Here is a 121,896-nt window from a genome sequence, read left to right as displayed (position 1 = left end):
TCCACCTTGTAGATGTAAAGTCAGAGACGATAGCTCATCTGCTGCTGCACAGTTTGTGTCGGTCATCCTCTAGTCCTTGCTGGATGTTTTGGTTGGTGGACTATTCTCAGTCCAGCAGTGACACTGATGTGTTTAAAAACTCCAGCATCACTGCTGTGTCTGATCCACTCAGACCAGCACAACACACACTAACACACCACCACCACGTCAGTGTTACTGCAGTGCTGAGAATGATCCACCACCCAAATACTACCTGCTCTGTGAGGGTCCATGGGGGTCCTGACCACTGAAGAACAGAGTAAAAGGGGGCTAACAAAGTATCAGAGAAACAGATGGACTACAGTCTGTAACTGTAGAACTACAAAGTGCACCTATACAGTAAGTGGAGCTGATAAAATGGACAATGAGTGTAGAAACAAGGAGGTGGTCATAATGTTATGCCTGATCTGTGTATATGCAACTAGTTCCCACCCACCTCTGAGTATCACTGTGCTGCATTGTTACTGAACTGGTGCAGACAGGCTGCTAAAGCTGGCTTAAAACCAAGAGGAAGTCTCACTTCCGTCTGTTATTGTCACTGTGCAGCTCCATCTGTGTCAATATAAACTTCTTCCATCAGAATGTGGCTGTAATACATACTACCGTGTATCAGTCATGTCCTCCTCAAAGTCAAACTGAAGTCCAGATCCTCAGCCACACTCTCCTGTCGTTGACGTTGAGTGCTCCAGCTGCTCTCTGATTGGCTACTGAGCTGATAGGCGCGAGACACCTGACCGACTTTACCAACTGACCCATGTTTGACTTTGCTCATATCACGTAGGCGAGTTGGAGACGAGCAAAGGCTTTCACTACTGAAGGTAATGAAACTGTAATCTGCGCCAAGTAGGAAGGTAGTTAATGATTTTGCGTTTGATGATAATGAGAGCAGTGAGGGGAGATATTTTCAGCAGAATATGCTGGAGGGCGTGTTTGTTTGTTTGCTTGTTTGCTTTTTGCACTTGAATAAGTCAAGACTCTCGATAAGGAAATGCGCATTATTTTGATATGCAAGGCTGTGGGGGTGACCTGAAGTTCCAGAACAAGTATTTGGAGAGATTTCCTATTATTTCGACTATTTAATTGCTTTGCTACGCAGTTAAATCGTCTATCTGGTACATTGAATACGTACAATATGCATTACTTAAAGATAAAGAGCTATTTTGTCGTTATTTTATTATCATTATCCATTCACGATCCAGTTGCGCATGGTTTGCGTAATTACGCACTGGCGACACGGGCACCATTAAAAAGGCTTACTTTCATTGTTCGCTTTCAGGCTTCTGTTTGGCTCTTTGGCTCTTCGGTGCGGTGGTTATTTAGGGTTAGTAGTGTGAAGGCAGTCTGTGGGTCGCTGGATTGTTTCGCTTTGACTGCCATGTGTCCTCCCTGTTGCGCCTCAGCATCACTCAGCGCGCGTGTCCACTGCGCCCTCTTGTGGTGGAGAGGTGGAACCCGCGTTTTTGCACTACGTGCAGTGCAACACGTCAACACAAGTGCAGCGCTCGACCTTACCTGGACGTTTGCAAATGGAAACTGACGTTGCTGAACTTAAATAGAGTAGAAATGGAGCGTGTCCGGCCAAGTTTCCCTTCAGTGACTGGACATGTGGCATTTTGGACTCTTTTTGTGGCCACTTGTGGTCCTTTGTAGGAAAACGTATGTAAAGAAGTGTGGATCCAGAAATAAGCACCCCAGCAGCGTGCTCCCCCTACCACCCTCCTGTCCCCTCAGGGTGTCCATATTTATAACTAGGCCACAGCATGAGAAGTAGGTTGCAGTATCACTAATATACGCAATATGGCCAAAAGTATTCAGACACATCTTCTAATTAGGAATTCAGCTGCTTTAAGGTGCACCCATTACTGTTTAATTGCATACAGCTTTTATAATCTACATAGAAAAGCATTGAAAATAGAATGGGACACTCCGGAGCAGCCGCACACGAGCCTAAGGTCATCGTGCCTGGTGCCAGGCATCGGCTAGAGGGGTATAAATCCCCCAGCACTGGGCTGTGGAGCCGTGGAACTGTGTTGGAACTCCTTTCAAGACCTTTGGGATGAGTTGGAGTGATCCAGAACTGACCATCCTGACCCCACTAATGCTCTCATGGCTGAATGCAATAAATCCTCACTGCTATGTTCCAACTTTCCCAGAAGAGTAGAGGATGTTACTGCAGCAACAGCGGACAAACTCACTATTAATACCCTTCATTTCAGAAGTATCCTACATTAAAGTCCCACCTCTGCTGTCCAGATGCTGTCTACCCGAGCTCTGGTCCGGGGGCTGCAGGCCGGACTCTGGAGGAGAGTGTCCACCTCCACTGGTGCACTGGCTGCCCACGCTCATGGTGAGTTATGCATCCTATTCATTCTTATCATGCATGCAGTAAAGTGTCACGTGTCTTTCTCTCTTATTGACTTTCATTTTGCCTGCTTCCTGTTTGAGGCTACATTCGAATCTGCTTTTTTAAGGCCTGCCATGGAACACGGGCCAAAGTTCAGCTCGGTCAAGTCAAAACAATACGCTGTAATAAATCCTGTAACAAGTCTGGCTGCAAATTTGCACAGTTACCTGTTAAATACAAGTGCATGTCTGTAAATGTGGTCATATTGTCACAGTGAAAGGCCTCAGATTTAGTTATTGCAGCCTGTCAAGCACTGATCGTTTAGCACTTGCCATTTTAATGGTCATAGTTAAACCTTGCTGACTGGAACTCATTGTTGCTACCTGGTAACTTTTCAGATGAAGGATAAAAAAAAACTTTTTAACTTTTAAAGAGGAATTGCACCAGTTTTCTAACTTTTTGGCTAATTTAATCACTGAAATATAAGCAAAGTCATTCCAAGTTGTTTGATGTGAAATGGTGCATTGTAGAAAAACGTAAAGATAAAATAGTGGTAACTCCAAAAAATACATTTTCTTTAGGTGATATTTTGCTCTGCATGTACCTCTTTACCATGAATGCATCTTAAAATTTAAAGGCCACATTAAAGTGAGGGAGCTTTTAGAAGCATTGAATGCTTCAGATGTCTGGTTCCTATCACCACTACTGTAAACAGTTCTGACTCTGTAAGTTGTTCTAGGATGGAGCATTTCACGTTGAACCACCCTGAACGACTGTATATGTGGTAAGGATTGAATTGTGGAGAAATTTTTAAGAGTACGTGGCATTCTGCTTTTAATGTAGCTTAATGTAATGACACACACACACACAGAACAATCTGTATAAGCGTCATTTGTAATCCAGGGGAATCATATATCGCTGCTGTCGGAAGAAAACCACTTTTATCGTTTTTCAGTTTTTGACATAATTTGAAAATACCTGTCGCCCTTTACATTGTTTGTATATTTCATGAAGGACGGACCAAAAGAAACGGCCCAAAATGACTTGGAAAAAAGTCTGGTTCCATTGACTTACATTAAAAGTAAAGTACGTTTTTTCCTTCTCCTGTAAAGTTACCATTTTGGACATACAAGGTTTTCTTGCAACAACAGCAACATATATATATGACTTGACTACCATTGATGGTTTCCTCGTTTCTTAAACATGCATACAAATGGAATTTCTTAGCCAAAATACAGTTAATTAACAGAAAGTCATGTTTTGTCACATATGCTGTTATTTCCAGGCCTTTTTCTGTAATTTTAATAATATTTTCCCATATAAACAACAGACAGAGTCCTGTAAAGCATAACTGATTAGATCTACCTCAGAGTGAGACTTAGCTCTGTTTTAAAACACAGGAGCCCATTTTGGTGCCTGAAGGGTCAAAGTCCAGCCCAGTTTGGTGCTTCCCCTGCTCTAACATGTGCTATAGCTAGTTATTAAGTAATTCTTTGGATCAAATGTTTGCGCAGGGAAATGACTAAACCAGGAGGCGGGAAGTTCATCTGTTGGCTAAGGGTCATAACAGTGCTAACAGGTAGCAATTGGATGCACCTTTTCTCTTTTAACAAGAGAGGGCGCTGTTTAGCCATGGATGTCTCTGGCGTTGATCTTTCATTTAGTTAATACTGTCTAGTGCTGTTTTTAGCCTCAGCCGTGGATGTGATTGACTGCAGCGTTCCTCAGTACAACAACCGCCTGGACACACCACTGCCCGACATCCCATTCATCACAAATCTCACTCCCGAGCAGAAGACACTGAAGGAGAAGGAGAAGGATGCGTGGACCAATCTTACCAAGGAGGAGAAACTTGCACGTAAGAATCAGTACCATCACCATCAGTGTGTGTAGCCAGTAAGAGTTTGACTGTTGAAGGCCAAAAAGACAAAATAGCTGTCATTATATAGTTTCCCTACATATGAATCAGACTGTTTAGTCTTTAAATACCCTGAAAAGAATTTAAAGACTGTCTTCACTCCAGTGATCCCTAAATCTCTTCTGATCTGTGTGCCACTCTTTCTTACAAACCCAAATCCAAGAAAAGTTGGGACAGTAGGTAAAATGCAATTAAAACCAGAAATCAGTGATTTATGGGTCTATTTTGACCTGAACTTAATCAAAAACAGTTGACAGACAGGTTATGTAGTGATTTATCTTATCAACTTTATTATTTTTGTAAATATTCACTCATTCCAAAATCAATGGCTGCAACATGTTCCATAAATGTTGGAACAGGGGTAATTTATGACTAGGAACATTGTGAAATGAAGAAAACAGTTAAAACAAGTGATGCAATCATGCTTGGGTACAAAAAGAGCTTCCAGGAAAGGACTAGTGGAAAATTCCACCAATTTTTTTCAGATTTCAATTGTTAAGATGTAAATAAATAGCCTCCAGGAAATGACTAGTGCTTTAGTAAAGACAATGGTTCTGTCCTATATAGAACCATTTCATGCTTAAATGGTTCTCTGCTTTGTGAAATGGTTCCTCAGATTGAGGGAGAATGTGTTGTATATGCTTCTATATAGAACCTGGTTCTAGATAGCACCAAAAAAGGGTTCTTCTATTGTACTGACATTGAAACAACAGCCAAACCCTTTTTATATAGAACCATTTTCAAAAAACACACAAAACATTCTTAAATAAAAAAAAAAACATACACAAAACATTCTCAAATGAGCCAAACTTCTTGCAGGCCATATCAAATGCTCTTGCGGGCCAACTTTGGGCCTCTCTTTGGGCAGCCGTGTTTTAAAGGAGAATTTTACCAAACTTTTTCATATTCAATTGTTGAGATGTAAATAAATAGCTTTCAGGAAAGGTCTACACCTTTATCAGCAAGAGTGGATCGAGGCTCGTCACTTACATAATGTAACAACATTCTTCAGCAAGTGATTGGAAATATTTTAGGTATTTCACTCTCCGCAGTGTGTAACATCATCCAGCGAAATCTTTGCGTGTAAAGGGCAAGGATGAACCCACAAATAAAGCCTATGACCTTCGAACCCCCCAGACAGCACCGGATTAAAAACTGACATGCTTCTGTGACGGATGTCACCACATGGGCTTGGGAATGCTTTGAAAAAACATCGTCAGTAAACACGGCCCATCACTGCATCCACAAAAGCAAGTTAAGACTGTGCTATGCACAGTGGAAGTCATGCCAACAATGTCCAGAAACGCCGCTGACTTCTCTGGGCTCAAGTTCATTTGAAATGGACTGATGCACAGTGGAAACATGTATTGTGGTCTGATAAGCCTATCTTTCACACTGTTTATGGTAATAATGGACAATGTGTTCTCGGTGCCAAAATAGAAAAGGACCATGCAGATTGTTACCAGCGTAAAGTTCAAAATCCAGCATCTGTTATGATGTGGGAGAGCATACTTGCACATCATGAGCATCATTAATGTTGGACACATTTTGGAGCAACATGTGCCACATTTCAGCCCCATTAAGCCACATTCTCCACATTTTACCTGAAACCAATGGTAAAAACTTGTAATTTCTGAATTTTTTTTTTCAGAACAAACAGATCTGCTGTTCATGTTAAACTTTAAACCTGATTTGGAAGCAGTGTGGTTCGGCCAGATTGTTCCTCATGCTTCACCAATGGTGTGCTTATGTATCACATCTGGTGTGAATTCTCAGTAACATCATGTTGAACCTTTGGTTTCAGCTCAAGACTACATTAAAATGAACAGTTAGCTTGGTGACGAGGGGACTCAGCTTTTCTAGAACGTTTTCTGTCTGGATCAGCCTTTGCTTAAAAGGTTCACTCTGTTATTTTAGAATAGCTAAGTGGTTTCCCTGCCACCTCATTAGCTATGCAGCTAATGGAAGGGCTTGGAGATCCACTGCTCCCCGTACGTGGCTTTAGACGCCAGGATCAATAGTCAGTAACGTGTTTTGAAACTGTAATTGCTTTGTTCACACCACAGGGCTGGTATGTGGGCCCACACCTCACCTCCTCACTCTCATAACTACATACTGTTTACTGTTCACTGTTTACTGTTAAATTTATTGCAGTTACTGAATAGTAAGTCTCAAGATTAAGATTAAGGCCCAATCCCATTTCTTATTTTTACCCCTTCCCCTTGTTTTCAAGTGTCATCTTGCCTCTTGGAACTGAGTTACGGGGTAGTGGTTGAAATCTTCCCTCTGAAATGGGACCCTCAAATAAAGAAGAGCATTACTTCATTAACAGCTACCAGCGCTGCTCTGTAGGCGACCCTGCCAGTCTGCAGTGACAGCAGAGGAGGGTAAAGTTCAGCTCCTCACTGCTGGGCTTTAGTTACATTTAGGGCATCATATGCCTTTAAAGAGGGGGCAATTATTTATTATCACCACCCCTAATTCTTCAGTGATATGAAGCTGAAGTCAGATATTCACCAGCTTCTTGTTTGAATTTTCCCCCTCTATCTCAACAAGAATCAGGGACACCCTACCCCTAGACGTGAATGCGCAAAACGGAGGGCTAAGGGCTCAGTGGTAGAGGCGAGGGGTGAAATGGGATTGGGCGAAAGTCTGAGTGATTAAAATACTCAGCCTTTCTTAGCAGTTAGGAGAAGCTGTATTAATGCAAATGCCAACACTTTATGCTTTTATGGACACTGTTTGCCTGATTGCTTATCTGAATTTGCTGTTCAGTATTCTAGAGTTTCGAAATTCCTCACCGTTTCTATGCTGGATACTGATAAGCTAGTCTGACCTGTTGTGCATTTCATGCCTGAAGGGCAAAGACAATAATTCCTCATCAGGTATCGACTTTCTGGAAGAAAATGACTGTCTTCATTGGAAACAAGTTTCTACTAAATAGAAGGGCTGATTCCGTTTCAGTTTTTAGGTGTTGGTATTGCTTCACTTCAGGCAATAATATCATCTAAAAAGCATTGTAAGTATTGCAGATGTGTCTCAGGGGTTGTATCATTACTATCACAGTTTAACTACAAGCAGAGCAGGTGTTGTAGTTGCATGCCCGTGAGGTGGCAGTGTTGCCCACATGTCTGACATCAGCCATTCAGCCATTGCTCTGACAATGCTGCCATTGTACAATAATGGTAAATGACCATACAGGTAATTCAGCACATATGAAGCAGTAAAGCGCAGGTTTTGTGCATGCGAGCCCTTTGAAACCAGATATCATACTTACTGTAAGATGTTAATTTTGAGTTCTTGTGCAGTGTACAGGCTCTCCTTTGAACTGAGCTATGCTGAGATGAAGAAGGGATCAGATGAGTGGAAGACTGTGCTGGCCGGCATCTTCTTCTTCCTCGGCTTCACCGGCGTTTTGGTATGGTGGCAGCGCATTTACGGTGGGTATCTTTCTACCTATCTATCCATCCATCCATCCGTCCATATAGACAGACACTAACTGCGTTTACATGCGCTTATTTATCCGATAACTGCACAAAATGATAATCAAATTTTGTCAGTAATCTGATCAACACGTTTACATGCACTTGAGAAATCAGATAATGGGTAAAGTTTGGGTCTACATGAGTCAGAAAGTAATCAGATTTCTGCTTACAGAAAACTCACAGAACAGGACGTGATGTCAACATAATGTAAAACTCAAACTTCATGCTTGAGCTTTTTTTTTTTTTTTAAAAAAAAACATTGCGCCACTTTACATGAAAATATGAACATACATCATCAGAAGATGAAGAAAATTAAAATTAATTTCGTCAAGCATGTATTTGTATCGCTCCAAAAGTGTTTTACTGCGTGAGCTCTGCTCACTTATTTCTGGTACCGCCGTCTGTTTTTGCACATGCTCAGACTGAGAAATCCGAAAGAAATCAGAGTAAGAGTTTACATGCGCTGAGAAATCTGATTACTGAGCTAAAATCCAGCCTCTTTATCGGATTTCTTAATCAGATTTCTAGACTGGAGCAAATTGGAGTATGCTGTTTACATGACCATTTGAATAATCAGATAACTACAGAAATCTGATTATGATTGGATTATTGAGTGCATATAAATACACTCACTGTTGCAGAATTCAGAAGGTCATTCATTTTTTTATTTCTGAAAAGTGCTGCCTCCATCCAGATGTAGTGTACTGGACCACTTTGAAATGGCTTTGAGATTCTAACAGCAATTTAGGTCAGATTAAATTACTTCTTATGCCTAAATTCACTGTAATCTTCTCATATCTTAAACTGTTTTGACATCTTAAATCATTCCGCCAAATGTAGTCGATCAGCTATGTTTGGTATCCAAAGTCTGTTTTGTTAGTTTCATGCTGGAGCTATGAAGCTAATGTTATTAATTAGCATCATACAAGTTGTTTGCCTAAATCATCACCTGTCTGCCTTAAATCATGTTGAGCTGTTAACTCTGTAACATTAGCTCTGTATCTCTAGTGCTAATCCAGTTTAGAACTTCAGGGTTCTTCAGTAAAGGCAGTATTTAGAACCATGAGTTTTATATAACCATTTCATGCTGAAATGGTTCTGTGCATGCGTGGTAAAATGGTTCCTCAGATTGATGGAGAGTGTGTGGTATATGCTTCTATATAGAACCTGGTTCTAGATAGCACTAAAAAGGCTTCTTCTATTGTTATGAGCTTGACATTGAAACAATAGCCGAACCCTTGTTGGTGCTATATAGAACCATTTTCAACAACCATATGGGTCATTCTACAGAAATGTCCACTTTTCTATCTCTCCATAGGAGTCACTGGTGTTACCGATCCTCATCGGTGTTACACATAAGAAAGGTAACACCAGAGACATTTTTAATAAACAATTCATTTTACTAAATGGCTGCTACAGAGCATCAAACCACATGTTGTCAATCATGGAACATCCACTAAAATATGAAGTTTAATCCATTTGTATTCTATTTTTTCACAATGACCTCAGAATAAAGTCGGTCACACCAGTGACTTCAGCTAAAAGCTTCATATGAAATCATGAGCTGAATGAGAAAATCTCTGGTAACTGAAAGACACAGTGGACTCACCATGTGCTTTTCTTCATAGATCCTCAGAAAACAGGTAAAAGGAAGTCGAGTGATGTCATCAGTGTGACTTTTATTTCAAAATAAGAGATTTTTTGTTACGCGTTAACACCAGTGACACGACTCCTGGGGACAGAAACTTTCATTATATATTTTATAATATTTATTTGGCATTTGTTTTCTTTATGTCATTTAAATCATATATTTCATAGTCATGTATAGATTATTGCAGTTAAAATTTCAGAAAAACGTTTTTAATCTCAAAATATGGCCTCAGCCTTCACACATGACTGTGAGGACGAGCTCTTCTGTGGTGCTTGGAATTCTAGATAATTGATTTAAAAACCAATATTGCTAAATTGAGGCTCAAGAAGGTGTGATTGTTCAAATAACGTATTGTTTAAATTTAAAATATAATTAAATTGTAACCCTAACGTGTTTTTTTCAAGTGTAATATATCTGTAAAGGCTAGGGACACAAAAATGGACGTTTCTGTAGAATGACCCATATACAACATATTCTCCATCAGTCAGAAGAACCATGTCACCATGCAGAGAACCATTTAAGCATGAAATGGTTCTAGACACAACTTATGGTTCTAAATCATTGCCTTTCCTAAAGAACAGTTCTTATGCAACATATGCACTACATCTTAAGCCTCACTCTGACGTGTCGGTCAGCGACGTGTCCTTGGGTTTTACTCTGTACTCAGCCCACCTGTGTGCTGCTTTCTCATAACATGACTTACTCCGTTCGGCACACAGCTGAGGTCCCGCAGCACTGCGGCTGGGCTGCAGTGTGTTAGAAATGGGCGAGCGAGGAGTGTTCTTATCTTTTTCACCTGCAGTACACGCTCCCTCTCTCTGCTAGTCAGGCCTTTGTGCTCGTGCACGAATAATTGGGCTGAGCTGTGTGTTTGTGGGCAGTAGTTCAGGAAAGAGAGCAGAAAGGGAGAGAAGACAGGAGAGAGATTTAAGTGAGCTCTGACTTCAGTTAAGAAATCTCCAGCCTCCTTGCAAAATGAGCGCCTGCACTCTTCCCAAGGCTGTCTGTGGGTGTTTTAGTGTGCAGATGATTGACGGAGAGCAGCTGTTAGTGAGCGTGACAGCACACGTCTACCTGTACAAAGTCAGATATGGCAATATATTGGCTTTCCATACTACAGTGTCCTCCGCAAATACTGCCAATCATGAGCAAAATAAGCCGTAAAATTATTTTTTCTTTATTTTATTTATTCTTAATTAATCATCCTTTTGGTCTTTCATTCAAAATATTAGCAAAAATGTAATCTTTATTTAAGGTATGAAGATTGAAAGAAAAAAAAAGGTCAATCTTGTCACGAAATAAATATTTTTCTTAAATCTTAAACTGTTGGCACCCCTAGAAATTCCCGCTGAAGAATATTTCCATACATATTTTCTGTTTTAAAGTTCACCTGAGTGATTAGGAACAATTAAATGCTCAGTTGTGACTTCCCGTTTCACTGATTAATATATATGAGATGAAACTCAGGCCAAATTCCCTCAGCCATCCTTCATTATGAGAAAGACCAGAGAAAACATCAGTGATGTGCGACAAAAGGTCGTTGAGCGACACAAATCAGGAAACGTCCATGTCCGTGTCCACTATCAGGTCAACAATTAAGAAGCTTTAAACAACTGGAGATGCTAAGAATCTGCCAGGAAGAGGATGTACATCTGTACTGACCCACACAGACATTAAGGAAGATGGCTTCCGTGGATAAAGAATCTCCAAGGATCACAGATGGGGAATTACAGACATTAGTCAGGACTTGGGGTCAGAACGTCTTCCAAACTACAGTTAACCCTCTATTGCACAATGTTGCCTCAGGGCAACAAACATTCTCCTCACTTTCCAGTAACCTTATACATATTTAAGGATACTGACAGGGTTAACAATAAAGGGCAGAGTTAGTAAAAAAGCACTTGTATTTGGTCATACTCTCTCTTAGTGGGCACTTTCAAACCTCTTTTTAACATTCAGTATCATTTTTCAGTTATGTGAATATGCAGAAATATGTTTGTTGCCTAGAAGCAACATTGTGCGACAGTGAAATGGATTTAGCCAGTAACAAGCAAGGTCTCACCACTTCAGGGAACACGGATCTATATCATTTCGTCCTATTGTCGCACAATGTTGCCTCAAGGCAACATACCCAAAAGGACCCCTGCACAATTTATTATTTAAAAAATGATTTGAATTCAATAATCAGGCAAATTTTATGCAAGAAAAGTGAATTGGATATATTTTTTTAAATTGCTCTCATGATCCGTGCAGTTGAGGGTTAACCAGCTCTATAACAACAAGTTGTTTTTTTGGGGGGGGTGTTGGCAGAAAAAAGCCTCTGCTGTCAAGGTCCTACAAGAAAGTTACTGGTACTTTCTTACTGGACAGATGAGACCAAAAACGAACACCAGAAGTGAGTTTAGTGTGTAAACAAAGATAGCCATGCAGAAAAGTACCCCATCCTCACTGTGAAGTATGGTGGTGGATCTGTGTTACTGTGGGCCTGTTTTTCCACCTCATAACAGCAGAAATAAAATCAAAACCTGACTGCCTGCCAGGAAGCTTAAACTGGGCCATGGTTTGGATCTTCCAGCAGGACAGTGATTGAAAGCACACCTCAAAATCAACACAAAAATGGTCAACCAACCACAGAATTAAGGTTTGCCATGGCCACCCCTGTCCCCTGACCTAAACCCCATAGAAAACCTGTGGGATGAGCTGAAGAGCTCTCTGAGGAGAGTCCACAGTGTGGAGTTGTAATCTGAAGGATATGGAGAGGTTCTGTATGGAGGAATGGACTCAGGTCCTTTGCCCTGTGTTCTCCAGTTTCATTAGGCATTACAGAAGAAGACTCAGAATCTAAGTATTAAATGAAGGGGTGGCAACAGTTGTGGCATACACAGATTTGAGAAAAATATGTATTTCTTGATAAGATTTAGATTTAGATACAACTCTATAGACATATTTAGAGAATCTTACGATCATATACAAAGTTAATAATTCACATGTAAATATATACGTATGACATATGTAACTATGTGTCAATGTACACAATATGCCAAATATATATAGGTATATATTTAGCACAATATGCCAAATGTATATAGATATATAGAGATATATACAGCTGTATAGTGATATACCTATAGCTATATTGTTATGTATGTCAAATATATATGACATATTGCTTTATACATATGACATACAGTGTCTGTCTACTATGCAGTAATCAGAAACAACCATTCATTTATTTAATTTCCCATCAAAACAGCTGTTTGGATACAGAACAAATGTAGAAAACATATATTTAACAGAAAATTGCTGTTAAATTAATGATTCATTTTGGGAGACTTGCTTTCAGTTTTCCACATTTACAAATTTTAGTCTTAGAAGTTGGTTTTGTATTTTCTCACAATTCAAGTTATCCCAAACACATTCAGTGAAGTCTGGGCTTTGTATGCCAAAGATACGGTTGTGAACTAAGTGAAAATAGGTTAAATATTTAATGTTTCTGCAAATTTTATTGCTCGGTTTCTATTTATTTGCTGATTGTAATATAAATATAAAATTGACCAAATGAAAACTTTTTTTTTCAAATTTCCCGTATTTTCCAGTATGTTAAATGCAGCAAATAAACAGTAGTTGTGTGTTAAAATGTGCGGAGGTGTGTCTCTGTAGAGGACGTGGAAACTTATTTTCATAGAAAATACAAAATATGTCATTTGACAAGGGGTGCCCAAACTTTGTGCATACAGCAGTATATATGCTATTTCGCTATATAGCAATATAGGTAGCTCTGTAAGTCAAATATATGACAGATATGGCTGTTGCTGTCAGATATAGCAGCATATATGGTGATACATCAGCTTTTACTAGGGGTGTTGTGCAAGAGAGAGGAAGAGATTGTGTGTGTGTGTGTGTGTGTGTGTGTGCGCATGTGTGTGTGTGTGTGTGTGTGTGTATGTGTGCGTGAAATTTAGAGCCCATGTCGGAAGCAGCCTAGACTCTTGCATCTCCCATCTCCTGTCTCGGAGGCCTCAGCTCTTTGAGGAAGGAAGTCAGTGCTGCATCACCTCAGGAGAGACGCTGCAGAGGGAAAGAACATGAGTGCAGAGAGAGAAACAGACAGACAGAGAGAGAGAGGAGAGAACAAGAGCGAGACAAAACAGAGGAGAGGGAGAGAGGACATGGCTCAAAGCTTTGAGCCAAGGTGAGAGAGGGTGAAAAGAAGAAGTAGCTGAAGAGAAAGAGTTGGAGGAAAAAAAAGAAGTCCAAAAGTCAGTTGTCGGTTGAGAGTGGGGTATTTCCCACTCTGCTCCGCCTCGTGAACTTGAAAAGCCAGGAGCGTGCGGCGCAGCTCAGGGGCCGCTGCTCTGCTGCCTCATTAGGGGGCGTTAAGCACTCGTCTGGAGATTTAAACCTGCGGCAGGCTTTAAGGAGGAAAAGGCTGATGAAAGAAGCCGCTTAAACTCGTAGAAGTGTAGAGTTATTAATGTCTTTTTTACTATAGAAATGTAATTACATCATTAATTACATGCTTGTGTAAGGAATTGTCTGCATTTACGTTTGATTGACGTTGTGTATTGACAAGTACAACACAAATATGGATCATTCTAGTCACAACTATTAAAATCATTTACTTTGAGTGACTCTATACTTTAATAATGTTTATTTTATGAAAACGAATGATTAAACAATCAATTTTGTCACTACCAAATCAATCATAATTCTACCCAAACTTTACCAAATGTTTCTGTAGTGACAATTTTAGCTTTTTTTATCAGCTCCACTTACTATATAGGTGCACTTTGTAGTTCTACAGTTACAGACTGTAGTCCATCTGTTTCTCTGATACTTTGTTAGCCCCCTTTTACCCTGTTCTTCAGTGGTCAGGACCCCCATGGACCCTCACAGAGCAGGTAGTATTTGGGTGGTGGATCATTCTCAGCACTGCAGTAGCACTGACGTGGTGGTGGTGTGTTAGTGTGTGTTGCGTTGGTTCGAGTGGATCAGACACAGCAGTGCTGCTGTGAGTTCTTAAACACCTCAGTGTCACTGCTGGACTGAGAATAGTCCACCAACCAAAAATAACCAGCCAACAGCGTCCTGTGGGCAGCGTCCTGTGACCACTGATGAAGGACTAGAGGATGACCGACACAAACTGCGCAGCAGCAGATGAGCTATCGTCTCTGGCTTTACATCTACAAGGTGGACTGACAAGGTAGGAGTGTCTAATAGAGTGGACAGTGAGTGGACACAGTGTTTAAAAACTCCAGCAGCACTGCTGTGTCTGATCCACCCGTACCAGCACAACACACACTAACACACCACCACCACGTCCAAATGAACCATTTGCTTCCAAACAGACAGGAACAGCACAACATTTAACTCTACTAAGACTGCAGTAACAACACTCCATATCACTTCAGTGTGATTGGGCAGCTGAACTACTGTAAGCTGAATAGGTGGTCATACAGTCATGTGCAAAAGTTTGGGCACCCCTGGTCAAGTTACATGCTTTGTTGACTTTCTAAATGACAATAAGTTACACATCCTCCACAGTGAACACACTTCAGCACACTGTAATGCACAATTACCGTTCATTAGTTTGAATGTCAAGTGTAAAATGTGCCGGTGCAAAAGTGACGGCGCATTTTATATTTTATGTTTTCTTTTTTTCCAGTATGTTAAACTCAGCCAAACTACATGCATACATGCATACACTGTTAGAAATAAAGGTTCTGCGCTGGTACATTTTTCGTACATCGAGGTACGAACAGTGTAAATGTTCCCTCAAAGGTACAACAGTGGTTTTAAGGTCTGATTGTGAACCTTAAATAAGTTTTTCCAGGTGAAAAGTTCGTATTTGTACCTTTTCATAACCGAATGTTTTAAACAGAACAGTAAAATAAAAGCCTGGAGACGAGGCGGGGTGTGTGGAGTCAGTACAGCTTAGAACATATCATTTCAGTGGATTATGGTTCAGTTATGTTCCCTGACTAAAGGTACTGAGATGGACCCTTGAGGGAACCACCGCAGTGACAAGAGGGGTCCTGACCCATGACAGTTTAGAACATTTATTTCTGACAGTGTACATACATACATAAATAAGTGAATAAATAAATACAAATATAAATATATAAATACACTAAACATTTTCAGGAAAATGCTGTATTTAAGTGTGTTCTCTGTCGATGAAGTGTTCACTTATTTTCTCTCAGAAAATCAACAAAACGTCATTTGACTGGGGATGTTTGTACTTATACATGCGACTGTATAGAAATGTGTTAATGGTTGTGACATCACAACCATGACGAATCTAAACTGGACTGTTTTTGCAGCTTGGTATCCATACATGGACTGAGGAATGACCGATATGTTTTGAAACTCTTGTATCTCAAACTCATTTAGTTCATGTGGCCTCTTTAATATCAAAACATGCTTTTTTTATTGCTGCTGATAAAAGCGACTTCTACGGGTTAAGAAGGCCGCCGCCCCTGTGCTCCCATGCTGCTCCACCAGCAATATTGCATTTTCATCATTTTCATCTTCCCCTTTCTGCTGTATTTGTGTGGCGGTGCTGCTCCTCCCTGGGGAAATAATAGTTGTTTGCAGTCATGTTCATTTCGTGATATTTGGCTGTGCGAGCCTTTTTGTGTGCGCTCGTATGCTCTGTTTTGAAAATGCGCCCGCCTTGTTGTGGGTAGCGGTAGTATTTTTTGGTTCCCTTCGGCCCGCCGTGCGCTCACACACACTCTCGCTCATTTGTTTATTCCGTTCCTGTTTTCTAGCTTGAAGATAAGACGGCAACGTTGGGCACTTTGTAGTCAGGTGCAGCCTCTGTCAGGACAATTAATGGCTCTTTATTTATTTATTCATTTTTTTTTGCTGACAGAGCCACAGTTGTGTGAAAGGCGTGTGTGTGTGTGTTTGGCGGGTGGGGGGAGGGTGGTTTAGGGGATTTTGCACAATTAACCGTTTCTTTCATTCTCTCTCTTTTTCTTTTTTTCTTACTTTCCTTTTTAGACTTTTTTTCTATTGCCGTGTGTCTTCTCTTTCCTTCCTGCGGTGCATTGTAGCGTTATTAGGTACAATGAGCTTATTTTATCCGAGGCTGTGTCTATCAACAGTACGTGTGTTCTGAATATATATTCAGAATATAGTTAGAAATCTTGTGTGTTTAGATGCAAAATATAGTTTTAAGGTGAATGATAGTGGCATTGTTCATAAAGGTGTTGAACGGTTTGTTCCAGCAGCACCCCAGGTGAAGTTAAGGTCAAGCAATGAAAGTAATTTAGGTCAGCCTACAGATATGACACATCGGCGGCTTTGCACCCTTCACCTCTGGATGTTTATCAGCAGTGAAATTAGTCATTTCTAAATGACTCTAGGTGTTCCTGCAGTTACTGATGGATGTGACCCACTAAACCTCCTTGCTTTGGATGCTACTGTAATGTGTTCTGCTCTTATGTCAAATAATGACGTGAATTCTGCAACATGAAAAATTTCAATACTTGCAGCTCCATAGGAAGAACATTTGAAGTATATTCTAAGTTTTTTGAATGATTTTTCCTCCCTAAATTCAAATACTGAGTGTAAAAGTTTTCAGTGCATCTCAAAACAAAGAATATTGTTCAGATATGCACTGCTTGTCTCAGTGTTTCATTTTAAGGAGTAGTTCAGCAATAAATCATGTTCATGACAATCAGTTTTATTCCTATGCAAGCTTGGAAATGAACAGAAATAGGAAAAAATAGCTTCAGTGCAAAACTGAAGAAATAAGCCTCAGACAGTTAAGCTGCCTGTGCTGAGGGACCGTATTTAATGTAAAGGGAAAATTGTCTAACTATTCCTTTAACTGTTGTGGTTTAGGTGAGAACCACAGTTTTTACTGTGTTTAAACTCAAAACGGCCGATTGTCCCAGACTGAGGTCAGCTGACTCCTGTGTGCTCTCTGTTCTGCAGTGTACGGTGACGTTCCCCACACCCTGTCGCCTGAATGGGTGGAGAAGCAGACCCAGAGGATGATCGACATGAGGGTGAATCCTGTGCATGGCTTCAGCCACAAATGGGACTATGAGAAGAAACAGTGGAAGTAGGAGAATCACTTTCGCTACAAGTTTAGCGAAACCCATCTTTAACCTGTGGAAGACTCAAAGCTCAACCGCCTTAAAACATATTCAATATGTCCAATAAAGACAGACTGGAATGTAAATGTGTGTGTGGCTTTTTTTTTTTTAAACAGTTTTCACAAAACACGTGAGATACTTCTCGGTTCTTTTATATTTTACTATTTAAAACTCCAGTAAGATTCCTCAAACCAGGCCTCAGCCTCAGTGGGATTAGCTTAGAGTCAGCAGAACAGAAAGCATGGTAACTGTAAATACTACTTCCATTAGTTTTGTCGTAGTGAATCGTTCAAAGGTTTCGAATCACCTTTTTCAGTAATATCAAATAGATTTATTGAATACATATGAGGGGAGAGGACCTGCCCCAGGTGGAGGAGGTCCTCGGGGTCTTGTTGATGAGTGATGGGAAGAGGGATGGTGAGATCGGTTACAGGCTGGGACAGGCGGCAGCCTGTACCGGACTGTAGTGGTGAAGAGGGAGCTGAGCCAGAAGGCAAAGCTCTCTGTTTACCTACAGTGAGGGTCATGAGCTGTGGGTAATGACCGAAAGAATAAGATCGCAATTACAAGTGGCAGAAATGAGCTTTCTTCACAGGGTGGCGGCTGCACTCTACTTGACAGGGTGAGGAGCTCAGAATAGAGCTGCTACGCCTCCACGTTGAGAGGAGCCAGTTGAGGTGGTTCGGGCATCTGATCAGGACGCACCCCTGGCCGCCTCCCAGTGGGCGTTAACCAGGCACGGCCTACTGGGACGAGGCCCTGAGGTCATCCTAGGACCCGATGGAGGGATTGTATCTCCGTGTTGGCCTGGGAGCAGCTTGGGGTCCCCCAGAATGAGCTGGAGGAAGCTGCAGGGGGGGGCAGGGTCATCTGGGAGTCTCTGCTCTCCCAACTGCTACCGTGACCCTATCTGGATTAAGTGGTTAATGATGAATGAATGAATGAATATGTTTAAATGGCTCTGGTACGATGCTACTACTCCACAACTTCATAGATTTCAACTTATTAGTAGGAAGAGAAAAATCAAATGTGTCCATAATGATGAACTGGACAGTAGATGATTCCCTAATGATCGAGAAAGCTGTATAACATTGAGGATGAGGATGTAATAAAATTAATGTACATCATATTTGAAAAGTACCCCACCGCGACCCAGAAGGATAAGCGGTTTAGATGATGTATGTATGTATGTATATTTGAAAAGTGCTGATCAAATCTCAAGACAGACTCATTCTTAAGAAGAAATGGTAATTACAGTGTATTATTATCAGTTAGTTCCTTCTTAATGTTTCCAAAAACTTGAAATATTCAATAAAATATCTTAAGATACTCTATTCTAGATATACTAAATAGTCTATTTAAATCTATATGGGTACTTTTTATAGTACACATTGGAAAAGGTGGTTCTTTAGTAAAGAAAATGGTTCTATCTAGAACCATGAACACTCAAAGAATACTTTGCGTGATTAAAGGGTTCTTTGCATGATGACATTGTTCATCGGATTAATGGGGAATGTGCTGCGGTGCTATATTCTGGTGTTATGCAGAATATTTTTTGAAAAGGGTTCTACATAGCACCAAAAAGGGTTCTTCTATTTTTACAAGAAGAACCCTTTTTGGTGCTATATAAAACCCTTTTTTTTTAAAAAAGTTCTATATAGTACTATCTACAGCACACTGCAGTCTGATGCAAAGAGCCTTTTAATCACGCAAAGGGTTCTTTGAGTGTTGATGGTTCAATATAGAACCATTTGCCTTATTAAAGAACCCTTGGAGAACCTTCTTTTTAAGAGTATAATTGAAAAAGCATATTTCTTTTGAAAAAGGTTCTATGTAGCACCAAAGGGGTTATTCTATTGTTATGATGACAAGCTTGTAACAATAGAAGAACCCTTTTTGGTGCTATATAGAACCCTTTTCAGAAAGGTTCTACATAGTACCCTATACTGACACAATCTCCATCAATATGAAGAAGCATTTTACCATGCAAAGAACCCTTTAATTATCTACATTGTTCTTTGAAGGTTTATGGTTCTATAGAGCTATTGTCTTTACTAAAGAACCATTGAAGAACCATCTTTTTAAGATGAGAGGTTGGAGTTCAAAAAAATGATTAAAAGATACAGAGAAATTCTGACTTCTAACAAGCATGCAAGACCTGGTAACCACCACAAACTCCCCAATCAGACAAACAGAACCTTTTGGCTTTCAAGAAGGCAAAAAAGAAGAACATTTGCTCTAGAACGCTGAAACAGAACATGGAGATGTGGAGTTCATTTTTACAGGCTGATGAGAAAATACAACCAAACTTCTAAGACTGAACTTTTTGAGGTCTTATCCCAGCAGAAGTGAGTCTCCTGATAAGAATGGACGCTGTAATAAAGGCAAAGAGTGGACAAATTATTATTATTTATTATTATTATTATTATTATTATCTCTAATTGTTTAGGCTTTCATGTAATTATCAGTCCATTATGCAGTACTGTGCCGAAGTCCAATCAACAGCTTAAAACCGTTTATTTTTGCGCAATAAATGATCTTCTTCTTGTAAAAACACCAGATTACTTTGGAATAAGTAGCTGATATCCTTTAAGCTCGTTAGAAGACAAAAAGTTTGACATGAAGTATTGATTGAGCCGAAGAAGGTATTGACTGATAACTACGAATAATGCTGGGCTGCCATGATGAGAGGGTTGAAAAGAGTTAATTGAACACATTGCCATTCGTAAATCACTCACTCTTAAAAATGATGGTTCTTTAAAGGTTCTTTAGTAAAGAAAAGAGTTCTATCTAGAACCACGAGCACTCAAAGAACCCCTTGTATGATTATAGACTTCTTTTCCATCATTAAATGGTGCTTCAGATTGATGGTGAATGTGCTGCAGATGATTCTATATAAGACCTTTCTGAAAATGGTTCTTTGTAGCACCAAAAAGGGTTCTTCTATTGTTACGATGTCAAGCTTGTATATAATAGAAGAACGCTTTTTAGTGCCATATAGAACCCTTTTCAAAAAGGTTCTAAAAAGAACCATAAAAAACACATTCTCCATCAGTCTCCAAGAAACTTTCATGATGCAAAGAGGCTTTTAATCATGCAAATGGGTTCTTTGAGTGTTCATGCTTCTATGTAGAACCATTTTCTTTACTAGAGAACCCTTAAATAACCATATATTTAAGTGTACATTTATTGTATTAATATTAGTTGTGTTTATTCTAACATTGATGTTTTTTCTGAGCAAACAAACACTCACTTTTAATCTAATTCTCTCAGGTGCCTAAAACTTTTTCTTGATACTGAAAAATGAATAATTTGTATTTAATGGCCATTTTGGCTGAATATTAAATAAATTAAATGGTGATCTCTGACTTTTGTGCAGTACTCCCGATATTCAGGGTTGGGCAGAATACTGTGAAAAAGTATTGATGGCTGAATACCAAATACACTGTCCTCAATGTACTCAGTAATGTATTCTGTTACAATACATAAAAAAGTAACACATTTAGAATACATTTAATATACATCAGATGGAATTTCTTTTTTACTTAATTCACTGTTTTTCACTGTTACAGTTTTCTTCATGTAATTATTCTGTTAAAACATTTCATCACTCACAAACATGCTGAGATAATTATTAGTCTGATCCTTCAAAAGAGCTCAGTATCATTGAGATTAATAGCTGATCATCACATTGATTTATCAGTCTACTCAGGCTTTAGCAGAGCTCAGTAACACTGAGATTAATAACTGATCACATTGATTTATCAGTCTACTCAGGCTTTAGCAGAGCTCAGTAACACTGAGATTAATAACTGATCACATTGATTTATCAGTCTACTCAGGCTTTAGCAGAGCTCAGTAACACTGAGATTAATAACTGATCACATTGATTTATCAGTCTACTCAGGCTTTAGCAGAGCTCAGTAACACTGAGATTAATAACTGATCATCACATTGATTTATCAGTCTACTCAGGCTTTAGCAGAGCTCAGTAACACCAAGATTAATAACAATATTAATATTATATATTATTATTTATAATATTATAATATTATTTATTATAATAATAAATTCACATTGCTACAGCAGCAATGGCAAGGCATCAGGAAAGGGAACAAGAAGAGAGTTGACAAACAAGGTAATTAACCTTGTTAATTACTCAATGTTGCAGTTTGTTACTAATTACTGTTTAGACAAAATATTTAACACCAAAGATAAAAAATATAACCTCCACCCTTCACAAAATTAACAATATATACATTATAAATAGAAAAGACAAAAAATCTTTACACTATGAAAATATTTTTCATGTATTGCACATGGGGTATTGATTGTATTACACACAGGAAGTGGTGATGAATTCACAGTTTACTCGCTGTAGGTGTGTGAGGTGTAAAGGGGATGGGTGGGGGGGTTCTACTGGGAGCTGTGCTGGTTGTACAGTTTAACAGCAGCAGGAAGGAAGGACCTGCGATGGCTATCACTCCTTCACACACTTGAGGTGAAGCAGCCTGTCACTGAAGGAGCTGCCTACTGTTGCCAGAGTCTCATGCATGGGGTGGGACCTTTTTGTCAGCATGGATGCTAGTCTAGCTAACATCCTCCCACCACCTGCACTGGGTTTAGGGGGCTTCCCAGGACAGAGCTGGCCCTCTTAATGAGTCTGTCGGGTTTCTTAGTTCCGCAGTGAGGTCCTCTTTAGAGGTTGTCTAACAAGCATGTTTGCTACGCACCGTATGGCAATTTTAAAATAGTTGATAAACAAGCACTGATAGTGTTTCTTTTGAAGATTGTGTTGTTTTGTGGGTAATTATTCTAAAATATTCTCCTAAAAATGTGAAACATAATAATGAGACAGAACTGTGTTCTGAATACTGCTTTAAAAAAGTGTACCTTGGACTGAATACAGATACATTACATACCAACTATGCTGATATTTACCTTGTTGTCAATTATTTGTCCTTTGGGTGGTCTTTAAATGAAATGCCAGGCCAAATCATGGGTCAGTACTGGACATTGTTTTATTAAATATTCTATAAAATGGGCTAAACTAGTGACCATACCAAGACTGTAGCATTACAAAACCAGAACAAAACCACAGCCATTGTTAAATTGTCAAGATAAATTACACATTTAAAATAATTGATTAATTAGCATACATGTTAATGTATTCATATCACATGCTGCCCATTTTGCCATGGCAAGAACATAGAAGCCAGTGTGTCAATGGCCACAATACAATGTAAGCCTGCTATATTTGCAAGTTAAACTATTGGAGGGTACACGATTCAAATTGAGGAGCCACTATAAACATGTCTTAGAGCAAGGATAGAGCTACATCTGACATTGTGACATTTTTCCTTAGAAAGAAACCCAGTTTATAATTAATTAATCACAAATGTAATAACACAGAGGCTTAGAAACAGGTCGTGTATAGACGTATAATAGCCTTTGTTATAACTAAAACATTAATTAGTTCGAGAAAAAATAAAATAATAAAATAATAGTGAGGCAAAGTCCATTAAGTAGAGCTAAAATAAAAAAAATGCACGTTTGAAAATAGTATTTACCCATTAAAACCATAATGTTTACAGAAAAAGATTAAAAAGTAAGACTGAAACAAGAAAATATGTACATAACAGTTTAAAAAAGGATAAAGACAGGGTAAAATTTACAAAGGCTGTAGTGATATAAAATAGAAGAAAAAATAAAAGAGAAAAACAAAAGTCCTTAAGAAGTGGTAGTAAGTATATAGTATTTACCATTCAAATCATAATATTAACAGAAAAAATAAACACTGAAATGAGTAAATATGTACATTAAAGTTATGATGAATGCACGTTAAAAGAGGTGTAATTTGTTTTAATAAGCATTCTTTTTATATGTCTTATTTAGGAAGAAACATGTTCCACTCCAAAACAAGAAAGTTTTTTGTTTTTATTCATCTTTTTTTTATTGCAACGACTTTCAGTCAGCAAAATATTGTACATGACAAAGACAGAACAGATATGAAAGAATACATTCTATAATACATGAACATAGGCTGTAGTGATATAAAACAGACAGAAAAGAGAAAAACAAAAGAAAAGAAAAAATAATAGTGAGGCTAAGTCCATTAGGAAGAGATCAAATAAAAATACTGCATATTTGAATATAATATTTACCCATTAAAATCATAATACTTACAGAAAAAAATAAAAAAGAAAGACTGAAATAAGCAAATATGTGCATAAAAGTTATAAAAAGGATTATACAGGTAAAAAGAAGTCACTGAGGCATCTCCTTCTATGTTTTATTCAGGAAGAAAGAAAGAAATGTTCCTCTTCAAAACAAGAAAGTTCCTAATTTTTTTCAATATTTTGCAATGGCTTTAATTTAGCAATACATGGTGCATAACAAAGACAGAACAGATGTGGATGATGGGAATACATTCTATAATACATGACCACAGGCTGTAGTTATATAAATCTGAAAGAAAAGTACAAAAGAAAAAATAACAGTCTATTAAGAAGACACAAAACAAAAAAAATAGCACTTGTGTATATGATATTTACCATAAAAATCATAATATTTACAGCCTTCTCCACATCTGGATCTGTATATGAGAAGCAGCATATTTCAAACTTTAATAAAATGCTGCTTTTCTGGCGGAGTAAACTTCAGCGTTTTATTAGCTTACCCTCTGCTGCAAAAGACTGAATGAATGACGTACAGGATGGCCCCGCCCCCTTCGCCGTTTCAAATGACCACAGTCGTTCAGTCTTCCCCACCTCTCCTTACAGTAAGCCCCGCCCTCCTCGCATACGATTGGCTCTTAGTTCGCACGGCTCAGAGCCGTACGGAGAGAGAAGGCCCAATCCTAGCGCAGGTGGGCGTGGCTTTGGCACGGGTGAAGGGAGAGCGAGCAAGTCGTGGCTGAATGAAGCGTTACGGCGTCCTGCGTCCGCGAGCTGCAGCTCCACTTCAGTCTCGAGCGGAGCTCTAACGGTTAATTTTTCCTTAACCGTTCTTTTTGCTGTGGCTCAGGGGAGAAAAGCCAGCCCAGCTCGGTCTGGTGTGGCGTTTGGAGCCGTTTCTTCAGCCGTAGGTGGATAATAGCTTTCATTTCATTCCTCTTCCGTCTTTCTGGGAAGCCTTGAGCGCTATCCATGGGATTACAACACTGAAAAGAAGCGAGGAGAAGAAGAGAGGACGAAGAGTTTCTGTTTGTTTTGTTTGTTTTTTTTATATTTATTTTTTTTTATGTTTATTTATTTTTTTACGCCGGGTGAAATAAGGAGGTTCGAAATGAGCTGCTTCAACTTTCGCTAGCGAAAAAAAAAAGAAAAGAAATAAATAAATAAAAACTGAAGGGGGCGTATCCGCGCGTGAGTCGCGAGCGAGGCATCCCCCTCGAGCCTCACGCCGGCCGAGCTCGAGCTTGAGCGAGCTCGCGCTGCTGCGGAGTTCTGACCGTTGGAGCGGAGATGGGTTTCAGTCACCCGGGAGAAGTTGTGGAAGAATAATCTTCATCTTTTCGCGGCCGTTTCTGCTTTTTTTTTTTCCCCGCCAGATGACCGCGCGGGCGCGCGAGCGTGGTTCGTTAACGGCAAAGAAGGCAAAAGCGACGCGCGAAAAATGTCTCTTAGTGCTGAAAGGTCTGTTAGCGTCGAGACTTTGTGTTCGGAGACTGCGCGGCGCAGGAAAGCCTGTTGTGATTATTGATAATAATAATTATAATAATAAGATAATGTTTTGGGAGTGAGCCGCTCTCGTCGCCGCCCCGTTTTAGAACTAACTCGTTACCGGATTTCGAAAATAATGGCCAATGAAAGTCCCTACGACAGCCGGGACATCGTGGAGAAATACATCTACCACAAACTTCTCAAGCGAGGCTACGTGTGGGAGTTCCGCTCCGCCGCCGGTGCCGCCGCCGCCGCCGCCGCCACGGCCGACGACGACGACAACGACGAGGCCGAGATGCCGCGCGCAGGGCCCGCGAGGCTGCACCGGCTGCTGCGCGAGGCCGGCGATGAGCTCGAGCGCGCCTACCAGCGGGACTTCGCCGCCATGTGGGACCAGCTGCGCGTGGCGCCGAGCGCGCAGCTCCAGCGCAGCTTCGTGGCCGTGGCCGAGGAGCTGTTCGGCGACGGCGTGAACTGGGGCCGCGTCGTGGCCTTCTTCGAGTTCGGCGGCACCCTGTGCGTGGAGAGCGTGAACCGCGAGATGGCGTCGCAGGTGGAGCACATCTCGCGCTGGATGACCGATTACCTGAACGGACCGCTGCTGCAGAGCTGGATCCGGGACAACGGTGGCTGGGTGAGTGGCGAGGGGTTTACTTTGGTCACGCAGGTCAGAAGATCAGAGACACTCTGTCACTCTTCAAAAGATCTCCAGGGTGAAGATGGCAATGGTTTAGATCTTAAACTCAGAGATCTCCATGGTAAAGATGGCAGTGGTTTAGATCTTAAACTCAGAGATCTCCATGGTAAAGATGACAGTGGTTTAGACCTTAAACTCAGAGATCTCCATGGTAAAGATGGCAGTGGTTTAGATCTTAAACTCAGAGATCTCCAGGGTGAAGATGGCAATGGTTTAGACCTTAAACTCAGAGATCTCCATGGTAAAGATGGCAGTGGTTTAGATCTTAAACTCAGAGATCTCCAGGGTGAAGATGGCAATGGTTTAGACCTTAAACTCAGAGATCTCCATGGTGAAGATGGCAATGGTTTAGACCTTAAACTCAGAGATCTCCATGGTGAAGATGGCAATGGTTTAGACCTTAAACTCAGAGATCTCCATGGTGAAGATGGCAGTGGTTTAGACCTTAAACCCAGAGATCTCCATGGTAAAGATGGCAGTGGTTTAGATCTTAAACTCAGAGATCTCCATGGTGAAGATGGCAATGGTTTAGACCTTAAACTCAGAGATCTCCATGGTGAAGATGGCAATGGTTTAGACCTTAAACTCAGAGATCTCCATGGTGAAGATGGCAGTGGTTTAGATCTTAAACTCAGAGATCTTCATGGTAAAGATGGCAATGGTTTAGACCTTAAACTCAGAGATCTCCATGGTGAAGATGGCAGTGGTTTAGACCTTAAACTCAGACATCTCCATGGTGAAGATGGCAATGGTTTAGACCTTAAACTCAGAGATCTCCATGGTAAAGATGGCAGTGGTTTAGATCTTAAACTCAGAGATATCTATAGTGAATATAACAGTGGTTTAGACCTTAAACTCAGACATCTCCAGGGTGAAGATGGCAGTGGTTTAGACCTTAAACTCAGAGATCTCCAGGGTGAAGATGGCAGTGGTTTAGATCTTAAACTCAGAGATCTCCATGGTAAAGATGGCAGTGGTTTAGATCTTAAACTCAGAGATCTCCATGGTGAAGATGGCAGTGGTTTAGACCTTAAACTCAGAGATCTCCATGGTGAAGATGGCAGTGGTTTAGACCTTAAACTCAGAGATCTCCAGGGTGAATATGACAGTGGTTAAGATCTTAAACTCAGAGATCTCCAGGGTGAAGATGGCAGTGGTTTAGACCTTAAACTCAGAGATCTCTGTGGTGAATATGGCAGTGGTTTAGATCTAAAGAAACCCCTACATTTGCAATACAATTCACTGGCCGGTTTAGATCTCTTTAGCGGTTTAGATCTTAAACTCAGAGATTTCCATGGTGAAGATGACATTGATTTAGATGTTAAACTCAGAGATCTCCATGGTGAAGATGGCAGTAGTTTAAATCTTGACGGTTCAATGGTGAAGATATCATTAGTTTAGGTCTTAAACTCAAAGATCCCCATGGCAGAGATGGCATTGGTTTAGATCTTAAAGGTAGATATTTCCAAGGCAAAAACAGCAGTGCTTTAGATATCCATGTTAAAAACAGATGGCAGTGGTTTAGATCTTAAAGGCAGAGAATGGTTTAGATCTTAAACTCTGAGCTTTCCATGGTAAAGATGGCATTGGCTTAGATCTTAAAGTCAAAGATCTCAGTGCCAAAAGATGCCAAAGCCTCAGTTCATCTCTTGCACTGGGGCTCTCAGCGCCACACCCACTTTCTCCATGTGCAGAAGTGGAATGCTCATTTTCAGATGCTCCTTGGCAAATGTTCTGCCAGGACTCCTCTCCCCACCCACCCAGCAGAGTGTGTTAAATATCTAATGATTTTCAGGCTGTGAGCTGCTCCAGCGTCGACTTACAGTCTCCACTACCTCATATTCTTTTTGAAAGCTGGAAACTCCTTCTGCCTTTGGGGTCAAGCGCTCTGTGAGCGCTCAGCCTTGATGCTATGAAGTAGTTGTCAGCCAGGTGTCGGAGAGATTGGTGTCGTTTCGGTCTGGATTCACTTGCTGGAGGGTCTCTGAGGAGAATCTGGCTCCCGCCCTGGACTGGAGTATGAATGAAAAATCAGGCATATCCACCAGCACACTTAATCCTTCAGTCAAGTATAGAAGCACTTCTGCTGTGGTTTGGGATGGAGATGGGGGTGTGCAGAGCTCTTGTTTTACCACAGCCTGGTTCCTGCGCTGCAGTGCTTGTGCGTTGAATAATTTACAGCATAAATTGAAGCAGCCCATCACGGCTCTGTGCACTTTCATATGAGAGGATGAGCTCTGTCTGGCTGCCCGTATCGTGGTACCTCGAAATCTCGAATGCTGTCCTCCTCCTCCTCATCCCAGGAGAAGATCAGACTAGTGCTGGGCAGTCTTGATAAAATTCAGCACCACAGGATTTTGAAAATATCATGATATCAGGTAGTGTTTAAGTTTGGATTAATAAAGTTAATGAACCATTCCTGAGTTCTCTATGCTAAAATAATGCCTTGTTTTCATTGGATTATTTTGTTCTGGAGCGTGTTTCCATAAGAAAACTGACTATTTGTTTAATTCAATGCACTCAGAACTGTTCTTTCGATCTTTCAAACAGCCTGAAGCAGTAAACGGCATGCATTTCAGTTAACTGTCAGGTGGATAAAGAACACAAAATATAATAAAAAATAAAGTAGAAATGAAAAAAAACAAACTGCTTGGCAACCTTTTTTAATGGAATTGGATGTTAACATGGATATAAAGATCATTTTTGATCAATATCTTTATCTGAAAATCAATTTCACTCAGTGCAGCCATAAAGAAAAGTCTTAAAACTATTGAAATGATAATTAACTTGAGTTATATAAGGAATAGAAATGGTAGAGGATCTAGTGTGGAACACCTGGATGGTTCTTCTTCTGCTCCTTCACTATGAATGTGGCAGTGCCAGCAAAAATTGTACCATCCTGTCTAGACTACATTCAGGTTAGCCTATTTTCTGGGTTGGTTGGACATGCAGGTGGGAGGACGGTGGCCCAGTGGGGCCATTATTCCTGTCTGGTCTGCGAGTGGACTGGGGCAGAATTAATGACAGTCATTACTTAACACATCTGCCGCAGGTTACTCAGAGAAGGAGTAAAAGGCCTTTCTCGCAGAATGGGGTGTGGAGCCAGACTGCAGTCCAGACCCAGAAGAAATGACCACTTTGGGCAGACAGTCCCCAGACACAGCCATGCCCTTTCCCCTAGTTCTCATCTTCTCAGTCTTTTGGACAGCAATTATATTAAAGTGGCTATCACAAATTATACACGAATGGAAAAGGCAGACTGTGTTATTACAGGTGCTAGAACGTGTGTGTGTCTGTCTGAGTGTGTGTGTGTGTGTGTGTGTGTGTGTGTGTGTGTGTGCATTCAACTGATGAATGACTATGGTCAACTCCATCATTCCTTCAGGTGATGAGGCAGCACGCAATTAGGACACAATTAGCACAGAAGTACTTTAATGAGGTTTTAACTCATGTCTGCATTATTCACAAAGCAGCCGCACTCTTGTCCAGAGGCAATTAATGATTAATTTATTTCATTTTGTCATGAAAAGCATGCTTGGAGTTTGCGTCAAGACTGATATTGCAGAGGGAATTAGGTTGCGCACCAGAGCTGTACGTTATGCTTTTGTGTCTTCGAATTGGCCCTTAACTGCTTTGAAAATGTGGGATCTGTTTCAAAGAGCTGAATGCATTTCGCATTGAGACCCGCCGTCACCAAGGACATTGCATCTCTGGATTCTTTCAGCGGGAGCTGAATTTCTCCGATGCTCTTCATGCGTGATCCACGTGGCTTAAGTTGCCTTTTTTAAAGACGATAATTGGCTCAAATATGATTTAAACCAGGTTCAAGCTAATTATGACCCAGTTCAGCTCTGGCAGCCACCATAATCGAATGAATAAAACTGATGACTTTTGCAAACGGTAATGTTGATTAATCTGTTTTTGCTCGTAGGCTGAGGGTGAAGTCATCTATACCGCTTTAATGTAACCTTTGAATATCAGGATTATTCAGTCCTCCTTGATAACAAACAGAAGCATCTGCAGAAGCCAAATAATGGCGGAACACCTGCACTAAGTTTTCCTTGCGAAAAGCAATCAGAGGAAAATCACATACGTGACTGAGCGCTAATGGTTCGATATCAACCAGCGTTTTGCTGTGTAATCTGAAAATATTAGAATTGCTTTTTATGTGGAGTGCTTAAATAGAAAACTCTGATTGCTTATTTGTTTTCTCAAGTGTGTGACATACAAGAGGACTATTTTCGGCATTCACGGCCTGCAGTAAGAGTAAGAGGGCGCCCAAAATGTGCAAAAAGGACCTCTCATTTAGCTCTAAATTGGTCAGATGGCTTTGCTTTGCTGCCAAAGAGAAATGTCCTTTCCTCCCGCAGTTAATGCCGACTTATTATCCTCCTTTTGAATTAATGCGATTCATTAATCCTTGGATAAAGCCCCTGGAATAATTGCACAGTCTGCGGAGAATACATGATTCCGCCGTGCCGCATGATGCTGTTTCATTACTGTTATTCCAGACTCCCTGCTGGGCCTCCCCATTTACCCAGCATGTGATCGAGACCTTCATCTTGCTTTGGTCCTCTTTCCAATTGAATTTGGGATTCAATTGAGTTTCTGAAGAATTTGAAAGGCCCGTCTTTGTGCGGAGCAAGCAGTAAGCCGACTAACTGTAATGACACAATTATGTATCATGTTAGCCATGACAAAGCAAAAGGCATAATTGAATTGCCGATGTCAGATTGACATGTTAAATGTGGTTCTTGTAAATGGCGACAGCTGACTGAAGCACTTTGCCTTGGGGAGAATGCCCACTAGCACTGCTTGTGAAAGCCCTAAAGTTAGACTGGTGTAACCATCTGGCCATCTGTTTTTGGCTGGAGTGGCTGAGCGGATGCTAGAAAGTGATGCTTTGCCCCAGAGGTTCGATATGGTACCCTTGACTGTAGAAGAGAGCTTTCTCTGGGCTTGGTTGCCTTACTGGATATGGGTCCATTTTTGTGTCCCTAGCATTTTCATATATATTACACTTGAAAAACATGTTAGGGTTACAGTTCATTTAGATTTTAAAATAAAACAACATAAATAAAATAAAAGTTATTTTAACAATGACACCTCCTTGAGTCTCAGTTTAGCAATATTGGTTTTTTAAATCAATTATATAGAATTCCAAGCACCACAGAAGAGCTCATGTGTGAAGGCTGAGGCTATATTTTGAAGAAAAAAACACTTTTTTCTGCAATTTTAACTACAATAATCTATACATGACTATGGGATATATAAATTAAATAACATAAAGAAAACAAATGCCAAATAAATATAAAATATATCGTGAAAGTTGTCCCCAGGAGTCGTGTCACTGGTGTTACTGCGTAACAAAAAATCTCTTATTTTGAAATAAAAGTCACACTGATGACATCACTCGACTTCCTTTTACCTGTTTTCTGAGGATCTATGAAGAAAAGCACATGGTGAGTCCACTGTGTCTTTTCAGTTATCAGAGATTTTCTCATTTAGCTCATGATTTCATATGAAGCTTTTAGCTGAAGTCACTGGTGTGACCGACTTTATTCTGAGGTAATTGTGAAAAAATAGAATACAAATGGATTAAATTACATATTTTAGTGGATGTTCCATGATTGTCAACATGTGGTTTGATGCTCTGTAGCAGCCATTTAGTAAAATGCATTGTTCATTAAAAATGTCTCTGGTGTTCCTTTCTTATGTGTAACACCAATGAGGATCGGTAACACCAGTGACTCCTACGGAGAGATAGAAACGTGGACGTTTCTGTAGAATGACCTGTATGCTTGCTGTGGAAAACTCCCCAATTGGTCTGCCTCTAACAAGACGTGAGTTCAAAGAGGGCTATGCTTTCCTGATCTGGAGATACATCACATCAGTATTTTTCTACATGAAGTTGCTTTATATTGTTTGTAGTTGCTCCTCATATGTCAGAGCAGATTAGCATCATAACAATAGATCCGTTCCTCATATTTTGATACTTTACCTGGTTGGTTCTTTACTTCCTTACCTTTCTTTTGATTCACAAAAAGAGAGCAATGCCTAAATCATGAACAAATCATGGCAAACAAAAGTTTGAATGCCTGTAGGATTTTCTTCATTTCGCTGTTGTCGGAAGAAAACTCTCTATGTTTGATGTTTTCCAGTTTTTGACATAATTTGAAAATACCTGTTACATTTTATATTGTCTGTAAATTTCATAATGAATGGATCAAAATAAATGACCCAAAATGACTTGAGGAAAAAGTCTGGTTCCATTGACTTACATTAAAATTAAAGCTGTTTTTTTTCCTTCTCCTGTTACCATTTTGGAGATTTGGAGAGTTTTCTTCCGACAACAGCGATTTGCTTTTTCAGCAGAGGTCTCTGGACCATGAAGGGAATGTGAAATGTTCTTTGCTGGGTTTCTCATTATCACCGTTGCTGCTTTGAGGTATTTCATTTGGAATGATTTTCCCCCCTGAACAAATGATCATTTACTGTTGTTATAATTGCCATGTTACTAAACATGTGTTGTGGGATCTGTAAGCCATTTAGTGGATTGAGACAAAGAGAGGCTTTTAGGTGGGTGGTTTGCACTTCGTTTAAGTGTAGCTAATGAAAGATTAAAGTGCATTTACTCATTCTATGAGCAATTATCAATTTCTCCATTGACAGCCTCCTCCGCTGAACTGCCCTACAAAGGAAAATTATAGCAACAGACAATTTGTTTAAAGTGGACATGGTTTCTTTTGACCATGTCAGTGATGTGCATTATTAGGCTGTATGATTAAGGTTGTGTCTGCTGTGTAAGCTATATTTTGGGTGTAAAATGAGGTTTATGTTTGTGGTAACTGCAAAAAGTACCTAGTGAAACCCCTAATTTCACCGTGCTTTTGATGGCATGTATAATCTTTCACTTTGATTTAACTGTTCTCTGGAAGACATTTAAACAAATTTCCCACTTCATAGCGCCTTGGCTGATTGCCGATAAGATATGCTAAAGATTTTGGCGATAAAACATGTGAAAGGGGCAAGTTTTAGTATTGTTGTCAGAGTATTACCCCACTCAGTCATGATGCTGTAACCGTTATCCGAGAGTCAAATGTGTCATGGTTATGTGGGGATAAAAATGTGGGTATTTTCACTGTTATCAGGGACTCCCTTGGTGCTGTTTACCAAATGCAGCTGTAGTTCTGAAAATTCAGTCTCCATTTAGTCATGCAGAAAAGAAGCAGCGGCGCTGCCTGTATTGAAGTTTGTTTAGTCGGACTGCAATTGTGTAGGTGCTCAGCCCACACACAGCACACCTGTGGTTCCTTACATTCCTGTGTGCGTGTGTTTGTGTATGTTTGTGTGGAACCGGTGGCTCCTTGCCTTACAGGCCTGTTTGACCCCACCTGTGCCTTTTGTGGGTGGGTGTTGTGTTGGGGCGTTTACTGAAAAAAAAGGCGAAGGACTTCAGAAGCGCCGCACAGCTATTCATTTTCCAGAACATGTGCCTCATACGCTCCTTTCAAGTGACATTGTTTGTGAAAGTGATGTAGACACTGAAGGCAGAACGTGAAAAAAAAGCCTCAAAGAAAAAAAGAGAAAGAAAGGGGGTTCTTTTTTGTCCTCTCTGTCAGTTTGATTGTAATGGCTTCAAAGAAATGCGCTGTGCGTTCTGCAGCTGGTGTGCTGAGCGTTGGCACTGCCTGTGAGGGCAAACCGAATAGGGTAAGGGGCAGCCAAAGTGAGAAGAGAAGAAGCTGAGAAGAATGGAAGCCAGAAAAGGGTTGATAGGACAGATCATCAGAAAGGGTGATAGCAGAGAGAAGCTGTTTATTGTTGTTGCTTCCTGCCCAGCTGCTGGCGTCGGGTGTGTCAGCTTCTCCTGGGGGGCAAGGTAGGGCTCTGAGAGCTGATTGGCTCATCGCAGGGTTGCGTGATGCCATGGACCAGGAGGACCGACCCTGATAGGCTTCATTTAGACAAGGTTCATGATACAGGATGAAGGATTATTATGAGGAGTGGTGGAGGGGCATTAGCTCTGGGGAAGGAAGGATTCCCTCCCAGGTGTGGCCTCCTTCCTGGTCTTTGTGTTCTCTCGTGTGCAAGGCTGGAGACGCTCACACAGACACACTTGCATCTCTGTGCGACACATTTGGAAGACGGAAATCTCTGGTTTTAAAACAAAGAAGAAAAAACTAATTGAGTTCTTGATCTCCACAAAAAAACAGCAGGCTGGCGTCTTTGATTCTCATCACAAGCTTGTTTCCATCACAAAAGAAGGTGTAGATCAGAGAAAGAGAGGACAAATTGGATGTGATAGACGGGCTCAGCAGAAAGTGAGAGCTGAGTGTGGAAAAAAACACCTACAGGTACTGAAATGTAAAGAGCACCAAAACATCTCGTTCTTTATCCTTCATCTGCCTCTCACTTTAACTCAGTGAAACCGGCGGTGAGTCAGAAAAATAACCATGAGTGAAAACTGAAAAGTCCTGGCCCTTTTTATGTGTTAGTCATTCGTTTCCCTGAACAGGTTGAAGCCTTGAGGAGAAAGTTGATGGGACTACCCCCCTTTCTCCATACACTCTGTCCCTGTCGCTGCTGATGCTGTATGGGTGATGCTGGTGGTTTTGCATTGACTCGACTGACAGAAAAAGCTTAGTGGACAGCAAACGTGGCTGATAGTGGATGCTGGTAGCTGAGTAGTGAATGCTGGCTGCATTGTTGGCCCCTTCATCCATCTAAAGCACCGTTGACAGTCATTAGAGCTGGGCATCCATAAGTAAATCACAGATAACCGAGTTACCTCCCACATGTGATGCTTTCTCTGACTGAATATTTTTGTTTGTTTGTCTTGTCTTGTCTTAGAGAGTTTTTAGCCTGTCTGATGATTTTTGGACAGGTGATTGATCAAAGTGATGATTAGAAGAGCTTTGTATTAGTTTTGAGTTTTGTCTGCCTTTGATGCTGCAGTGCTGTTCTTGGCTCGCCTCACAAACGGAGCATGCCTGTTCTGATCTGCGCTTAATGACTGTAGCTGCTGTTCTTTCCACGGACCCTCTGACAGCATCACAGAGTGGAACATTGAAACAAACAACAGGAGAGGAGCAACGCAGCACATATGTCTGCGCTCCTAAATCCTAGAACGGGGCATCTGTCTTGCCTGGAGAATGCTTTTTGGAAAGTGCCCCTCACCCCAGACACATTAGGTTAATGACACAATCATTATGTCCTCACAGAGCTGTGGTTTGTTCACATGGACACAGGAACACACTGTGCCAAAGGCTGCGTGGTAGCCTAGCCCACACTGCTCACACACATCAACAAGTATCCCTCTCTTGCTGGCTGGCACACACTTCTTACTCAGTGCTTATAGGCATCAGTATGTTTTCAGCGAAGCGAAGCTGGTGAGGGTTGCACAAAGCCAAAACTACCTCCGCATGCTTACAGGCTTGCATACTATCAGCATTTTCCTTTTGGCTGATCCATCTTTGCCTCTTTTTCAATCATAGGCTTTCTTGCGTAGTGTGTTTATTCGTCCAGCTGCCATGTATGTGACACGATGAGCGATGCCTTCTCAGTCGTTCATTTTCTCCGCAATTATGTCACATTGTTTGCTGAAGTCAGGTGAACAATGTCTCGCAAGAAGCATACCGAGGCATTAAGCCTTCAGTGTGAAAGCGTCAGTTAGTGACGATGTGAGCTGTGAATTCACGCACAGAATCTTATCTCAGAGCCAGGTCTTCTGATACCTTCACTGAATAAGACCGTCTGGGGGAAAAAAAAACCCTATGATATCTTCTTGACTTTCTGTCTCATACAGCTTTGGAGTCGTCTGCCGGACAGACAAAAGGAAATCCGATTTAGCTGAAAAAAATGTCCTGGCAGTATGGTGCAGGCTGCCTCTTAGAGATGTCTGATTCAACCTCCTACACAAAAGTTGTCAGCCCTGACAGTTGGCTCGTAGAGGCCTTTTACAGTAAATCCACATCCCCCTATTGCAGACACAGATACATGCTGAAAGAAACACACCACCACACAGACAAAGAGACACAAAAGGGACACTCTTGCAAAGACTCTGAGACACAAAAACAGACTGAGGGCTTGTATTTAGGCACAGAATGTAAATAGAGTCTTATTGGTCTTTCACTACATGGCTAAGCCTTGGTGTCTTTTGCTGCCGGGATCTTAAGATGTGGGAGTTTGTGTAGGCAGGTTGGGGGGATTGCTAATGGAATTAGTCTGGGAGCAGTGTATGGATTTCTTTCTCTCTCTCAAATGTGTTCTTTAACACGGTCTGTCTGCATTTCTCCGCTTTTGCTGGCTGTTGGGCTCATCCTTCTTTTTTCCCTTTCTGCGCCTTGTTTCCTAAACTCCAGACCAGTTTTTTTTTATTTAAGAGTCAAGAACCATTCAGTCTCTTCCTATTTTTTGGGCCTTGTCTTTTGAGCTCATGTGCTTTCACTGGCTACCTTAAATTTGGAACCTCCATATATTGGAGCCCAATCTTCTCCAAACCCAAAATCCTCCCTATCCTTTGGCTCTGTGTCCACAGCTGGGTATGAAAGAATTCCCTTCATCTTCCTCTCACTAGACTGCAGAGGGGCTTTATGGATGAGGGCCTGGCTTAAAAGTAATGGCTCCGGTGAAGTCTTTTGTCTGTCAGAGGGTTGTTTAACGTAAGCGTGGGTCAGTGTGTTCGGCTATCCATCGTTGTCTGTGTTCCTTTTGTCTGGGAGAAGCAGGTTCCTGGTGGCCTTTAAAGCATCAAGGGGCTGGAGCCAAGTTGGGAACCCCTCTCTGGTACCTCTGGGTCAGCGCTGGCTCCCTCGTCTGCCATCTGCTGTGCCTTTCTGCACCCGGCACACTGGGCTGGCATGGCTATCTCCTCCTCTCCTCAAAACAACATTTCTTACCAACCGTTGCGCAAGGGCCAGAGCTGCCTTTCCCCCCAAAGAACATGAATAAGCCTCTTTTACATGTCCACAACAAGAAGTCAGCTCAGGGCAGGCCTTGGTTTGCTGAGGCAGCAGGCTGAGTATCAGACAGTCAAACCGCAGGGTTTGTTACCTGTATGCTGGCTAGGATCAGGTGCACTGTTTGGTTTTTTCCTCTGAGCATGTGTCGTTTTCTCAGCCTGCTGTTTGTCTGTGGGTTTGTGCTCTGATTAGCGGAGCGGGGAGTAGGAGGAACAGCGATCGAGCCCAGGGAGCCTCTGGTGAATGCTAATAAGCTGTCATTTCCTGATAGCACAACGTGTGAGCACTGTTGATGCCAGATATGGCAGAATCAAAGCTGGGATAAGTCAAACAGTAATTATGTATTTTAGTTTCATCCATTGCAGGATGAATTATTCATGGGGTTTTGAGGGGGAAGAGGCAGTCACTCACTTTTAACACTTACGTACTCTCACTTCAAGTTTATGCCTCTGTTTCATTAAGTAGCCACTTTCAGGTCTGAGCAACACCCTGCTAATCGATCACTGGTGCCGTCTGCAGAGAGAAGAATGGCATCCTCTGCTGTAACACAGTCCAGCATCTGGAAGGACCACTTCCCACAGTCTCCTTCCTGAATCAGGGCAGCAATGTTGTTAGCTGTAACACTTTTCCAACAGACCAGCTTGGACTTGTTTGTCTTACTAGTAGTCATGTGTTGAATGATTGATGCAACAAGTAATATCAACACTTGGCTTCCACCCAGCTAAGATTTGGTGTTAACAAGGATGTTGTAACATGCGGAGGCAGATATCCATATCCAAATATGTTCATTTAGTGGACATGTGGATGTCAGTCACCATATATATAAATATATATATATATATATATGCGTATTTTAGAAATACGTGCACTTTTTCCATAGAATAACCAACTCAAGCGGTGAGAGGGAAACAGAAATGCTGCAGTGCGAGGTTGACTGAGCGACATCTTACTCTCTTGCAGGCCTGAGGGCCTGCTGGACTGCCTGGTGCCACAGGAATTTCCTGGATTACAGAATGGCCGTGGCTAATGCATTCGCATGGATTAGAGATGGGCTTGTCACAAAGGCTGACAGTTGTCCGGTCTCCGGTCACACACCCCATTATCCTAACAATTCGGAAACTGTACTGTAAGGGCCCGTAGCGCTGTGGCTGGAGAAGGAAGTCTTTATGCGGGGCGCCACACTGTCCTCCTTCATAAATTCAGAGAGTGTGTGTGTGCGAGGGGAGGGGTGGTCCAGTCCAGCCAGGAATACATTCTGACCAGGCCAAACACAGCTGGGGGCAGTCCAGCCTCCCGCACACTGGGGCTTTGAGTGTGCCCTGCGCTGTAATGCCTGTCTTGTGCTTTCCGTGCATGCTGTATATTTCACCATGGATTACATCATCACTTAGTTTACCGGCACATGGTGCGTGCTCTGTAATATGCTTCTGTTACTGACAGCGACTTCTTAAATGTGTCATGAGGGCTACTTTCCCACTGAAGGGAAAAAAGGAACCGCAAGACTCATCAAATTGTAACCAATGCTCTGACTTAATGCGAGATCTGAATCATACCGTGAGAGAATGAAAAATGAGAGCATGCATCCTCTTCATCGCAGTGCAGTCCTGTTGCCAGGTGTCTTATTCCGGCCCCGAACTGTCCACATTCTGGTCAGTTCCATGCCCCTGCTCCAGGAAGACTAATCCTGGGATATGTCAAGCACGTAAAGGCCTTTTTAAATGTGTAAATAGGTGGCGCTGTCATCCTGACTGGCTGCTGGAGGCTCTAGAAGTCTTCCCCCTTGGCTCGACCGGGCTCTTTGATGATGGCAGGTAGGGATTGAAGTGCACGGGGCGGGAGGGGGCTCACCTGTGTGATGAGAGGAGATGAAAGAGGGTAGCTGTCACATTCCGCTGTAGTGGGATGTTCACAGTCTGGAGACGAGTTCTAACTTTCTCTCTGGCGTGCTGGCCAAGTGTACGCACATCGCACACTCACGCTGTGGGAAGGAGCGCGTCACACACTCACGCCCTCATTCCATTGTGATGGTGCTCATTATTTAAGGACATTTAAGAAGGCTGGGAACAGAAGCCTCTCCATTCCTCAAAGAAGCTTTGCTCTGGGCTGTCTGAGCATCATCACGTCTCTCTTATCTGCTCCTCTACTGTTTCACTGTTTCAAGTGGCCTTCAAGCGCGTGGCCTTCAGAATGCACTGCATTAAAAGAAAAATATCGTAGATACTGTTGTAGTAGAGGTCATTATTCGAGCTGCATTCCCAGAGCTGTTGGTTTGAGTGTGTTTAAGTGGCTGAGTGCTTGGTCAGTACTGGAGCGTAGGTTTGTTTTCCTGAATTTCTTGTTGGTGTGAGAAATTAGATGTCTAGACATGGGTCGCTGCGGCAATAAACAACTTGCGCAAAAGCCTGGAGCCCATCCGTTGTGTTTTAAGTAAAACCAATAAAGCTTTTTCTCTTTTAGAAAGCGAACGTTTCTGACGCATATGCAATTGTTCAAAAATTTGAGGGGGCTGCGAAAATCCGTAAAAAACCCTAAAAAGACAAGCGTTGCATTGTCTTGAGTTTCTGCCATCAGTCGCTAGGTAACGTAATAGCAGTAACTACAACATGAAGGGTGGATTTACTTAAGGAAATGGAGCAGGCATTAAGCTGCAACTCCCGAGGTTTGGCCAGGGCCAGGGACAGGGCCAAAATGCGAACACAGCTATTCCGCTCCTTCTTAATCTCAGTGGTATTGTGGTTAATGCAATCATACGTTGACGGCCAGCTACAAATGAGGCCCAGGGTGCAGTGCAGGCCCTCGGAGCAGTGCAGCATGCTGGACCAGTCGCTTGAGCCATTGATGTGGCTGGAGGTTGGGAGTGGCTGAGCACACCCTCGTGCACAATGCTCTCAAACTGCCACACTGGCTCAGTAGGCCAAAAATACCCTCCATGTGACGCCCGTGCTGTCTCTCATGCAGAGATGCAGATAACAGAGACACAGAGGGAAATACGCAGGACTCCGGCAAATACTCACCAAAATCAACACACACGCAGAAACAACGGCAGGAGAATGAAAAGCAGCGCTCCGTCAGGGCACTTGGGAGGGCATGAGGGGCGGGGGCGGCAGATGGGTGATTTAGCATGCAGGCAGCCTGAAGGGCTACCCTCCCTCCCTCTGCTACCCCCTTACTCCTTCAACTCTTCCTCCTTCTTATCCCTCCATCCCCAGCCTACATTCTGATCAGACACAGATGGATGAAAGAAAGAAAGCAAAAGTGAAAGAGAGACAGCAAAAATGACAACACACCCAGACGCTCCTCCATGCCACCCTGCGCTTTGGACTTTCTCTTTCTCTCCAGATCTCTTTCATATGAAATTTATAGTCGAGGTCTGCTGGCCAGATCAGCCACAGGGCTCTGTGGAAACGCAGTGGCTACTCTTGCTTGTTTGGGGTACTGACTTTTACAAAGTGTTGGCAAAGACAGCTGACATTTTTTTTTTACATTATAACTGAAATTTTTCTTCTCCAAAACCTTGAAAGCCCTTTCAGTTTGCTCAGAACAGGAGTCTGTACTAGAGGTGGGCAACATGACAATATGTTGTTATTATTATTGTGATGAATTACATTAGAATTCAGGTTTCGGAGTATGTAGTGGGTATCATCAGTACACTGACCATCTGCATGTATCATGAAAATATCGCTGTTATCGGAAAAAACCTTGTATCCCCAAAATGACAACTTGAAAAAACCTACTTTTAATGTAAGTCAATGGAACCAGACTTATTTTGGGCCGTTTCTTTTGGTCCTTTCGACATGAAATTTAAACACTGTGTAAACAGCAACACACATTTTCAAATTATGTTAAAAAGTAAAAAACGACAAAAACGGAGATGCGAAGTTTTCTTCCGAAAGCAACGATATACATTGAGAACAATTATCAAAAGCTCTGTAAACAACAACAGTCCACGTATAGTAATTGCATCAACTGGATAGTAACAAGTAGCTGATTGGATGTTATCCGACTATGCCATTATTTTATTTTATTAATTCAGTTTTACCAACTGTTTGATTTGCATTGTTTCTTCTTAAATTCTTGCATTTATTAAACTAATTAAACTTCTTTTTCCACAGTCTTTTCAGTCACCATTGTTTTGCTGGTGCATTTTATCCATTCCAAACTAAATATGACACATATTGTGCAAATCCCTTCAAGTATTGTGATTTTGCCATATCAGTCACTCTTTGTGTTTCCTGCAGTGATATGAATAATGAGTCTCCGCTCCATGTCTGTCCTGGTGGCTGACTTTGATAAAGCTTGTCTTCTCACTGACCAGCTGGGGGAAGGGACACATGCTGAGCAATTAAACTCTGCCTGTTTAACTGAGGTGGCAGATTTTTACTGAGTGCTAAACAGAGAAGTGGACCATGCTAGGGGACCTTGACCTCTGTCACGGAACATACATACAAATGCAATCTCACATAGTCTCCCGATTCCGCTTCCTCCGATTGACTCCACCAGTGAGACCATTGTTACTTAAGGTGTGGCCTTTTTTGACATTCATTCATACATACCACCTCCACGTTCTTTTGGATCTCCACCCTTATTACTTCACTTCCAAAAATGCTGCCTTCATCCGTCAGATCATTGTTCACTTTGAGGGCAGAGTGCTGATCTCTGGGTCAGGTGCTTTGGGCTCTTGTAATGTTTAATGATGAGCAGTTTTTTTAAAGTCTGGTTTAACTTCACTCGACTGGAATGCTTTTCCTGTTTAATCATAGCTAGCTCTTGCATTTATCATTAACCAGAACAAAAGACCCTATAAAGTATGCCCTGATCAAAAGGTGGGACAATTTGTTCCTCACAAAAAACTTTGCGGTGCTTTACACTAATTTTGAAAGTATAGATAAACTCCCACCACGTCTGTATGCTTTTTTTCGATGTACATTCGGAGGTTTCAAAACTAGATTTCGAGCCAAACGAAAAATAAGGCCAAAAATACTGTTTTGACGCGAATGCAAATGAATGCAAAGGTAAAAATCCCCATTTTAGATGGGTGCGATCTGCGCAGTGTTGAGCAGCTAGCCTAACAGAGAGATTGAAAGTCCCCCTTTGGTATTCCCCCTGCAAAAGGAGAACCAAATCAGAGATCCAGCCCAACTGTCAATGCCTCGCGGGGCATAGCGAATCACCAAACAACTGGAGCCCATGGTTGACTGAAAACAAGCCTTAGTTATCATTCAAAGCAAAACCAAGTATTCATATCAAGACAAAGCATGCTAATTTTTTGGGTTTGTTTTGTATGGGCAATGCCCCAATTTTGGACATGATACAAGTGCTGTTCTCCGAATGACTACTGCAGCGCACTGTAAATGTTTTGTGGAAAATCTTGACCCACCCACCAAATCAGTCAGCCGTATTTTATAAGTGGGTCCTCGGCTTTAAAAAAAAAACTTTCTTTACATGAGTTCATTCGCTCTTTGTGTCCTCCTTAAAGCTGTATAGACGAATTTACGTGCTCAAACACAACCATCTCTTGACTCCATGGACCTTTTAAATCAAAGGCTTTAACGCCACCGTCAAAGATGAAAGCGTGTTGATTTGAAACATCAACAACAAAAATGAAGTATTTCCCTCAGAGTCTTTCAGTATTGAATACCTTTCCGTTGACCGAACAGATGTACTGAATATATCGTTGTTCCACTCCTTATCTAATCAAAGAATAGTTCAAGCAGCAGACCGTGCGGTATCATCATTTGAGGTAATGTTTTCCCCGTGCTCAGCAGGTTGGAAAAGGAGTGCCAGTAAAAATAAAGGAGACAGCTTGTTAGAGAAAATTGTTTGTTCCATACTTTTATCTGCTGATGAGGTCACTGGTGCTGCCGTGGCCCTTTTGTGTTGGTGTAAAGCCGCTTTATCGAGGATTACGAGCTGATTGTAGATGGACTCCCCATCAGAGGTACGGAACAGGAGCTTGGGGGCATGTTGGACCGCGTGGCGTCATTGTTCAGTCTGGAAAGAGATAATTTTGGGGGAAAGAGCTGCCTTTCTCACTAATTGGCTTTGCTGGCTTCTGGACAGCTTGTTAGAGCCTCCAGATAATTGTGAGCGCAATATGGAGCCAATGTTTTTACCGTCGCATTGTTGTTGTGACAAACCAGCTTAGCTACAAGTGGATTTCGTCTGGGAGCAAGACCCAAAGCACCTTTTTCTTTTCTATTAGGCAGAATTAGCTGGGTGCAGTGTTACTGATCAATAATAGATGATCCATATCGATGCTTAAAGGTGTCTCCTGGTTTATTTTGTAGCCTCAGTCTTGTACTGACAGTCTGTCTCTTTTTTCCAGGCCTTTGTGGCATTTTCTACCTAAATGTTACCCTTAGGATAACAAAGCCAGATTGTCTCACGCCCACATCACTGCATTCCTATCATACTTTTCCCTGAGGCCAGGGTGAGATCAGCTGATAGAGAGAAAGAGAGAGGAAGAATAGGAAAGAGCGAGAGAGAGAGAGAGAGAGAGAGAGAGAGAGAGAGAGAGGTCATTGAACCTATTCCCTTGTTGCCAGTGTCAGATGAGGGGAAAAAGGGGTGGGAGGCATGTGAGTGTGTGTGGGTGTGTGGTGTGTTGGAGCAGGCGTGGGTGTTGGGGGGAAGTTGGGGGTGGAGAAGGAGAGGGCTGATTACAGAGCAGTTGGGGTAGTAGAGAAAAAGAGGGGGCCGTCTGGCGAAACACTTCCAGAAGGGCCCCTTCTCTTCCAGTCCATGAGCTAACACTGGAAAAATGTTTTCTTTTTTTCCTCTCCTTTGTGGGGTCGAGTTTGGGGGGGGAGTGCGGGGTGGATCTTTGCATCTCTGCCTCCGCATGGTAACCACCCACGCAGTCTCTGTAGGCTGGGGCTCAACTTTCTCTTTCTCTCTTTATCCCTATTTCTTTCACTTGTTTTTTTGCCCCCCTCCCCACCATTCCTCCCCCACCTTTTAGACTTCCAACATTTCCTCAGTCCCGCTCTAGTGCTCAGTGGCTGTGTGTGGGTGCCTTTGTCTCCGTGGGTAGTTTATCGGCGCTTTTCAGTCCCTCTCTCTCGCCCCTTCCTTCTTTCCCCACACGTCGGGAGCTGGCTCGTGAGCTCAGCTGAAAGAATGTAACCCTGGCGGCCTGCTGGAATGGCTTATGGCGGCGGAGAGAGCTGTCAGGAAGCAGGCCTTCCCCGCTGCTGTAGCTGAGGCCTGCCGCCTTTATTTCACTCTGTCGATACGGTGAACTTCTTTTGGGTTTTGTGAGCCCCCCCACCTGCTCCGAATAGTATTGTGCGCGCTATAGAATGAATTAAACAGCATGGAAGCGCTCAGAGATGCCTCACGCCATGCTTGGCATTTTGCTCTCACTTTTGCTTCTACCCTCTGCTCCTTCGCCGCAGATGACTGGTTTCTGTATAAACACCAATTACAGCTGTTACTGCTGATTGGAATTTAAATGATGTGCATATTAACCCTTAGAAGTTGCAGTTGTTGTTGGTGATAACAATTGTAGGGTGGGCGATATGGCAAAAATATAAGGTCAGGATATTTGAAGACACTTTCATGATATGTGACATGATACTTCGCTTTTCTGAGGTTTGTAGAAGGTTAGTAGAAGCGCACCATCAGTGCCACGTTTAAAGACCGCTACCATGTGCAGTGATTTTTATTCAGCATTTCAAAGCCTATTGTAATGTAGTGCATCATAATAACAATAAAATATCATCCCCAAACTATGGTGTTGTAATTAAACCTTTATTATTTCACACTCATAGCTCACGAAACTATCCATCCGTCCATCCATCATCTAAACCGCTTATCCTTCTGGGTGGGGTGCTGGAGCCTATCCCAGCTGTCATTGGGCGGAAGGCAGGATATACCCTGGACAGGTCGCCAGTCCATCACAGGCTCACGAAACTAGATTCTGGAAAATGTTGTTGAAATTGCAAATTCTAAATTTTCAATCTGCAGCAATTTGATGACCTTTGTCATTTTTTAGTATGTAGACTGAATGTAAATGGAATTAACTGTGTAACTCACCATGTAATTCAATGTGCAACTATGTTATTTTGTCTGAATAACATAGCAAAACGAAAATAACCTCTTGACAGGTTTTAAGACCTCTTAATTTTTCCTGTTTCAAGCCGTGAGCATTAGAGCATATTGGCTCTAAACAGCCCCCCCCCATGTTTACCTATGAGATCAATTCAAACCCTTTTATGTAATCCCTACTTTTTCCCCAACAACAAGAGACAGATTTGTTTGTGGGACATCAGGCAGGGAACCAGTGGACTTACAAATCTTTGTCTGATGCAAAAGCGGTGGGAAAAACATGTTAAGCTGTCTAGGACTCTGGATGAGCGTTACGAGGCGTTATGTAATATCGGTGCACCATGTATCTCCGTGATGTCCTAAAGTACACTCCACATGACTTTTTTATCACCAGAAGCAAGCTCAGAAAGACTAGCATATTTGTTCCCTAAGCAGGAAGCCTGTTTTTCAGTGACAGCTGAAATCCTGAGAACCAAGAAAGACTCCATGGAAAGGGTTAACATTCTTTAAATGCTTGGCTGCAGCTACTGGTGATTCATTTGAGGCACCAAAATAAACACAACCCCCTCAAAAGCACGTCCCTGTGGTGAAACAGGCTGAAGGGACGTTTCCCTAATTTGCACTGGCTTACTCACATGCTCACGGGGGGCTTCATATGTGCACTGACCCTGTTTGATATTTCGTGTTTTTGATGAAGAAGAAGACGAAAAAAAAGGTGGAACCTGTCTTTGGCGTTAACCGCAAGTGCATTGTTTCGCTTTGTGTGGCCTTATATTTACCCCCTGTGTGTTTTGTTCTCATTTTTGCAGCCAGCATAACGCATTCTGATATTTCTGTATTACTAAGCAGCCCCATCTTCTGCACCTTTGCATGGTGAATCTACATCTATGTTTCCCTGGTATTACAGTACCAACATCAATAAAGAAACTGCCTTGCGTTCGGAGGCTGGGCTCATCGCATCAAAACCAGAGCCTTCTGCCATGAAGCGAAACGCCAGCAGTGCAGAAAAAAAAAGAAAGACTTGTGTGCCATTACAGAAGGATGAGTAGCAAGGGGTGATGATGAATCTTGCCAACTAATCTAAAGAGAGAGGACAAAGAAAAAAGACTGTGTCAGACACGGAGAGAGGCAGAAATAGAAAGTACTGGTCGCACAGAGAGAGAGATTGATGCATACATGCGCTCAAAGGAGTGTGGGGATGCACCTGCTGTGAAATCTGTTTCTGAAGCACATCAGCATATGCCTGTAGCCTTCTGCTAAAACACTACGGGTACCTCTACTGTTTATTTTTAGGAGAGGTTTAAAAACTACTCTACCATGGCAGAAATCTCTACAACATTGGGTCTTTTTGATTAGCAAAGCTTTCAGGAACAAAGTTAAGGAGTTTCATGTAGTAAAGAATTTCAGAGGCTCAGTCTTATCACTGTATACACTCAAGTATATTGATAATTTAAGATATAAGACGTAAGATGCACTCCAGGGATCCAGGCATCATCAAACTATTTTGAGTTGAGTTGTCAAGCAGTAAAAAAAAACTTTTGCTTTCATTCTTTTTTGGGGTTTGGTGGTTTAGCATGGCTTTTATCTAGCACTTAATTAGAATTGCGTGTTGCCTTACGAAGAAGAGCCTTTCCAAGTACTGGCTGATTGGCTTCCGGCAGGGCGCTGTCAGCTGATCTGAGGCTTTTGTCTCTTTAAACAGCTTGGTCAGCCCAGAGCTGCAGAATCCAAGCAGCTCTTCGTCGCAGCAGTCGCGTGCCTCGACTAGGACGCCGCGCTCGCGTCTGTGCATGGAGAGCCGTGGGCTGTTTGCTGTTTGTCTGCTGAATGAAGTGACTCTTGCCATTCATAAAGTTTCAGCATGCCTGTAATGGAATGCGTGTGTCAACAAATGGGGAAATGAGATTCTGGACAGTGAAAGAGGGAAGTTGGGAGAGTTTTGGTCGGGGAGGGGGTGTGATGATAGACGGAGTGAGATTGCATGCAGACACTAAGATGAATGACGGCATTGGTCTGAGAAGTGTGTGAGCTAAGCTGCACATTAACTCATGCATGTGTGCATGTGTGCATGTGTGCAGAGTCTTCCTTAGCTCTGCTGACAACCAAACCCCAAACAGTTTTATTGGAGCAGTTCTCGAGAAGCAGTTACGCCACACTGTCATTGTTCTCACGTGGTTGTCATGTGCAGAGAACCGGCGTAATCTGATATGAGCTCTGTCATCCACAACCTGTTCCAGCCCTCGCTTTTCCACATATAGGCAATCAGAAGTGAATAAATGACAGCTGTAGAGTGACGAGTCGGCAGAAGCGGCAGCTTTACTGAATGCTCTGAAGGTGACAACCTTGCCGCTAATATCTAAAACCATGTGATTTCCTGTGTTTTGTTAATAGAAAGGCTTTCTAAATACCAGCGTTAGACATTTCTGAATGACAGGTCTGTGAGGCATTTTTGACTTCGAGAACATTCAGGGTTCCCTAACACATGAAATTGTTACCGCCCAGTCATAAACCATCGTGCTGTTTCATTTCTTTAAGAAACTGCAAGCAAACTGGTGATATTAAGAAGCATTTTGTAGAGAAAAAAGGAGAAAAAGAGAGAGAGAAAGCCAGTGTTTCAAAATGACAGCGTGCTTCCATTTTGTCTGTATTTAGAAAGAATGTTATAACATCATGTCGGAGCCCTAACTCTAAGAATACCGGTTGTGGTGAGACACGTTCTAAGAACTAGGCTGAGGTTTCCAGAGAATAAAGGCTATGACATTTCAGAAGATTAAAGAGAAATCAAAAGTAAACTCAGATACATACACTGACGCCAGTACCAAAGAAAAGGCAGAGCAGCAGCAAAACCATAGACGTTTCAACAGCCTGCTAGGCTTGTTCATCAGATATTGCTGTGCAGAGTGTTTCTTATTGCACAAATGAAAAAAAAAAGCCTTTTTCGATTCATTCAGCTCTGCGCATGCCTTTGGCTCTGTGAATGAAAACGTGTGTTGTTATACCTCAGTTACATGAATGAAAACTGTTGATGCAACGGCCAAGGTTGGTGCTTTCATCCCTCCTCTCGTGCACGTTGTGAATAATCAGGTGAGTGCATTTTGCAAGAGACCCGTCACCAGAGTGAATGACACCCTTCCGAGCAGAGAAAGTGGGTGTGAAGTGTGTCTGCGTGCTGCCCATATGACCCTGTTTCACCCAGCCTCCTCAGAACTGTTGCATCGCTCATGCCAGTGTGTTGCAATGAGGGTTTCGCAATGGCAGATTTGCAGGAGAACATGCTACTATTGATGCCTCTAGCCTACTTGTCTGTTTTGGCTCTTTGGATTTATGGCCTTCAGTAAGACTTGAGGTGACTAGGTCCTTTTTCTAGGTACAACGTCATTTTTGTTTTCTTCAAGGCTGTTTACTGTCTTAGACGTTGAGAACAGTGATTCCCTACGGATCCTAAAAGTCAGAATCAGGTTGGGAGTTGATGGTGCAGCTTTTCTGGGTTTGCTCTGAATTTGCCAACATTTCAACTAACAGTAGGGGCATTGTTTTTGAAGAAATAGCCTGTTTATGTACCAAATTAGACCTACGAATTAGACCAGTTGTTGATTAGAGCTTTAAATGGATACCATGTAAATAATCAAGACTTACTTTTGCAGTGGACAAGCATGCATAGCCTATTAAAGATCCCAAAGCCTTTTAAAGATTTTAAAGTACTTAAGTATTTTATTGACAGAAAGGATGAACCACAAAGCCCTTAAAAAGACCATATATGCATGTACACACACACACACACACACACACACACATATATATATATATATATATATATATATATATATATATATATATATATATATACGTATGTATATATATATATATATATATATATATATATATATATATATCTGTATATTTGCTGCTGTTGGAACAAAACCTCATATCTCCAAAATGATAACTTTACAGGAGAAGGAAAAAACATACCTTACTTTTAATGTAAGTCAATGGAACCAGACTTTTTTCCAAGTCATTTTGGGCCGTTTCTGTTGGTCCATTCATCATGAGATTTATACACAATGTACAAGGCAACAGGTATTTTCAAATTATGTCAAAAACTGAAAAATGTGTTTGTGCTTGTGTGTATATCCTATATCAGGTTCTGGTTCTTTGGTTCTTCCTATAAGAATAAGGGATTTTAAATATGCATTGTCATTCAAATATCATTCATAACTAATCATTGTTTTTTCAAATTTTAAAAGATTTTTATTTATTTTTTTCAGTTGAAGCAATATTTTATGTATATATCATCACTGCCAGAAGAAAACTTAATGTCTTCATAATGCTAACTTCAAGAGAAAGAAAAAATTTAAAAAGCTAAGGTAACCTGATTTTATTCCAAGTAATTTTGCATTTCTGTTGGTCTGTTAATTATGCCATTTTCACACAATTCTGAATAGGGCAGCTGACATCAAATTCTGAAAAAAAGAAATAGGGCAAAAACTGAGATACAAGGTTGTATTTCAACAGTGACAATACATACAAATTCTACCTCTTTCTCTCTAACGCTCTTTTGAGGTACTGTAGACTCATTTATTTGGTTTGTGTTCAAGCTGACTTAAACTGGAACAAATGTAACTGTAGGCAAAGTGAAAAGTGAGAAGCTCAGTAGAGCGTTGTTGCCGTTAAAAATGAAAGTGGGGAAAAGTCCAATTTTGGGAATCTAAACCTACGACTGCATGTTTCACCTTAAAACTTCAAGGCACCATTTTTCTTCCAAAAAAGTATGAAGCTGTAATTTCATTCTTATTCTCACTTCTAGTCAAAAACTAAGCTACCAGCCATGCTTTTTGGCACAGCTTCATTTCTTGGCTCGTATTGTTCATGTGCAGACATATATGACTTCTCAGATATGCCATTTGTAATCATCTGAGCCTTTATAATGATGTTCATTTATTTTTCCATATGGGTTTTCCTTTGCTTTCTGCAGAATGTTTGTTAGTTACAGTCAACACTTCGACTCCATGCACGGGGAAGCACCTAGAAACTCTCACGTGAGCTCTGCAATTACCTGCAAGCAAAATAAATGTACATCTCAGTCAGGGTCCTCATCAGAGCATAAAACACACACACACACACGCATATAGACGCACATGCATTCACACAACGGGACCTGCATGACTTATTTGTAGCGTTTATGGAGATTAAAGTGCACTCAGCAGTGCAGCGGTGCAGACCAGCATCAGAAACAAAAAAAAAAAAGAAACGAGGAGGAGTGTGGAGGCAACGGTGCGTCTGTATTTACACGTTCAGCTCTTTTTTCTAGTGCTCTCCCCCCACTGAGACAAAGGATCCCTCAGATGCCTGTGCATTTAGGATCATTATGCAAATTCTTAAGGAATATTCTCATAGAAGCATGACGAATTGCACACCAACTCGCAATCTGCCTTCGCGTATATGGCCTACATGTCACTAAAGCGCAGCGGCGACGTCCTAACTAGGCAGTGGCGGTAACAAACGCACGCGGTGCAGTCTCTCTTCTGACCCACGCAGCGAGTGGCTAGCCACTAATGAGCTCGTGTGCTGAACACATGCCTCAGAAGAGCCTGTTTTTGATCTGTCTTTATCTGTGTGACTCCATATACCTTACTCTGTCAGCGGAAGCTCTGATGTGAGGAAGATGCTGATCGAAGACGAGACGGAACATTGGTCATTATCGGAAAAGCAGGCGTCCAGCTTGAATTAAACACAGCTTTAATCATTGTGCTTTCCTAGCCGACACCACCGGGGTCGCCGGGTAGACAAATAACACGCTGTCAGTCTTTAAGAAGCTGCGCATGAGGTTTTTTGTTTTGTTTTTTTTTTGTATTGTGAGTCCTCTCCTAAGCATGGCAACATGAGCACATGGGAACAGTCACAGGCTTGTAGCGGCCTGAAGGCGAATGAAAGAAACCCCAATTTAAACTCCAGACTTTGAAGCTTTAAAGCAGATTGAGGATCCAGCAGTGCAGCGAGCAGATCCACACCCAATCCCAACATGGCCACATCCTGAGCTCGGTCCGCCTGTTACGATGGCTGAAAATGCTTCTCTGCAGAAGGGCCCTGGTTAGGGAGCTAGGCCATACGTCCCCTCTTTACTTTGAAAGTAAGTCTTGTCTTAGACCCAGTAGCAAAGCCTGGGGAACGTTCACCAAGTGCTGTACTGAAGGAACACCAACGGCACGTTTTAAAACATTTAGTTCGCCCCCCTCAGTCCCTCTCCACAGCATGACCTTAGGGCCTAGGATGCTTGGCAGTTTGCTAACCCACAGCAACTCTTTGCAACCATGGTGCAATGGCTTACTCCATTTAGAAATATCTGCTTTTTTGGCCTCCTTCCGCTTGCCTGCAGTTCATTTGGCAATCGTTAAGCATGGCTGCTGTATTTAGATGATGAGTCTGGAGAGTGCGGCGGCCCTGGCCTGAAAGAAAGGGTCAGTACATCCAGTCTAATTGGCCATTATATAACCAATTCATTTTGGTGTTGGTCAGTCGCTGACCTTGTTGCTCCGCTTTGTGTTTCTCAGCGTACGATTTGCTTCAGTCCAAGCTGTTGGAATCTCCTTCTGAACATAAGCACTTAGTCATGTCAGGGGTTTTGTCCTTATATTAGTACTATATCTAGTGTTTTGCATAGCAGTAGAGCTTTTTTATCGCAGTTTACAGACAGATTTTACTCAAGGAGCTACGTTAGCTCTAGTGGCAGTGCAGGAATGGGACTAATGCCATTAGCCCAAAAGGACGGCTGCTGTGGTACACTCGTGGGTGCTGTGATCTGGCAGCGGGGGAGGAATGTGTTTGACAGGGCGCATCGTGCCTGTTGTGGCACTGCGGCTCTATCCCCCTCTGTTCCCACGGCGTTTGAGATCTGTCCCAGGGCCAATCCCATTTCCAGCTCCACCTCGGCCAAAATCGCCCCCGCTTCTCCTCCTACGGCCACCGCCGCACATTCCTACATGCCGCATATCCCTATGCAGAAATGCTCCAACCGCTGCTAACGCCATTCCTGAGGTATCCCTCATCTCCCTGCGAGGCCAGGAGCACAGCCATGCCGCATCGGTTTCTGCATTTCATGCTGTAAATACGCTGCAGTTGTGCAGTCGCTGTTGCTTCACAAGCTTTTTTTTTTTAATCATGTGCCTTTGTTCACAAGTATTTTTGTTTTTTTTTGCTCGCGTGAATCATGTGCCTTTGTTACATCTCGTTGCTATGCAGACAGATGTGCTCACCTGAGACGAACCAAGAAGAAACAGCCCGCAGAACATCATGTATCAGTCAATCAGCCGTTAGCTGTCACCATTATATGAGTACTGATAAACAGAAGAGGAGCACTCGCTGCCACTTAGGACATGACTAATTCACACTACTGAGCAACACTCTGCAGTTGCGAACTGTAAAACTAAATGACATGGATTGGGAAACAGCTGAGTTTGAAAACAACGTGAAAAAAATGCAAGCCTACTCTTTTCTTCTGAAAAACAGCACCAACGGTGACTTCTGCAACAAAATGTGTGGCCAGCTTTGGCCAGCTGCTGCTGTTTTTGATCGTCCTCCATCGTTTTGGTGAGCGTGTGCTCGTTCACTGCGAGCTGGCTCTGCACTGATTGTCTGTGTAGGTACGTTTTTATGTCTGTGTGTGTGGGCGCATATGTGTGTTTCATTGTCTCAGCGTGGTGATCTATGTGTGTGTGTGTGTGTGTTCCTACTAGATGGCTTGCTGTTCCAGTAACTCTCCGCCGGCCTTGTATGCTCTGGTTTTCTGGACGGTTCACAGAAGGACGTCATGATTATCAATGAATCATCAGTTCCTGGAAAACAGCGTAGCAACCATCAGTTTTATATCATTTGCATCATTGTGCTGTTAATGAAAGAGACTCTACTACGTCCTTGGCATCATAACATCATATTTTTAAGGGTTTTAAATTACTAGATATAAAAAATCATTCAATATCTACACATAATGTCTTTGTTAATTGATGTAAGGGAGCATTGGTTATGTTAGGTCTGAGATGAAGCTGTTCCAAGGCACTCAGCATCCTGCATAGTGGCTCCGAGGGACCCCAACAGCCACCTGATCCCAATATATGTGCACTGCAGCGCGGAAGTCTGCTAATGGCACACTAATGTAATTGGGCCTCTACCTTGAACGAGGGACGATCCGGCCAGGCGGATGGGGGCCTGTGGGTTTTAGTGCTGGCTCATAAATAGCACTGGGGAGTGATAGAGGTGAAGGAGACTTCCTGTGCTGGGTAGAAGCTGATGAGCTGATGAGTCAGTGATCCAGGCTGTCTTCCACAGGCTTCATCACCTTAAGCCCTCTGGCTGCTTTCAGCCTCCCGGACAGATAAAAGAGTCCTATTAGCTCCACCTGCTCCAGCCATGGTTGTCCACAGGGCTATTTATAAAGGAAAGCCCTTCCCAGTGCGCTGTCTGGTTGGAGGTAGTCATGGAAAATGAGGCAGCCTCTGACCTGGCACTCTTGAGTGGCCACGAGCTGCTGGCCCAAACTCTGTTCTCATGTTTCTGCCTCTCACCTGTCTGTTCGTGTCAGAGAGGAGGTGTCCCCCCCCTCCTTTGGGTAGATGTTTAGGTGCCTAGTCACGTCCAGAGGCAGCTGAAATTCAGGAAGTGGGCGTTCTGTTTACCGGAAGACTGGCCTTCAGGGGTTACTCTGAACGCATTTGATATATTGTATGTAACACCATCTTAATCCCTTGCCGGATGAATATTTTATGCATTGGTAGTAGTAATAAGAGAGTATGTATTTACAGCAGCCATTGAGCTATTAAATTATGCATAACCTGCCCTGATACGCATCAGTTTGAGTTTCATGAATGGACTCTCATACTGTTTGGTTGGGTAAAAAGAAAATGCACGCAGGAAAACTTCAAGTTGATCCTGGTTAAAAATCAGTTCACTACATTTAGCAATTAGAGAAGGTTAAGACAGTGAAACTTCAATAGAAACCAGATAATCAAAAGCTTTGGGAGATTTTTTTGTCGTTCCAGTTATTTAGACCCATTTTAAAATTCAGCTATAGCACCAACATGTTAATAATTTTGTAAAATATTATACTTAATAAGCTGTTCTCTGTAGCTTGCCAATATTTATGGATTAAACATTATGTCTAGGTGAAAATAGGATACTGTAGAGGTTGAGAAAAGCATCTGCGTACATTGCAGTAATTATAAATAATTAAAACAGTCAGTCATGTTTTGTAAAAGGTCTCAGTTAAAAAGGATGTGAATGGGTATTTGATTTCAAATGACCCATGATGGTATATACAGTGAATGATGGCTTTGATGACTGTCTTAAACTATAGAAAAACAGAAGTGACACGCACACTTGCAGATTTGGAAATGCTGCATGTGCACTATGTGGGCAGTTGTCTTGACTGTGGGCAAATATTTGATGTCATCCTTACTTCTTCCCCCTTTGAAACTTCGGGATTTTCATCGAAGATTGCCAGAACTGCTCTGATAGGAAAGTTGACACATGCACTTTCCAGCATTTTATGGCACCCGGTGAAGCCCTTGCCACTTCTGGGAATAAAACCAGCATGTCATCTGCACTTGGAGTTCCAGAATTCCCCTCCTGCCACGACAGTGACACCGAGCCACAGTCATTTCAAAACCCATTGTGCCGCAGCATTGTGAGAGCGTCTGAAAATATTTCTGTTTTGTTTAGTTCTGTTCTGTACTGAGCTGCAGGCCCGAGGGGAGGGATTGGGTTGCTGATTTTGCGGACGACGGGTGGTGGGGGAACCTGAGAAGTGATGGGAACGGCGGCAATGTAAAGCGGGGCCCACGGATTCGTAGCTCAAACTTCAGTCACCTGCTGCTCCATTGTGTCAGGCCCTGCTCCCCTCTTCAGTGCCCAGCCCTCCCCTTCGCGTCCCTGTCTCCTGCAAAAGTGACACCGAAGAGTCCTCAAAGCCGAGTGAGTGTGTGGCTGACATGTGAAGCAGTGTGCAAGAGGAGCCAGATGGAGCGAGACTGAAAGACACTGCACAGAATAAATTCAGAGAAAGTAAGGCAGAGAGACGTAAAGGCAGGCAAAGCATTGAGATGAGTAGCAAGGAGGGGAGATTCCTCATTGATTCATTTGAGGAGCGAAATTTGAAAGCCATTGCAGCTGGAGGAGAAAAATGATTTATGCATCTGCCAGTTTCTTCGCCTCCGTCGGCTGCCTCCGACAGATGAGGCAGAGTGACGGCTAGCGTCATTAAGACGAGCAGACGCCGGAGAATGGCTCGTCGCCTGCCGGCATTTAACACCTTGGCCCAGACGAGCGAGGCTGGCAGTGAGCGGGCCGCATGAGTGCTTTTTTGCTGCAGGAGTGCGGCGCGCCACTTGAAGGAGCTGTCTGCTAGCGCCCTCCGCTCTCGCCTCGCTGAACGCACACGGCCGTCTGCACAGGGATTTCACCTTATGCAAATGATCTGCTGATCCACGGCATGACTCAGAATCTCCACTCGAACGCCCACACCCCAAACACGCTTACATACACATGCACTTCTCAAAAATACAAGTTGCTGGAATACGAATCGAGCTGCTCATTTGCTGACACTTGCGTGTGTGGGCTCCCAGCCTCGCTCGAGGTCTGTCATGCTCAGCTGGTCACACTGATGTACTTCAGGTGGCTTTTTGAAGATAACAGGCCCGAGTTGATCTTTGAGATGTCTTCAGAAGGTTCAGTGCTTTTGGGTCGTCAGCAGGTAATGTTCAGCAGGATGCTTTTAGAAATCCCGTGTATTAGCTGCAACCACAATGTAGACTTCAAATTGATTTTAGCTCAGTTTGATGTCTCAGCAGTGGCACACGTCAAGATGAGAGCCTCATTCCTCTATCGTTTTTCTCCAGCTCTGCTCTGGTCTCAGGCTTTTCCTTAAAATGCCAGCCAGGCTTTCCTCTTTGGTTTGGGCTGTGATGATAAAGCAGCATGGATGCAGTAGTCAGTGCATAGTGAGCGCATCCTTCCACAATAGCTAATAATGGTTTGATTAGCTCACTAATCCCATCCATTTGGTTAATCCGCCTGCATTAAGGTAATTTGCATGAAATGCTGATTACTGTATAGGGCTGTGAGAGGGGAAACGCTCGTCGAGGGAATTTCCTCAGTTCAGGCCTGGGTCAGTCTGGACCTTAATATGCTTAAGAAGGAACTCCCTCCCACTCTTCTCTCTCTCCGTTTTATTTCCCTGTCTGATTCTGAAAGCCCGTCTTGGCTGTGCTCCCTCCTCCATGCTTATATTGTTTCCCTGTCAAGGTTCTCTATTGCTTTTTCCATTTGATTTGTTTATACAATCAACTTTTATCTGACTGTTTCACCAGATCTACTCCCGACCTCTCCGGTTTATTGACGCTGCACCTGGAAATCCCCTTCAGTAACAGCAGTGAGTCGGGGTGTCTCCCCTAACTCATCACACTCTGTAAAGCTGTTGGCTCAACCCCATACTTCTTGTAACTGTGCAACACCTTCTGACTTGCTTTCTGTCCTACTGTTATGGTATCTGCTATTATTTTCCAGATCGTGGTACCTTGTAATGCAGGGTACAAGTACTTGGCCATGAATGCTCTCAGTTTTGAAGTGATCCAGTGCATCCATTTAATTTGGAGCACTGAGGATTGCACAGACACATGTATGTTGTCTCATGGTCCTTTGGATAGAGACAATAGCTCAAGCTCACGAGAAAAGGAAATCTCCCATAGTCCTTTCAGCCTGAGAAAGAACGGAGGGAGGAAGTGGTTGAAGAGTTTTTGGGGAGGGAGGGCAGTTACCCTATTCAAGGGCACCTGTCACTGCTTAGGTTAGCTTCCTACCCCCCTCCCATCACCCAAACGCGACTGCCTTTTTTTTTTTCTGGCAAGCGCTCAGAGACAGCTCAACGGTTTTTGGAGTGTTTGAAGCATGTTGCAACAGAAAGACGAGTGAGGAAAAAAAATAGTCCAAGCTTATCAACGAACCGCTTCTTATAGTGAGCCACCCACCCTGTGGCATGGCAGTTGAGCTTACACTTATCTCAGTCACAAGCAGAGGCTTTTTTTGCCGTTTGAAAGGCCAGCCTCCAAGCTTGGGGATATGACCGCATTCTACAATGAGTGAATTGAACTAGCTACAAAACCAGCTTTTTGTGTGGTGACGTATGCATATGTGAGCGTGACCAAAGACAATAAACCCCTCTTTGGTGCCATTGGTGTTAGTAGATCAGGTCATAACAGACAGGTCCCTCCTCGGGTCTGATGAAAGCAAAGTTCTGCACCAGCTATAAACACATAGAGTTTAAACCAAAGGATTCATTTGACACAGAGATCGTCATAGTGGTGGAAAGGCTCTTCTTGGATCAGACATTTTTGGTTTTTAAACCATGTAAGAGCTTCCTCTAATATGATGACTGTCTGGCCCAAAGGCCTCCACTGAACCCTGCTCTAATTCATAATGATGGTGTTTCCCCAGACAAGTGCCAAATGCCTCTAAACAACATGTGGACCCACAACACACTCTAACTCATCTAGAGGAATGTGCCTTAGACCTCTCCTCAGTCAAAATGTCTCTTCTCTTTCTTCTTTCTGTTTAAGTGGTATTTTGAAGCATCAGAAGGGATGAATTAGCAGGCCACAGATATAAATGCACTATGGGAACGTGACAAGCTCTTGGTTCACAGTGAGAGCTGAGAACCACATTGTTTATAACTATTGCATGCATGTAGAAATTGTTTTGAAAATTTGAGAAATTGTCTTATAGCAAAGTGTCTTTTTCCGGTAATGATGTTACATTTCATTCAGTCTTGATGAGAAGTTGTTCAAAATAGTGCGTTTTCTGTAGTTGAGATAAAGCGAACAGAGAAAGTTTGAGGGCAATTATCACGAAACCTCAGTGTGTTTAGAGTTGATGCCTAGAGTGTGCCTAGAGGGCATAAAGCTTTTTGTTTCAAAAACGATAGAAAAACGCAGAATGAAGGAACGCAGACTATGAAACAGTTTTGCTTTGACTGTAACATTTATTAGTTAACAGATATTCCCTGACAGGCACGTTAGTTTGTGAGGTTGTGTCAAGATATGCAATCAAACAGGAGGTAAACAAAGCATTCTATGGTGTGTGCTACCAAATCTTAATGACTTGATTAACTAATGAAATGTGTTATGGCTGTTTTAAGATTTTAAGATGGAGTCATTAGGAATAAAAAAAGGAGGTACGGATCACTCAGGGTGGCCCAGTCGTGACTGCAGGGGCCCTTGTAGCCTCCTTAGGTGGTGCTATCCTCAAGGGCCCTCATCACACAGATGCAATCATGCTGCAAATGTGGAATGCACCGCCAGCAACGTCTCCACTCTCGGATGTGTTTTTGCGGACCATAGGCCTCGCTTTGATGTGGAAGCCAAAGGGTCTGCTGTGCTGCGGAAAACCCGCAGTCCCCTTGGTGCCAAAGTGATATTGGGTCTCAGCAGGATGTGTTTTGTCCCGGTTAAGCAGTTTGTAACGGATGGCATGTTGTAGTAACATATGGGTTTGTATTGTGTTGCAGTAGGAAGTGTTTTGTGCCATGGGGAAAATTTCAGTGATGTGAGGAACTTAGAATAAAAAATGGATTCTGTACTTCCTAAAAGAGAAAAAAGAGAAAATCATCCCAATTCGAGAGTTCTCTGGGGTTGTGGAGTCTTCTTTTTTGTTATAATCCCAAAATGGATTGTTTACTCTTGTAAAAAGGAAATCAATAAAGGCCAGGAGTGTAACCTCTTACAGATAAGTTGCATATATTTCTCATGTGAAATGTGCAAAAACATGTTTTTGTAAGGGGTGGTTCACAAAATGTATACTTTAGTTTCATATGATGTGGTGGTGCCTTGATTTTATACATTTTTTACAGCAAATATAAGTAAATGCAGCCTGAAAATGTGTCTTCCGTTTGCTTTTCCAGTTAATTAGAGGATTCAACATTTAAAAATACAGTATTTCAGACTCTAGAATGGCACCGTGGAGTTCTGATCGTTTCAGATTTCCTTCTTAGCAGCATAGAAACACTCAACAAAAGCTGTTTCCTAGTAGCCTAATCTAACACACTAGCCACAGACTAACACAGTACTGTGCAGAAGTCAGAACCCGCCCTTAATTTGCATTCAAAATGGTCATTATGTACCAGTTCATTTTTACGTGTCAGAGAAAAAAGCAGAAAAAAATTGAACAGAAAATGAACGAGGATTTTAGACGTCTAGCAAAGTGTGTGGGGTTGCTTATATATTGTCAGGTAGCACTTCTTGCTGTCAGGTAAAACCACTTCACTTCACTTGATTTGACATCCCATGTGTACATATAAAGAAGGCTTAACAACTTAAAATAATTAGAATCATTTTTAGTATTTAGTGTGTCCACGCTTCTTCTTCAACACAGCTTCTGTTCTTTTCAGGAGGCTTGATTTCAGTTTTTCAGAGAAATTTTGCAGCCACACCTCCAAAGTTCAGTCGTAGAAGTTGGTTGCATTTTGCGCTTATGATTCAAGTGATCTCAAACTTTTCTCTTTTCTCAGTGAGGCTTCTTGACAGCTACACAACATTTCAGACGCATAGCGCTGAGTTTTCTGCTGGATGTTACAAGAATTTAACCCTTTTGTTTCCATTTGAAAGTTAATAAAATGTACTTACAGAGTTTAAATAAATGATTCCATTGAGTATGTATAAACTAAAAATTATAGAAATTTTCTTAGTTTCCAGAAATCGTTATGCCTTCTCTGAAAAAGTTTGACCTTCCTCACCCTTCGTTTATTAAATTTCCAGATAAAATGGCCATTAAGTACAAGTTAGTAATTTTTCAGTGTCTTCAAAAGCTTCAGTTCTTTTTAGGACACTTTCAGTTTTTCAAAGAAATCTTAGAGGTCTTAGAAGCTGGTTGATCATTTTCTGAAGTAATCAAACACATTCAGTGGTGTTGAGGTCTGGGGTGGTCAGTCCATTGTTCAGCTTCTTTGTTTGATGTGTCCGTCTCCTTTTCTCAGTGAGGTTCTTCTTGAACAGCTACACATCCTTTCAGACCCACAGCGCTGAGTCGTCTTCTCACAGTGGAAGGATGGACAGAAACACCTGTGGATGTTTTCAGATCTGAAGCAGCTTGATTTTCTCCTCTCTCTCAGAGATGAAAGCTTTAAATGCACTTCCTTATGCAAGTGGATTATTTTTTTTATATGAAATTACCTGAAAATCTCCTGAAAACGTAATAACTTAATGTCTGAAATTAATTAAATGAAGGGTGGTCTCTGACTTCTGCACAATACAGTATGTTACTCCTGAGATTACACACAAGCCAGAAGCTTACTCACTAATAAAGGCGGTGCCTGATGAAGTAATCACACCAGCTTCTTCTGAAGAAACGATCAGTATATGTGTGCAGTGTATGTAGCTCATTATTTGTCACTGAATACTATTGCTGTCAGAAACCAGTCTATACATGTATTACTCACTGAAGTTTAGCACTTGAGAAGAATAAGAAAGAAGAAAGAAAGGAAGTCTGTTAGCATGAGCAGAAGAAAGATAGGAATACTATTAGCGCCAGTCATCATTGTGCCCATTACCCGTTTTCACATTGCCTCCAGATGTACAATTAGACATCAGTGTTCTCTCCTTCGAATCGTGGTGGATTTAACCAGATATGATTTGGTAATTGAATGCTAAGACGTGCTTGAGGCTCTGAGCATGAAAGAGTGTGAATAGTGGCTGTGAGGGAACCGAGAGCGGGAGAGATACATGAATAATGCCGTTAAATGAAGGAAGCCCAGCGGCTGAGGACTCTTGCCTTTTGTCTGTACTGTATTGTGCTGTGCTGGGATTTGAACATGGGGCAATTACCTTTTTAGGATGCGTTAGATTAAAGGGTCAAGGCGCAGCCTCCCCTTCTTCCTGTCTTTCTTTTATGGAGCTGACCTGTGGATCTCTGTGAGGGCAGCCACCCACGGAGATGAGAAGATTGAAAGGGCGAGCTGAAAGGCAGCACCAGTCAGGGAGCAGAGCCAGGTCAAACGTGCCGTGGATCCACTGCAGGGCCTGGCGGTGGATTTGCCCTGGCAGAGGACGCTCGTGAGTGTGAAGAGACTCTGTTCAGCCTCTCCGCTGGGTTTAATGGGTTTAGGTGTCGCTCGTCTTACAGCTAAGCTCGTTGGTTCTTCTGTCCCACGTCTCCTTGATCCTGTCACGCTGTTGGCTCGGAGACAGCGCCGAGCCGTTGTTTTCGTTGAGTCTGGTGAGGAATGAGATTCTGTTTAAAGAGCAGGGCCATGGTGACGGTATCATACATAACCATAGCCTCATTTGTAATGAGTATGTGGAGGCGTGGATGTACCCACCATCTGTCGCAGACAGCGAGTCTATTCCTGCGGTGAGCCGGGCCATGAAGGATTTGTGTTTCTAGTCGGGGAGGTTTGTTGAAGGAAAGGTCACCTTTACCATGCTAGATAGATCTAAAAAAGCATGCCTGATGGGTTTGTTCCATAGCGTGCTTTAACTTGAAAACAGATTAAAATACTAATCAGTTTTAATGTTGTGTTATTAGAATTGATATTATTAAGTTTTTGTCATATATAGATGCTTACTGCTAACAAATACTCAGGTTCTTGCTTCTAAATAGAAAGAGGGTGGAGCTACTTGTGAAGACAGTGGTATTTGACTAGAGTATATGTTAATATTTCTAATTAGAACTGCTTATTTGTCAGCTTAACTATGTCAAATAAGTAAATATAACAGGGTTTTTCTGCACCATCATCTGCATGTTTTTAGTATGCGTAGAAAAAAGGACTGATGAATATTATAGGGCTGCAACAAATTCACTAATTAAAATATTCAGAAACACCTTTCGTATAACCATTGTTATGAAACAACACACTTCACTGCACTAGTTTTACATTTTCTTTATCAAGCTAATTGCTAGCGACTCACCAGGACTGTGCAGTAGCAAGGCATCTAAAGAGAACGAGGTAGTCTGTCTGCATGTCACACAAAGGCCCAATCCTACTTCTTATTTTTACCCCTACCCCTTGTTTTCGAGTGTCACTTTGCCCCTTGGAACTGAGTTAGAAGGGGTAGTGGTTGAAATCTTCCCTCTGAAATGGGACCCTCAAATAAAAAGAGCATTACTTCATTAACAGCTACTAGCGCTGCTCTGTAGGCGACCCTGCCAGTCTGCAGTGATAGCCAGTTATCTTGCCAGTTTTTCTCTTTTTTTCCTCATATCACTCTGTTTGGAGTATGCCTCTGAAAAACCTCCGTTTGGAGGGCCATAACCCTTTGCCGTACCCCTCTATCTCAATAAGAATCAGGACACCCAACCCCTAGACGTAAATGCACAAAACGGAGTGCTAGGGGTTAAGTGGTAGGGGTGAGGGGTGAAATGGGATTGGGCCTAAAACAGCGATTTATTGTTAGGCATTTGATCATGTCAGTCAAACGGCAGTAGTTGAGACTCTTCCTTACAGTCTGTATTAGAGCTGTAATTTGAGGCAATAATAGCGATTTTAATCACCTACTGCTTTCCGATTTCCAAGAGTAAACACCAATGTGCTGGCTAGTGAGCCGAATAATCAAGATAATATTCAAAAGAATGTTTGAAAATGAAAAGATTCGATAGTTAGAGCCCTAGAATATTGACTGACAGGCTGCTCCTGACCTTGACCTACAAGCTGAAGCACCTCTCTCCAATAATTAGTTTCTGCATGGCAAGTAATGTGGTAACGCCTCCGAGAAGCCTGTTTAAAGTGGAGAAAATAAACGTGCTATTTCTGGTCAGAAACTTAAAGGCTTGCGAGGCTGGTAGTTTTTGCTATAAGTTAAATAAATGATGCTCTTTCAGCCTATAAATCACTTCTTGTTAAAATAATAATATAATAAAATAATAATAAGCCTACTGGCTACAGTTATTGTAGCATATTATTTTTATTAGGCTATTAGGCTGGGCTTTATTGAATTGACTTTTTTTTATTTGACTTTAATGTAATCACAGCTTCAAAGTCATTTAAGCCTGTGTTCATGTTTCACATGGGAAGACTGTCTGTAAACGCTAGGCTACATGACCGCTTTATTTGTTCAGTGTTATTAAGGCCCCACTTGTTTTAACGAGTTGTTGGATCTGCACTTATTTGGAACCTCAACTCTAAAAAGTAAATTAACTTGTATTTTCATGTACGTTTTTGATAAGAAAGTACATGATTTATTTGGATTAATGAATGCACCAATAAAATAATCTCAAGATTAACCAAGTACTAAATAAAACAGACCTATTTCTATTAGAAAATACATATTTCTATTTGTTGAAAATGTGCAAATGTGCCCTGTCTATGTTACTGGCTCAGTTCCATTACTGAGTTCCCTCACTAATTACATTTGTTGACCAAGTGATCAACAGATGCCCTGTACATAAATTTGGAATGAGAAAAAGAGTGGGAGGGGGCACCCTCGCCCAACGAGTGGGCTTCACTGTGGCCATTTCATTCAGCATTCTGGCAAGAGATATCCTCAACGGCCAATTACATGTGGTGTGGCGGCCATGGAAATACAATTACTTTCATGTCCAGCTGTCTCCTTACAATCCCCACCTCCTGGCCCAACTAACCCTTAAATGAGTGTGTCCGCGGGAACAAAGACCAGGGCTAAGTGGAATCCACTGAAACGGACGCTGCACCTCAGTGAATGATCACAGTGAATGCTGCATGTTTGATCACCTGTTTTCGTTTTATTACTGTCGTAAGCACAGCATAAACACGCGTAGGTGTGTATTAGTGGCTAATATGCCTGCATTTCATACATGTGTAACTAATACCCCAGTACGTCTGTCACTGAGCACACTTCTTCCTTTTATTCTCCTTCATGGAAATGCCTGGGCGTATGACACCAACGCGCTCCTCAAAGTAAACGATTGAGGAAGGAAGCTGGCTTGATGTTTCTGAGTGAAGGGGCATGCGTTGAAAATTCTTGAGACGAGACGCTCCGTTCACACTAGTCAAGTTGCAGATGTTTTTTTATTAGTCATGCTAAAGAATACTTTTGAGTGCACACTTGTGTCTTGAAAAGGACAGATTGAAGAAGTTGTATGGTTTGGTTGGCCAAGAGAGGGCGTGAGGTCATCTCTTGGCCGCGAGCCCAGCTAAGGCCGCCCAGGAAATCTGAGGATGTGATGACACCGTCGCGTTGACACTAAACCCTGTCATGCAGCTGCCGCTTTCCTTATAAGGATGCAGCCATGACCGCCTCCCAGGCAAGAGGCCATTCACAAAGTCAGCCTGGCCGTCATCGACCTAACGGCTGAATCAAGCTCTCTGTGCTGATGTGTGCTTTAACCTCAAGCCTGTGGCATGGAAGGCAGGCTACGTACGCCAGTCTTTGTGCTGCTGTGAGAGGCTAGCTGAGGCCTTTAAGATCCTCTCTGCAGCAGGTGTAAGTGCTGAGGCAGTGACCCAGATGCAGGAAGGACAGAAATAGAGATGCAGAGGCAGGAAGAACTCAGGTACTTATCTGTTGAAGTCCCCTATTTTACCGGTCACTCAGACTTCTGGGGACTTCTCCGTCCATTGCTTGTTTACTGAGAGTTCAGCTGAGGTGATGACTGCCATTTTTCCTGCATGTCAGTATATGAGCGTAGTTTTGCAAGATGTGATTTCGAACTCTGCCCAGCGAGGCTTGCTCGCTCTGCTAAATGACCCATTTCTACATCATTCAGGTCCAGTAGCTCTTTCTTACAGCGAGCAATTTACATCAATGTAACAAACACCAAAAGCGGCCGATGCCTTGAGCCGTGCTTTCGCACACTTCATTTAATAATGCTTGGATCTCAGGAGTGACAAGGGCGGCCCGGCCTGATGAACAGTGCGCATTCGAAGCGTGGCTGATGAGAGCGCCGTGCATCCGCCCCGCCCCACCTTCCACTGCAGCTGAGAGCAGGGGCCAGAGAAGGGGCTGCGTTTTGGAGGCCATTAGCAGAGGCCTTGGGCAAACAGAGGCAGTCTGTTCAAACACGGGGCGGTAACAGCTCTAATGAGGATGTTTACCGAGCAGGGGAAAAAAAAAACGGAGTGAGCAAACAGGGATGTGGATACGGAGCACCTCGCAAGCCCTGTCCTGTCACCTCTCCTGCTGTGGGGCCTGCCACGGGCCCTCATTTACTGGGTGTCAGGGCCCTCACATAGCCAGCAGCACGGGGCTCCTCCAGGCTGCCACCGGATGACATCTCCAGAGGCACAGTCTGCTGTGACTCTCGTTAGTGTCCTCATTCCTCGCTGCTCTCAGAGTCCCTTTCTAGTTGGACCTGCTGAACCCCCCCCCCTCCCCTCAGCCCCCTCTTCTCTCCCGCTTACCTTGTTGCTTGGAGCCAGGTGTGTGGAGTAAATGGAGCACTGATAACCTGCAGGAAAAAGAGGCGGCCAGCCCAGAGAGATAGACAGAGCAGATAAGAGAGAGGTTAAAAATAGAATCGGTAACGGAAGTGTCTTGGGAGATTGCTCTGTGTTTTTTTTCTTCGGGTAACAAGGCCGGTGGCCATTGTTAGTGGTGTAAACAGACAGCGGACCTGGCTCCTGTGTCATCGTTAAATATGCTCTGCTGGCTCTGTGGAATAAACCGCGATCTCAGTCCATCTGGGCTGAAATTTAAGAGTCATTAGACGATTGGGGTGTGACAACGATAACCGCCAGCGATGTTGATGATTCACACAGCTCATGCCGCGCTGGCACAGGCGTGTAAGTCGACTTCACACTGCAAAGCGGGAACAGTGACTGTGTTTCACTTGTTTGATATTTAACTGTTGCTTAAGTTGTGATTTGGGCAAAACATGCCGCGCCGTCCTTTGTGGCTTTTCAAAACAGAAAGTTAATAAAAGGTGTATATGCTCAAAGCGACTAAGGAAGACACTGCATCTTGCACTTTTCTTCATTGATGTGTTTGAAGGGGAATATAGGGGAATTTCTGCACAATTCAATCGCTGAGATAAACAAAGTCGTTCAGAGTGGTTTGATGTGTAATGCACCGTTACCGAGTCAGAATTGTTCACAGTAGTCAGGATAGAAACAGGACATCTGAAGCATTCAGTGCCTCTAACAGCTACCTCACTGAAGGATATTATACAAAATAGCTATGAATATGCTGCCTGATGCCTGAGACACTGTTTTACAGTAGTTTTAAGAAAAGGCTTTGGTCTAAAATATTTTTTTTTAAGTGCTGATAGAGATGTGCAAGGTGTTGTAAAGCAAAATAGTCCCAAAGAAAGCCTCTTTTTTTAGTTTACCTCTATATTCTATAATCAACATCACATATATAAAAAATTCAGACTTGTTGGTTCACTAGTTTTTTGAATAGTAAATAAAATGGCTATATTGGCGTTGCAGACATCACGGTTCCTGGAGTCGGTCTCACAAAGCAGGATTGGTTTAGCCAGCCAACTTAAAGCTTGGTTCAGTCACCATGGCAATGTGCACCGATCAGGCATAACATTATGACCCCTCCTTGTTTCTACGCTCATTGTCCGTTTTATCAGCTCCACTTACTATATAGGTGATGGACTGTAGTCCATCTGTTTCTCTGCATACTTTGTTAGCCCCCTATTACCCTGTTCTTCAGTGGTCAGGACCCCCATGGACCCTCACAGAGCAGGTACTGTTTGGGTGGTGGATCATTCTCAGCGCTGCAGTAACACTGACGTGGTGGTGGTGGTGTGTTAGTGTGTGTTGCGCTGGTCTGAGTGGATCAGACACAGCAGTGCTGCTGGAGTTTTTAAAGCAAGTATTACTCCAGTAAGCACTAACACAGTGGCAGTGGAGAACATGCTGCTTTTCACTGTTACAAATGCTTTACTTAATACATATTTAAGTAGATTTATTTTGCTTCTTCGAAAAAAGCTTCTCGACGACTCCTCATGATTCATGTAATTGGCTGCTTGTTAATTACAGCCTGAGTATCTAAACCTGGCTTAACAGGTTTATTGGACTATGTGAAGATTTATATCTCAATGATTGAATTATGCAGAAATTTTGAAAAATTGGTGGAATTTCCTGATATCAAAACACAAAATTAATTTCTAATGCTTAGAGGCAGAAGCATCTTAGAGCTGTAGCCATGTTTTGACCAGCCTTGTGAAATGCCTCTCTTATACGTGAGGCCTATTCTAGACACATAGACGCGCTGTGCTGGGTGCCAAGCTCGAACAGAAGCTGAGCTCTCTGTCTTTCACCAGGCGCCAACTGCTTAATATTGCATCAGCACATTTGGAGAAGCTGTTGAAGAAAAGACGTGAAACCCTTGCGCGCAAGAAAACAGAGAGATGCGTTCACACACCTACACTCACCCCGGTGTCTTGTCCACTCATGCCTGGTTTGATCTCCCTTCACACTCTCTCTTTCCCTCCTCTTTCTTGTGTTTCTTATTCTTCTGTACTCCTCTAAGTCTGTCATTCTCCCATATCTCTCTCTCTCCCTCCCTCCTCTCTATGTCTCTCGCTCTCCCTCAGTCTCTGGTCTGTTTCTTGCTGCTCGGCACTCTTATTCTCCCTCCTTTGCTGTTCTGTTGCCTGTGAGACGTGGATTAATCCAATCCAAACAGTGGGGCATAGGGTGGCTCCTCATCAGGCCAGCCAGAGGCTTGCCATGGTGCCAGCTGCCATAAAACCACTGCCTTACTTATTAAGCAGCCTGCTCTACGCCATGCTGGCCTCTAGAGATCAGCAGTAGGAGGAGATGCACACATGCAGGCTTCTTCGTTCTCTCTCTGTCTCTCTCTCTCACACACTCTCTTAAAAATGAAGGTGCAAAAGGGAGTTTTTTTTGGAGCGATGCTGTGTAAGATCCACCTTTGGTTCCCTTTAGGATAGGGCTGGCCTGAATAATTCGAGTACTCGTTTGTTGGTATTCTTTTCTTTTTTAGTATTCGAAAGCTTCATCTTTTTTAAGCTGCAACAATTGTAGGCCAAAATACCTTTTATCTGCAAATACCTTTACATAGAACAGTTATTGTTAGTATACACTGATCAGGCATAACATTATGACCACCTCCTTGTTTCTCCACTCATTGTCCATTTTATCAGCTCCACTTACTATATAGGTGCACTTTGTAGTTCTACAGTTACAGACTGTAGTCCATCTGTCTCTCTGCATACTTTGTTAGACCCCTTTTACCCTGTTCTTCAGTGGTCAGGACCCCCATGGACCCTCACAGAGCAGGTACTATTTGGGTGGTGGATCATTCTCAGCACTGCAGTAACACTGACGTGGTGGTGGTGTGTTAGTGTGTTGTGCTGGTCTGAGTGGATCAGACACAGCAGTGCTGCTGGAGTTTTTAAACACCTCAGTGTCACTGCTGGACTGAGAATAGTCCACCAACCAAAAATATCCAACCAACAGCGTCCTGTGGGCAGCATCCAACAGATGGACTACAGTCTGTAATTGCAGAACTACAAAGTGCACCTATATAGTAAGTGGAGCTGATAAAATGGACAGTGAGTGTAGAAACAAGGAGGTGGTCATAATGTTACGCCTGATTGGTGTATATTGTTAATTAAACACCTGCATCCACATCACCTGACCACAGAGCGCAGTGAATTGCACAACTGTCCACCTGCCCATTGACGCTAAAAGAACAGAGATGTCTAAGAAAGTAATCATGTGTGGGAGCACTGATAAGAGAAACGCTTAGTGCACCTATATACCAATGAGACATGACAAGTTTGATGAATCATCTCAATATAAAGGAATAGTGATCCTTATCCAGGTAGTGCCATACGTCCAATCCACACTACCTCCGATTCAGCTCTGTCATGTAATTCATTCAGATAATGAGCTCTTTTTTTCCTTTTTTTGTCCAACAGGTTTAAAACACAAACACAAGATCTGTTTATTTTGACAGGATGACAAGATTTTATCGCTGTATCAGAGAAGAGTCGACGACACACTGTTAGTACAGCACAGGAGCTGCTCTGCAACAAACACATCAACAAGATTATCAGATTGAATTAAATTGTAGTTAGAACGCTGTAGAAATGGAAGCATCTTATTTTACTGGATCTGTATAGAGTTTATGCTCAAAAATCTTTTTGTGTTTTGATAGATGTGAGATGCGCCGAGTGCAGTCGGTGTGGACTAAAACATTAATTAAAATGGAAGCATGTCTGTTCCTTCAGACAGACGCTTCAAGTCAAGTCAAGTCAAAGTTTATTTATATAGCGCTTTTTACAACATGCATTGTCAAAAAAGGAGCTTTACAGAGAAATCCTGGTCCATGCCCCCATGAGCATCGCCAGCAGCGACAGTGGCATGAAAAACTCTCTAAGACCACGAGGAAGAAACCTTAAGAGGAACCAAGACTCAAAGGGGAATCCATCCTCCTCTGGTCGTCACCAGATAGCAAAACTATAACACGGGGCAATATGAGCCAAACGCCATAATTTTGAGAACTAATAACAAGTAGTCATGTACTCGTTTGGAAATATCAGTATTTGAAGCTTGTAAAAGTGCTCAGCCTTAGAAACGTTTAGTCAATGGTTCTTTAAACAGCCATTTTTGTAAATGAGATGTATGAATGTCAAAAACCTTGTTAAAGAATTTAAAGGACCTCCACACTAGTACACTAGAACCATACATCCAAACCAAGAGCCATTTAAAGACCTTTTTTGGGGGGGATTTTTCCAATTTTTCCCCCATTTTAGTTGTATCCAAGTCCACCCACTAGTTAGGACTCCCCCAGTCACACGATACCACCAGCTCTATGAGGGTGAAGGCAAGCACAGGCTTTCTCTAAGACCTGTGAAGCGCCACCGCATCTTTTCGAACTGCCGTTAACGCAACATCACTGGACAGCTGAACATGCATGCATTACATCAGCTAACAGACACTAGCTAGCATCTCGCTGAGTGATGGGGGGAGAGGGAGAGCCATCCTACCCACCCAGAGAGAGCGATGCCAGTTGTGCTCTCTTGGACTCCCGGCCACGGTGGCTGTAGCATCACCGGGTATCTAACTCACGATCTCATGATGATGGGGCCAACATTTAGACAGTTGCACCATTCGGAAGCTCTGGAACTTAGTTTTTAAGAATGCATACTGGGACAATTACATTAGTAATCAATTATTCTACTAATTATTATGAAGATTAATTGAGTAATTGGAGTCTTTAACTCCTTAAATGGCTGGGACCCACACTCTCACAAGTAAAGGTAGTAAACTGTTACTGGGGCTGTAATGCTCTTGTCACTGGGGTGGTCCCCTCAAGGGTACATCTCAGTTCCTTCAGTCAGGGAACATAACTGAACCATAATCCACTGAAATGATATGTTCTAAGCTGTACTGACTCCACACACCCCGTCTCGTCTCCAGGCTTTTATTTTACTGTTCTGTTTTAAAACATTCAGTTATGAAAAGGTACAAATACGAACTTTTCACCTGGAAAAACTTATTTAAGGTTCACCTTAAAATCGGACCTTAAAACCACTGTTGTACCTTCGAGGGAACATTTACACTGTTTGTACCTTGATGAACAAAAAAATGTACCTGCACAGAACCTTTATTTCTATTAGTGCACCGGTGGGCGGAAGGTTTTATTACACACTCCTATAACCAAAGAATAGCTCAGCCAGTTTGCAATGAAGACTCCGTAGTTACTGAATAATAAGCCTTAGTATATAATAAGCCTGGGATTTTAAGAGGTCCAAAAAAGGTCAAACAAATAAAAATGTATATAATAAAAAAAACAAATAAAAAAATATGGAAATTTGTTTAAACATTCCAAAATATATTATATATTACAGAGGAAACAGGCTGTTGAAAGATTTCATTAAAAATCTAAAATCGTGTGGCAAAAATGCATAGAAATGTTTGCAATAGGGTCTGTTTCTAACTGTAAAGGAGATCAGGAGAAAATTTTAATATGAGTTATTATTATGCAAATTACCAACTAAACATTGCAAATTCATCAGGAAGTTAGATTTGAATCAATTATTAGTTAAATCAGGTAAAAATCTGTGAAATAAAGGGGAATTCCATCACTTTTTGAAAAAATTCTACAGAAATCAATCTTTTAGATGTAAACAATGTCATTCAGAGTGTTTTTGTGCATTACGTGTAGCTCTCCACCATTAACTGATTAAAAAAATATGTTTTAGGCCAAACCTTATCTCGAAACCATCATAAAACAATGGCTTAGGCGTCAGCGTATTTGTTACCATTTCCTGTAATGGTAGCTTTTAGAGACATTGAACACTTAGGACGTCTGGTACCTATCACCACCACTGTGGACAATCCTGACTCTGTTTACATCTTGACAGTTGAAATAAAAACGTAAAAAATGGTGGAATTCCCCTTTAACTGAGCAATTGTGACAGCAGTTCATAATCTTCATATAACACCATCACATACATTTACATCAATGTACACATACTTATTTTGACGGTACACACCTTTCGACTCCTTCCTCATCAGTATTTCCGTGACGACACACACACACTCCCACAAATTTTCAGTATTGCTTAGGCATGTGAAGCTATTGCATATCATAAAGAAGAAAGTCTCATTGGACTAAACTTGATCATAGACTGTCCATACAGCTCCACCTATCAACACTTGGGGGGTTCCCAATATCTCATGTTTTCCAGTCTGAAGATGGCTCCTTTAAAACCAGCAAATCAGCTCTAACATATCATTGCATCAGTGGTGTTTTGTCTGGGGCCAGACATAATATTCAATTTTTTCCTGGAACGGCGTTTAATAGGGGCTCTCCCACTCTTCATGTATTCACTATTAATTCCCCGTCACCTCTCTGGGGGAAAGAACCTCATTATTTCCTTATAAACGGTCCAATGAGCAGGACTGGATGATGAACTCGAGCGTTTCCTCATGCCAAACACACAGATAAGTGGTGATATTTTGGGTGCAGAGTGGCAGCAGGCTGCAGGGAAACATGCTGTGGGTTTTGGCCGCACTGTGCCGGGTTTGGCCTCACGGTTTTCGAGCCCGCCGTCCGAAACGCAGCAGGACAGGGAAGCAGCAGACGTAGTGTGGGTAGGAGGGATGAAACAGAGGAAGCCTGTAGTCCTTATCTCCACTTTTATTCTTCTCTTTTTTTATTTTCTCTGTCTCTTCTCCCTCTTTGGGAAAAAGGGTTCTGTATAGTACCAAAACCATGCAATGATTTAATAGCACAATAATAGTAGCATAACAGCGTAAATAACAGTAATAGCACAACACTTTTTAATGTTATTTAAAGAACTGTATAGTACGGGTTCTCAGTCATGGATATTATAAACAACAATAATAATAATAATAATAATAAGCATATAATAACTCACCATTATATCCTTGTGGAGGGGACTGTAGCATAATTAGAATGGCCATTGACTGTCAGTGGGTAGTGTTAGGGACTCTGGATGTCTGTTTTCTCTCTCACCTGTCCTTTCTCGCTCTCTTTCTTTTTTCTCTCTCCCTACAGTCTGTTTTCTTCCGCCCTTCGTCTCTCTCATTCTGTGTCTCTGCGGGTTGGATGCTGGCCCATAGGGATTGGGATGCACAGATGTGGAGTGTCTGCTCTATGAAGCTGTGACGAAAGGGAGGGGCAAGGAGGGACCAGTGGGTCCCTAAACCCCTGGAAGAGAGAATCACACCGCCATTAGCCGTAGTACACATCTTCCATTTACAGGGAGATGGAGAATAGGGTGTAGTGTTATGTTCAATGAAAAGAGACAATAGAAAAGATCATAGTTCAGTCTTCTGTTTTTATACATGGGCTTCAGTTTGCTGTACGTGGCTTTCTGTTTTCTATATGTGGCATTTTTACATGCAAGAACAGACAGACTGAGAAACTCCCATGCATTCTATTAATAAGGCATTCATCTAATGCAGTTCCATTGTTCGAACACGCAAGGTTGCAACCAACCACAAGAGCAGTCATAACACACTCCCAGCTTAACCCACACCGGCACGTTCAATGTCATACAATACACTCCCAGCTTTACCCACACCAGCATGTTCAGTGTCGTATGACACACTTCCGACTTAACTATACATCCCACTCCCAGTCATGGGCTGAGGATACTGTTACACACCTACAAGTCTTACATTCATTTTATTTCGATTTATTTTATGAACGTCATTTCAGTATTACTTCATATTTAAATGTACTTTTTAATTGTAAATTCTGCATACAGTGCTGTGAAAAAGATTTAATAAGAAAAACACAACACGAGTAAACACAAAATGCAGCCTTTAAATGATAATACCATTTATTGAAGTTAAAGATTTATGCAAAACCTATATCACCCATGTGTGTGGTTGCTAGTTAGAGCATTCATATAATGTTCAGTGAGTCCAGGCTTCCATTCCTCTGCTGAAGAGGGCGATATGACAGTTTTTATCATTATCCTTGGGGATCATGCACCGATCATGAATTTTAATGACCGATTCCAGTTCCACTCTCTTTATAGGGGAACTTGCCGACGGCTGATTTTTTTTCCTGAAGCTCATGAAACACACTCAGAAGTTTCACATTAAATTACATTTAGCGCGTTTACACGCGCTCATTAGTCCAATGTGAATCGGATTTCTGCACTGATCGAATTTTTCAAATGGTCATGTAAAGAGCACACTCTGATTTCTGATTTCTGAGCACACTCAGAAAATTAAGAAGAAAATTAAGAAGATTAAGAAACCCGATAAAAAGGCTGGATATTAGCTCAGTAATCAGATTTCTTAGTGCATGTAAACTCTTACTCTGATTTCTTTGGGATTTCTCAGTCTGCACATGTGCGAAAACAGACAGCGGTACCAGAAATAAGCGAGCAGCGTTACTGAGTGACGCAGCAAAACACTTTTGAAGCAACGCTGAAATCAAATACATGCTTGATGAAATAAAGGATTTAAATATTCTTCATCTTCTTATATTCTCAGGTGGCGCAATGTTTTTAAAAAAAGCGGCAGCATGAAGTTTGAGTTTTACGTTACGGTTACGTCACGTCTTCTTCTGTGAGTTTATTGGCTGGTTGTAAAACAGACTCACGTAGACTTGGAGTTTTACCATTAGCTGATTACTCAAGTGAATGTAAACACATTGATCAGATTACTGACAAAATCTGATTTTCTGCAGTTATCAGATTATAAACATGTAAACGCACTCACTGTTTGCTCTTTAATGAGCCAAACTGACATTTTAAATGTATAAATGAAAAGTCAGTTGCCTTAATTAAATAGCATGAATCAAATAAAATACATCTATGTCGACAGTAAGAGGCAACTGGTTATTTAGCACAATGAGCCATGCATAATTAAGCTATGACATTTTGGTAGAGGTTTAGCAGCAGCGTTCAAATACAGCGCAAGTGCACTTACCTGATTGTCTGGATATCATCAGTACTTAAAGAACATTGACCAACTGCATGTTTCATTACAAACAGAGCATAATTATACCTGTTTAACTGGCTTTAATGCAGCACAGTAGTTGTAAAAATCATTGCATCCATGTGTTTTTACATGTGGTACTAAATGTGGGTACATTTTTGTCTGTTCCATCTTATCAAACCTCAATAAACCTAACTTTGCTACTGAATAATAAGCTTTAGGATGTAATAAAACTGGGAATTAAAGGGTTGATAAACTCAAATGATGCTAAAATCTCTTTATTTTTCTTTCTCTGTCTCTCTCCCTCCTCCAGGATGGCTTTGTGGAGATCTACAGTCAGCAGAGAAGGTCTATTTTCCACCCCTGGCCCTATCTAAAGACAGTGTTTGGCCTGGCAGCCCTGGGGGCAGCGGGGGTAACCATCGGAGCTCTCTTTACCCAGAAGTGATGACCCTTACCCCGGCACAGGATCACCCCCACCTCTTCCTCTTCCTCTCTCTCTCTGTCTCTCTCTCTTCTGGCTTATCGAAGCACTTGTTCTCTCAGCGTAGCACTGCCCTGCCCAGGACCAAGGCTCTACTGTCTACTCCACGGAGCGGAGCTGTCCTTTGTCCACATGCTTGTGACTGGAGCAGGAGAAGAAACAAGAATTAAGAGAAGAATACATGGACAAGCTCCTACACTTGTACTCTGACTGCATCACTGCCATGTATAGATCTAAATACACACGCATACATGCACACACGTCAACACAGACTGAGTCGTATACAATCCCAAATATATGGACCACACAAAAACTGAACTGATGAATTGTTGTTTGTGTCTGAACTTCTACGAAACATGCACAATACGTGCAAAATACATCCACAGGTTTCGCGAAGATTCTGCTTATGATTACATACTTAGATACATTTGTAGCATGAGACGTGAGATATACATATTTAGCGTCCAGGAACATAGGAAGGAGACAAAAATAGAAAAAGAAAGAGGAGACCGCAGAGAATGTGTAGCGCTTCCACTGTCTGCATGTGTGGAGAAAGCTCGAGTGACTTTTTTCTGTTTTCTTTTGTGCATGATGGCCTTTTGAGCATGCTCCCTTCTTGTGGCAGACCCCTCCTGCACAGGACCTTGCTGGGGTGTTTTTGTTTTTGTTTGTTTTTTTTCCCCTTTGTTACGTTCTCCTTCCGTCAGTTGGTGTCTCTCCGAGCACCTCTTGAGAGCTCCCGTCAGCCCGGCAGATGCTGTGCGTTCCTCATTAAAAGTGCTTGTCTGTTTGATTGGCTGACGAGTCTCTGCGTTTGTCAGGCACCAAGCGTGTCCTTGCTGGACGACCATCAAGAAGCGCGGCTCCGCTATCCGCTTTCATGGGCTTGAAAGATGGCCGAGGCATACAGCACCTGAATGTATAAACTGTGTCTGTTAACTGGGACTCCGTGGAGGATTAACGTTTCGCATCTCATCTCATTGTTCTTTATAGGCGTCACTCACTTTTGGTTCACGAGCCTTTGTATGTGTTATCTTTTTGCAAAAAAATGAAAAAAAAAAGAAAAAAAGAGAAATTGATGGGTAAATCAAGCTAACAGTTTATTCAAAGAGTAGCAGAAAAGCACTGTTCAGGTAACGTAAGTGGACAGGTAGTATGTGTGTGTGTGTGTGCTGTGTGTCCATGTCTGTCGCTGTAAGTAGAGCGTGTTGAGAGAGAGTGAGCTTAGCTAGCATATGCTCTGCGTGCTGGTTATCTCCCGGCCTGTTCCTCTGGCTGGAGATAAAGCGGGGCATTGGGCAGCTGTGCTCGGCCAGGTGTCGGCTGGGGAGGATGAGAGGGGCAGGTGGGGGCACAGCTGGGAACAGAGGTCCATTCAGCCTGGCGCGATAGGCATCCAACCCAGCCAGAGCTCCACAGAGTCTGAGCTCACAGTAGAGAGCGAGAAGCATCTTGCAGGTGGGCTTCTTTACCCTCTGTGCCCTCCCCGCCCTCCCCAAACTTTAAAGATATGGCTCAGCCAAAAAAAAGGTTTGGTATCTGAACTTAGCTTCTTTAGTTTTGCGCTGGCGCTATGAAACTAATGAAGCTAATAAGAAAGCTTCTAGGTCCTGGAGATCTACCACCCTGGAGATTTCAGGTCTAACACACCTGGTTCTCATATTCAGATGCTTCATTAACTTCATTAACTGAATCAAGTGTGTTAGATTAGGGGTGGAGCTAAACTCTGCAGGGTGCTCGATCTCCAGAAACAGGATTGGACACCGCTGTTATGCCTAAATCATCAGCCACTATGTCAGATTGTGAAGTAATCTCAAATAGGCTTACATATGTGGTTTCTGATACTGTTTAACATGCTTTTCTCTAAAAAAATGGATAAAACTATAGATAGAAGTTAGGCTGCCGCTGCTGCTTTTAGCTAGACCCCTTGTTTTTGGCTGGGTCATTCCTTTAAAGGGGAATTCAATTGGGTTTTTCAAAACTTCTGCATGAATAAATGGTTTATATGTAAACAGCCATTCAGAGTAGATTGATGTGAAATGCTCGTTTCTAGAGAACTGACTCAGTGGTGGTGATAGGAACCAGACGTCTGAAGAGTTTAATGCCCCTAAAAGCTCCCTCACAGAAGGTTATTACATGAAATGGTTACGAATATGCTGCATGATGCCTGAGACACAGTTTCGAAAGAAGATTTTGGCCTAAAGCATATATTTTTAAACGCATTTGTGGTGGAGGGGTTCATGCAGTGTGCTGTAAAACAAAACAGTCTCCAAAGAAAACTGATTTTTTTCAAATTTACCACTATTTTGCCATCATCAACGTTACATAGAAGGCTCAGAAGACGCGTATCGGTTCAGTAGTCATTTCGGATAGCAAATAAAATTTACTTTGCTTTATTTACGTTGTACACATTTTCCTATCGCCACCACTGTAAAGCAGTCCGAGTTGCTAAGTTTCCCTATAATGGAGCATTTCATATCAAACCACTCTGAATGATTTTGTTCACACCTCAACCGTTGACAAATTGGTGGAATTCTCATTAAAGGCTTTGGTATAGTTGTTTAGTAATGACTTTGAATATGTAAGTTATGTAGTTATGAGAATGAATATATAGACCCTTTGCAGTTTATGGGCTTAAAAGACCTCAGTAGGCCCTGTAGGAGATGAAGGGCTGAGCCTGAGCCTTGGAAACCCAATCTGTGTGCTTCTGCTGCTGCTTCCGCCCCAGAGAGAGCCCAGTCGATCCACTATTGGATAACCTCCCCCAGAGCTCTCCGTGGGGACGGCTCATTTCCGATTCGCAGGCAGACATCGAGACATCCGTCTGTCATACTGTGCTATCAATTTGCAGGACCTGTAGTTAGCGCGAGGGTCCCGTAGTGGAGTCAGGAATCTTATGACAATCACGGCCTACAGAAAGAAGATGTGTTTATTGTTATGGATATGTTGTACTGTCATTTACTTTGTCATCTAGGTGTTGTAACCCTTCTCTTCGGATTATCAGTAGTTTAACTTCATAATCGTTTTGATATTTAAAGGTCTGGGTGAGGTTTTCTCACTCAGCACACGTCAGCAAGTCGTTAATGAGTTAAACAATGCACTCGCAGAGCTCTTTCATGTTTAAAAGGTACAATATAGTCACTATGCATGGTCACAATGCAACAGTGTAGATGTTATTCTGCAAAGGTATCACATATATTTGAGTATCTTATGGAGGAGAGCTGTGAAGACTCGCACTGTAACATCACGTATTTAATGGCTGCTAATGAGATTTGTAGCTCTCAGCAATGTAACATCCTCGACTTTGAGGCACCTTACGACGCTGCTTATATTACAGCAAATACTGCCACCGGTGGGGAACTGTACTGAAATCCCCACCACAAAGTTTCACAAGTTTTCTCTCATCAGACGGTGCGTAAGAAGTAACGCTTTGCAGACGGCCTCTGTGAGATTGTATAAACGCTTCAGGCTGAGTTATTCGTGAATAGTGGTGTGCCGAATGACTTTTCTTAAAGAAAAAAGAGTTTTACCTGAATCGGTTTCCCAAAAACATCTTAAAGAAGATAACATTGTAAATAGACCTTTTGAAGTTCTGTTGTCGTTATGTAGTCGGCATCACGCCCATATTAGGAACTCCAGGTGTAAGCAGTTTCTGTTTATGGGAAAAATGACTGGCATTTTCGAAAATCGCCAAAATCGCGCACTGTGTTAAACAAAAATTTTCCAAACCTGAGGTTTTGTTTTATGTACAATTTTCCTCCAAATGTCACTGGATCCTCTGAATTTTGAAGTTGTTAAGTATTCAAAATGTTGCTACATGCATGCTAATACTGCTGCGCACTGACCTGACATCCTAACACTTGCAAACTACCCAAGGTACCCGACACAAACCAGCAAGCTTTGTTGAATTTGTACATTTTAAAAAGAGCTGGTGTTGTTATGTTGCATTCTTGAAGGGTGGTGGACTAAATTTGGCAGTATACAAACTAAACGATGAGTAAGAACTAAGTTGGTGTACGTACACTTAACAGGAACTTGGTGTATGTCTAAGCACATACGTAGAAGACATAGCAGCCCACTTAATGAAGTGGACGAATCATAGTCTCTGAATGAACCACTCGGCGATTAAGGCCAGTCATGGTCAGGGGGAGTTCTCAGAACAAATAACTTAGTGAGTAGAAGTTCTGTCCAGCAAGCAGGGCACAACGCACTGGACAAACTCAGAACACCACGTCAAGATGGTGTACTGCCATTTCAGTGCAGGACTGTCAGCGTGCTTGTAGTACATCATCGCTGTCCAAAGAAAAAAAGTATCTCCATTTTTTTTTTTTTACTTTTTCACATCATTTGTGCCCGACAGCTGCTCTTTACATTGTGTGACAACTTCATAATGAATGGATCAATAGAAATGCTCCAAAATTGCTTGGAATAAAATCACTTTACATTAACTTTCATTGAAAGTAAAGGACATTTTTGGCCTCTCCTGTAAACCTACCATTTTGGAGATACTTGTTTTTCCTTGGACGGCGACAATATGGATAGCAGTGTTCATATTTCAACTCCTTAATGACCTCGTAACTCAGGATCCGATGACGTTCAGGAAAAATGTGCACAGGACAAATTTTCAAAAACATCGTTTCGTTTTCCTATGGAGAAAAAACACTTAGGTCCATAGTTCCTTATGTGGCTGTGATGCTGACTACAGAATGATGCATTGACCTGTCCATGCTTCACCCACAAAGGTGCTTTCATAGCTGCTGTTATAAAGCTGGACAGGTTTACTTGGCGTTAGCAAACATCCTGTTCAGCATGATGAGAACTGGCACACAGCAGTTGTGTTTCCAGCTTGCCTCGTTTTGATTTGGTAGGTTAACATTTTGCATTGGAACAGTATCTATGAAAATAATGCATTTATGGGTGGAGCAGGAATGGGACAGCTGACCCACAGGAGCCATTCTCCTTCATTTCTGAACTACCTTGAATTACCACAATGTAAGATTTTTTGGGGAACTGGGTCCAGATGGTGGTACATTCGACAGCTGCCTGCTCAGCACCTTCTAAACTGGGCTTTGAGACAGAATCCTGTCTGCTCAGTCTGCAGCAGCTATTCTTCACCTCATTATAATGAAGCGAGGCAAAATGTCAGAAAAGTCGTCACATCACAAGCCTTGTGGTCCAAGAATGAAGACACTGATGAATCGAGAGTAGAAGAGCGAGACACCTGCACAGGATCGTTGTGCAATCCAGGAGGTGTTGAGAGATCTGTCAAACATGCATGTTTTGCTTAAAGAGTACTTACAGTATGTCGAAGTTGGTGAGATTTATTAGGAGATCATTAGTCGTTATCCATTTTTAGGGTTTTGTGGAGGGGAGGGGGGTTTGAAATGGGGTACCCGGGCTTGGACCTGTGTTATTTCTTTTTTTTTTTTTCTCGATTTATTATTATTTAATATATGTACTTTTGTATAAATCATTGCTCCTCCCTCGACCAAGAAATTCTCTTTGAGAAGAAATGGACGTTTTCTGGCTTCGAAGGTGGGACAAGTCCTACGGTGACCCAGATATCCTTGTAACTGCTGTGATATGGCACAACAGAACAGAGCTTAAAGGGCTGAAGTTGAATACTGACCCGTATTCTTATATCTATATTGAATATGTGTTTCTGCCACTATGCATCATCTGTTTTGGGTTTTGCATCGCAAAAGCATGAAAGCATTTCTCTGAGCTCCTCGTCAGATGAATTAATATGGAGGGGACTGTTTAGAGCGGTGAAGTTAGGAGGATTTCCCCTCTCGGTGTGAATTGTAGCTTTAGAGTGATCTGCTTATGGGAAATTGCAGCTTCTGTCTCCATGGCAGCACCAGCCGGTGTCTAAACCATGTTATTTACATTATGTATGAGTGCGGTTGTTTCATCTCTAGCTATACAACTTAATTTTTTTTTTCCCTCCCGCGTTTCAGAGGTGCTTTCAGATCGTATGCAATTTAAATGAGTTTCTGCAGTGTCTCGTTTTCCGAAAATAAGCCCCACTCAATCGCTGTACATTACATCTAATTGTGAAAAGGTTATTGCACTTTTTTTTTGTCTGTTTAGGCAGCTAATACCATGGAAGCCGTTCCAAAACATGCCACAATCAAAGAGCCAAGGGAAGAGAGTAAACTCAATTTTATTCTGCTAGCACTTTTGCTGTTGTTCCTTTCATTTCACACATTAGCACTAAATTAAATACCGAATGCTCCAAATTGAACAAATTTCCATGGGATTTTTCATATTACAAGACTATACCTGCAGCGGTATTCGTAGTTTATACTGTACTCATTCACATTAAGCAGTCATTACTTGTCCTGCATCGATATGTAGCCCCCATAAATCACTGTTCATGCCTTTTACACTTGTTTTTTTTTTTTTGTTGTGTTCTTGTTTAATTTATCCCCATAGCACTTACATGTTTCAATGTGTCAATACCATTTTGTCTATGTATCCATATCATAAGCTAACAGTGATGTGTCTGATTAAAGTAAACCTTGCCTTACCATCTGTGAGCTGTCAGCGGCGTCTGAATCACTGAATCGTGAACTTGTTCGCACGGCGCTCCCAACGCTGCGGCGTCTGTCATGTTCAAATAAAAGCCGAAGGAGGGAGCATTTACAGGCCTGCTGCGTTTGTGGAGAATTCCCGGTGGTAGGATGGAGAACAGCATCTCCAGAGAGCGAGGCCTTTACCAGTCAACGCAGGACATTTTCTGGAAATCTCGTCTGTTTAACTTGGGAGTTCCTCTGCGAGGGTTCTCTGATGGTTCATACTGAGTGTGCGAATGAGAAAATGTGTCAGTTGTTCACTTCAGTCAGCACACTAGAAAGAGCGCAGTGCCCTAGAGTGCTCAACCTGTATTCGGGAATAACCTACTGAGAGCGAATCTGCAAATACTCACTCTCGCATACACAGATGCAAGCACCAGTGTGATTCTCGGGGGTTTCCCATCTCTGTCTCATAAGGCACCTGAGCGGAAAAAAATAAAAATAAAAAGCACTGCAAAGACTGAAGGTGTGAAAATGTGAAAGAGGCACAAAGGGAGTCCCTCAGCTCAAAGGGGTCCAAGCACTCTTGGCCAGAAGATGATGGTCCTAACACCTAGAATGACGACGCTGATGACCGCGATGAAGGCCGTGATCTTTTAAACATTCATGGTGTGCACTTGTGGCGCGTACCTTTAGCTGCGGGGCATAAACTTGATGCAGGGCTCCCTCCGGAGCTTGGGCTCATCAGATATTACGCCAAGATTAACCTCCTCCAGCATTCAAAGCCTCGTGGCTGCTGCGCCAAGCTGCAGATTCCCAACATCCTCTAACAGAAAAAGGAATGAAAAACCTCGAGCAGGGAGAGCTCGGCCCAGGGGGAATGGTAGGGTTAAATTAGCTCGAGAGTTCTCCGTGCAAGAAGAAAAAAAAAGAAGAAAAAACTACCCTCTCAGCAGATGAAATATTTGAGATGCTTGGAAGAAGGAGAATTTTAAATCATGTGCGTTTTAGGTCTTGTATGGCAGCTAGCCTGGCTGGCTGGGGCGTGCCTACGTGGGCGGCTTCGGTAAACGCAGGCAACTGAGGGCAGAAATTCTGAGGATGAGCACATGATGATGATGATGATGATGGCAGAATTTAAGATCATTTTGAGAGAAAGTGCTGGCAGGAAGCCTTTCATGTCACTAATAGGTCGGAATTGGATTCAGTTCCATTCAAATGAGTTTCAAATGAGAAGCTCTGTTCAAGTAGATTAGTTCAAAAATTAAAAGCACTTCAAAAATATTCACCAACAGTTAAATTTATGAGTTGAAAATCATTCAACTAATTCCTACATAATAAACCTCCTCACAAGTGCAAATACACCACGGTTGGGGAACATTATTTGAAGGGAATCTGTAGCATAAGATTGATTATCCTGTGTGGTCATTTCATCAAGAATTTGGGTCATTCTCTATTTGGAGGGGAAACCAAGTCACAAAGGTTTCAGGGCTTAAAAAGATGCTGAAAATATTAGGCACAGCTCCAAGGTCATTATGTAGTGTTACTGAGCTCTGGTAAAACCTGAGTAGACTGATAAATCAATGATGATCAGTTATTAATCTCAGTGTTACTGAGCTCTGCTAAAGCCTGAGTCGACTGATAAATCAATGTGATGATCAGTTATTAATCTCAGTGTTACTGAGCTCTGCTAAAGCCTGAGTAGGCTGATAAATCAATGTGATGATCAGTTATTAATCTCAGTGTTACTGAGCTCTGCTAAAGCCTGAGTGAACTGATAAATCAATGTGATGATGAGTTATTAATCTCAGTGTTACTGAGCTCTGCTAAAGCCTGAGTAGACTGATAAATCAATGTAATGATCAGTTATTAATCTCAGCGTTACTGAGCTCTGCTAAAGCCTGAGTAGACTGATAAATCAATGATGATCAGTTATTAATCTCAGTGTTACTGAGCTCTGCTAAAGCCTGAGTAGACTGATAAATCAATGATGATCAGTTATTAATCTCAGTGTTACTGAGCTCTGCTAAAGCCTGAGTAGACTGATAAATCAATGATGATCAGTTATTAATCAGTGTTACTGAGCTCTGCTAAAGCCTGAGTGGACTGATAAATCAATGTGATGATGAGTTATTAATTACACAGTTGACCTAAGATTAACTAACATATTTCCTTTATGATTTCTCTGATTTGTTTTCTTTTTTTATCCTGTTTCATAGTCGCTCTGCATCTGTGAAACAGCTTGTCACAAAACCAATTTTCAACATTTGAGGAACAATTTTAATATAAAACAATATTTTTAAAAGGTTTAACTCCGGAATTTGAATAAAACAGATTTATGTTTACTTTTTATACCATTAATGTTATAACATTTAAAAAATGTATTTTATTTAAAAAATTCATTTGTCACAGAGATTTTGGTCACTGGTGTCATCAGGACTCTTATTACATTTTAGCACAGTATTTTCAGCTCAGTTTAACTGCTTCTTTGGGTCGAGGCTCATCAGAGAGGAAGCATCTCAAGGCATGAGAAGGTGAGTCACACTCGCTCACTATATTTCATTAATTTATTAATAATTTTGTTTATCAGGCAGCACATAAATTTATGTGTCACCAGTGTTTTGTACTTTAATGGCTGGGTAATTAAAATTTTGCCAAAATAATGCCATAAATATCATTTTTATTACTGATTTTAAATAGTTGCCACAAGGTCACCTGACCACCAACAAGTAAGCCAATTTATTCAGTTTTACCCAGAATGTCACTGGAGTCACTGTCACTGGTGTTACACCATATTCATACACCAGCGACTGTAAAATATGTTTGGAATTCAGTTCTCCTTTCTGCATATATGATAATAGGAGATGTTAATGGACATATTAAGATTATTTAGTTGATTTTTTAAAAGCGTATCAACCTGAATTCCCACTCCAAATGGAGAATGACCCATTTAGAAAAGAACCAAAAACCCATTGACATAGTATTGAAACATATAATAAAAGTCCACCCTTCATTCATTTAATCCCTAGTCAAAACAGCCATTAAGTGCAAGTCAATCATTTTCCGGAGATTTTCTTAGGACAGAAAGTCTTTGAGAGATTAAACAAAGAAGCTGTTGGTGTTCTCTGAACAATGGACTGACCACCCCAGAGTCCAGACCTCAACATCGTGTTTGAAATCACTTGAATCAAAATGCAAAACCATCTCTTAAGCCTGAACTTTGGAGATGTGGAAAAACATCCCTGCAGATTTCTTTGGAAAACAGAAAAGAATAGAAGCTACACACTTTAAAAGGTGGTTCATCAAAGGTTCTTTAGTTAAGAAGATGGGAACATCACCTAAAATAAGGGGTCTTCTGTTGTTGGTCTACAATCTTGACATAGTAACACTTGCAGAACCCTTTTTTTGCAGGCCAAAGCTGTGGATATTAGCGTTTACCCTCATCTGACGCTCTTAATTCAGTTCATGAAGGCTTTGCTAATTAGCTGATGAGCTGAATCAGGTGTGTTTAATGAGGCAGTGAGCTGAAGACTGCAGTGTTTTGGACCACAAGGACTGGAGTCTGACACATGCTAGATAGCACCCTTTTCAAAAAGCTTCTACATGAAACCATCAGTCTGAAGAACCATTTAAGCACGCAAAGAACCATTTTAGCATGCAAAAAGGTCCTTGGAGAGTTCATAGTTCTGTATAGATTTTTCTTTCTTTGTCTAAAGAATCCTTGAGGAACCATCTTGTTTAAGAGTGTATAATGAAAGGTGGACACAGTAAAGACTGAAGAAACTGATATTATTTAGTAAATTGTTAGTTGTTATATTTTCTATTAAATATGTTTAATATACTTTTTTCCTGGCGCTGACAAATGATTAACATGTACAACCCCGTTTCCATTTTAAATAAAAACAAAATGCAATGATGTGCAGATCATTTAACCCCTATATTTAATTGAAAACAGTACAAAGACAATAAATCAAATGTTGAAACTAGAAATTTTATTGTTTTTTTTGTTTTTTTTAAATATATGCCCATTTTGAATTTGATGCCAACAACACATTCCAAAAAAGTTGGGACGGGGGCCTGTTTACCACTGTGCTTCATCACCTCTTCTTTTAGCAACACTCTGTAAGCGTTTGGGAACTGAGGAGACACTGCTGTAGTTTTGAAAGTGAAATGTTTTCCCATTTTTGCTCAACATAGGATTTCAGGCCTTCCCTGAAAAAGATGTCGTCTGGATGGCAGCAAATGTTGCCAAAACATGTATATATATCGTTCAGCATTTATGTTGCCTTCACAGATGTGCACGTCACCCATGCCATGTGCACTAATGCACCCCTATACTGGCTTTTGAACTGTGCACTGATAGCAAGCTGAGTGGTCTTTAGCCCGGAGGACACAGCGTCCATGATTTCCAAAAAGAATTTCAAACGTTGATTCATCGGACCACAGGACACTTTTCCACTTTCCACTTCCCCTCAGTCCATTTTAAATGAGGTTGGGCCCAGAGAAGGTGGCAGCATTTCTGGATCCTGTTTATATATGATTTCTTTTTTGCATCTAAGAGTGTTAATTAGCATTTGTGGATGCAGTAATGAACTGTTTTCATAGACAGTGGTTTTCAGAAGTGTTTCTGAGCCCATGCAGTGATTTCCACCACAGATTTATGTCTGTTTTTAATGCAGTGCTGCCTGAGGACCCAAAGATCACAGCCAGCATATACTGGTTTTTGGCCTTGTTCCTTACATACACAGATTTCTCCAGATTCTCTGAATCTTTTAATGATATTATGTACTGTAGATGATGAAAAGCAAAAGTTCTTTGCTATTTTATGTTGAGAAACGTTATTCCTGAATTGTTGCACTATTTGATTGTGCAGTCTTTCACAGAGTGGTGAACCCTCCTCATCTTTACTTCTGAAATCTCTGAGATGCTCTTTTATACCCAATCTTGTTATTGACCTGTTGTCAATCAACCACCAGGTGTTTGTTTCAGCATTACACAACTTTACCAGCCTTTTGTTGACCCCATCCCAACTTTTTTGGAACATGTCGCTGGCATCAAATTCAAAATGGGTCATATATTTAAAATATATATATTAAAATTTCTCAGTTTCAACATTTGATATGTTGTCTTTGTACTATTGTCAATGAAATATAGGGTTTAAATGATTTGCACATCATTGCATTTCGTTTTTATTCACATTTTTCACACTGTCCCAACATTTTTTTTAAATGGGGTTGTACTTACTGGCCGTTTTAACTGGAAATTAAATGAAGGGTGGTCTCTGACTTTTGCACAGCACTGTATAATAGAAGCTGTTGCTTGGGCGCCTGCCAATTAGCTTCTATGAGTTTTTATTCTTTTCTATTCTTTTCTACGTTTTATGAAGTTACTGTCTGGAGTTTTCCTTTAAAGGTAGAGGCACTGAGAAAGAACAAGGCTGTAGTCCATGATTCATTACCCTCTTCCCTCTTCTCTTTCTGCCTGTGCACTCTCTCAGACCCCTAACTCTCGGCTCACTCGTTCTCTTCCTCGGGGTCCGGGCTCCAGTGTGTGGGGCTCAGGCCGAGGCTGCAGACATGAAAGCCAACTCTCTCAAACAGAATTTCTGTTTGAATCTTGTGCACCAGATCCTCTCTTTCACTCAGACACACACACACACACACAGTCTATGGGTTTTAGGTAGGGGTGGGCTGGATGCCATGCCACTTTTCTTTCTTTGTTAAGAAAAATGTGCAGCTGACTTGGCATCATGCCCAGCGCACAGCATTATGGAGAATATATTTTACCCAAATTAATGACTACATGAAGAAAAAGACATGAAATTGGGTAAAATGAAGGTAAAAGGTAATGAATTTGATGGTAAAAAGAAAGAAAGAAGTCTCTCCTACACTCCTAAAAAGATGGTTCTTCAACAAAGATGGTTCTTCAAGGGTTATTTAGTAAAGGCAGTGGTTAATGGACACAGCACAAAAGACAACTGACCTTTTCAAAATATGTCAGAAAATGAAAATGACAAAAATGGAGATACAAGGTTTTGTCCCGACTGCAACAATAAGGTGCTATATTGCATCTAAAAGCGTTCTTTTATTGTATACAAGCTTGACATCATAACAATAGAAGAACCCCTTTTGGTGCTGTATAGAACCAGTTTCAAAAAGGTTCTGTATAGACTCACTTACAACACATTTCCATCAATCTGAAGAATGATTTCATGCAGAGAACCATTTAAGCAAGAAATGCTTCTGTATACAACTCATGGTTCTAAGTAGAACCATTTTCTTTACTAAAGAACCCTTGGAGAACCATCTTTTTTTTAAGTGTACCAATCTGCTCTCTGAAATCTCTCTGGTTTGAGGGATTTGAGATGAAAGTTTTTTGAGAAACAAGTGCCATATTTGGAAAAAAGAAACAGCACTTACACATTAATAATAATAATGATAATAATAATGATAATAAAACGTATTATTATTAGGGGTGTAACTATACACTTGCGCTGCAGTTTTATTCTCAATACTGAGTTCATGATTCAATATTCACACAATATTCTGAGCATAATTTAAATGAATATGTACTATAATCATGTTGCACAACATGCCTAATGAACATGCTGGTGTCCAAACAATGCAACTATATTCAATACCATAATTAATAAAATGCCATTCTGTACAATACACATTTTTGCATCATGATACATTGTCATGATGTATTGTGCACCCCTTTTATTATTATTATTATTATTATTATTATTATTATTTGTATACAAGCTTTTATACATGCAGCTCAATGTGTTTCACAAAATACATACCAATAAAAAAATTCAAAAGGCAAAATGAACTGAAACATTCTTATTACACACATTTTCTAAGCCTCTTATCCTGCTGGGTCGAGGGTGGGTGGTTGCTGGAGCCATTGGGCGGAAGGCAGTAAACAGCCTAGACAGCCTAGACAGGCTGCCAGTCCATCACAGGGCACACACACAGACATATAGAACCACACACACATTCACACCAGGGGCAATTTAACATCTCCAGTTCACCTGACTGCATGTCTTTGGACTGTGGGAGGAAACCCACGGAGACATCTGGAGAACATGCAAACTCCACACAGAAGGGACCCTGGTCACCCAGCCAGGGAATCGAACCCAGGCCCTTCTTATTCTTACTTGCACAAAAAAATCATTATATAAAAAAATTAGAGGTGCTGGGACAGACCAGGGGCGCCAACTCTTATTCACTGAAGAGCGAGTGAGATTGCCAGGTTTCATTCAATAAAGCAAAAGCACACATGATCAGTTGTTTGAAGACTGAGACCAACTGATCAAACAGGTAGAATCAGATGAGCTTTTGTTCAATTGCATTAAAAACCTGCATCCACACCCCTGGTCTCCTTCCCTCATCAAACTACTGCACGCATTTCAGTGGACGTTTTCTCCTGATGTGTGGAGCATTGCTTGCACTTTCGATTGCTTTGCACTCGATATTATTTGGTGAGCACCAGATACTATGTGGAGAGCACCCAAGACTATCAAGTGAGCACCAAATACTATGTGGTGAGCACTCGATATTATTTGGTGAGCACCAGATACTGTCAGGTGAGCACCCGGCACTATGTGATGAGCACCTGGCACTATGTGATGAGCACCTGATACTAACGGGTGAGCCCCAGATACTATGTGGTGAATACGGAGCCCCTCAAGGGACGTGGTGTATATTTTTTAGGTAAAAATCTGGGGTGCATACTACCACCACAAACTATCAGGTGTTTACTAGTATTGCGTGCTCACCACATAGTATCTGGTGCTCACGACATAGTATTGGTTGCTCACTTGATAAAATGATGATTGATTAAAAAAAAATACACCATGTGGGCCTCCATAAAATATAAAATGTGACCTGTGCAAAAGTAATGGCACCTTTTTTAGATCGGTTTTCATCCACCGTCTTTTTTGGCGACATATAGAGACAATTTAGACACATTTTGAGTCCGATGTGTTGCTTATGGACTAAAATCTCCTGATGCAGGTGATGGGAGGGTGTGTAGAGTGTTAGCGGAGGTTGTGATGAATCTGATGCAGCTATAATATCTGTTAATAAGACAACAGGATCATGCAAAACACGAAGACATATTAAAGCAAAGAAAGGACTCCGTGTAGGTGTAAAAGGGTTAAGACCTGATTTGGAATAATGTATCAGACACTTGCATTCTCAGACAGGAGTGAAGTGCAGCTGAAGCTGGATTTTGCGAGGAGGCCCCCCACACGCTGCACCACAATGTCCTCTTTGTGCAGATGGGATAGGGGCTATCATGAAACAAAGAGCAGAGAACTCCAAGCAGAGCAAATTCAGACAAAAGGCGGCCCTCCGCTCCGTCCCGGCTCAGCCCGTCCCGACTCAGACGAGGGGTGCGCACGCGCGTGTGTGTGTGGCAGAGGCACACTCGGGCCCCTCTGCCTCACAATGAGCCGCAGGCCCCGGGCCGGCAGTTGGTTTTAATAGGTCACCAACAGACACGTTTCTCCTTGAAGTGCGAAGGGCGCTCGGGGGAGGGCCGAGACAATAGCAGCGCTGTCAGCGCCCAGCAGCATGCTGGGAAGGAATGTGCTGAATGCGAGCGGGGAGTCAGAAAAGGACGCGGGGGTCTGCTGGGAGAGGGCACATTCAAAGCAAAAAAAAAAACATGTTTACAAAGGCTTCCAGTGCAAAATGCCAACCTGCTGCTGCTGCAGAAGGAGATACGGGCTCCCAGAGCAGGAGCTGCTCGTTTCCGCCGCCGCTCTGTGTGGAAAACGAGTGAATTTCCATTGTAAATGTGCTCCCTCAGACACGCTGGTGGGTGTTGCTAATTGCAGTCACCTTGGGACGGAAAGTGTGGAATTGGATGGATGTCACAAGGTGTGGAGAAACAAATGTATTGAAATTTTCCAGTTACGGAGCGCCGGAATGTCACCTTGAGGCTCAGTTTCCGCTGACCCAAGCTGAGTCCCGAAATCCAGTTAGTGTGGAAGGACAAAAGTGCAGTTCTAGCTTTTGATCTTCGGAGGTTTCTGCAGAGTTTGCAGTGATACAGATGAGCTGAGCTTTCAAACACTATAGGCCAGTTTTCCAAGACCCAGATTAAGCGTAGCTTCTTTCTGCAGCCTCCCAGGTGGACATTCCTCCAGCGGAACGGATCTCGACTTGGATATTTTTAATTAGCATAATGAAATATAATATGTTTCTCCATAACTCTGTTATCAGCTGAACTAGGATATTGAGTGCGTTTACATGCACTCAATAATCTGATCATAATCGGATTATGGTTATTCAAATGGTCATGTAAACACCCTACTCCAATCTAGAAATCCGATTAAGAAATCTGATAAAGAGGCTGGATTTTAGCTCAGTAATCAGATTTCTCAGTGCATGTAAACTCTTATTCTGATTTCTTTGGGATTTCTCAGTCTGCGCATGCGCGAGATCAGACAGTGGTACCACAAATTGTCGCGAGACACAGCAAAAGCTGAAACACGAAATAAAGGATTTAAATATTCTTCATCTTCTAGATGATGTATGTTCATATTTTCAGATAAAGTGGGGGCGATGTTTAAAAAAAGCTTCGGCATGAAGTTTGAGTTTTACATTACGTTTACATCACGTCTTCTTCTGTGAGTTTATTGGCTGGTTGCAAAGCAGAAATCCAATTATTGTCTGATTCATGTAGACCCAGAGTTTCCCCATTATCTGATTATCTGATTAGTGCATGTAAACGCATTGATCGGATTACTGACAAAATCTGATTTTCTGCAGTTATCAGATTATTAAGTGCATGTAAACACACTCAGTGTTGTCTCTCTGTGTGTGAAATGCTGTGACTGTGTTGAGCTGCTAGTGAGCAATGAGGGGTGTGGGGGTGGTGAGAACCTCCTGCTGTGAAAAACAATTCTCTTCACAAAGATGGCCGACCAAGATAAAACAGACAACCGCAGTTTTCTTCCTATTAAAAGCGTGTGAATAACTGCCACAATAAAAAAACAGCAGTTAAACGCAGTAAAAACACTGCTTACTCTACGAAGACAAAAAATTGGTTCACGCTTTTATAAATTATACATATTTCCATCATATTCCATCACCGTTATTGAAGAAACAAAATGCACAGCTCCACCGAGGGATCTAAAACAGATGGAAATTGCATTTTATTGCTACCATGAAAAGGGTTAGGCCAAGGCTAAAATGGCCTTTCAATGATACACTGACCTATTCATGTACCACCCAAACAATCGTCCGACAGTCTTTATAAAATGCTTAGTGTTTTAACTGATGTCCATTTTGTAGTAATGCGAAAGTTTATAAGCATGTTGGGATAGAATCATTTTGGTTGCCATGTAGTTGAGATCATGTTAGCACAATGGCAGATTTGTTATTGTTTCCAACCTGCCTAGTTTTAAAGCAATAAGCCCCAAGAGGCTGCGATTTTACCATGGGGAAGGGTGTTCTTAGGCACAGCATGAAGCGGCTTTTATAAAACAGCAGCCAACATAAAATATGATAAAATACACCATTTTTCAGAAAATAATTGAAGTTATTATTAATAATAATCAACATAAACAAGTATTACAGCAAGAAATGTAGTTCCTTTAGAGAATGGTGTCATTGCCAAGCAGTCATGGACCGCTGGATGAGGAGAATGTTTGGTCGCCTGTATATTGCGGTCTTTTAATGATTTTTTGACTTTAGGTCATATAACAATGAACATATGACAACACAGCACTGTTTAATGCAAAAACCTTAGCTTTATAAGCACTTTTTGGTCACCAAATGACAATTACGAGTTTTATTTAACACCAGTCCAGTTGCAATCCTGGGGTTGAATCTCAAACGGCTCCCTGCTCCCTACATAGTGCACTACGTAGGAATTTAAATATGGATCCTGCAGCCCAACGGAGCAAAATATAGCTAATTTGGGTCTCAGACACATCCACACTCGATACATGATGCACTGTTTGGCTGTAGAGGCTAGATTTTCAAAACTTACATAGCTAGAACACTATTTAGGGAGTACAGAGCCGTTTGGGATTCAGCCTGGGTTTGACGCTAACGTGACTTCTGACTGAAACACGGATATTTGAAGCGTGAAAGACAATCAAGTGACAATATTAGACTTTTAAACTGCCGTTTTACAGTTAATCATATTGTAAGTACTTTAATTTCAAGCCTCTGATATTAATGATGGAGGCTGTTGGCTCTTTTAGCCTGTTAGCCTGCTGACCATCCTGGTTCTAGTTAAGAAAATAAGCTGCCAGCCCATCAGTTTACACAAATAACAGGTTCTTACTTCAACAGTGTACTTGGCGGTCCCTGTGAGCAGCATGAGGGACAAAGATGATTCCATTAACAGCACAAGGGGTTTTTCATGCCGTGACACAGCGATACAGAGTTCAGTTTCGGCTTCAAACACGGCTCAGCCAATCAGATTTTAGAACCAGAACTATCCGTGTTATAATATTTAATAACTACAATGACTTCAGTGCATACTGGCTGAGCTGTGTGTCATAAAACTTTAGGCCCACCAGGGGGCCCTGGCCATGTCAAGGGTTAAACTCAACATCATGTGTAGACTCAAAGATCAAAGATCACTACAGTTTCTTTTTAGGTTGTATGAGATATTTGTCAACATTCTGTAAAGCTTGTCCAACCTTACAAGTTACTTCGAATGTACCAATTTGTGGGCAGGGCATTGATTATCAATTCATGTCCAGGAAAGTATGAAGGACCAAGTCTGTCAAAATAAAAAATAAATAAAACTAAAAAATAAATAACTCAGTAAATTAATCAATAAATATAAATAAATAAATAAAGTATATATTGCTTATTTGTGATTGAAATTATACACATATTTCATTTTCTGCGGTAATATGTTTCTCAATTGATTTATTTCTATATTATTTATAATTGTTTTATTAATGCTTATGTTCATTTTTATATATTTTGTATATACTTTTTATATTTTATAATTTTAATTTTTTCTCTATATTTTTAACAATTGATCACTTTATTTATGGATTCATTTATTTATTTCTTCATTAATTAATTAATTAATTAATTTATTTCATTAATTCATTTATTTATTTCTGTATTTTTTCATTCATATGATAATGAGGGGGTGTGGTTTTCCCATTCAGGCTTAGCAATGAAGACCACGAGGAGAAGATCTGATTAAACTGTTCTTTCACCAACTCCAAAAAGAGCTGCAACGTCACAGACAGACAAACCTGCCGATAAATAACCCTCGATGGCTTCCGCGGGCAGCATGTGAGAAGGGCGTCCGAATGTCTGGGTGTAATCTGAATTTCGCAGGAAAAGACGATGAACCAATAGGAATATTAAGACGCTGTGACATCATTGATTGACAGCCCCTTTATTAGCATAAGGACAAGAAAATACAGAAATAAACAAATAGGGAAATAAATAAATATAGAAATGAATACTGATGGAATCAAATGAATATTATTATAATATTATAATTAAAAAATAAATAAACACAAAAATGAGTGAGGAAGGGCAATTATTAAATATTTATTATTAAATTCTTTGCTATTCTAATTCATATCTTAATTTACTGAGCCATTTATTTGTAATTATATTTATTTTTCATTTCGGCAGTCACGGTCCTCCATAGGAAAGCAGCTCTATGTGTGTCTGAGGGGTAGCTATTCACACACATTAGCAGGCTATAGTAACCGAGAGAGGCAAATTGTTGTGGCAGCCTTGCAACACAAACAACAAATACAACGTATGAAAATAAACCACGAATGCAAAGCAGAACGCAGATAGATAAAGAAGCACAATGGCAATAAGACAGCGCACAACAACATAATGACACGTCACGTGTGGGACAACAAAAGGTGTCTATGAGAGTGATTGAGTAGCCCGAAGCACGGGGAAGTGGGAACTAAATGGACAAGAAGTGGCAGTTACTGCCAAAATAATGGAAACATTTCAGGGAACACAGGCAGGTGCTTCAAAACAGGTTTGCTTCCTGAACTGAGCCTCACTGTCTTAACTGATTGATTTGTTGCGTATGTAAACCAGATGCCTCTGCCTTCTCAGCAGCAGAAACTGCCACCCCAGTTGAAGACAGCATGGGGAAAATCTAGAGCAGCCGCTGAGCCACCAAATGGTGGGAAGTAGGCCTAGTTAGCACCAAGGCTGGATTGCCTGTCAAATTCAAAATGTTTCAATAAATCAACATGTTTTCTTTGTTAGTTTGCATCAGATTAAAGTCAATTTAAAATTTGAATTTTGATTGAATTGAAGGAAAAAGTTGCAGCGTATTTTTCAACAGGAGTTCACTCGCCTTTAACCACAATGCAATGCAGAACATTTGTCAAAACATCTGGATATAACATACATACATTTTGTGAATTATTGCTGTGTCAGTCTATAAACTGCGGTTTAAAACTATGACGTACTGCCTTTATGTTTTGTTGTTGCTAGCTGGACAGCTTCCTAACAGAGGTGTGGACTCGAGTCATATGACTCAGAGCTCGAGCCTGACTTGAGTCAGGAATCTGATGACTTTAGACTCGACACGAGAAAATCGAGACTTCAACACCAATGATCCGGACTTTGACTCGGACTTCAGCCTTATGACTCGAGACTCAAAGTCAAAGAAACGTGGAGACGGCTTCACTATGGGTTACTTTTCATGTGAATGGATTCATTTCTGCTCCATAAATCTGATAAACAGCAACGTTGTCAGATGTCTGTCACTGTACTTATATTCAGTTTATTTTAGTTCAGAAGTGAAGCGTTTTAGAGCTCAAGTTCGCCTCCATAAGCTGGAAACAAGCGAAGCATCAACAGCATCAATGCGCCGTCGCTCAGCGCTAAACTCTTACTGGAGAAACTGACTGTTTTCCTCATGGTAGCAAAACAAAACAAACACAGCTCTCTTTGTTTGACCGATTTTAACAGCTTCTGCAGGTAAAACAAGCGCAGCATTCACCACGAGGCTGAAGCTGACTTTTTATTCGCCAGCTTCGTATTCAAATTTTCATTCTATCTTAAATGGTGCAGCAGTTCGGCGCCAGAACTTAACAGCTGCACCATTTAAGGTGAAACGGAAAATTCGATTGAAAAGTCAACTTCACCTTCATACCTTCACCATCATTTTACTGTCTTTTCATCGTTTTGTTTTCTGTTGTCATCTAAATTCCAGTGCAATTGCTTTGGCTCTTAAACAGCTTGGTCTGCTCTTTTTATGGGTTTCAGTGCATCAAGTCACATTGATTGCTGGGCAAATTCTGCTGCCGACGTAAACACTTGTGTAGACTCAATCTCTCTTCCCTCCAAGTGCTCATCTAATAAACTTCATTTAAGCTAATAAAGTAATTAAATGGCCCTTGAAGGGGAATTACATTGATTTTTCAATGGAAATTTGATTTCTGTGTAATTAAGATGTGCATATTATAATTCAGAGTGAGCTAATGTTCTGGAGAACCTTTCCAAATTGTTCTATTCGGAATTGTGGTGATGAGAACCAGACGTCCACAGTATGTATGGCTGCTAAAAACTACCTCCTCTGCTGCATCACTTACTGCAGAATTCCAAACAATGCACAATGCCAAGCGTCGGCTGGAGGGGTGTAAAGCACGGTGTTCTCTAGAGTGATGAATCACACTTCACTATCGGTCAGTCTGATGATGAAACTGGGTTTGGTGGATGCCAGGAGAACGTTACCTACCATAATGCATAGTGCCAACAGTTTGGTGGAGGAGGGATAATGAGCTGGGGCTGTTTTTCAGGGTATGGACCTCTTAGTTCCAGTGGAGGGCGATGTTAATGCACAGCACAAAGACATTTTAGACAATTATATGTTTCCAGCTTTGTGTCAGCAGTTTGGGGAAAAACCTTTCCTGTTCTAGCAGGAGTCCCAGTGCACCAAGCAGCTCCATAAAGACATGGTTTGACCAGTTTGGTGTGGAGGAACTCCAGTGGCCTGCACAGAGCCCTGACCTCAACCCCACTCAACACCTTTTGGGATGAACTAGAACAGAGATTGCAAGCCAAGTCCTCTCGCCCAACATCAGTGCCTGACCTTACAAATGCTCTTTTGACTGAATGGACACAAATTTTCACAGACAAAATCTTGTGGAAAGCTTCTCAGAAGAGTGGAAGCTGTTATAGCCTCAAAGGGGGGCAGCTCTGTGTTAATACCCATGGTTTTGGAATGGGATGTCCAACAAGCTCATATACTTGTGATAATCAGGTGTCCACGTACTTTTGGCCATACAGTGTATAGTTTATGTATTAAGTGGACCTCTGTGGAGATAAAATGTAGAATATTGGCCCTGTACACAGGTACCACTGTCAATTTTTTCGTTTTGACTCAGTAACCCGGTGACAAATGAGATGAGAACAATAATGAAAGAAAAAATAAATCACCCATTCAAAATCAGCTCGTTCGTTTTTTACCTTGCTAAGCAGTAAGCATGCTAATGCCACTATCACTAGATGGTAGTAGGTTGGTTTCAGAAACTGTGTAACCTCTAAGCACATCTGTATAGCCACTGGGATGAGTCACTTGGAACAGAGGCAGCTGTACGAAGAAACTGTTTCTCTGAAGAAGTGTGTTTCTCGGAGTAACAACCCTCTCTGGAAAGTTTAAAGTCCATGATAATTCTTGGTAAAGTACAGGGAACCAACTGGCGGTTAAGACCGGTTGTGGAGGCTGGTTCTCTGCCTGCTGGAGAGCCGTGTCTGACACTCCTGGTGATGTAATCTCCATGGGACCTCAGCCAGCAGGCAGTGGGGGCTGTACTGGGCACAGAAGGGGGGGGGGAGCAGTGGAGAGGACTGTGGGATAAGTAGCTTCAGCTGCTAACCAAAAGGTGTCCTAACCCTGCTGTGAGAGAGCCATTTGTTAGCTGAATCAGGTGTGGGTGTGTGCATAAGATGCCAGTTCCCACATAAATACATTGAATTGTCAGTTTATTAAGTATCTGTATCTACATTCATTGGCCATTTTATCGGAAACACCTTCCATATAGGGGCACTTTGTAGGCTTACACTTTCTTGCTGTTGCTACACAATTTATCAGCACGACTTCTACTCAGTCCATTAGTGAATAGAGACCACCACATGACCATATGACCACTTACCATAGTGGTCCCACCAGCAATGACACCAACTTGGTTGTGGTCATGGTAGTGCATGTGACATGTATCAGGTAGAGTGGTGGTGCTGTTTTAAACCCCTTTACTGTCACTGCTGGGTTGAAAGTAAGCTGCCCACCAAAATTATCCAACACACAGTGGTCCTGTGGTCAGAAAACTGGCAAAACCAGTTCCCAAGACCCTCTGGACGGTTCACATTTTTGCTCCATCTTTATGCAATGCAAGTTAGGTTGGAGCAAAAACATGGACCAGTGGGCCCTGAAGAAAAGCTTGTAGAGCTCTGGGCTAGAGGATGACCAATGCAAACAGTGCATGGTCAGATATAGCCTCTAACTGTACACCTACAAGGTGCACCAACAAGGTAGATGTTTGTAAGTGGTCAGTAAGTGTACACAGTCTTAAAAAAAGCTGATATGCCAACCATGCCATTATTGGTATGAGTGGTGCACCACCTGAAAAATATCTGGTCAGTGGTGGTCTACGGTGGTCTCTCTCCATCCTGGGTGAGGTTGAGGGAGGTGATAAACCTTGCAGCAGCAGATGGGCTACAGTCAGTAATTGTATACCCTCAATGTGCATCTGTATGGTAGGTGTTTCTAATAAAATGGCCAGTGAGTGTTGGTAAACACGCTCTCTCTCTCTCTCTCTCTCTCTCTCTCTCTCTCTCTCTCTCTCTCTCTCTGTCTCTCTCTCTCTCTTCACTTCTATGCCTGGGAATGGGCTCTTTCATGTCATTATACACTCTTCACTTGGATGGTCCCCCTTGTGGCCCCTTCAAGTGTTTAAGTATCCGTCCCTGTTGAAGTATAATTTCTTAACAGCACTCAACTGTGCAGAGATGATGGGCAAATTCTCATTTGTGCTACAGGAAACATTTAAACTACTTTTTAAAATTAATTTTTGTTACATTTAGCCACTTTTGAGCTCTTTAATTCAATCCTCATAATTCTCTTGCCAATTTACGCATCCGTGCCAATCAGTGAGGTGGAAACAGCAGCCCATGCTTCTTCTGAAGTGTGCAGTCCAGGGCTCAGCAGCATGCAGCTCCTTTACTGCCCTGTTTCAGCTCCACAGCAGAATCAGATTTGTAGGTAAAAATAAAATAATCCTCCTTTACAGTAAAATAAAGCTCTGCTGATCGTTCAACACAGTTTAACAGTAAATGGTCTTAAACAATGGAGTAAATGTAGAACTGCTAATTCACCCTTTAACCCTAAAGGTTGGCGCGCAGACTACTGGTCACCGTAGCAACGCAGACAGCAATCTCGCCTAGCTAGTAGCTAAAGAAAAGGTAAAGAGAGAGATTTAAGACGAACATCGATAATTTGGAGATGAATGGACTTATTTACATTTATAATCACTCCAGCTGGTTTCCTGATACGTTTAATCTGCAAAAAAACTGTCAAACGAATTAAGAATTTTTCGGTTCTACCTTAAATGGTGCAGCGGTTACATTCTGGTGCCTCAGGCACCACTTAAGGTGGAACGGGAAAATTTGAACAAGGAGCTGGCGAATGAGAAGCGACTTCAGCCTCGTAGAAAGTCGAACGTTGAGAGACATTTTTCAAGAATCTCTTCTACTTTTGAGGAAAAGTTTCCTGCTGGAGATGCGAGAAAAGCAGCTATAGCTGAGCAAAAGCTTAAAGCAGAGCAAAGTACGTCTTTGTTTTCGTTTATATTATATTTTTAGCCTATACTAGTACATCAGCACAAACTGACACATATTTACAGCCAAGATGAACCTAAAGTGAAATGAACCTAAAATGTTGTGGCTCTCAAGATGGTTTGATTTTTGTTAGAAGGACAAAATGACTCTTCTTAACATTTGGGTTGGCAACCATTGGTGAAGTCTGATGCTGTTTTGGTGCTTTTTTTGTAGATTTATAATGAATCGCTACATTCAGGGCTGGATTAAGCAATTTTGTGGCCGTAGGCTACAAAAGATTAAGATTAAATATGCTGTACAAAAAAGCTGACAAGTGATTGGAGTGAGATTTTCAGGTTGCTGTGAGATTCTTACTTTTGCATGCACAAGTGCGTATTCACTGCTGCACAGATTAAAACATTAATTCCAACTGATTATACAAATTATAGTCATTAGGATGTTGTTGCTTTTGGAGCAAAACCTCACTAGTTTCATCTTATAAATATTTGGATTTTATTTTTGAGGATAATCTATCTTTTAAATTGCATGTCGAACAAATGATAAAGTAACTAAAGCTAAAGTGGGATTTTATTTTGGGAACAGCTCTGGCTTCACTCAACAGGCAAAAACACAGGGACGTTTTATAAAGCCATGTCTCAAAGCATTCACTGGACTCTGTTTATCAGATTACATTAAGATTTATAACATGCAAGATATTTAACTCACTATATCTCCATGAAATTAATTCCATTTTCAATGCAAAGACAAATACATTGGATTATTTGTGTCTACGAAGCAGTAACTCATCAGCTTCCTTTATATTTGTCTGTATTCTTATCAAAAAACAAGACTCTTTTTGTTCCAGCAGTTATATTCACTTGGCTGTTCTCATTGTAGAGTCTGAATATGGCAGGACAGCTTTCAGTTACAGTCATCCATCTACTTTTAATGATTTGCAAAAACATTTTAAATTGAAGCTGTTTATCTCCCTGATTTTAAGATAACTGCTAAAGAATTGCACTGTTAAAAACACGCACGTGAAACGCGAGTGAAAACAGCCTTAACCACACAGCCTCACTATTTGCATTAACTCCACCCAGTAAAGCATGTGATGCTAGCTCACCAAAACAAGTTATTTTTGCTGCCCTTCTATATTTTCCATGAAAAATAAGGTAGCATTGGGCAACAAGTGGAGACACGGGTTATTTAGTAATACCCACAGCATAATAAGTGCATTATTCCATTCACTATTTATTAAAAATGTAGGACAGCAGAATGACACTATATATATATATATATATATATATATATATATATATATATATATATATATATATTAAAAATTATGTAAAAAATAAAATAAGAGAAATAAACAAAAAACAAAAAAAATGGAGATACAAGTCCCAACAGCAACAGTGTAGACCCCTTATTCTCAAAGCAGCTCACTCGCCACTCCAATGAGAGAAAACTCACTTGATGTCCACTTCAGTCCAGTAACCGCCTCCTCCAGCAGTGCTTATAAAGCCAGTTTTAAACGAGGAGAGTCGCAGCGTGAGCGGCAGGCCAGAAGAACATTAGTCAGTCTACATTTGTGTTTTCTTGTAATTGATAATGTGTAAATGTCTTTTATCATCTCTCAAATCCTTATAAACATTCAGTGCCGCTTCATAATCAAATAAAGTTTCGATATATGGGGACATAACATCTTTGATAGTAGGATAATAATGTATTGTAGCGCTGCAGCCGATGATGAGGAGACGAAGTTCAACCGAACAGGAGTTTTAACTCAGTAGCAGAGCTGAGGAACGTGTCATGCTGGTGGGATGAAGCGGTATCAGAATGATCTTGGGGTGAAATTGGTCCCCAGCGCTCCAGCTTCCTTGCTTTAGATATGTGAGAGCGCACCTGCTCCCAGTCCAGCACCACCTCATCACCTCATGAGATAACATGGAGACTGTTAGCATGTTAAAGATTTGAGCTTGTTTTTAACCTGATGATGTGAGGCCTTAGGCTTGGGCCTATATAGCGTATGCAGTTAAACCGGCCATGGCTATACAACTTTGTGGAAAGCAAGCTGTATCCCACCCATGCTGTTCCTCGGAAAGAGTGAAATGTAAAAGAACTTTGCTGTCCAGTGCCTCCAAGCCATACAGTCATACCCAAAAGTTTGAATACTCCTGGTCAAGTAACTGTCCTGTTGATTTTCTCAGTGAAAATAAGTCAGCCTTTTAAAATCCCAGGTTTATTACATACTAAAGCTTCTTATTCAGTAACAGACTTTAATGGAAACTGTCTGAGCTATTCTTAGGTTATAGATGTGTGTAATAAAACGTTGGGCCCAGGTGAGGCCCTGGCCATTTAAGGGGTTAACACATCCTCACAATTTCCATTTATTTGTTGAGTTTTCTATATATATACATACAACAGTAGAAACATGTTCATTTATTTTCATTTAGAAAATCAACAAAACATAATTTTGCCAGGTGTGCCCAAACTTTTTGAGTACAACTGCAGGCCACCTTTCCTTCACCAGTCTAGCATTTCAAGCCGCCTTTGATGCCATACAGAAGAGGTCTGTATAGTGCACTACCTGAGGTGATGAAGCTGAGGCGTCTACAGCTAAACAGTGCACTAAATGTTAGACCGGGAGTTGTGCAGCTTTGGCATACAAAAGGCTACAAATGAAATTATGATGTTTTGAATGTTTTTTTCCTCTCTTTTTTCTTTCTCTTGTGTAAATGTGACATTAACACTCAGCTAAATTCAATATGAGATCATCATGCTAAGCTAACATGCATTTACTGAAATGGTTCTGTGCTTGCTGGACCGTTTTTACCAATGGCTGTTTCTGTCAGTGTTTGCTTTCATCGGTGTTGGAGCTGCTTCTTTTCCATGACTGTCAAATAAAACAGGTTTATATGTTCTCAGTAGGATTCTGTTAAAGCTTAGCTTCAATAAAATCCAGCAGTCAGCAGGAACTTGCAGGGCTGCACAGGTCACTGCCGTTTTATGTGCTGTTTATAAGGTGTACTTTGTCAGCCCCCTAGTGGACAGTATCTAGAACTACATATCCTTACTGTCAAGTCAAAACTTGTTTTTTTATCAAATTTTACATAATTTGACACCAATTACCCGTAGCAAGATGGTGCACTCACTATACATATGTACATATAGTTTTGTTGATGAAGGGAAAATAAGTTACTTGGTCTGAGTGGATCAGACACAGCAGTACTGCTGGAGTTTTTAAGCACCTCAGTGTCACTGCTGGACTGAGAATAGTCCACCAACCAAAAACATCCAGCCAACAGCATCCTGTGGGCAGCGTCCTGTGACCACTGATGAAGGACTAAAGGATGACCAACACAAACTGTGCAGCAGCAGATGAGCTATCGTCTCTGACTTTACATCTACAAGGTGGACTGACCAGGTAGGAGTGTCTAATAGAGTGGACAGTGAGTGGACACTGTGTTTAAAAACCAGCAGCACTGCTATGTCTGATCCACTCAGACCAGCACAACACACACTAACACACCACCACCATGTCAGTGTTACTGCAGTGCTGAGAATGATCCACCACCCAAATAGTACCTGCTCTGTGAGGGTCCATGGGGGTCCTGACCACTGAAGAACAGGGTAAAAGGGGGCTAACAAAGTATGCAGAGAAACAGATGGACTACAGTCTGTAACTGTAGAACTACAAAGTGCACCTATATAGTAAGTGGAGCTGATAAAATGGACAATGAGCGTAGAAACAAGGAGGTGGTCATTATGTTACGTCTGATTGGTGTATACACACTTTACGCTACTGGTGACTCCCTGACGCCCTGTATAGTCTAAAATAATCATTCTAAAGTCAGAGGCGTCAGATTGGGAGTTTTCCCACCACGTCATACGTCTTTATGCATTAATGTCACACGCACAGACTGAAAAAGAAGGTCCGGCTCGATGTTTAGGCCTCAAATCATCTCAAAATAAACATTATACCGATGAAGATATGATGACAGTGGTAGATAATTCACTCACATCCTCAGAAGACACACCTTTATGACTGAGTTCTCTTTGAATTCTCTTTCAAACATCACAATCATCCATTCAGGAAGGGGTCTGAAGTACAACCCATGTTGCAAAATGTCCTTCTGCGCTTTACACGCAATTACACCTTTCCACCAGAGAGGTCTCCAGATCCCCAAAACGTACATAGTGCAGCTTTATAATTCATATTATTATTTACCTAACTAGGTATTGTAGGTATGTACACTGAATGAAAAAAGTATTGGGGCACCTTCAGGAGCTTTTATGAATCCCATTCTAAATCCATAGGCATTAACATGGAGTTGGTCCCTCTTTTGCAACTATAACAGCTTCCACTCTTCTGGGAAGCTTTCTACAAGATTTTGTGTGTGAATATGGGAGTTTTCGGTCATTCATCCAGAAGAGCATTTGTGAGGTCAGACACTGATGTTGGACGAGAGGGTCAGGCTCACAATCTCTGTTCTAGTTAATCCCAAAGGTGTTTGATGGGGTTGAAGTCAGGGCTCTGTGAGGGCCAGGCCAGTTCTTCCACACCAAACTCACCCAGGCCTTTATGGAGCTGCTTTGTACACTGGGGCTCAGTCATGCTGGAACAGAAAAGGTTCTTCCCCAAACTGTTCACACAAAGTTGGAAGTGTACAATTGTCCAAAATGTCTTGGTGCTGAAGCATTAAGATTTCCCTTCACTGGAACTAAGGGTTCTAGGCCAACCCCTGAAAAACAGCCCCATATCATCATCCCTCCTCCTCCAAACTCTACAGCTGGCACAGTGCAGTCAGGCAGGTAACGTTCTCCTGGCATTCACCAAACCCAGACTCATCCATCAGACTGACAGAGAAGCTGATTCAACACTTCACAGAATACGTTTCCACTGCTCCAGAGTCCAGTGGCAGCGCTTTACACCACTCCATCCGACGCTTGGCATTGTGCTTGGTGAAGTAAGGCTTGCATGCAGCTGCTCGGCCATGGAAACCCAGTTTTTGTGCTGATGTTAAAGCCAGAGGAGGTTTGAGTCAGCAGAGCGTCGGTGAATTATGCACCATGCTCCTCAGCACTCGGCGACCCGCTCTGTAACTTTATGTTTATGAGTTGCTGTGGTTCCTAAACACTTCACTTTTCAGTAATACCACTCACAGTTGATCATGGAATATTTAGGAGGGAAGAAATTTCACGAACTGACTTCGCAACGGTGGCATCCTGTTACAGCACCACACTTGAATTCAGTGAGCTCTTTAAAGTGACCCATTCTTTCACAAATGTGTGTAAAGGCAGGCTGCATGGCTCGATGCTTGACTTTATACACCTGTAGCAATAGGGACTGATTGGAACACCAGAATTCAATGATTAAGAGGTGTGTCCCAGTACTTTTGTCCACATAGTGTATGTAAGCATGTGTGTATGGAGAGAGAGTGAGGCAGACTGAGAGAGAGAGAGAGAGAGAGTGAGTAAGTGAGACAGTATACATGCTATAATTAATTCAGCATGTATGCTGAGTTCAGGGCTTTAGATAAAATACAGTGCTGAATATTTATGCGCCGGGGAGAGGTGCTCACGGTTCTTGTAAACAGAAGTCATCAGGACTTTGTCCGTATCTATTAGGCCCATCACTCGAGTGTGGTGGGCATGTGACAGGGCCGCAGCACAGCTTCATCCATCACCCTCGGCAGCTGCTGCTGTCCATGCTCCAGAATCCTGAGACGCTGCTGCTGGATGCAGGAGAAATCTTAAACCTGCTGTGCTGATTGAGATTCAGGCGCTGGCCTTCACCTGCATATTTAGCATTTAAACATGGAGAGGGAGGGAGAGAAAGCCATGACCCTGTCAAGGACACTGTTTTGGCTTGTGTGTGTGTGTGTGTGTGTGTGTGTGGCTGAGTACTCTGGGGGAAACATGGTTTGCATGCTCAGTTTTTTTCTGAGATGAAGGTGAAATCCAAGTCCAATCAGTTGTGTTATCAGTTATGAGTTTATACAGTATGCACAGGCTTGTATGGAGGCTTGTCAGCTGCAATGCCATGGTTTCTCCACTAGGGGGCAATGTAGCCTTTTCTTTCCTTCTGCAGAAGTTCATCATGTGATTAATTACAACCACAGCACCCCATGCTGGTGTTTTGTGGGTTTGGTCTGGTTTATGTGTGCGAGACGTTATCACAGCTGCCATACATGTTTTATAAGCATGTTTCAGGTCACAGGATGCCAACAGAGCTCTGTTTACCCAAAGTGGAGATAAAGGTAGGTTAAATCTTGTGGTTGCATGAACAGAACAAAGGTTGAACCATATTCTCAAGTAAAGATTTCGGGCCTCATTCACCAACTGCTCTTAAGAAGAAATTTCTTCTTTAAACCCACTTATGCAGTTTTTACGAAGATTCTGACTCACCAATGTTTTCTTATTTGGGAAGAACCAAATCTGCACACACTCAAGAGCACAAAGGTGTGAACAATTTTGCAGTTTAAGAACACATCATGAACATTTTCATGACCTTTCTCAAGATTAGATTTAAGAAAAAACAGGAAGATACTGGTGAACGGAGGCTCAGTGTTACTTCTCAGGTAAAAGACGAAGCACCTTTCCAATAACAGCTTCAGTGGAAGAACAAAAGTAGCAGCCCAAAAAAACTACTTAAGCTTAGTCTGCTGAAAAAGGGCCATCAGATGATGTTTTTGCTTCCTAATGGGCATTGATTTAATGGCTACCTTTAGAGACCAGTAGTGTCCTTTAGATCCTTTAGATCCTGTTAGAGAACCAGCAGATGTGTCTGGTATCAGAAATTCATGGAGAACCAACAGAAACACTTAATGCTTTCTGTGGGTTTGCTTTTCAGAAAAGGGAGTTCATCCTAAAAAATAAATAAATTAAAAAAAATAAATGAAAAAAAGTCGGCGCATCCAGTTTGTTTCTGCTTATGAACTGAGATCTGTTCTCAAACAGCTCTATTAACAGCTCTGTTCTTCTCAATTTAACTTATTATGGTCTAAAATAGAGCGATTAACCTTGAACGCGGATCACAAAGCAGTACAGATTAGTTTCCTCACAAATGTGCTTCAAAAATGAATCTATTTTGATTTTAAAGTACTCAGATCTTGAGTTACTGTAACACTGCTGAAAAACAGAATGTTGGCCAGTATGTGCTGGTTAAGCTGGTAGACAAGCATAGGGTGTTTGTTTGTTTGTTTGTTTGTTTGTTTGAGTTTAATGGTTTAGCTGATCCACCAGCATGACCAGATAGCAGAGATCTTGTAGAGTGGAGACCAATCACTCTGTAATGTCTTCCGGGTTTCTCAAACGCTAGAGGGCGCTCCCGAGTCAGTCCAAAATGAATGTGCTCAAGATGGAGCATTTGAGTAAAATCATATCAAATCAGCTTGAGCATGTAATCCTGGGTTAACAGAGAAAGGTGGGGGGCTTTTTGACTTTCAGTGCCCTGCATGTACCTCACCATCATGAATATATTTAAAATATTATGCTTAAACTTGAAACTTTTGTAAAACAATGTCTCATTTATCATGTCCATTTTATGTGAGGGAGCATTTAGAGGTGGACGTCTGGTTCCTATCACCACCACTGTGAACAATTCTGATTCTAAGTTTCTCATTCCACGCCAAACCACTCTGAATGACTTTGTTTACATCTTATCCATTTCATTATGCATTTTTAAAATAAAAGTCCTCTTAACTGTGACTGCATGTAAGGTTTTGTAAAGCTGAAACTTAGTCAGAGACCCCGTCTAATCTGAACGTGCTTTGGCTGCAGGTCAATCAAGTTGTGTTTCCGCCTAGTCCTGGGGTTGACAACATGTGACTCCGGTGCTGCATGTGGCTCTTTTACTGCCCTGTTGTGGCTCCACAGCTGAATTAGATTTGTAGGTAAAAGTAAAATAATCCTCCTTTACAGTAAAATAAAGCTCTGCTGATCGTTCAACACAGTTTAACAATAAATGGTCTTAAACTTAGAACTGCTGATTCACACTTTAACCCTGAAGGTTGGCGCGCAGACTGCTGGTCACCATAGCAACGCAGACAATAATCTCACCTAGCTGGTAGCAAACGACAAGGCAAAGAGAAGGATTTAAGATACGTTTCCTGATACGTTTAATCTGCAACAAGAAACTGACAAACATTAAAAAGTCATGAGGCTGAAGTTGCTTCTCATTCGCCAGCTTCTTGTTCGAATTTTCTTGTTCCACCTTAAATGGTGCAGCAGTACATTCTGGCACCTCAGGCACCATTTAAGGTGGAACAGGAGAATTTGAACAAGAAGCTGCTGAATGAGAAGCAACTTCAGCTTCAACTATTTTACATTTGTGGAAAAGTTTCCTGCCGGAGATGCGAGAAAAGCTGCTATAGCTGAGCTAAAGCTTAAAGCAGAGCAAAGTAAGTCTGCGTTTTTCGTCAGTATTTTTCAGTCCACACTAACACGTACTGAGACATGTTTACAGCCAAGATGGTAAAACATTACTTCAGTAAAATGGACATAAAATGTTGTGGCTCCCAAGGTGGTTTGATTTTTTTTTGAGAGGACAAAATGGCTTTTCATAACATTTGGGTTCCGACGCCTGGCCCAATCCCACTGGTTAACCACCTTGACCATCTTAGACTAGCAGGAATCTATCCAATGACCATCAAAGACCAGCTTTAGCCAACCAGCTAACAACAAAAGCTGCCCACCTCTGCTCATGTAGCATATTGAAGTCAGAAATGAGGACGGTGTCCTGACGAGCTTTCTATCATATGCAATGTCTTAATCAGAAAACAATGCAAGAGGCTGACTTGGGAAGCTGAATAATAGACCCCCTCCCTTTTCACGCTGGATCAAATCCGCGAAGGCTGAGTGAAATAATGTAATTTTCTCTTTTAATGAGAAATCAATATCTCATTTGCTCATTTGATTAATTTTACCAACTGTTCAATGTCACTTAGCATCACTATTTGCCAACACAACAAATCAGCCGAACCATTTTAATAAAAAGAAGGAGGAGAGCTAATTCCGCCCAATCTGTCCACAGGCCTCAAGCTGAAAGAGCTGATTGTTGAGGTTTGTGAAAGAGGTGAACATCGACTGCCAAATGTTAAAAAAGGAAAATGAGACCTGGCATACCTGAGAAATGAAGCAGACTGATGTCGGACGCAAGCGCAGGTGTGAAATGACCTCTAAATGCTAATGTGCGGGAACCGGGAGCCGATTCCTTATATATATATATTTAAAATTCAAGGTTATGAAGTCTATAAGTCACATAGAACACCGGGACTGAATGGTAATAGGCCTGTAGCGCTGGCGACTTGTTATTCCTTGCTAATCAAATTGTACATGCGTCTTTGTGAACCTAGTGTTTAACATTGACTCGAATTGTCAATTTCTTGCAGATTACAGAAGATGAAGCTTGCGAGCGGAACGACTGCTTGAGGAAGAAAGGAAGAACTACAAAGGTGATTGTTGAAGGAGAGGCAAGTAGCTTATGCCTGAGGTGCCCTCTGCGCATTTCAAATATAGCTCTGGCTACGCTCGCTGTCTCTTGCTCTAATAGAAAGTTGGGGTAATGGAGCTATCAGGAAGACTGAGGAGCTCATTATTTGTTTTATAGAGCTTTCTTTAGCACCACAGCTCGCTTTTTATGATGGTGTTTCCATCTGTTTAATGTCAAATATGAGTGAAGCTACAGCCACGCACTCTATTACTTTCTGTGATGATATTAGTAATATGATTTATGCTCTGCAGAACGCAGCTACTGTCGGTGGTGTGAGATAATGGATGTAACCGGTCGCTGGTGGTGAACATGCTGCAGACTTACGACAAAGTGGGTATAGAAGTGATAAACCTGTTTATATATTCTTAAAGGAAAATAATGAGTTTCCGTTAATTAGCCTTATTTGAGTTTTGTTTGATTACCACAACATATATCGTCGTAAGCAAAAGTTTGAACAACCCTGGTTAAATTCCATTTTCTGCAAATTTCATGCACAATTTCTGTATGTTTGCTGAGTTTAACACAAAATTATTAAGGCAGAAAATATAAAACATGCCATAAATTTTGCACTGGCCACATTTTATTCAGTTTAATTTTTCCCTTTGTGTTAAATGTGAGTGCACATGATAGTGGGGTACACACTCAGAGCGTACGTGTGAAAAATTGGGGTGTGTCCCATTTAAAGGGCTCATATCTGACATTTTTCTTGAATTAAATTTTTTCCCAGAGGTCCAGTTATAATTGTGTGGGGTTGTTTACCAAAATCAGTCAGAATTCATTTTTACATGACCTCTGTTTATCTTGTACAGTTAAACTGATATACAGTCGTGTGCAAAAGTTTGAACACTCCTGGTCAAATTGTTGTCTTTTGTTGAGAACTTGATCTCTTACAGGCATTAAATCTGGCTTTTTTCTGTAAAATTTAGTGTGCAAGTTCTATTTTTTGCCATTTCACATATTGTGAAAAAACAAGTACAAAATATGTGCCGTAACCTTTGCTCAGGCCATATTTTATGTTTTATTTAATTTCCAAAATGTTAAACTCAGTAAATAAATATAAGTTTGCATTAAAATGTGTGTTCTCTGACTTATTCACACTTAAATATGTAATTTGACAAGAGGCGTTCAAATTTTTGCATACAGCTGTATAGAAAAAGCAGTCTTCACAAGTTCGGTCCCTGGTGATGCTACAATCATTCGTGGCCGGGAGTCGAAGACAGCACAATTGGCCTCTCTCTCTGGGAGGGTAGGATTCCCCCCCTTCCTCATCACTCAACGCCATTCTACTCAGCGCAGGCTTCTATTAGCTGACATAACAGATCTGGTGGTTAGTGTTCTCCTCCAAAAGTGTTCAGCTGTCCAATGACGTTGCGTGAGCGGCAGTTCGAAAAGATGCGGCGGCTTCACAGGTATCGGAGGAAGCCTGTGTTACCTTTCACCCTTCTAGTGTTGATAGTATCGTGTGATTGGGGGAGTCCTAACTAGTGGGTGGAATTGGAGATGACTAAATTGGAAAAAAAAAGAAAAGCAGCTATATTTGTCTGACAATTAGCATTTCTGTCTTTAATGTAAGTAGCAGGTCTGTTTTTAGCCCAGATCCAATCTTACTTTAATGTTGCACATCAGCTGATACTGAACCAATCCAGTCTTTGTGTTGTCATCAATAATATAACCACATAATGTAAGGACGGTATGAGAGAGATGCTGGGCTGCCAGTTAACTCTACAGTGAAATCACTCATTGTTTGTATATGCATCGTGTGGCCTTCTTGACTAAAACTGGAAATCTTTTTCTGACAATTTTGTTCAGGTTCAGGTGGGTTTCGGACATCGTTTTTTTGTCGTGTTCGAGTCGGGTTTCAAAATTCTCACAGCCCACCTAACATATTTAACAGACTGTACCCTGCAGTTCCTCCTGCTTTAGTTTTACGCCTTTCTTTTATCTTTCCTCCCTGCTTTCATCACCTTAAAACAGTTTTAATCAGCATGCTGGAGTCACCTGCTTGTGCTGTTGACAGAATTTAGCACAGAAGTCAACAAGGCCCACGCATGTGAGAAAATGAATGCACCAGAAATAAAATGTGAATCGATTCAGGAAGATACACATTAATGCAGCCTAAAGGCTTTTTAGTTTGTTCAATATGTTATATGTATAGCACAGGCCAATATCTTGCTACACCGGTCAGGCATAACATTATGACCACCTCCTTGTTTCTCCGCTCATTGTCCATTTTATCAGCTCCACTTACTATATAGGTGCACTTTGTAGTTCTACAGTTACTGACTGTAGTCCATCTGTTTCTCTGCATACTTTGTTAGCCCCCTTTTACCCTGTTCTTCAGTGGTCTGGACCCCCCTGGACCCTCACAGAGCAGGTACTATTTGGGTGGTGGATCATTCTCAGCACTGCAGTAACACTGACGTGGTGGTGGTGTGTTAGTGTGTGTTGTGCTGGTGCGAGTGGATCAGACACAGCAGTGCTGCTGGAGTTTTCAAACACCTCAGTGTCACTGCTGGACTGAGAATAGTTCACCAAATAAAAATATCCAGCTAACAGTGTCCTGTGGGCAGTGGCCTGTGACCACTGATGAAAGACTAGAGGATGACCAACACAAACTGTGCAGCAGCAGATGAGCTATCATCTCTGACTTTACATCTACAAGGTGGACTGACCAGGTAGGAGTGTCTAATAGAGTGGACAGTGAGTGGACACTGTGTTTAAAAACTCCAGCAGCACTGCTGTGTCTGATCCACTCGTACCAGCACAACACACACTAACACACCACCACCAAGTCAGTGTTACTACAGTGCTGAGAATGATCCACCACCCAAATACTACCTGCTCTGTGAGGGTCCATGGGGGTCCTGACCACTGAAGAACAGGGTAAAAGGGGGCTAACAAAGTATGCAGAGAAACATATGGACTACAGTCTGTAACTGTAGAACTACAAAGTGCACCTATATAGTAAGTGGAGCTGATAAAATGGACAATGAGTGTAGAAACAAGGAGGTGGTCATAATGTTATGCCTGATCGGTGTATATCAGTAATGTACAGAGAACAGCACATTATTGAAAGTTTATCTGGACTAAAAACTTTGAGGTGTTCTTTAAAAACAGTGCACAAGACTCCAGATTTAAGCTTAATATCAGATAGTTGATTTTGTGATATCATGTTATTCCGTATTGTTTTAGATGCATCTGTGATCTAATGAAGGCAGTTGTCGTTGCTTTGAGTGATGGGCTGGTTTGGGTAAGTTTTGGACAGAATTTTGCTGGACTTGGGCAGGTCTGGTCAAAATGCGATGCCATTTGTCAGGTTGGGCTCGGACAGAAAATTGTCAACATTTCACACTCGATTAAAGCTCTATTCTGAACTGATATATTTCGGTTTTTTTGGTCCTACTTTTTAAACTACCATTTTAAGGTGTGTGTAATATTGGCTTGTATTCAAATTTGATTGGCCTACCTGATGATTTTAGGTTATGTTAATATTCTGAGGTGAGATCACGTTTTTATATGTGCGTATTAGTGCGCTGTCTGAACTGTTATCTTTTGTTTTTTTTCTGGTCTATTAATGTTGTATAAAAACTTTACAATGTTATGAATACACTGATTTAATATTCAGAGTATTCTGCTCATTTATCTTGATTTTGATTGCACATTTTCAGCTAATGCTGGTTTCAAACCAGAAGCAGTGTAGCTTGCAGCAAGTGGCAAAAAAAATAGACCCGAAGCATAACACATGGCAGTTTAGACAGAACATGGCTAGCTCAAACACACTGACACTGTTTCAGTTTTCAAATTCCATTGGATCTCTTTGCTAACATCTGAAACTACTGCTGCAGGTTGTGGTAACACCCACTTACGTCACCTATACAACGGTACAAAACCAGAAACAGAACTGTGACTGCACCAGGGATTGGGTATATGATGCACAGGCTACACTCACGTTAATATTCATTGAACCATAACTAACATTGTAAAGCTAATTTTGGGAATCCATCACCAGACACACTTAAACACAGTGCTTTAAGAGCCATGTAGCAGCTCTAGATGTGCGGACTTTTAGCAGTGCACTTCAAACTTCCTTCAGCTGTGAGGTTTTCCATCTTTAGCTGTGATGTGCTAATCGAGTCCCCACTGTTTGCTGATTAGCAGTGCAAACAAATGGGACCTCGATGCGATTGTCCTAAATGGCCGATTGGCGGGAGTGGTCTGTCCAGCATGTTTCAGACCTGCTCATGCATTTGGACTGTAGTTGGTTTTGAATTCGCATCTGCCCTCCAAAAAAAAAATAAAAAATTAGCAACTGCAACCCGAAACGCCTGCAAAAACCTCCGAGGCTGCCCTACATAGGCCAACCTTTATCCCACCTGATAGCTTTCTCATCTCTGTTCCTGTGCCACTGCCTAGCGCTCGCTCCTATTGGGGTCAGGCAATATGAGGCCGCAGCAATTTTTAGCCGGCGCAATAATCTTAGACCCACCGGAATAGAGCAGGAAATAAGAGCGATTATGAAGCCGTCTTCATGAGGGACCTCTGTCGGATGCCCTTTTGATAATGTTATAAATGTAATAAATGTCACACAAAAGCCTTTGATGGATGTCACCCTTTGGGGGATGGATGACAGAAGTGCCACTTTTGCCTCGGAAGTTGTCTTTTTTTTTTTTTCCCCTTTTTTCCGGAGAGTTCTGCAGAACGCAGGAGGAATTAGAATGTCTGGATGACAGTGCATGTTCATGAGCTAATGCAGCTCCTGAAACAGCCCCAGCACTTGAGCCAATCTGCTTTGCTGGCTCTGGCCTGTGAAAAGCACCCTCTGGTGAGAGTCAACATTGGCAGATTTCACAGCCAAATCCGCGAAAAAAAAAAAAAGAGATAGCGAGATCCTTTTGATGGTGGACTGTTCTGGAATCTCTTCAAATGTGACCAGACATTATCCTTTATTTCATACCAGCCTGTCAGTTGGTGTGGAATGTGTTCCTCTGAAGGGCTGTGAATGCATCAAAAGCAGAAAGCATTGGCAAATGGAGGTCACTGAAAGAGCGATCCCTGCGGGACGGTGCGAAACTGGAGGAAAGCTCACAGTCCTCTTTAGAACTGAAGGTCAGTGACATGCCACAGTGTTGAAAGGTGGACCCGGATGTGGAGCCCGGATGTGGATGTTGTTGTTACTGGTTTCCTTGGGTTGCTACCATTGGACAGTCCTTCTGTATGTAGAATTAAATGCAGTGAGGCCTGAATACTGATTAAAGCACTGGTTTGGTGAAAAATCAGATTTGCCCAATTTTCCACTTACCCCAGCCAAAACGTGTTTGGTGACCACTTGTTACTTCTGAAGCCAGCGCTGGTGCTGTTATTCTAACATTGCTAACAAACATTAGAAGTCAATAGGCACCCAAATCTTACATGTATGTGATATTACATTACCAATTGTGTGCTATGCAAAATCAATGACCACCCTTAATTTTTTTATTAACCCTCTATTGCACAATGTTGCCTCAGGGCAACAAACATTCTCCTCACTTTACAATAACATTATACATATTTAAGCACACTGACAGGGTTAACAATAAAGGGCAGTTTGAGTAGGTCAGTAAAAAAGCACTTGTATTTGGTCATACTCTCTCTTAGTGGGCACTTTCAAACCTCTTTTTAACATTCAATATCATATTTTCAGCTATGTGAATTTGCAGAAATATGTTTGTTGCCTAGAAGCAACATTGTGCGACGGTGGAATGGATTTAGCCAGTAAAAAGCAAGGTCTCACCACTTCAGGGAACACGGATCTATATCATTTCGTCCTATTGTCGCACAATGTTGCCTCAAGGCAACGAACCCAAAAGGACCCCTGCACGCATTATTATTTAAAAAATGATTTGAATTCAATAATCAGGTCATTTTATGCAAGAAAAGTGAATCAGGTATATTTTTTTAATTGCTCTCATAATGCGTGCAGTAGAGGGTTAAATGAAAATTAAAAATCACAGCACAAAACACCAATTTAGCATAAAATTGCACAGAAACCTCAACAATGAAATATAATTCCATTTATTTTAGTATTTAACGTTTCCTGCCTTCACTGCAGCTTCACTCCTTCTCAGGAGACTCACTTTCAGTTCCTCAAAGAATCTGCAGACACACCTCCAAAGTTCAGTCTTAGAAGCTGGTTGATCAGTTTCTGAAGTAATCAAACACATTCAGTGGTGTTGAGGTCTGGACTCTGGGGTGGTCAGTCCATCGTTCAGCTTCTTTGTTTGATGTGTCCGTCTCCTTTTCTCAGTGAGGTTCTTCTTGACAGCTACACATCCTTTAAGACCCACAGCGCTGAGTCGTCTTCTCACAGTGGAAGGATGGACAGAAACACCTGTGGATGTTTTCAGATCTGAAGCAGTTTGATTTTCTCCTCTCTCTCAGAGACGAAAGCTTTAAGTGCTGTTTATCTGAAGGGGGCAGTGCTGGTGTCTACCAGGTCTTCCAGGTGGTTGTTATGAGTTACATTTGTTCTGTATTTTCAAATGATTTTTTGAACTCCAGTTTTAGAAAGCTTCAGTACTGGGTTGCACCAGGTTTGTGTAGGTTTGTACTTAAGTTTGTCCTTAGTTACACTTGTTAGTTTCCAACTATCCTTTAACTATATTTGGTTGCACTGCAAATCCACAAAGTTGTGTCTTAACTAGTAACAACTTACTAATGTGTCCATTGCTTTAACATGACGATAACATGTTCAGAACCCGCTGCCATGGAAACGCGATGGCAACTGCTCTGACCTCTCCATGGAAAAAAATATTCAGCGTGGAAGAGAACAATATGTACAAATTAAACTGTCTGTTTATTCTTTAATATTCCACTGAGCTGGAGCTGTGGGTGTTAGTAGCTTTATGCTCGGAGTTTAAACCAGGGCAATGACTAGAGCTGTAAGTAAAATCATAGCGTACTGCGTTTAGAGTTTAAGGCTTAGTTAACCAATAAAGTCATGTTTTTGGTCTTGTTTGTGGTTTCTGATGGTTTCCCCAAAACTTAAACCTGCTCGGGGGGTGTAAATATTTAGTAGCTGCTAAGCTTAACTTTAAAACTAGTTTGTGATGCAACTCGTTCTAATTTAGTGATACCTAAACCTTAACTTGGTGAACACTTGCCTACAACTAGCCTACGTTTGTAGCTAACTTACGCACAGCTGGTGCAACCGGCCACTGTATTTTCACTTATTTTACTTAGATTTTCCCATTGCTTTTGCAAGTGGATTGCATATAATCCCATCAAATATCTCCAGAAAAATGAGGAACTAGTACCTAATGGCCATTATGACTAGAAATAATATAAATGAAGGGTGGTCTCTGACTTTTGCCCACCACTATGCATCGGTTATACATCTTAAACGGTGGCTCATAGTATTTAGCTACACAATGAAGTTATATTGCGTCCCAAATCACAAGTCTGCATGACCTTAATGTGGACCTGATCATGGTTTGAATGGGCAAAGAGAAGTTTGGGGGACATATATATGGAATACGGAGTTTAGAGAGTGACTATTGATGTCTAGTGTTTGTTAGAAACGTTAACTGGCACTAAACTGAAGAAGCCAAATTTGGGTACCAAACACGCGTTGGCTTGATTTATCAAATCTGGGGGCTACAGAAAAATGTCAGACGTTGTATCTCTACTTGTTCAGTTTTAATTTAGTCAGTTTATCAAAACTTCTTTGATCATATCTTTAAAAAAAGGTACTTGTTTAAAAATTGTAGAAGTTACTAAACACTATTTAAATGAAATCTGTGCCAACCAGCCAAAATTACAAGTGCAGTGGCACTTATTATCTGCAAAGAGGGCCTTGGAGTAAGAAAGTTTGAGAACTGCTGCTTTCCTTAAAGGAAATGATGAATGAAGTACACATCATGAATGCCCTGAATTGCCAAATAACAGTCTCTGCTGTGGTGTTTTGGGTCTTCTAGGCATCAAATAATCTGTCTTTTCTCGTTGCAGTTGCAATTTCCACATAAGCTTGTACCTCATTGTCTCTCGCGCAGCTCTTCTTCTTCCTTCTAGGCCGTTCCGTCAAAGTAGCGCTCCGTACGGCAACTCAGATTTGACTGTATTACGCCTTTGATGTCTTTCCCTGACACCCAGGCATTAATCTGACAAGCGGCGCATTTCCCTACAGTGCGTGTCAGATAACAGTCAGTGTACACAATGCATGACTGCGAGATAAAATGCCTTTCCAGTCTGAAGTCCTGATGAAGGCTGGAGTGATAGGCCGGGGCTGCTTTTTCCTGACGTTCTTTCCCGGCTCCACTGCGTGCTGACATAGGCATGTTAACACGCTGAATCCATGCAGGAAAAGCATTACATTTGTTTCAAACAATCGTTTTTTTTTAAACCCTCTCTCCCGCTGACATTGAGGGAGAAGAGAAATTACTTCTGGGATCAGTGCTTTCTGCTTAGCTTGCATTACTGGGGTTGAATTTGATGTGCTACATTAGACAACGGGATTGCGCGGTTCCCTCAGGGCTGGTCTACGGACCGAAAAGGAATACAAAAGAACCTTGGTTTCCCTGCTTCTCACTCTCCCCACCCTTGCATTTTTCTTGAGGTCTTCTCGAGGTCTCTTTGCTCCAGAACTCGATCTCGCGCTCCCAAAGCGAGCGCCGGACTGTCAGACACACTTTCATGTTGTCTGCTGCTCAACCTCATATTGGATCCTTCTCACAGGAGCATTGTTTTCTCGCAGAGCTGGGCCAAGAACACTGAAATGTACTCTCGTCTCATCTAAAGCCCGCCTGGCCCCCAGTCTGCTGTCCACTGCATCACAATGACTCAACCTGGTCACCCATGGCAAGATTTGCGCACATGTTGAATCGATTCCAGTTGACTCAAGTTCTGAGATGATATCGCTGTGGAATTGAGGTGAACCTGATTGGTGATGCACATCACAAAAACCAGTAGCAGCAGCAAATTCCATCCCGCCCCTGTATCTGCTGGGCTAGCGTTTCTGATTTTAGCATGGTTGCACATTTGTTGATGTCCATATGACGTGGTCTGTGAATCAAGGATAACTCTGACCATTTAAGAGCTAGAGAAATGCAGAAATGCGGAGAATGAACAAAGAATCCCAGAGAAATGCTCCAGATGTGCAGAAGGAACAGATAACCCCAGTGAAATGCTCCAGACGTGGAGAATAAACGAAGAACTCCAAAGAACATCCTAGACATGGAGATGAAACAACTCAACAACAAGAACTCTGTTTGTGAAGAATGAATGAAGAACCCCAGAGAGACACACTATTTGTGGAAAATGAAGAACAAAAAAAAATTAAATCGCACTCTAGATGTGGAGAATGAATAAAGAGCTCAAGAGCAATGCTCCAGATGTGGAGAAGGAACAAAGAGCCCTAGAGAAATGCTCCTGATGTGGAGAATGAATGAAGAGCTACAGAGTAACACTCCAGACATGGTGAATGAACACAAAAAAAAATCCTGAAAAATGCTCTTGATGTGCTGAATGAACAAAGAACGCTAGAGAGCATTCTAGACATGGACAAGGAACAAAGGGCTCCAGACAAATGCTCCAGATGTGGAGAAGAAACAAAGAGCCCTAGAGAAATGCTCCCAATGTGTAGGATGAATGAAGAACCACAAAGAACACTGTAGCTTTGGAGAAGAACCAAAGAGCTCCAGAGAAATGCTCCAGATGTGAAGAATGAATGAAGAGCCTCAAAGAAATGCTTTATTCATGGAAAATGAATAAAGAACCCCAGGGAACACTATAGATGCTCCAGATGTGCTAAACGAACAAAGAACCCCAGTGACATACTCCAGATGTGGAGAATAAACAAAGAACTCCAGGCAACACTCTAGATATGAAGAACCCCAGAGCTCCAGAGAAATGCTCCAGATGTGGAGAAGGAATGAAGAAGAGTTCTTGAGAAATTCTCCAGATGTGTAGGATGAATGAAGAACCACAAAACACCGTAGCTGTGGAGGATAAACGAAGAGCTCCATAAAAGTGCTCTAGACATGGAGAAGGAACAGAGAGCCCCAGAGAAATGCTCCAGATGTGGAGAATGAATGAAGAGCCTCAAAGAAATGCTTTATTCATGGAGAATGAATGAAGAACCCCACAGAACACTCTAGACATGGAGAAGGAATGAAGGATACCAGAGAAATGCTCCAGGCATGGAGAATGAGTGAAGAACCCCTGAGATGTGCTGGTGTTTTGGAGGGAGAGGATGGACCGAGTGCTGGAAGCGACCCGGCTCTTGTCTTTGATGGCTCAATAAGAGCCGAGGCGAGCCCCAGTGTGCGCTCTGCTAAAACAGCGCTCCAGGTAATGACTCTGCTGTACGAGCGAGTAATCGCAGGTGTGTGTGTGGGGGAGTGAGACCGTTTCGGTCCATACGTGTCGGTCTGCGTGTGTGCAGCAACATATCTTCAGCATACTTAATGAATAATTCAGGCCGCCTTGTCTTGCCCATTAACTGCGTCTGCCCCCCTTCAGGAAGGCCATTAATGTTTAATGTCTTCACGGCTTCATGTACATGCATTGTCTTGATGAGGGCTTGTTGCACATTGTTATGTATACATCGTATACAATAATGCCGTAGGGTGGGACAGTAGGGGAGGGGTTATATGATACTGTGGAGCAGGAGCTGTTGTAGTTCAGTGATTTGCATGTAGGCTTCGTGTCTGTGGGCGTTTTGCTCGTCACGCCTGCAAAATCTGTAAAAAGTTTATTATTTTTACATCTTTGTACAAATATGTTGTTAATTTAAAGAAACCCAAATTATGGAACCCAAGACAAGTTAATGCACCCACACACACCATGTCCTTGGAAGCTTCAAATAGCTTTAGCATCGCTAAAACTTGTTACGTTGGCCTAGTCATACTCTCCTCAAAAAAGATTCATGGGTTCTTTAGTAAAGAAAATGGTTCTGTGTAGAACCATGAACACTCAAAGAACCCCTTGCATGATTAAAAGGTTCTTAGCTTCATGAAAGCGTTTTTTGGTTTGATGGAAACGGTTTGACACTTCTATATATAATATATTTTTGAAAAGTGTTCAATATTTAGCACCCAAAGGGTTCTTCTATTGTTACAAGCTTGGCACCGTAACAATAGAAGAACGCTTTTGGGTGCTATATAGAACCATTTCCATCTACAGCACATTCTCCATCAGTCTGAAGAACGCTTTCTTGATGCAGAGAACCCTTTAATCATGCAAAGGATTTTTTGGGTGTTTATGGTTCTATATAGAAGTATTTACGAAAGAACCTGTGAATCTTTTTTAGGATGTATGGCTGAGCCAACGTAACAAGTTTTAGCGATGCTAAAGCTATTTGAAGCTTCCAAGGACACGGTGTGTGTGGGTGTATTAACTTGTCTTGGGTTCCATAATTTGTGTTTGTTTAAATTATTAACAACATGTTTGTACAAAGATGTAAAAATAATAAACTTTTTGTAGATTTTGCAGGCGTGACGGGCAAAACTTTTTTTTTTCTTTTTTCTGTATGTGAGTCAATAATTTGACTTATGTTATACAGTGTGCAGAAAGCAAAGCCAGTTAGCTTCACACACAGCTGTAAAAAGCTGTTAAAAAGTGGTTTGGATGCTGTCAATAATACAGAACATGATGAAAGACACTAATATACATACGTATTGTGTGTGTGTGTGTGTGTGTGTGTGTGTGTGTGTGTGTGTGTGTGTGTGTGTGTGTGTTCAGCACTCCAAGCTTGAAGGTTTCATCAAGAAGTCAGACAGCATCAAATTCAGACTGAACCTCTTTTTCAGTGCACAAGGCCTGAATGGACTGAGCATTTGAACACGTGATGATATCTTGCACACAAAATGCAATTTTTCATGAGGTGCAAATGTAACATTAGTTTATTTGCCCAGTTTGATTTTTGCACACTTTTGTAGGCATCATGACCTCACGTGGCCGTCTCTGTTGTTGGCATGGCAACAGCCAAGATTGGCTAGAACTAGACCTTTTTGACAAACTCATCTTCTGCTTTGTTGTGTGTTGTGCTACCATCTCCACAAGGAGCTCAGTCTGGACACCCGAGGTGTGAGTGAAATCGCTGAATCCCTCCACTTTTACAAAATTGAAAGTAGCCTACACAGTGAGTGCGTTTACATGTACTTGATAATCTGATAACTGCAGAAAATCAGATTTTGTCAGTAATCCAATCAACACATTTACATGCACTTGAGTAATCAGATGATAGGGAAACCCGGGTCTACATGAGTCAGACAGGAATCAGATTTCTGCTTTACAACCAGCCAATAAACTCACAGAAGAAGACGTGACATAAATGTGACATAAAACTCAAACTTCATGACGCTGCTTATTAAAATCGCACCACTTTAACTGAAAATATGAACATACACCATCTAGAAGAAGTAGAACATTTAAAGCCTTCATTTTGCCAAGCATGTAGTTGGTTGGTCTCACAGTGACGCTGCTTGCTTATTTCCGGTACCGTGGTCTGTTTTCGCACATGCACAGACTGAGAAATCTGAAAGAAATCAGAGTAGGAGTTTTTTACATGCACTGAGTAATCTGATTACTGAGCTAAAATCCAGCTCTCTTTCAGATTTCAAGACCTTACTCCATCTAAGAAATCGCAGTGTGCTGTTTACACGACCATTTGAGTAATCAGATAACTACAGAAACCCAGTTATGATCGGATTATTGGGTGCATGTAAACACACTCAGTGTAACTGCCCATTTTGTGAGGACGACATTCTGCCCGTTTGTTCATTTTTTGTTCGCTGTTGTGTAACAGCCTTAAAACTGAAGCTACAAAGTTACCCGAAAAATACTTTGGTAATTTTGTTTTGCATTCATAAGCTGACCATAAAGACTCGCCGTGTATGTTTCCGTCTCTCGTCCATCAGTTCCAAAAAATTGAATACTTTTATTCACTTCAGGATCAAATGCTTCATATTCCACTTCTACCAACTCTCAAAATGTAAACACGTCGCTCAACCATGTTTAAAAATGTATAGTCTGATCAGTTAATGTGGCTACTTCTGTTTTCACGCTTGGCATTTCGTGGTTGACCGTTCATATTTAATGATAAAAAGCCTTTTTGCCTGCCGGATGAGGTTTCAGCAGGGACTACTGTTGTGGTTGCTGGCCAACTGCATTGGCCTTAGCTGGGCTGCAGGGAGCCAGAGGGATTGCTCTGTTCAGGTGCAGCTCAATATGGGAGCTTGTCCTGGTGAGCTCCTCCCTCCTCAGGTGCTTGGCTGGAGAACAGAGAATGCCTCATGTGCACGACCCTGAGGTATTTATGTCTGGTACGTCAATAAAGCATCTTGCGG

General features: G+C 41.7%; 2 protein-coding genes across 4 annotated transcripts; both read left to right on the top strand.

Moving 5' to 3' along the window:
- Positions 1–730: 730 nt before the first annotated feature.
- LOC118798672 lies at positions 731–17,634 on the top strand. Of its 3 annotated transcripts, none has more exons than XM_036558140.1 (5): positions 731–857; positions 2,293–2,386; positions 4,074–4,241; positions 7,610–7,741; positions 17,385–17,634. In XM_036558140.1, the coding sequence occupies exons 2-5, from the start codon at positions 2,293–2,295 to the stop codon at positions 17,516–17,518; spliced, it is 528 nt and encodes a 175-aa protein (XP_036414033.1). In that variant the 5' UTR covers positions 731–857; the 3' UTR covers positions 17,519–17,634. The 3 variants fall into 3 exon arrangements, with proteins under 3 accessions (XP_036414033.1, XP_036414034.1, XP_036414035.1); XM_036558141.1 differs by having other exon boundaries at positions 765–857; positions 2,256–2,386; XM_036558142.1 differs by having other exon boundaries at positions 780–857; positions 2,259–2,386.
- A 6,809-nt stretch (positions 17,635–24,443) lies between these two features.
- Positions 24,444–75,340, top strand: bcl2a (BCL2 apoptosis regulator a). The gene is made up of 2 exons (XM_036558138.1): positions 24,444–25,846; positions 74,592–75,340. The coding sequence occupies exons 1-2, from the start codon at positions 25,349–25,351 to the stop codon at positions 74,724–74,726; spliced, it is 633 nt and encodes a 210-aa protein (XP_036414031.1). The 5' UTR covers positions 24,444–25,348; the 3' UTR covers positions 74,727–75,340.
- Positions 75,341–121,896: the final 46,556 nt, after the last annotated feature.

This window comes from Colossoma macropomum, unplaced genomic scaffold, assembly GCF_904425465.1.
Source record: "Colossoma macropomum unplaced genomic scaffold, Colossoma_macropomum, whole genome shotgun sequence".
Taxonomy (NCBI): domain Eukaryota; kingdom Metazoa; phylum Chordata; class Actinopteri; order Characiformes; family Serrasalmidae; genus Colossoma; species Colossoma macropomum.
Note: the sequence above shows the minus strand (reverse complement) of the source record. Positions and strands in the feature narration are given on the sequence as shown.

Excerpts from the sequence above, each read along its gene's own strand:
- bcl2a (XM_036558138.1), top strand. The coding sequence starts at position 25,349 with ATGGCCAATGAAAGTCCCTACGACAGCCGGGACATCGTGGAGAAATAC. Across the intron at positions 25,847-74,591 it reads TCCGGGACAACGGTGGCTGG|GATGGCTTTGTGGAGATCTA; the intron begins GTGAGTGGCGAG and ends TCCCTCCTCCAG.
- LOC118798672 (XM_036558140.1), top strand. The coding sequence starts at position 2,293 with ATGCTGTCTACCCGAGCTCTGGTCCGGGGGCTGCAGGCCGGACTCTGG. Across the intron at positions 2,387-4,073 it reads ACTGGCTGCCCACGCTCATG|CCTCAGCCGTGGATGTGATT; the intron begins GTGAGTTATGCA and ends TGCTGTTTTTAG. Across the intron at positions 4,242-7,609 it reads CAAGGAGGAGAAACTTGCAC|TGTACAGGCTCTCCTTTGAA; the intron begins GTAAGAATCAGT and ends GTTCTTGTGCAG.